Source organism: Coturnix japonica, chromosome Z, assembly GCF_054131305.1.
Source record: "Coturnix japonica strain WE chromosome Z, WE-NBRP24, whole genome shotgun sequence".
Taxonomy (NCBI): domain Eukaryota; kingdom Metazoa; phylum Chordata; class Aves; order Galliformes; family Phasianidae; genus Coturnix; species Coturnix japonica.
This window is the reverse complement of record NC_140702.1, coordinates 1,212,725-1,321,279: the sequence shown is the minus strand read 5'-3', so window position 1 is coordinate 1,321,279 and position 108,555 is coordinate 1,212,725. Positions and strand designations below refer to the sequence as shown.

Sequence of the window (108,555 nt, the reverse complement as noted above, 5' to 3'; positions counted from 1 at the left end):
TAAGTATAAGGGTAATCTCGGTACTGGGGTGAATGACTACCCTCAGATTCCCCAAGGGATTAGAATACCATGATTGCTTCGTGATACAAATAGAGAAATGAGACCTGCAGGGTTCTTTGCCATTTTGCCAGCAAATTTGATTCCAGATAGATCAAGAGGCTTATGATGTGTTTGCTGCATATGTGACCAGGATGAGAATAGAACCAGTATTTCCTGGGGCTAAGTCCTGTGTTAATCCACAAGAACACTCTTTTTTCATCTCCATGATTTAATGTGAAGTAAAATGTGACACGATGGCTCTGTGGAAGAAGAAAACAAACAGTGTGCTGGTACAACATTCATGAGCACTAGAACTGATGGACTTTGAGGCTAACTGGAAATGGCTTTGGTTGCTTATGAGAAATCTGTTAGAAAACTGTGCTTAGAATTCCACAGGAAATACAGAGGATCCAAACTAGATGTGAATGTAACTCAAGAAGGGTCTGGATGGGGGCTCTGGCAGAGCCAGAGTTCTTTGTGAACCCCTATGAGGTTTTGGACACGGGTTTGGCATGGAGCAGAATAAAGATACATCACAGTTGAAAAGCATTTATTGGCTACCTATTCTACACTACAGGTGGTAGAACCAGTAACTCAGATTCTGATTCTGATCAGGTTCTGATGTGGAGTGATTTGTTGTCAGTTCTCTCATGGTTCTCCAGTCAGTTCTCCGGTGCCAGGATCTGCCACAGGGCATTCTGACCACGGGCATCATGTTTCTACGCTGCCGCCTGCATTGAACAGGCAACGGGACTGCCCAGCATGTGCAAGGCAGCACCTCTGTCACACCACCAGAATGTTTAAGGCTGTCGGGATTGTTGTTAGCGTCCCATTAACACTGAGGCTAGAGATACCCTTAGGACTGACATTACTATTAGCATTACTTTGATGGTGCCCTATCTGGGTCATTTCCAGGGGATGTCAGGAGTAAGGCACAGTGTCAGGAGAAAAAGAACAGACTCTGTTACTTTATAAACGTGATAATAGAGAGAGTTCATTGGAAAAAATACAACTCTTAAATAATGCAAAGCATGCTTCTGATTGGATGCAGGCATCATCTGGGCTCCGATTAATATTACTTTTAAGGTAAAGATTATTGTTACCTTAATGATTGTTTTTTTGGATTATGATCAGGGTTAAGGTTCCTTTTGCTACAAACTTGTAGCATCATTTTTGTTGTTACATTTGGAGTTAGAGACGATTTTAGAATCAGGGTAAGGGTTAGGATTAGAGTTACATTGCGGGTTAATGCTGTTGTCTTTACAGCTCCTGTGAGGGTTGGGGTCTGGGTCAGGTGTTTAAAAAATGAAATGAAAAAAGAATAAAAAAATATATTGAAAGCTTCAGATTTCCTTAATCTTTGTGGGAATCATATAATGTGCAACTCAAATCTACCTCTTCATGCAGTGACTGCCTGTAAATTTGCTAGAGCCTAATATAACATGTCCTTGTGCTTTCCGCTAACTCACCTTCATTTCATTTTCATTACATTTGCTTGGTAGTCAGATTTTGGTGTGTGGATATTTTAAAACAATCTAACTGACATTGGCAAAAGATTAGAAATAAAAAAAAAATATATGCACTGTCAGAAGGATGGTGCTGTGTTGTGCTTCTACCTTTGGCAGCCCCTGGAGAAATGCTGTGGCACACAGAACACCTTTGTATTGCACTGACTGCTGCCATGCAGCATGGATTTAACACACCAAATCCAGAGGAGCATGACTGCATCTAACTGCCCTGAGAAAAACTCCTGTAGCTGAAGAGATGAGGAGGCAGCTGCTCATCTGCAGAACAAGCAGCACTGCCAGACACTGGGCCAGGTGAGCACCTCCTGCTGCAGCGTGATGATGACAGGGCTGGAGATGATCTGCAAAGCCAGCTTCAAAGTGGGAGACATGAGTCAACATGGCAGGAGGACAGAGGTGTTAGGGAGCAGCCAAGGCATCAAAGAGTATCAAAAGGCTTTGAAAGGTATCACAAAGCGACAGCCAGGAAGACTGGGATTATCATGAGCAGCAACCTGGATGCTAGAGATTATTTGCTCCCATACAAAATGGTAGAGATCTTGCTGCTGACATCCCAAAGCCAGGCAAAATGGGAACCCAGAGCTCTGCCTGCACGAACCCCACAGCCATAGCATTGCAAGCTGAGCTGCCTTGCTGTTTGTTGCATTCATCCCAATCCCTGTGAATGAAGACTCGGAATGCAGCCAAGGCGATGACTGAGCATGAGAGTGACTTTATTCAATAAAAGACAGGAGGGCTTGAGAGGTCAAGGGTGAAGATAGGACTCCTCTTGTCAAGATGAGAGTGGCTCAGAGCTGGTGCTGCTGCCTGGTGCCTGGGACTGGCAGCCTGACTCTAAGTCCCCATCTAAGATGCTCAGCTTCACCTCACTGATGCTGCCCTGCTCCTGCATGGTGGTGCTGCTGTTGGGGCACTCGGGCTGTGCTTGGGATGGGCAGCACTGCAAAGGCGCTGGGTCACAATCCAGGCAAGTGACTGTGGTGTCTGGCAGGCTCAGGTCAGGAGCTTCAGCAGAGCCAGGAGATATGAGAGCATGAACGTGGATGAGCCCCTTGTGTCCATCACTGTTACCATGTGGAAGGCTGTCATCCGAATTGCAGCGATTTGTGCTTAATAAGAACTCTCCATTGATGGAAACACACTGCACATAACTACTTGGTTTGGATCTTTGGGGTTGACAAGGGCTCGAATCACCTAGGAAGGCACAGAAACACAAGGGTTAGTGTCAAACGTTTGCAAGTTCAATCATGAAAGAGGTTGTTGATATTTGGTTATAGAGTGGCGGCAGGAAGAAGCAAATAGGCTTCAAGCAACAGAGCCACTGTCTTGAAAGTGATCCTCATACAGGTCCAGCTCTTGTGTTGACAAGAGACTCATTTGGGAAAGACAGGGGTCAACTGAAGATGTCAGGCACGGCTTGAACACCAGAACGAGGTACAAGCCCACTGAAAGCATGAATTCTACCTGTGTTGCTGACAAGCAGTGTTTTGAAAGCTGGATTTGCACCCTTACCTGCCAGGACCAAGACTTCAGCTGAGAGCCCAAAGAAGTGAGAAGGAACAGAACTAGGACAGCTGACTTAAACTGGCCAAAGGATATTCCATACTATATGACATATTGTGGAAAGAGTTTTGAAGGGGGTAAATAGTTCATGTAAATCTCTTCCACTACTAGGAGGCTAACTGGGCACTGATTGGTAGGTGGTGAGCAATTGCTTTTGCATTCAACATAACTATTATCCTTTTCTCTATCTCAGAACATAATTCTATCTCAACCCATGAGTTCTACTTTGTGTTGTTTTTTCCCCCTTCAGTTCTCTCCTGCAATCCACTGGAATGGAGTGGAGTACTGTAACTTTCTCTCCCAACAGAAAAATAAAAACACATTCATTATTATTTATGGAAGACTGACTGCAGTTCATGCTCACTGGTTTGAGGTCTCTGGGCATAACCCTGACTGTGAACAGAAGCAATTGCTGAAACAGTCTGTCAAAAAAAGACTGGAGCTTCCTCTTCCAAAAGGCGGTCCTTAGAAACAATGTCATCAAACAGCTTCCCTGTAAGATAAGGTTATCTGAAAATGCATTTAGAGAGTATCAGAGAAAGATAAGTAACAATGACAGCACAGAGAGCAGAAACTATTTCTTACCTCTAAGACTATAAATATTTCTTTGATGTCTCTCTTACATGATACAATGGGCAAACATGTTGATGACTTCAGTTCTTCATGGCATCAATTTCTGTTTTAGCATGAGGCAAGTCATCCTTAAGAGACCATAAAAGCAAGCGATGAAATCGCTAACTACTGTGACATACCAGGTACCACATCTGACTGCTGTGGAACAGAACAAGCACATATGGGACAGTACACAATTCAACATCAACTCAGCAATGGCTGACATCACTCCCATAGAAATTGTGAAACAGAGCTGTGAAAACTGAAAAACAAAACATTCAGCATTTTCATTGGCATTTTGGTAAAGTTGCTGTAATAATGTAACAATAATGTAATGTAATGTAATAACGTAATAACTTCCTCCATTTTAAAGCCAGAGAATACTGCCCTCTGAACAATGAGGAACAAGATTTGTGGTGCTCTGTTAAACTTTTTCCAGCTCTACAGCATCTTTCAAAAGGCAATGGGACCAGTAGGCTGCATTCCTATGTACCATCCCACCTGCCCCCATGTTCCTGAGAACTCCACAACTCCAACAGAAGATATTATCATATTTAAATGCCTTTTGGCTTACCCCTACAGTAACTTTCTCCATGATTTTTAGTGCAACTTTTTCACCAGTAAGAAGATGCCGCCCGAGTTTTACCTTTGCAAAACCACCTACAAATCAAAACACAGATGCTTAAAGTTGAGCATGAATTCTTCTCTAATATAATATTACAGGTAAAGCAGAGTACCTAGCATACACTGTGTGTAATGCTTTAATTAGAGGAAGAGGTAATCAGCACCATCAATTTCCAACAGGTCTCAAAAATCCAATTCCAAGTTTATACTAATGAAACCTGACTTAGAGAACTGACAAGAGCTGTCAATCTATTCTCAGATTAATTCTAGAGTGGTGAGACAGACTGTTAGGCGTGCTGTTTCTGTACAAAGATGACACTTACCCGTTCCAACTGTTTCATGGAATTCCTAGTACTTGAGAATTTCCTCGTAGTCACTGACAGACATCCTGAATGTGCAAGAACTGAAGATCCTCCAAGCACGTGCAATGAGGAAGTGCCAGCAGTGTTCACATCCTACTTAGGACATATTCTTAGAGGCAGAAGGGACACTCGTGGCAGATCCAGCAATGCTCATCTTCTCACCAACGTGCATCCCCCTCTCACCCAGCAACAACAAAACACAGTGCATGAAGCTGGCTTCACTTAGGTTAACAATATGGAACATCCCTCAGGGCTTTGTGCCACAGAGCAGTAGCAGGGCTGGACTACAGCTTTAGGAAGCAGTGGAAGCCTTTCCCTGTATGGTTACAGTGTCCCTGCACGCACCCCACAGCCAGAGCGTTGCAAGCTGAGCTGCCTTGATGTTTCTTACACTCATCCCAATCTCTGTGAATGAAGACTCAGAATGCAGTCAAGGCGTTGATTGAGCACGAGCGTGCCTTTATTCAATAGGAGAATGGAGGGAATGAAAGGTCCGGGGTAAAGATGGAACTCATCCTCTGATGTTAAGGAGAAAGTGTCTCAGAGCTCGTGGTGCTTCCTGGTGCCTGGGACTGGAGGCCTGACTCCAAGTCCCCCTCCAAGAGTCTCGGCTGCTCCTCATTAACGCTGTCCTGGTCCTGCTTGGAGGTGTTGTTATCGGGGCACTCGGGCTGGGCTTGCTCTGGGCTGTCCTGGAAAGGCACCGGGCCACAGTCCCGGCTGGTGACTGTGGCATCTGGCAGGCTCAGGTCAGCAGCTTCCGGAGGGATGGGATGAATGAGGGCTTCCACAATTATGACACTCTTCTGTCCTTCGCTGCTGTCACATAGAAGGCTTTCCTTTGAACTGCCGCATCCTGTGCTTCCTAACAGTTCAATACTGATGGAAGCACAGGATGCACCATCATCACTTGCCCTGGGTCTTCGAGGCGCACAAGGGCTGGAGTCACCTAGGAAGGAGTAGATGCACAGCGGTTAGTGTTGAATGTTCACAAGATAAATCATGAAAGAGGTTCTTGACATTTGGCATTTTGTAGTGGTGGTGGGCAGAAGCAAATAGGCTTCTAGCAACAGTGTCACTGCCTTGAAAGTGATCCTTGTGCAGGTCCAGCTCTTGTGTTGACAAGAGACTCATTTGGGAAAGACAGGGGTCAACTGAAGATGACAGGCACAGGCTTGAATGCTAGGAGGAGGTACAAGCCCACTGAAAGCATGAATTCTACCTGTGTTGCTGACAAGCAGTGTTTTTGCTGGATTTTTGCTGGATTTGCTCGCTTACCTGCCAGGAGCACGACTTCTGTTTCTGATGGCTCCCTGGCACTGCTCTGCAGTTGGTGTTCATCCACCGGTGATGTTCTGTGCAGGCAAAAGCAAGAACACCAACTGCCAGCAGGTGATTCCATCCTTCTGGGACGCCTTGGACTGGAGAGAGAAAACAGAGCATGCTGTCAGTCGTGGTGCAGGGTGAGGGAAGAGCTGCACTGAGCCCTTGCCAACAGTTCCCTGTTCCTGGCACTGCCTGCTTTCTGCTGAAACACAGCTTAGAAACGCGCTCTGTTTCAAACAGCAGAGGATGCTTCCATTCCTACAGCTCAGCCCTCAAGTCCTGCTGGCTACATTCCTCTCAACCATGTCAAGCAAGATGCAGAGCATGTGAGCAAAGGCTCCACAGCCAGACAGGACAGAAGCTGGCAGGCCTAACTGCTTTCTGAGGAACTGTGCAGACATAAGGGAAGTTCAAAAGCATCTCTGACTCTTATGCTAACACCACCCCGGCCTCAGCTCACTGCCATCTTTAATTTCTAGTGCCAGCAAGTCTGACCAACAGCTCTCCTTAGAGGAGAACAGGAACTGGTTTCAGGCACGTGGCCCTGAAATCAGGAAAACCCCAACGTTTCGTGATACAGCCAGCACAGACCAGGATAGACGCCAGCGTGGCTTTCTGCATCTCGTGACTGCCTGCCCAACCAGGAAGGAAAGGCACCTTGTGTGGCTCCACTGAGCCCATTCGGCAACTGTGTGTTAGTTGAATCCTCAAAGATATAATGGACAAAAAGTAAACCAATAAAACCCATCTGACCAGTTATGATAGGGGCTGGAAAGGGAAGTCCTCTTTACCTTTCAGATGGAAAATCAATGATTGTGTGGAATCTCCCTGGTGCAGCTGTGGGGCCTTCCTCCACTTCGATTTCACTGCTCCTTATCACTGCAGGAGAGCTGCTCTGGCCTCTCAGGGCCTGTGCCTCCTGCACGGTGAGCAGCTTTGCAGCATGAGGAGACTCCAACACAGACTTGGGCTCAGGTTCAGAACTGTGCCCTGCAAGGGAAAACCACAGGTAAGACGGAGGATCAGAAAGCAGCAGCACAACCATCCCAGTTCTGCATTTTTCTCAGACTTGCTTATCTGAGCCACTGGAAGAAGAGGAGCTCAAAGTAACTGGGTGCTCAGAGGTATGCTCATGGCAAAGGACACAGCCACAATTAAGAGCTGCTCACTGTATGAAAAGAGGCATAAAAAAAAAAAAACCAACCCTAGAAGACAGGTCCGGGAACTCAGAAAGCTTTGCTGCCACACTTCAATTATGCTTCACCCCCATTCAGAACATCATAAAGGCAGGGACAGTGTTCTCATTCTCAGGACCCAGCAACAGGGTGCCATGTTCTCATCTAAGCCCAGAAGCCTCCTGTCCCGTTGAGAGTCAAAGTGTATTTGAAAGATCGTGGCCTCAATTAGATCAAGATCAAGATAATGGAGGAAGATACTCACCTGCTCCGTCTCCCATGGCTGACGTGGATTTGGAGCCAAAGAGGCCGTCTGTGTGGCTAATGATGAACTCCACCACTGCTGTCTGCGTCTGGACTTCTATGGAGGCAGCTCCTCCACTGGCGCAGGCTGACTGGCTGTGCTGGGATCTGAAGAAAAGGCAGATTTTACAAGTCATTCCTCCAAGACTGTTTCCCCAGGTCTGAATTTTTGCAGCCCAAAGCAGTCCAACTGGGCTCTGGAGACTTTTGCAGTGGGCAATCAGCATCAGCACCTACGAAATTCTCCTTGATCAACGACACAGCAGTCCCAGCTAAACAAGAGAGCAGAAACTGTCACCTAGGAATTGTGCCCCTAGGGTTGGGGGAGAGCAGTTCAGGCTCTACCTCTGCTGCCAGCCACTTCTGACAGCTTTTACAGGAGAAGAGCACATTAGATGAAGAAGAAGGGAGGATTGCTTTCTTTCTGGAGAGCAGAACTAAGCATTGTGCTCAAACAGAAAAAGAAGATTACCTTAAGAGGTTTGGAGCCCACACTATGGCTAAATTGTGAGCATCCATGTTGGTGACCAAACAGTTCCCAGCAAGAGACGCCAAATGACGCATCAGATGCTCCAGCGTCCTGGAAAACAAGAGGGGCAGATGTTCAGCACCAAAAAGCAAGCTGTGCTGCAGTGCACAAAACAAACCTCACTTCATGGTGGTTGATGTCATTTCTACAGTCCCTGAATATGAAGTAGATAAAATGTTCCCAGTGCCACCACGCCGCAGCACCAAGCCCTGCAAAGCACAGCCGCAGCCATCGGCTGCACCAACCATGATCCCATGCCAAGAAAATGACCCAATCAATTGACCCAGTGCAGCCTTCAGCCACTGCAGCGTGCACAGGCATGATGTTGCAGGTGTGAGACAACACCTGGAATCGCATCATCACCCTCTGAAAGGCAGCAGGGCTGAGCTCAGCAGACCGAGGGCAGCACTGACCTGTAGTGAGGAGCGGGCAGCTGCTGGATGGCATCCTTCATTCTCACAAACCTCTCCTCCTCGGTAGCTGCACAAGCAGCGTCCTGGAATAAGGAACGAAGGGATTACTGTGTCCAGTTCTGGGCTCCCCAGTACAAAAAAGACAGGGATCTCTTGGAAAGAGTCCTGCAGAGGGCCACTAAGATGGTGAAGGGCCTGGAGCATCTCCCCTGTGAGGAGAGACTTAGGGAACTGGGTCTGTTTAGCCTTGAGAAATGAAGGCTGAGAGGGGACTTGATCCAGGTTTATAAATACCTGAGGTGTGGGAGCCATAGTGGTGAGTCTGGTCTCTTTTCAGTAGTGTGTGGGGATAGGACTAGGGGTAATGGGATGAAAGTACAGCATAGGAAGTTCCGCACATTTGTAAAGATCTTCTTTACAGTGAGGGTGACGGAGCACTGGAACAGGCTGCCCAGGGAGGTGGTGGAGTCTCCTTCTCTGGAGATATTCAAGACCTGCCTGGACGCCTGCCTGTGTGATATGGTGTAGGGAGCCTGCTTTGGCAGGGGGGTTGGACTTGATGATCTCTAGAGGTCCCTTCCAACCCTTACAATGCTGTGATTCTGTGATTCTGTGATTCAGACACGAGTCAGCCTAAATAGCTGCCAAAGGATTGGGAACCGTGGGGCCAGCGTGCTGGTGGTCAGCACCGAGGCAGACTCGATGCCTTCCAAGAGGCATCAGGGGAACACAGCAGCACTCAGCCTGCGCCATCAAGGCCAAGCTCTGGGGGGCTTTACAGCCTGATTGCGTATTGCAGCTCCTTGCAGCAGGCATTCCTCTCCAAGTCCACTTTGCTATTAACCCCATTCTACCAATAGTTGGGGAACAGCAAAGGAAAGGGAATTCTCGCAAGTATGGTGAATAACTTAAATCAGCACCTCCTGGCACCACCAAAAGCGGTATCAGTGAGAGGTAGGATGTGCCAAAGACATGCCTCATGGGGCAAACAGAAAGAAGACCTCAGAGCTGGGGCACTGCTGCAACCACTAGCCAGGACGCCCAGGGAACAGGTACGTATCTTTTCCAAGACATTGCCCTGTGCTTACCGAGAACTGGTCATACAGCTGGTTGGTGAGGAGAGGGTTTGGGAGCTCCCTGAAGTACATCTTGCATACAGAGCTCACACTGTGAATATCACGGACGCTGAGCTCTGGCACCTGCTCTGAATCAAATTCATGGCTGCAGAGAAGGACACAGAATTGGGCAGAGGGCTTTGAGAAAGACGAAAACAAGTCCAAAGCCACACAACATACAGTCAAGAAAAGGAAGGGGTTCCTCTGAACGCCCGCAGCATGGCACGGGGCCCTACTGACAGCTGTGTCAGTCACAGCACTCTTACCGTAGTCGCTGGATCTTGGACATGACGCCAGACAGGCGGTATATCCCGCGCACTACGCCATTCTCCTCAATGAACTGAGCACAGCTCTCGAGGACCTGGGGGACTACAGAACAAGAGCCAGTGGTTAGCTCAGCTTCTTACTCAAGTCCTGGTTCAGGCCATGCCCTTCTCACATCCCATCCACTAAGCCCAGCCAGGCTACTGCTTGCTTCCTCCTTAGAGGAGAAAGCTGGCAGAGACAGCTGAGAGGAAACTGTACAGAGATGTGTTCTTGGCTTTCCAGAAATGCCACAACCTATCAACAGCCTGGAGAAAGTAATTCTGGCAAAGCCACAGACACTGCAAGTTCCATCACAGCTCCCTGGGGAATAGAGGAGTCCAATCCCATGTCCAGAAAAGTTAGGGAAAGGATGCTGGCTGCTCTCTGTGTCCAGAAGGCTTCCTACGTTATCTGGCTGAAACAATTGGAGGATATGACCTCCCTTTCACCTTTACACGCCCAACGGAGATAGATCCAGGAATGGGCTGTTCCTTACCATCACGGCCAGAGCGAAGAAGGTGCTCCCCCAGGTCACACCCAAACAACCCTTCCTTCTCCGGCTCAGGCTCCGTCGCTCTCCTGGGACGGGCCTTCACCAGGGAACGAAGGAAGGGGATGAGCTTGCCCCGTCTCCTTGGCACTGCACAACAAAACAAAGAAACCACTTCATTTCAGGCTTGGCTCCGTTGGACGAGGCCAAACATAATGCATTCAACAGAGCATGTAACAACTGGAAGAACAGTATCAACAATGACAAGCAATAACAGATTTTCCCCATCCCTGGAGGTGCCCATGGAGCTTAATGCACTCCTCTTGCAAAGCTTGCTGAACTTGGGCATTAACGAATCCCTTGATAGTTACATTCTGACCCCGTTTTACTAACCCGCATTATCAGATGTAACATATGTACCTGGCTTTGGCAGTGAATTGACCAGGGACTCAGGAACTTTTCCACTGATGAGTTCCACGCACTCACCAGGGAAAAGTCCAACCTGTAACAAGAACAAAAAGACAGGTGGGCATTAGCGCGAGCCCAGAGCCAAAGGGAAGGTCCTCTGACACCGACACAGGGCAACCGTTTGCATCCAGAAGCCATCCTGTGCAGGCCAATGCTCTGGAAGATAAGAGATAGGTTAGTATGAGGTTTATATGGAGAAAAGGCATTTGTAACCGATGTGAGTAGCAGTCCTGGTGTTTTAACTCAGGATTTGCAGAACATGGCTGCGTTCCTTACTGATGTATTCTCTAAGACATTCTACACTCAGAATTACCAGAAAGCTATAAAAAAAAAGAGACGTGAATCTCTTGGCTTTGCTCTGGAAGAACTACAAGGAGAGCAGCTCAGTCCATGGAGCACAATGAAGATTCAATGAGCTACAGAGGGAAAAACCTAACAGAGAGGACAAATCTAGGATGCTGCGTGAGAAAAAGGGTTTTGCCTATGACAAGAAATGTTTCTATTAGCTAATTTGTTTCCATCCTACCCCTACTGGTGTTCGAACCATTTCTCCATTTTAGGGATGTTTAGAAAGGAAACATTTCCAGGACATTCTTGACGTGTTTGGTGATTTTCATGGCAAAATGAGATACATTTACATCAGAAGCAATGGGAATTTTCCAGACTTCATGAAGACAGCAGTCTTCTCTGCAATTAAACAGGCAAAACAGAACAACGTGATACAGAAGTTGAGACATTTCCAGTTGCTTTCAGATTTTTAAAGAGGGATCAATAAATCTTTACCAGTACTGACAACACCAATATAGAAACTAAAGCGGTTTCATGTCTGTTGAATGAATACGCTTTATGGAATTCTGAACTAATCAGTAGGAGAATACAGGGAACAGGAGGGACAGCCTGCATTGCCATGGGTGGGACTGATATCATATGAAGTAATTGGGATGCAGCTCTTCTAAAGCTGGAAAACTGGCATTACCCTCACATGGAGCAGAGCTCATACAGCAGGCCACAGTATTAAAAGGATAAGCTGCTGAACACTTTTGATTTTCCTGTTTTATTGACTCCTTTTATCTATCTTCTATTTCACACATCAGATGTTTATACTGGGGAAAAAACATCCACCAAATGCAAAAGAAAGGAGAAAGAGGAAATCCTTCAAACGCTGAGCGAATTGAGTAAAAGAGCTTAATTGCTGGGGAGAGCAGATTAGAATCACAGTATCCTTAGAATTGGAAGAGACCCTTCAAGGCCATCTAGCCCAGCTCCCCTGCAATAAACAGGGACATTCACAGCTAGATGAGGTTGCTCACAGCCTGGTCATTAATCATTCCAGAGTCAAAACACTCATTGAATGATATGCGTTCGAATCCCCCCCTGTGGTGCAAGTGGTAGAAGTGCCGCTCTGCTACAGAAGAGGCTCGAACCCCTGTGTTGGACTTGATGATCTCTAAGGTCCCTTCCAACCCGCACGAAACTATGCTACTATGATAAAACAGCCAGTACTGAAACAGCAACCCAACCTGGTTGCAGACTGAGAGAGAAAATAAGAGTTCACCAAAGTCATGGGACAGGACACATGTTCATGTTCATGCAAACACTGAACCCAAGTGGCCACATGAGGACAGCATCTAGTAGGAAATCAGAAATAAACACCCTTTCAGACGTCCCTTTGGAAGGTGGCATCTACCAGGGCACAGCAGACCCGTGTGTTCAGTAACCAGTCTGATGCTTCAGAGCCCGCTGATGAGCTACAGACTGGGGTTTAACCAGTGCAACACATGGAGGGAAAATCTGTCTTGTGCATAAAGAAGAAAGAGAAATATATCCAAAATGACTAACCAAGAAATGCCCAAACTGCCCATGAAGCATTTCTTCCTGTGGTGCAAAACACCACAAGAGGATTTATTTGCTCTTTCAGTTAAACTTACCATGAACATTTAGGGTAGCTGGTGTCTTGTCTTCAGCTGCTTGGCACGTGGATGTTTCCTGATCTTCATATTCACACTTGTGAATCATGAGACTTCTCTTATTTCCCTGGGAAGTAATGCACACATTTTTACTTTGACGCAGCTCCTTCCCATCCTAGAAGGGAAAATATCAAGTCAGATCTCCATTAGTCCTTCCATCTCTGCACTGAGCAAATGCAGCCTTCAGATCTATGCTTAATTCACCCACTCCCCTAGAATTAATGGAACTGTGCTTACTGGAACATATGCTGAAGCTTAAGCACAGTGCAGTGTTTTCAACATGTAGGAATGGCTATAGAACTTGCATAAATTCTGGCTGACCTATGACAGCTTAAAGCACTGCGGAGGACTGTTAACAAGCTCGTTTGGACATCACCTTGAATAAATGACGTTATCCCCAAGTAAGGGAAGGAACAGCTGAGCACCGGGGAGGTACACAAAGTGCCAGAGCAAATTCTCACACTGTCAGGTGCAAAGAAAACTGAGATTTCACCCTAAAACCCAGTTCACAACAAGGCTACAAAATCCTGGCTGAGAATTTCTGTGTTAGAGTTGAAGCTCAAGACTGTACTCCAACCGACAATATTTTGTGCAGCAAGACCTCAGGAGTTGGGGACTTCAACCATCCTGACATCTGTTGGGAAAACCACACGGCGAGCTGCAAGAGCTCCAGAAGGCTCTTGGAATCCATTGATGATAGCTTTCTGGTTCAGGTATTGGACAGACCGACCAGAGGTCAAGCGTTGCTGGACCTGCTGCTCACCAACGCTGAGGAGATCATCAAAGGCGTCAAGGTTGGAGGATGCCTGGGCTCCAGCGATCATGCCCTGGTTGAGTTTGTGATCTCAAGCGATGTGGGCCTGGCAAAGAGCAGGACCAGGATGCTCAACTTTAGAAGAGCAGACTTCAAGCTTCTCAATGGAATGCTGGCCAAGATCCCCTGGCGCGCTGCCCTCAAAGATAAGGACGTTGAGGAGAGCTGGCTACTGTTCAAGGATGCCCTCCTGGCAGCACAAGAGGTCTCCATTCCCCTGATTAAGAAAGTGGGCAGGAGAGGTAGAAAACCGGCATGGCTCAGCAAGGACCTGCTAAGAGAACTGAGGGTGAAGAAAGGGGTGTACAAGCTCTGGAAACAAGGCTGTGTCACCCGGGAAGAATACAGGGATGCCGTCCGAACTTGCAGATGTGGGATCAGAAAAGCCAAAGTGCAGGCAGAACTGAACTTGGCGAGGGATGTGAAAAACAACAAGAAAACCTTCTACAGGTACATTGGCCAGAAGAGACAGGCCAAAATGGGCGTACCTACTCTGGTAAATTTAAAAGGAGAAATGGCTTCAACAGATGAAGAGAAAGCTGAGGTGCTGAATGAGTTCTTCACCTCGGTCTTCACTGGTGGCCAGGATTCTAGTCTTTTTCACGTCCCTAAGTCTTGCACCCCCATACCTCCATGTGGGGACCAAGGAGGTAAATCCCTCCCCACTGTAAGGGTAGAGCAAGTCCGAGAGTGCCTCCTTAGACTGAATGAGTATAAGTCTATGGGGCCAGATGGCGTGCATCCCAGGGTCCTGAAGGAGCTGGCTGAGGTGGTTGCTGAGCTGCTCTCCATCATATTTGAGAAGTCGTGGCTGTCAGGTGAGGTCCCGGATGATTGGAGGAAGGGTCACGTCACTCCCATTTACAAGAAGGGGAGCAGGGACGACCCGGGTAACTACAGGCCGGTGAGTTTCACCTCTGTGCCTGGGAAGATTATGGAACAGATCCTCCTGGACAACATGCTTGATCACATAAAGAACAAGCATGTGATCCGAGACAGCCAGCACGGCTTCACCAGGGGAAGGTCATGCTTAACTAATCTTGTGGCCTTCTATGATGGAGTGACGGCGTTGGTGGATGAAGGGAAGGCGACCGATGTCATTTACCTGGACCTGAGCAAGGCCTTTGACATGGTCCCCCATCACATCCTCATCTCCAAATTGGAGGGAGGTGGATTTGATGGGTGGAAAACTAGATGGATAAGCAATTGGTTGAAAGGCCGCAGACAGAGGGTGGTGGTCAATGGCTCTATGTCCAGGTGGAGGCCGGTAACGAGCGGCGTCCCTCAAGGGTCTGTCTTGGGACCGGTGCTCTTTAACATCTTTATTAATGACATCGATGAGGGAATGGAGTGCACCCTCAGCAAGTTTGCTGATGACACCAAGCTGAGTGGTGCAGTCGATACGGTGGAGGGAACGGATGCCATTCAGAGGGACCTTGACAGGCTGGAAAGCTGGGCTCGGGTGAACCTAATGAGGTTCAACACGGCAAAGTGCAAGGTTTTGCACTTGGGCTGGAAGAACCCCAGGCACCTGTACAGGCTGGGAGGAGTTGTCCTTGAGAGCAGCTCGGCTGAAAAAGACCTAGGGGTCCTGATAGATGAGAAACTTAACATGAGCCAGCAGTGTGCTATGGCAGCCCGGAAAGCAAATGGGATCCTGGGCTCCATCAGGAGAGGGGTGGTCAGCAGGGATATGGAGGTGATCGTCCCTCTCTACTCTGCTCTTGTGAGGCCCCATCTGGAGTACTGTGTCCAGGTGTGGAGCCCTCAGTACAAAAAAGATATGGAGATTTTGGAAAGGGTCCAGAGGAGGGCCACGAAGATGATCAGGGGGCTGGAGCACCTCCCCTATGAGGACAGGCTGAGGGAGTTGGGTTTGTTCAGCCTGGAGAAGAGAAGGTTGCGGGGTGACCTCATTGCAGCCTTTCAATACCTGAAGGGAACTTACTCCCAGGAGGGGAGTAAACTCTTCGAAAGGGCTGATAATAGCAGGACTAGGGGAAATGGTTTTAAGTTGAAGGAGGGAAGATTTAGGTTGGATGTTAGGGGAAAGTTCTTTACTAGAAGAGTGGTTAGGTCCTGGAACAGGCTGCCCAGTGAGGTTGTGGATGCCCTGTCCTTGGAGGTGTTCAAGACCAGGCTGGACGGGGCTCCGGGCAACCTGATCTAGTAAATGTGTATGTTTGGTGGCCCTGCTAGGCAGGGGGGTTGGAACTACATGATCCTTGAGGTCCCTTCCAACCTGGGTAATTCTGTGATTCTGTGATTCTATGGTTACAGTGTCCCTGCACGCACCCCACAGCCAGAGCGTTCCAAGGTGAGCTGCCTTGATGTTTCTTGCACTCATCCCAATCTCTGCGAATGAAGACTCAGAATTCAGTCAAGGCGTTGATTGAGCACACACGTGCCTTTATTCAATAGTAGAAAAAAGGGGATGTGAGGTGTGGCGGAATGATGGGACTCATCCTCTGTTGTCTCACGAGAGTGGCTCAGAAGTCGTGCTGTTGCCCTCTGTAGCCTGGGACTCATGGTTTGATTCTACATCCCCCTCCAAAATGTTTGGCTTCTCCTCGGTGACGCTGACCTGAGCCTGCATGATGGTGTTGCTGTTGGGGCACTCGGGTTGTGCTTGGGCTGCGCCGTCCTCGAAAGGCACTGGGTCACCATCAAAGCTGGTGCTTGTGGTGTCTGGCAGGCTCAGGTCAGCAGATTCAGCAGGTATGGGATGAATTACGGCTTCAACAAGGATGACATTATTCTCTTCGTCGTTGCTTTCGTATGAAAGTCTGTCACTTGAACTGCAGCATCCTGTGCTTCCTAACACCTCTATACTGATTGAAGCACAGGATGCTGCATCATAATAAGTGCTGCGTCCTGGCGTTACACAAGGACTCGATTCACCTACAAAGGAACAGATGCACAGTGGTTAGTGTCGAACATTCACAAGATGAATCATGAAAGAGGTTCTTGCCATTTGGCTATGTAGTGGTGGTGGGCAGAAGCAAATAGGCTTCTAGCAACAGTGTCACTGCCTTGAAAGTGATCCTCATGCAGGCCCAGCTCTTGTGTTGACAAGAGACTCATTTGGGAAAGACAGGGGTCAACCGAAGATGTCAGGCACGGGCTTGAACACCAGAAAAAGGTACAAGCCCACTCAAAGCATCATTTCTACCTGTGTTGCTGACAAGCAGTGTGTTGAAAGCTGGATTTGCACCCTTACCTGCCAGTACCACGACTTCAGCTTCAGAGGGCTCCCTGGCGCTGCTCTGCAGTTGGTGTTCGGCCACACTGGATGGTCTGTGCAGGCAGAAGCACGAACACCAACTGCCAGCTGCTGACTCTGCCCTCCTACTGGGAGAACTTGTTCTGGAGAGAGAAAACAGAGCATGCTGTCAGTCATGGTGCAGGGTGAGGGAAGAGCTGCACCAAGCCCTTGCCAATAGTTGCCCATTCCCGGAACTGTCTGCTTTCTGCTGAAACACAGCTTAGAAACACGCTGTTTCAAACAGCAGAGGATGCTTCCATTCCTACAGCTCAGCCCTCAAGTCCTGCTGGCTACATTCCTCTCAACCATGTCAATCGAGATGCAGAGCATGTGAGTAAAGGCTCCACAGCTGGACAGGACAGGAGCTGGCAGGCTCATATATATATAATGGACAAATATTTAACCAATAAAACCCACCCAACCAATGAAGATAGGGGCTGGAATGGGAAGTCCTCTTTACCTTTTAGATGGAAAATCAATGACAGTGTGGAAGGCCCCCGGTACAGCTGCGGGGCCTTCCTCCACTTCGATCTCACTGCTCCGAGTCGCAGTGGGAGAGCTTCTCTGGCCGCTTATCTGAGCCTGTGCCTCCTGCAGCGTGAGAAGCTTTGTAGCAGGAGACACAGACTTGGGCCCAGCCAGAGAACTGTGCCCTGCAAGGGAAAAACACAGGTAAGACGGAGGATCAGAAAGCAGCAGCACAGCCATCCCAGTTCTGCATTTCTGTCAGACTTGCATATCAGAGCCACTCACCGAAGAGGAGCTCAAAATAACAGTGTGCTCAGAAGTATGCTTGTGGCAAAGGACACAGTCATAATTAAGAGCAGCTCTCTGTATCGAAACAGGCAAACAAAAAGCCTAGAAAAACTAGGGGGCAGGGATCTCAGAAAGCTTTGCTGCCACATTACAATCAAACTTCACCTGCATGAAGAACACCTAAACGGCAGGGACAGTTTTCTCCATGTAAGGTTTGGGTTTGGACACACTAAGGATCCAGCAACAGGGTGCCATATTCTAATCTAACCCCGGAAGCCTGCTGTCTCCTCGACAGCAAAATAATTTTCAAAGGTCTTGGAGAAGACCAGAATTGGATCAAGGTTTCAGATCAACATCGAGCTAATGGAGGAAGATGCTCACCCTCTCCCACGGCTGGTGTAGATTCGGAGCAGAAGATAACATCTGCGTGGCTGATGATAAACTCCACAACATCTGTCTGTGTCTGCAGCTCCATGCAGGCAGCTTCACTATTGGAGCAGGCTGACTGGCTCTGCTGGGATCTGAAGAAAAGGCAGATCTTACAAGTCATTTCCCCAAGATCATTTCCCCAAGTCTGAATTTCTGTAGCCAAAAACTGTCAAGATGGGCTCTGGAGACTTCCGCAGTGGGCAAACAGCGATGCCACTGATGAAATTCTCCTGGATGATCAGGGACACAGCAGTCCCAGCAAAACAAGTGAGTAGAAACTGTCATCTAGAAATTGTGCCCCTGGGGTTGGGGGAGAGCAGAACTAAGCATCGTGTTGAAACAGAAAAAAGAAGTTTACCTTAAGAGGTTTGGAGCCCACACTATCGCTAAATTCTTAGCGTCCATGTTTGTCACGGAGCAGTTCCCTGCCAGATTTGCCAGATGTTTCATTAGGTACTGCAGAGTCCTGGAAAACAAGAGAGGCAGATGTTCAGCAACAAAAAGCAAGCCGTGCTGCAGTGCACAAAACAAACATAACTTCATCCAGCTCAGCAGACCGAGTGCAGCACTGACCTGTAGTGAGGAGCGGGCAGCTGCTGGATGGCATCCTTCATTCTGAGCACCCGCTCCTCCTCTGCAGCACCAACAGCGTCCTGGAAAAAGGCAGGAAGGGATTCAGACACCAGTCAGGCTGGAGAGCTGCCACAGGTTTGGGAACAATGGAAACAGCGCGCTGGTGGTCAGCACCGAGGCAGACTCGATGCCTTCCAAGAGGCATCAGGGGAACACAGCAGCACGCAGCCTGTGCCATCAAGGCCAAGCAGTGCAAACTCTGAGGTCTTTACAGCCTCATTGTGGAGCACAGCTCCTCACAGCACGCATTCATCTACAATTTACTATTAACCCCATTCTACCAATAGCTGGGGAACAACAAAGGAAAGGGATTTCTCACTAGCATTGTGAATAGCTTAAATAAGCACCTCCTGGCACTACAAGTACCATCAGTGAGAGGCAGGATGTGGCAAAGACATGCCTCATGGGGCTAACAGAAAGAAGACCTCAGAGCTGGGGCACTGCTGCAACCACTAGCCAGGACGCCCCGGGAAGAGGTACATATCTTTACCAAGACACTGCCCTGAGCTTACCGAGAACTTGTCATACAGCTGGTCGGTTAACAGAGGGTTTGGGAGCTCCCTGAAATACATTTTACACAGGGAGCTCACGCTGTGAATTTCTCGGACGCTGAGCTCGGGAACTTGCACCGAATCAAATTCATGGCTGCAGAGAAGGAAACAGAATTGGGCAGAGGGCTTTGAGAAAGACGAAAACAAGTCCAAAGCCACACAGAATACAGTCAAGGAAAGGAAGGGGTTCCTCTGAACGCCTGCAGCATGGCACGGGCCCCTACTGACAGCTGTGTCAGTCGCAGCACTCTTACCGTAGTCGCTGGATCCTGGACGCCACGCCGGACAGGCGGTATATCCCCTGCACTACGCCATGCTGCTCTATGAATTCAGTGCAGCTCTGCAGGACCTGGGGGACTACAGAACAAGAGCCAGCAGTTAGCTCAGCTTCTTAAGTCCTGTTTCAGGCCGCGCCCTTCTCACATCCCATCCTCTAAGCCCAGCCGGGCTACCGCTTGCTTCCTCCAGAGAGGAGAAAGCTGGCAGAGACAGCTGTAAGGAAACTGCACAGAGATGTGTTCTTGGCTTTCCAGAAATGCCACGACATATCAACAGCCTGGAGAAAGTAAGTCTGGCAAAGCCACAGACACTGCAAGTCCCATCACAGCTCCCTCAGGAATCGAAAGACCAGAAGAGCTACAAAAAGGATGCAGGATGCACTTTGTGGCCAGAAGGCTTCCTGCATTTTCAGACTGAAACAATTGCTGGCTATGATCCCCCTTTCACCTTTACATGCCCAACGGAGGAAGATGTCAGGAATGGGCTGTTCCTTACCATCACGGCCAGAGCGCAGAAGGTGCTCCCCCAGGTCACACCCAAACACCCCTTCCTTCTTCGGCTCCGGCTCCGTTGCTCTCCTGGAGCGGGCCGTCACCAAGGAGCGAAGGAAGGGGATGAGCTTGCCCCGTCTCCTTGGCACTGCACAACAAAACAAAGAAACCAGTTCATTTCAGGCCTGGCTCGGTTGGATGAGGCTGAACATAATGCATTTGACAGGCCATGTAACAACGGGAAGAGCATTCCCAACAAGGACACGCAAGAACAGATTTTCCCTATTCCTGGAGGTGCCCAAGGAGCTTAATGCAGTACTCTTGCTAAGCTTGCTGAACTTGGGCATTAACGAACCCCCTTAAAGCCACATTCTGACCCCATTTTACTAACCCGCATAATCAAACGTAACATATGTACCTGGCTTTGGCAAGGAATTGACCAGGGACTCGGGAACTTTTCCACTGATGAGTTCCACGCACTCACCAGGGAAAGATCCAACCTGTAATAAGAACAAAAAGACAGGTGGGCATTAGACCGAACCCAGAGTGAAAGGGAAGGTCCTCTGACACCGACACAGGGCAACCGTTTGCATCCAGAAGCCATCCTGTGCAGGCAGAGCAGCTCCAACCTGAGACTCCTGACTCTACTAAAGTTGTGCTCTCTAGTCACAAACGTGTGCCTACCTCAAAGCCACGCTTGCCTTTCCAAAAGGGGCTCAGCTCCTTTGGTGGCGTAGAAACAATGCTCACCAGGTCTCCGACCTGCAAGAGATTGAAACGTCAATCCCACATTCAGCAAATCTGGTAGGAAAACACATCTCAAACGACTGCCTTCTTCTATGCATGACAACAAGGAACGCCTCTAACTGCTTACCTCAAGGGAGAGCTCACCCGGCCCCTGGGCGACGTAGGACTTAATAACATGGGCTGCCGCAATAGCTGGAACATTAATAGATGACACAGCACGCTCCAGCTGCGGCTTCCGCATGTTATCAGCCTGCAAAACAGAGAACAGACCGTGGTCAGGAGCTGCGGACAAACCAGGAGGATTTCAAGGTGAGAAGCACATCTGCAGAGAAAGCTGCAGTAAATGCACTCCGTCCTTATCAGGAGCACTTCAGAAGGAGCTGCATGTCTCATCACAGTTATTTCTCTTCCTGGTGTGCATTGCCAGGCCATGCAAAGATGCATCTCTCTCTACCCAGACTAATCAGCAATGGCACTGGCGCAGACAGCTGGCCAGGCCCTTTTTGGCCCATTCTTTCCTGCAGGAGAATACATCTGCAGCTCCTTCTAATGGCTCAACACAGGGAACAAAGACCAGCCACAACTTCATACTGTACCTCTGTCGCCGCCACCTCTGGCTCACGGCTGATCCCACTGCACGCAGCACCCATCACAGCAAGAGTGAAGAGCTGGAACAGAGCAGAAACACACTTCTGTTTTCTCTATTCACACAGCACAGTATGGACACATTTCCTCAGAACTACCCTTGCATACCCTGTGGCAAAACCATGCGGGGGGAAAAAATATGGCACGTACCTGGCAGTGAGATGACCTCAAGCTATCTTCACACACGACGGTGTGAAGAAAAAGGCACTAAAGTCACTAACTAAAGGCACTAACTAACTAATGGCACTAACTAACTAACGAACAGCACTAACTAACTAACGAACCGCACTAACTAACTACGAATGGCACTAACTAACTAAAGGCACTAACTAACTAAAGGCACTAACTATCTAACGGCACTAACTAACTAACAGCACTAACTAACGGCACTAAAGGCACAAGAATCACAACGCAACCAACCACTCCGACCACTAGCTCACCCACAAAGGAACACAGAACGCACCGCTCCTCCCCTCATTCCAGCCGCTTATGACATCACCAACGGCCAACAGCCTGGTCCACCATGACCCCCCACAAGGCGGGGAGCCAAGACCACGTGGTCACATCTGATTCCAACACGGCACCACAACATTCCAGGACTCAGTGTGGGCTTGGAATTCTATCCTGGTGTGGCAGCGCAATGGGAGGTGTTAGGGCACAGCTGAAGAGCTGACAGACAACGGACGTTTCCAAAGGAGGGTGCCAGATTAACTCTCAGCATTCTCTTGCGGGGCTCTTAGGAATGCTTCAAACCCATTTTCACTGCCTAGCTCATTTCTAGAAAGTCCAGTTGAGAAATGCTCACTTTGTCTGGGGAACGCCTCTATGCATCATGAATGAAAAATAAAATAAAATGGGCACGCGACCCTATGAAACTTACCTCTCTGCTCTTGTTGTCAGCCAGACACCTCAGATGAGCATGACGTGTCCCTGCTCCTGAATGAAGATCCACCCAAGTCTGTGTTCCTCTCTGCTCCATCTCTGGGTCTAAAAGAAACACAGACAGAGATGATTGCAAGATCATTTGTGCAGACGAAAGACACGGGTGCACACGAATTCTGTTTAGCAAGAAATACTACAGTCCCAATGGACTGCGGTGGTAGTACTTGAATCCTCATTTGGGGCTGGAGCTCAACAGGTCACACATCAGAAATAACACAAAGTGCATCTGGAAGACGTGTCTCAAAGCCCAGAAAATCCAACACGGGAGGGGGCTGGACAGTGGACCACAAGTGTCCATTTCCATTGCAGCTCCCTGTAGAGAACAGCACCAATCAGCAGGCGTGAATCAATTCATTCACAAGCTGCACAATGACTCTGTTCTTTACATGATAAAGTAACACACAGAGATTCCTGACCAAAAAGTTGGGAGTTAATAACGACCAAAGAGGTTCCTGTTCCTATGCCTCATCCTCTCACCCCAACTCCTGGGTGATGCCCACAGGCTTCAAGTCAGCTCTCAAATCCATTGAACTCCAGTCACAGAACTCCATCAAAAAGGATGTCACACATGTGACACTTACATACATTTTGCATCAGAAACAGTGACGCCAGCAGGAGCAGAGAGGTGACTGTCCCCCTGTACTCAGCACTGGTGAGGCCACAACTCGAATTCTGTGTCCAGTTTGTGGCCCCTCACTGCAAAAAAGACACTGAGGCATTGGAACGTGTTCAAAGAAGGGCAACAAAGCTGGTGAGGGGTCTGGAGCACAATGGGGCCATATGAGGAGAGACTGCAGGAGATGGGAATGTCCAGCCTGGAGAAGAGATGGCTCAGGGGAGACCTCATTGCTCTCTATAACTTCCTGAAGGGAGGTTGCAGTGAGCTGGGGGTCGACCTCTTCTCTCATGTCATTACTGATAGAACTAGAGGGAATGGTTTCAAGCTGCGGCAGGGGAGGTTGTGGCTGGACATTAGGAAATATTACTTCTCAGAAAGGGTGGCCAGGCACTGGAATGGACTGCCCAGGGAGGTGGTGGAGTCACCCACCCTGGGGGTGTTCAAGGAACGTCTGCAGAAATCCCTGCTGAAATCCTGACCTCTGCCACAGGTGGCTGAGTGACACAAAAGCTGTGTCCTTGGTTCCCGGCCTTACCTTCTCATGCCGTTCATCTTGCTCTGCAGCTCCTGTTCTGAATAGTCTTCTTATATTCCCATGTGATGTACCCTGAAATACATCATTTAGTGAGTCTGAACAAAACAGAAGACATTAATTGGAACTGTGAAGAAATGTTTTTTGCACTTTACTTGGAGAATGTTCCATGCTATACCTTCTTTTCTCAATTGTAACACATGATTTTTTATAAAAAGAAACACAGCAAGTCAGCTTTTCAGTGTGCACATTGATGAAACTTGGTGAAATACAACTTTAGAAAAAGGTAATTTGAAAATTTAAATATTCTTATCAGAATCTCTGCTATTAGTTACCGTTCCCATGTTCTGATTTGATGATGATTCTCTCAGAGCTGTTTTGTCACTCGCCACCTCAAATGCACTTCAAGTGCTTTAGGAGCATCACTGGAATTTTGAATAAACTCGATATATTTTAGCAAATCTGCTACAGATGCATGACTGAAGTACTTTGGAAAAATTTAATCTTGATTGAACGCTGAACAGTGTTATTTAATTATAATCCAGGTAATTAAATTAATTAAACCAAGGGAATCACCTCCCAGTCAGTCAGCTCCCATCAGGGAAATCGCTTCCCTGCCAAGCAGATGCAACCAACACAAGCTGCTACATCACTCTAGGGCCCCACTGAATCTTCCCAAGGGGTCTCTAAAGGCTTCCCTGTTGACTTCTGGGAACCTGGGAACACTCACATGGAAGCCAGTGCCACCTAATGTGCCCCAGAGGTCTCTCAGGGCCCCGCAATTAGCTCTACAGACATCCAGACATGCCCCAGAGCAAGTATGTGTGCTGTAGGGAGCCCAAGAGACATTCCAGAGCACCCTAGTACTCCTCAGTGAGCTCAAGGGTTCTTCACCTGTCTCTAAATATGCCCTATTGGACTTCGTTTTCTCTTCTGGAGCCCTCCTTGGTTATCAGCTTTGCTTTCTCATGCCATTTATCTCACTCCACAGCTTTTGCTCAGAATATTCTTTCTTGCATTCCCACATTCCAACAGAATCACAGAATTGTAGGGGTTGGAAGGGACCTCTAGAGATCATTGAGTCCAACCCCCCTGCCAATGCAGGCTCCCTACACCACGTTGCACAGGTAGGTGTTCAGGCGGGTCTTGAATATCTCCAGAGAAGGAGACTCCACCACCTCCCTGGGAAGCCTGTTCCAGTGCTCCGTCACCCTCACCATAAAGAAGTTATAGTGCACATTCATGTGGAACTTCCTATGCACAAGTTTCACCCCATTACCCCTAGTCCTGTCCCCACGCACTACTGAAAAGAGACCAGCCGTGCCACTATGGCCCCCACACCTCAGGTATTTATAAACCTGGATCCAATCCCCTCTCAGCACCGCCAACGACAACCCTCTGCACTCTGCCAGTCAGACAGTTCACGACCCACTTCACTGTCCACTCATCTATCCCATACTTCCTCAGCTTTGTTATAAGGATGTCACTAGGGACAGTATCAAAAACCTTGCTGAAATCAAGGTAGACTACATCTACCACTCTCCCCCCATCCACCCAGCCAGTGACATCTTCATCATGGAGGCCCTGACAACAAGAGCTGTGTCTGTCCATAACAAGGACTCACCTCTGCAGGTGCAGGGTCAGCTCTCAGAGAAGCCTTCTTCATTTCTGCTTTCTTCTCTTTTTGTCTTTTGTCTGGGAGCTGGTGTCAATCTGCCTGAGGGAAGGGAGGCCCCTTCAGAGGGATCTAGATAAGCTGGATCAACCTCACTGGGCTGAGGTGAATGGGATGAGGTTCAGTGAGGCCAAATGCCAGGTCCTGCACTTTGGCCACAATAACCCCATGCAGCGCTATAGGCTTGGGGCTGAGTGGCTGCAGGACTGTGCAGAGGAAATGGACCTGGGGCTGTTGGTCGATGCTCAGCTGAACATGAGCCAACAGTGTGCCCAGGTGGCCAAGAAGGCCAACGGCATCCTGGCCTGTCTAAGAAATAGTGTGGCCAGCAGGAGCAGAGAGGTAATCATCTCCTTGGACTCAACACTGGGGAGGCTGCGCCTCAAGTCTTATGTTCAGTTTTGGGCTCCTCGCTACAAGAAAGTCATTGAGGCACTGGAACTTGTATGTGGAAGTCTGTCCCTCGAGCAGCTCCCATTCATCATCAGCTCCCATTCTGAACCCCACTGTGCAAAACTTCTACTGCAAATGGCTGCAGTCACCAAAGCTCAGCCCACGATCCAGGTATCAGCCTTCTCCCTTCTGTTTTCCATCTTAGCCCATAGTTTTGCTCCCAAAAATGGAACTGCACTCCAACAGCCAAAACACAAACTAATACATCACTTTCACTGCTCCTTCCTGCACCCCCAAATTAATGGTTACCTGACATCCCCTACAGCACAGCACCTGCTCACAAGTATCATTCAAACTCTATTCTTTCATACTTCTTGATAGAGGACAGTAAAAACTCCCTTCTGCATGGCGGTAAGGACAGTCTGTCCCCATCACATCCCTCTGTGTGCTGAAAGCTGCCATTGGATCTCTGCTGCTCACAAACACAGGGAACTGCACCACACTGATTCTAAAGAGAGAAAGGAAGAAATGCTGGTGGGAATGGGCACCCAAGGATTGCAGAGATGCTCCAGATTGTGCCAGAGATGGAATCTCAGAGTGCTGGGACATGATTGATCACTAAGGAAAACACTTGGAAGCACATTCAATCTGCAGAAGCTGTAATTACTGGGCACAGTCAGCTTTCCAATGGCTCAGCTGGAGGAGGCGGGTGCTCTCACACATCTGCTCAGGGGCTTCAGCTGAGACACTTGCACAATGCTGGGACCATTCTGATGGAAACTGTGTCTTCAGATATCATGGTTAAATCCATCCAAAATGATCAAGCAGAGCCTTAGCTCTTGAGCAGCACTTCTTCCCCACCCTTCACTACTCCAAGCAGCTCCAACAAACTTCTCAGAAGAAATCCAGGCCAGCACAGACCTGGCAGACCAGAACCAAGTGCAGCCTGTGGGACGGCAGTGCCCACTCCTTGCTTCCACCCTGCTCCAGCAGGTTAAGGAGTCTGAGCCTAACTGGCTGTTAGGGAAAATGTTTCACCTGAGCACTGAGCTTGTTAATAAAATCAACCCTGGAGTACCCACGAGTTCGAGTCTCGACCTGGTTCCTTTCTGCAACACTGGCCTTTGACAGCTCAAGACTTTCAGCACCTCATGCCAATATTTCTCACTAATATACACCTCAGGCATTGAATTCTCTTCTCATTACCTCCTCCCAGTCCTCCCCTAGGAACAGAAACCATTCAGATTCTACAGCAAACTACAGCATCTGCACTGCAAGAGCACACTGAACCACCTGCAACAATGAAACATGGTTTTGGAGAGTGGGTTTGAAAACACACCTTTAGACAGCTGTCTCCCTGTAGCCAAAAGGAAACCAAGCAGCAAAAGAAGAGTCCAGCCTGAAACATGCCCATGCTACTAGCCCAGGTTTTTCACAGTCAATGCAGAATCCATCCTGCTCTTGAGGTAACAAATGACCAGTGGGTCTCCCCTTGCTCCACCCCTTCTCCTTCAAAGCCAGAAAAAGAAAGAAAAAACAAGCAGAAGAAACCCAGACGTACCTTTCCACACACAGAGCAGAAAGTGGAACAGCAGTTGTCTCCTTCCTGAGACATGGTGGGGAGCATCCCAGAGGAAGCCCAAGTTCTTTGCTTCTCTCCACAGGGACTTCAAGCACTCTTGGCAAGAGCTGCTTTGGTTCTTTCTTCAACTGCTTCCATCACCAGAATCTCCTTTGGAAAAGGATCCCTAAAGAAAGAATCAGCAAATGAAAAAGAATGAGCAATAACCACTTTCCCAGCTTTCTTCTGACATGCAATTTAGACTCTCAACTCTGGCAAGGTCTTAAAATCAGCTGGTTACAAGAACTGTCCCCAAATATATCCAGCTTCTGTACAGCTGCCGTTATTTCTGACAGCGAGTGTAATCACAGAATCATAGAATGGCCCGGGTTGGAAGGGACCTCAAGGATCATGAAGATCAATCACCTCCCAGTCCCTGCTGGCCATCCCCTCTTCTGATGGAGCCCAGGGGACCATTTGCTCTCTGAGCTGCAAGAGCACGCTGATGGCTCACGTTCTGTTTTTCATCCACCAGGACCCCCAGGTCCTTCTCTGCGGGGCTTCTCTTAAGGACTGCTCCTCCCAGGCTGTAGAAATGCCTGGGATTCCTCCAGCCCAAGTGCAAAACCTTGCACTTTGCTGTCTTGAACCTCATTAGATTCACCTAGGCCAACCTCTCGGTTGAGCTCCCTCTGAATGGCATCCCTTCCTTCCACTGCATCAGCCGCACCACTCAGCAAACAGCAGAGGGTGCACTCCATTGCATCATTGGTGTCACTGATAACCATGTAAAAAAGCACTGGTCCCAAGACAGACTCCTGCATGACACCACTTGTTATCAGCCTTCACCTGGACACAGAACCATGAATCACCACCCTCTGTCTGTGGCCTTTCAACCAATCCCTTATCCACCAGGTGGTCCACCTGTCAAATCCACATCCCTCCAGTTTAGAGATAAGGATGTGGTGGAGGGCCATGTCAAAGATCTTGCTCAAGTCCAGGTCAATGACATCAGTTTCCTTCCTTTTGTCCACAAATGCCATCACTCCATCATAGAAGGCCACCAGATTGGTTAGGCATGGCCTTCCCCTGCTAAAGCCATGCTGTCTGTCTTTGATCACATGCTCATTCCTTATGAGATCAAGCATATCATTGAGGCGGATCTGTTCTTCACCATCTTCATCACAGTTCTACATTTGAATCAAATAATTGGTGTTCCTGTCACGAAGAAAACCTCTTTGTCTTCTACTCCTGCTGCACTTCTGTGCTTTCGTCAGAAGTAAAGGAAGAGGCCACCTCCTAGATCCAAATTTTAAGAAACCAACACCCAATAGGTGTCATCTGAAGTAAAATAGCAGAGAAATTAAGATGACTCTTCTGAATCCAGCTTGGATCACTCCCTCACTCAGGCACACCACCATCAGATCAAGGAGATGCTGCCTTCAGCTTAGAGACTGTATGGGAAATCACAGCTTGAACCTCTGATTAATCAGCTGAGGCAAGTGTTGGGTCAGCTGCGGGAGCACAGGTGAGAGTAATCTAGCTGTGCTCCCAGAAGGGGTGGATCTCGACTCCACCTCCTCTGAGACCTCATTTAAAGGCTGACCACCACTGAGGCAGCATCTCTTGGAGACTGCTCCCCAGTTGAGACTGCCTCAGCTTTCTGGTCAAGGCATCGACATTGGTGAGTTTTCCTTTGCTAACAACCTTTGACTATTTACCACCATCTTGGTTAACATCTTTATATTAGCCACCCTTACAGAGACCATAAGGGTTTGGGCTTCCAAACTCTCAGCAAGCATTTGGATCAGCCTGCTTCCTGCTGGGGAGCCCCCTGCATCACTGCTGCCTCCTTTCGTACTGGACCTGCAGATGCTTCAGAGCTCATTAGCATGGACTTCCTTCTTCCCCTCAGCAGCTGCTCCTGCACTCACCTTCATTCCTACTCAGATACCGGCCGCTTCCAGCACCAGCTGACCTGCAAGACACAGAAAGGAAAGGTGGGAGTCATGCAAACGCACAAGCCCAAGGCTGCGTCACCACCACGTATGGCAGCCTCGGGAAGTCAGCTGCAACTACAGCCTTTGTCAGAATGGAAACAGGCACCATCAATTAAGTGTGACCTCTGAACTCATTGCCACCATCAGAAACAGGCACTGAAATTGCTCACTTCACTGTAGCTGGTTACCTCCTGATTTTGGGCAAATGCGGACACGTAATTGAAGGACACCAGAAAATTGACATCAACTTCATTGTAGGTGGTTAAGCTTGGAAGCAGGACTTGAGCAAGAAAAGCTTCTCAGCTCAGAATCACAGAATTATCAAGGTTGGAAAAGACCTAGAAGATCATCTGGTCCAGCCATTACCAATAATTCCTGGATAAATCATATTCCAAACGTTTCTTGAACACTCCCATGGTTGGTGACTCCACCACCTCCCTGGGCAGTGCATTCCAATGCCTGAATACCCTTTAGGGGAAGTAATATTTCCTAATGTCCAGCCTGAATCTTCCCTTGCGCAGCTTAAAACCATTCCCTCTAGTTCTATCACTGATTACTCGAGAGAAGAGGCCAAACCCCAGCTCACTACAACCTAACTTCAGGAAGTTACAGAGAGTTATAAGGTCTCTTCTGAGCCTCCTCTTCTACAGGCTGAACAATTCCAACACCTTCAGCTGCTCCTTGTAAGCTTTGTGCTCCAGACCCCTTACTACCTTCGTAGCTGAAGATGTTCCAGAACCGGAACGTTTTCTCTCATGGAGGGGCCAAAAACTGAGTAGGTCAGACCTCCTTCTCTCCATCATTGCTGTCATGTGGAAGGGTGTCCTTGGAACTGCAGTGACTCATGCATCCTAAGTGCACTCCATTGATGGAAGTACAACGTGCATCATTGCAACTTGCCGGTGGGTTCCTGAGTTGGCAAGGGCTCGATTCGCCTGGAAGAAGTAGACACACAGCAGTTAGTGTAAACTTTCACTATCCAAGAGGGCAAAGGCTTGGTGCTGCCGGTCAAGCAGGTTTTAAGCAGCTTGCGAGACTCATTTGAGAAAGACAGGAGTCAACCAAAGATGTCAGGCACGGGCTTGAACGCAGGAATACAGAAGGAGGCACAAGCCCACTGAAAGCATGAATTCTACCTGTGTAGCTGACAAGCAGTGTTTTGAAAGCTGGGTTTGCACCCTTACCTGCAGGACCATGACTTCTGCTTCGGAGGGCTCCCTGGCACTGCTCTGCAGTTGGCGTTTGGCCACAGCGGATGGTCTGTGCAGGCAGAAGCAGGAACACCAACTGCCAGCTGCTGACTCTGCCCTCTTACTGGGAGAACTTGGTCTGGAGAGAGAAAACAGAGCATGCTGTCAGTCGTGGTGCAGGGTGAGTGATGAGCTGCACCGAGCCCTTGCCTATATTTGCCTGTTCCCGGCACTGCCTGCTTTCTGCTGAAACACAGCTTAGAAACACGCTCTGTTTCAAATAGCAGAGGATGCATCCATTCCTACAGCTCAGCCCTCATGTCCTGCTGGCTACATTCCTCTCAACCATGTCAAGCAAGATGCGGAGCATGTATGTGAGCAAAGTCTCAGCAGCAGGAAAGGACAGGAGCCGGCAGGTGTAACTGCTTTCTGAGGAAACGGTGCTCACAAGTCATCACTGAATGCTCTCTTGTGGGTCAGCTTCGGAGAAGGTAAAAAGTCCTTCACAGAGCGCTCCATGGACAGACTGCTGTGTCTGCTGGGGGACCTGGTTAGGTCTCTGATTCTTACGTTAAAACCTCCTCGGCCTCAGCTCACTGCCACCTTTAATTTCTAGTGCCAGCAAGTCCAACCAACAGCTCTGCTTACAGGAGAAGCACAATTGGTTTCATGTGCGTGGCCCTGAAATCTGGAAAACCCCAATGTTTCCAGGTACAGCCAGCACAGACCAGGATAGACACCAGCGTGGCTCTCTGCATCTCATGAGTGCCTGCCAATCAGGAAGGAAATGCACCTTGTGTGGCTCCACTGAGCCCGTAGGACAACTGTTTTTTAGTTGAGTGCTCGGAGATATAATGGACAAAAAATAAACCAATAGAAATCACCTGAACAATGATGATAGCGGCTGGAAAGGGAATTCCTCTTTCTTTATCTTTCAGATGGAAAATCAATGATTGCGTTGAAGTTCCTCAGTACAGCTGCAGGCCCTTCCTCCACTTGTATCTTGCTGCTCCGTGTTGCAACAGGAGAGCTGCTCTGGCCTCTCCTCTCAGCCTGTGCCTCCTGCAGTGTGAGCAGCTTTGTGGATGGAGGAGACACCAACACAGACTTGGGCCCTGCCAGAGAACTGTGCCCTGCAAGGGAAAACCACAGGTAAGACGGAGGATCAGAAAGCAGCAGCACAGCCATCCCAGTTCTGCATTTCTCTCAGACTTGCTTATCTGAGACACTGGAAGAAGAGGAGCTCAAAATAACCATGTGCTCAGAGGTATGCTAGTGGCAAAGGACACAGCCACAATTAATAGCAACTCACTATACTGAAACAGGCAAACAAAAACCCTAGAAAAACTAGGGGGCAGGGATCTCAGAAAGCTTTGCTGTAACACTTCAATCAAGCTTCACCTGCTTGCAAAAAATCTTAACAGCAGTGACCGTTTTCTCCATGTAAGGTTTGTGTTTGGACACACTAAGGATCCAGGAATGGGGCACCATATTCTAATCTAAGCCCAGAAGCCTGCTGTCTCCTCGAGAGTAATAGAATTTTCAAAGGTCTTGGCGAAGCCCTGGATTGGATGAAGCTGTCAGATCAAGATCAAGCTAATGGAGGAAGACACTCACCTGCTCACTCTCCCACGGCTGGTGTGGATTTGGAGCAGAAGATGACATCTGTGTGGCTGATGAGGTATTCCACAACATATGACTGTGTCTGCAGCTCCATGCAGGCAGCTTCACCACTGGCGCAGGAAGATTGGCTCTGCTGGGATCTGAAGAAAAGGCAGATCTTACAAGGCATTTCCCCAAGGTCATTTCCCCAAGTCTGAATTTCTGTAGCCAAAAACTGGGCTCTGGAGACTTCCACAGTGGGCAAACAGTGATGCCACTGACGAAATTCTCCTGGATGATCAGGGACACAGCAGTCCCAGCTAAACAAGTGAGTAGAAACTGCCATCTAGAAATTGTGCACCTGGGTTTGGGGGAGAGCAGAACTAAGCATCGTGTTGAAACGGAAAAAGAAGTTTACCTTAAGAGGTTTGGAGCCCACACTATCACTAAGTTCTTCGCATGCATGTTTATCACCGAGCAGATCCCAGCCAGAGACACCAAGTGTCTTATTAAGTCCCATGGGGACAGTGCACTGGGCTTTGAGAAAGACGAAAACAAGTCCAAAGCCACACAAAATACAGAAAAGGAAGGACTTCTGCAGAGCCTTCCATACGGTCTCACATCACAGCTAGAAGCAGGAGAGCTCTTGTGGCACAAAGCTTGGGGCTGGAGAAATCAAGGCTGCCTCTAAGATAGTGCTTGCAAAGAGACTTGTGCTCTAGACACCTCACAGCTTCAATGTTTTTCTTTGGACATATCCCAGGATTTCAGTGTCCTTCTTGCAGTGAGGGGCCAAGAACTGAACACAGAACTCAAGGTGAGGACTCACCAGTGCCGAGTACAGGGGGATGATCGATTCCCTGCTCCTGCTGACTCCAACCTTCTGCATTCCAACTCCAATCTAAACCATTCCTGCAGTGGTAGTACTTGAATCCTCATTTGGGGCTGGACCTCAACAGGTCAACACATCAGAAATAACACAACGTGCATCTGGAAGACGTGTCTCAAAGCCCAGAAAATCCAACTCTCTGACCTTGGCACAACTCACCAACCAAGAGCCAGGCCTTGACAACTTGGCTGATCTGAGCTCACGGGAGCGGGCCAGACACTGGACCACAAGTGCCCATTTCCACTGCAGCTCCCTGTAGAGAACAGCACCAATCAGCAGGCGTGAATCAATTCATTCATAGGCTTCGCAATGTGTCTATTTCTTTATTAAAAAAAACCCACATCGATTCCTAATCAAAAAAGGGAGGAGTTAATATGGACCAAAGAAGTTTCTGTTCCTACACCTCATCCTCTCACCCCAACTTTCCTTCCTTCATCCCCAACTCCTGGATGATGCCCACAAGCTTAATGGCAGGTCTCAAACCCATAGGACTCCGTTCACAATTCTCCATCAGAATGGATGTTACACTTGTTCTATACACTCAAGCAGACTGAGCAGTGGTATCTCAGTCACTTAAAACACACAGAAGCATCCAAACCCAGAGCACACACATCCCTTCCTGTGGTACTGCAGCCCACAGCTCACCTTCACACCTCTGTTGATTCCTGGTGTTTTACACCCATGCAGCCTCGCTACGGTTCCATGGGTGTCACACAAGACCTGCAGGACCTCTTTCTCCGCAAACCCCACCTGCAGGCACTGGCTCATGAGGTTCACCACCTGCCCTCCTGCGCAAGAACAAGCACTAAGAACGAGAGCAAAGTGCACCGGATTCAACCTGGCCTGCTCCCACCCTCAGTCCCGCCAGGGATGCAGACTCATCCTCAAAGCCAGGCTGGACATCAACACATGTATCATTCTTCAAGCACCCCATCCCAGCAGCAAGGGATCAAAGTGCTGGGACAGCAGAAACAAAAATGCTGTGAGAGTTTCCTGTTGGCACTGAACATGAACAAATCTACCGCTGAGCAACAGGATGTGAGACAAACAGCAGAAAACAACCAACCTGCAGAACTAACTCGTTTGGGGTTGGCCCAGATGTTTGCATGCTCCCTTTCCATGGCCCAGGCCAAGCTTGATGCTTGAAGCTCCTCATTTGCACAGGGGGAGAACGCTGCAGATGGGATGTGGTGGCTATGCACACCATGCCTTTCTCTTGCTTTTCCTCTCTCCATCTTCCATTAGCAAACAGCATCTCAAAGTTTTCCTTCCTGAAAAAATCACTGGTTAAATAAGAACTGGCAAGCTTGCTTTTAAAACTGCCTTGTTTATACAGCTTGATGCTTTAAAGCAGAAGCTCACCTAGCACTGTTGGTCAAGTACAATTTGCTCTTGGTCAATCCATGCTGACTATTCCTGAAGATTCTTCCTCTTCTCCAGTTGCCTTGAGATGCCATCTAGAACAAGCTGTTCCAGCACCTTTCTGCGCTTCTTTATACCACAAAAGCTAGGAAAGAAGAAAATATTTCCACAGTAGGCATATACTTCAACGAGGCTCCAGACAAATGGAGACAGAGGAAAGCACTGGCAAGCCAAAGCAGGTCAAAATGTCCCACACAGCGTTAGCTACGGAGACGATAAATCATGCCCCCCAGATTGCTTGCACTACAACACCCATTCTGAAATAATAGAAGCTACCGAGATACCAGTTTATTACAACCCAGAAGTCCTTTAGATCGTGCACTCCCTGGTGTAGTGACACTGGGGGATCAGAATCCATTGAGAAAAGAACCAGGCCTGCTAAGCTCCTTCCCACACTCCCAAGGAAAACAAACCAACTGCACCGCTGCCAGCACAACCCCACAGCACACAGCAGGGAACACAAACAGCTACCCAGTGCTCCCCTTCACTCCCAGCCTAACTACAAGTCCACAGGAGGATTCAGTGGGAAATCAATACAAAACACATGTGAGTGCACACAGGACTGCATAAAGCGAGGATGGAACTGCACACGCATGTGTGTGTGCACAGGGCTGCACGAGTGTCTGCGAGCACATCCCCCTATTGTCCACCCTATAGACTCATATCCCCCCGTATCAGAGAATCGTAGAATGGCCCGGGTTGCAAAGAACCGCAGCCATCACCTAGTTTCAACACCCCTGCTATGTGCAGGGATGCCAACCACCAGCCCAGGTTGCCCAGAGCCACATCCAGCCTGGCCTTGAATGCCTGCAGGGATGGGGCATCCACAGCCTCCTTGGGCAACCTGTTCCAGTGCAACACCACCCTCTGAGCGAAAAACATCTTCCTAAGATCCAACCTAAACGTCCCCTGTCTCAGTTTAAAACCATTCCCCTTGTCCTATCACTATCCACACTCATAAACAGCTATCCCTGTGGGTGTGCACCCACCTGTCAGCTTGCTCTCTTCCCTTCTAAGTCATTCATTCGACTCCTGTCCTCCTTAGAATATTTTACAGGTTTTGACTTGGGGTCAGAGATTTTAAGTGGACCGTCTGGAATTGAAGACTTCTTCACCTGCCTGTTCTGCCAACTGATCTATCTATTTTTCTTCAGTCAGGACTTCTCATGATTAGCAATTAACTTTTTAAAGCCAGCCTCCTACCTATCTCTAGTCTGCATCTTCAGAGTGATAAAATAGGTTTCAACTACAATGAGAAGACTGAAAAAGAAACTTAAGACTGATTTCCCCAGAGCTCTGTAAGTCAAGTCTTTGAGGGAGCGGTGCAGTTCAGTATTACAGGTTTGGAAGGGATGAGAATTAGACAGAACTGCTTCCTTGCTCTGGCACTGGTCTCAAAATAAACACTGAGGAATTTACTGTCTCATAAAGTTCCATTCCACATCAAGTACTTTCCTTCATATGAAAGGTGTGAATTACATACCCACAGTTAATACTGTGTGTTAAGTAGCAGCCTAAGAAGTTCTGTGGATACATGTTGGAAAAGAGTTACGTGGAACAGTTTTGAGTTTGTGGAGACAACTCAGTCTAAAAGCTCAAAGATTCAGCTTTGCATAGCTGCAGTTGTCCCCAGACAATGATGTTCTCAACATTTCCAAGCGATACTTCCACCATTCATTATCTCTAAGGAATGCTTCAGCCTGCCCTGAATGTCAGAATTTCCAACTGGACAACAAAAATATTTTAATTATTTAACTCTCGGGAATATCTAACAAAAAGGAGCAGAAATCACACTACTGCACTTCTCCTTTAAGAAATACCTACTTTTACTTATTAAACTTACCATAAGACAAACATCACACGTTACCACATGCAGTCTTAAGACAAAAATGAAACCTATATGAACAACTAGCCCTCGTACTACACTTTGTTGAACACTTAACAAAGGTGAAGTGATATGATCAGTAACCCCTAATAACACATTAGCCTGCAAAGATACAGCCTTTCTGAAGAAAATTCCTGAGCAATTGGAATAGAAGAATCTCAAATTGTAAGAAATGCTTAGTATCTTAAAGGGCAGACTTAATATGCACAGTATCAACACTAAAAGAGGCTGAGGACAAACTTCTTTTTTATTTTTTAACTTGGAAGTGCTGATACTACAGACACATTTCCGTGGTACATCACATAAATGTAGGTGTCTGTATTGCTAGTCAAACTATTTCCATTGGCATGCTGAACAGATACACGCAAGTACTAGAATGCTATCATGAGGAAGTCAGTAGGTTACATTTAATTTAGAAGCAAGATGCAATCAAAAGCACGCTTAAATAAAAGCATACCCTTTTCTTTCACTCAAAATAACAGCCCAGAAAAAAATAAAAACAAAACAAAACCCTCATCAAGAATGTTAAAGAAATTATCTACTAGATCTCGATGGGAAGTAGAAGCACATGCTAGTTTTAGGAACACAGCACTTGTCTCATTATCTGAATGCATCTAAAGGCATGCTGCTTGTGAAACTGGGGAACTTCTATCATTAATAGACAAGTACCGTGCCCTGATAGATGGTTAAACCGCTTGCAGTGCACTGTCAGATCTACAGGCTGGTGGCTGTATGTGCTGTGACCAAATAAACCCCACACTGAAACCTTTCAGAATTTTAGGACCTACAAGGCTTGCATTCATATTTAAATTAAAAAACTCCTAAGCTACACATGTTCTAGGTTTCCATTTGTTAGACACAACATACCTTTGGAAGTAGGTGCCTGAAAGGGTATGCCTTCTACTTGCTTCTCTGACTCTTTGAAAAGAGCAGGAGCAGGAAGTGCAAAGGGCAGCTCATTTCTTAACGCTGACTCTGCATCAACATTCTCTGTGTTTGCACGCTTCTTAGATGCCACTTTTCTTGTCACTGGAGTTGACAGTGTGAATTCCATATCACCCAGTTGAGTATCATGCCTCGAATGCTGCCAGAGATGTAACAAAAGGTTTTCTGATCACAGCCGGAGAAGTTACTGTCAAGGAAATTCTAACAGCTGAGAAGGTCAGACACAATGCTTATAAAAACATCATACACTACTTGTCTATTGAACAAAAGAGTTGAAACCTCTGATTCTCTCCTAGAATAAGTTCGTTTCTTATACACTGTCAAACGCCATTTTTTGATTTGTTCATCTCAGTTCTCCATTTAGGATTAACCCTCACCAGCTTATCTAAACATAACTATGAATTATCACATAGTTTTGCTGCAAAATTTCAATCACATCACTGTGCATGTTCTTGTCTTGAATTTCTTTCGGTACCTTTCAAGCTCTGTCTACCTCTGGCCTAACTCCAGAATCTTATGAACTGTGCCTTATCGCTTCCCGATGTGTTTTAAAATCCTCCCTGACTCCTTTACTTGTTCCTTTGCTTGCTGTTTCTGTGCAAACCAAACACTGGAGTTAGGTTTCTCATCAAACCAACCATGTCCTACAGGCAGAAGGCACCAAAATTTATGCTTAACATGCTTCTTTGCTGAATCTGTATCTCCCTTTGGTCAAGGTCCACTAGATACTTAAATACAGACTAAGCTCTATATACAATGAGAAGCAGATTTCTGGATTAAGTGCTGTATTTTTTCTGTAAGAAACTAGCACTACATCTTCACAGACCTGCTTTGTTCTCTGAGTATTTAGATCGAGCGGAGATTCTTCAAACACTGAAGCTACATCAGAAAATTCCATGGATCCAAACGCATCTGGCACATGGCTGCAGTCTGGCACATCTTCATACGTCAGAGCCTTTTCAGACAGAAATGTTCCATTGAGATTCTTTTGCAGAATTAAAAGGAAGATTTCATCAGAAGATTTCATCACTAAAATCTAAATAAGATTGCTTTGCAAGTTCCAAACTATGGCTAACAGCTAATGCAGGTCCACAAGCCAGCAGCACCAACTTTTATATTATGTTCTTAATACTGTAATTTTGGATTTGACGTTCATATCAAGAGCAGAAGGGAAATTACTCTTAGAGCTCAAGTCATCTTTCACAGCCTGCGTCAACAAGAGCAGCACCTCATAGCCTTTGGTTTGAAGACCCGGACCACAAGCTAGCTAATGATTTTACACAGAATTACAGAGTTCAAGTCATTGTTTGTATTAGGGCTGCAATTCTAATGAAAGCCTTCAAGTTCATCACACTGAATTATCACTGGCACCACAGATATCTCCACAGTACATATGTGATCACAAGCAACCTGGCAACTTCAGACAATTCCAAAGCACTCCACTTGCACTTGGCTACTAAAGTACAGAACAAGGAATTAACATCAGAAATAGCTGCAGCCAAAACCATCTAAGAATCCAAGTCTCTAGGAAACAAGGAAAGCAAATCCTCTCCAGGACCGTGTCTTCTAAAAGGAAACTGATCAGAAAGGTGAGATCTTCCCTCCTTTGACCACCCTCTCATGTAATGTCCATGTCATTTCTAAGTATGCTGCCCAGACCAAGACTGAGGATGCTTCAGAAGAAGACCTTCCTTGCTAAGACAAACAGAACAAGTAAGGTACCAAAATATGTAGAGCCAAACGAGGAAAGGTGCTCTAAGAAGGTAAGCATCACAAGAGACCAACAGGAATGCTTACACAATCCAAACAATGCACAATTTCTGTTCCACAAGCTGCCAAGAGGAATGTGTGCAGTACTCACAGCACACCATGTACACTGCTTACTGCAGTCATACTACTTCGTAGGACCAGTCCAACTTACTAAAACATTTGATCATGAAACACTAAAACGCAGACCTTTCCAATCCAAACAATTCTATGGTTCTGTTTTCATGAGGCTATTTTTGTTCTCTCATTTGTTGTGCTTCCTGAGTAGAATAATCTTGCCCAGAACTTGCCTAGAAGATGTAGTTAAACTTGCTGAAGCCAAAGGCCACAGACTGCTGGACTTTAGCCCAGCTGAGAGTAAGGAAGGCCACAGAGCTTACTCTAACTGCAAGAGAAGGAAGTCAGAAAGAGGAAATGGACAGACTCTGCAAGCATTGACAGATCTTACAGCCCTGATGACTGGAGAAAAGAGATAACACCACCAAGAGATAACAAAAGGAACCCATCCACAGCAGAAAGATCTCAAACCTCAATAGTACTATTGGTCTACGTGGCTGAGCGAGAGGTTGGGAACATGCAGCCAAAGGGACAGGATCAAAGGCCTCCCTGAAATCTAGAAAGATTACATCCTTTGCCTTCATACACTGAGTGGGTGGCCTTATCATAGAACAAAATTTGATGACCAAGACTGGTTGCACACATGCTCCCTCACCGATGTTTAGGCCACCAGACTGTTTACCCGGGCAGAGCTTCAGCACACAGAGGCATTTAGACCAGAACCTTGTGCTGAACTCTAAAACTTACCCCCAGGCTTCCTGACTCTGTGGTACTGGCACGTCATGTTTGGGATGGAAATCTCAAGGGAATGTGCTTGCCACGAGCCTTCTTAGACTGAAGCAAGAGATAGGTTGACACAACTGGTCGTAATTCCGCTAGAAAACAAGAGGATATAGATCTCTTCAGAAAAACAGTCAGTACAAAGAAAATTTCTGCATGTCTGCCATATTTTCCCCTTGATGTGCAACCTTCACGTCTGATCACATTAGGGTAGTTTCAGGCCTCAGCTGATTCACACAATATGTCTGAGATGAAGAAGCAGACCACGCTCGTTTTTGCTTTAAAGTTAGTGTATTGTACAATTGCTGGAAGTGAAAACTAAAGCTGGTGCCAGAATCTCTCTACTGAAGTGAATGGCAAAGCTCCTACTAATTCAGTTTGTACAGCATTTCAGCTGGACTCCCATTTCTGGGGGCAAGTTTCAGCCCAGCTCCAAGGAGCATCGACATTCAGCTGGATTTTCAGCAGCTTTTTGACTACTATGAGAACCGTGGGTACAATGCTTGACAGACTCAGTGTAGTATAATAAGCTTGAATTACTTATCAGGCATTAGAAGTCTTTTGAATTAAGACTGTGAAAATATCACAGACTTAAACTGAAGAAGTCTTTCCCCATGTAGGTCGATTGTTCTCTTTATTCCCTGTACATAAAGAAAAGAAACAGTGACTCCACAAACGATCTAGCCTAGATAAAACTTACATTTTACATCTAGTCTTACTAAAGTTATATGGAAATCTTAACAATCCTTCAAATGCTACCACTTTCTATTTAATAGAAAGACAACTCAATTGCAAGAGACAACTTTCAGATTCAGGTTAAAGCCAGAGTACCCATCATGTTTTAAATCTCTTCTACAGCTTGGAATGTTATTATTGACATTTATACAGCATCTCTAGCAGCACTCAGTTCAGCTTTTCTCATTTGTTTTCGAAAGTTAGTGGAATTAATTTATTTCCTGAAGTATTTGTGAACTGTAATTCTCCAAATTTATTTGGTTGCCTTACCTGATGTGTTGTTATTTTCCACCTATTAGTGAAACATTTCAAAGCAGGGAGTTAAGCCAGCATGTGACATCTGCTGTTCATCCATCAGTTTCTGTTTTGAGTCTGCCTGGACTTCCAGAGATTCATAAGGATTTCAGCATGGTAAAATATAACAGAAAGGTTGAAAAAACACAATTAAAGGAGAAAAAAGGAATAAATGTGAACTTCAGAAATGTAGTTATTAGGTAGACTATGAAGTTCTGCAGTGGTACCTTGCCTCTGAAAGGTGTGAAATATTTCATGTTTGAGAATAAGTGAGTGTTAGAGTCTGTTCATACAGTAAGGTTATTTACTGTAGGAGTGGGCTTAAATACAGAGAATTACTGACATACGTTTATTCCCTCTGATGTTAATGCTGATCTACTCTCTCTTCTCTTGTTGTGAAACACAGAAAGCTGTTACACAGTCTTCATCAAGGTGTCCCAGCTGCAAGAATAAGACCTATACTGAGGAAACAGCTTTCAAGTCATCTCACAGCCCAATCTCAGCATGGTAGTGTTCTGCTGTGCAGCAGTCAATAATTAGCCATGATTTCAGATTCTTTTTTAAATAGTTAGTGTTATGGCTACATATTACAAGGAGTAATCAGAAAGAGTCGTCCAACTTCAGCAACTAGTCCCTCTGTGGCAACAGGTCCTGAGTTCTGAATTCAAGTACAAAAGCCTGTCAGCAGATGAGAACTTTTACTAGAGCAGAAGTGACGCTTCTCTCTCTTCTTGATTCCTAGTTCCATGGCGTGCACAGCATGCTGTGCTGCATGCACAGCACAGCTGTTCTGCAGAGCAACAGTGGCACCCAGTGACCAACAGCAGCCATTGTCTGCAAATACACAGCAACTTCCCAGGATCTGCAGCAACAATCTCCCCACACACTCCACTGCACAAAGACACTATGAACCTGATTAGACTCAAGCAGCAGACTGAAAACAAGTCAGAGTTTTAGATTCCAGGATATTTGAGGTTCAATAATGTGTGAAATTCAGTTACACAACAGTGCCGAGGTGCCTGCGTTTCAAGCAACTTTCAGATCACAACCATTTAAAATAAAAACAAATTCAGTGCAGAAATAGCAAGCCTGTAACTTAATACCCATGAGATTATCCATTTTTTACTGCGTTCTGACTAAGTTCTAAAATTTGCTCATCCCAGTTCACTTCAACAAGTTCCACCAGTTCAAGCAATGCAGTTCTGAGATCCGGTGTATGTTAGGCAGATAGAACTGAACAGTGCAGAAATAATCTCTGACAGCTTTAAGAACTCCGTTCTGCTTACAAACTCGCAGTCCAAAACTATTCTCAGTTTTAAGGCAATGAATACCTGAAGCAGTTGGATCATCTGCCATTTGCCGCATTCTGCTTCTTGGCATCATGATTAGCACAAAGGGTTTTCTGCTGTCCTACAAAACGGACAAAGTCCTGCTTACAAATGGACCAAGTTTCAGTGTACAGCAGAGTTTGTACCAGACTAAAAAGCCCCATCATTCAGTTCATGTGCTCAGGTTGTTATGCACTCAGAAAGGAAACAGAACTAACTGTTGAATTCTGAAGGCAATCTGTGGGGTCCTACATTACCTCCTGATTCTGGAAGAGGAAATTCTAATGGCAAATGCAGAACTTTGCTCTTTGTAGACATGAGAAGAGCTGGCAATTAGGAACATTCATTTCTGGGAAATCAAATAAGCAGGAAAATACTTCTCCTTAAATTCTGTATGCTATCATGGTATAGAATCAGGCTACAGTGCCACATAGGCCAACCAAGCGTAGAACCAAATCCACAAAATACTGGTAGACAAAGCAGCAAAAACAGGGACAATATTCAGCAGACAGGCCTTTCTACCCACAGCTCAGCATGTTCTGCCATCCAAAAAGCAAGGCCTCTTGTCAAGCTCAGCTATTTCCCTTCTCAGTGTATTCTAGCACCACTGATACCCACTGGTATCCTCCTGTAGAGTGCCATCATATTGTCATCATCCAAAGGGAAAACCCACACAGCAGAGCATACAGCACTACACCCATGCTCCAAATATCCGCCTGAAAAACAAAAAGACAAGCTTACAAACCTGAAGCACCTCAAATGGCTTCCTGACAGACTGGATTGTCTGCCCTTGCCAAAGCCCACATATAGCCCATGAAAAGCTGGCTCTTTCCCTCAGGAAAAAAAACCTTATCGTCCCAGAGAAAGCATATAACCCTCATTCAATTGCCCTTCCGCTCAGCTTAGAGCACTACTGAAACCAGCATCTTCACCTTAGCTCATCACACTGCTGCAGTTCCTTTTACAAAGATTTCACTGGCAAAAATGGAATCAAAGCCGTCACAAGGGATTTAGCACAGTTACGTGTTACTGGCTACGAGAGCTGTCAGCACAGTCACCTGTCAGGCTTTGCTGCTGTTCTCTTTATGTAGAGGCACAACAAGGTTCAGACACCTCACAGTGCAATTCTCACTTGGACTGTAAAGAAAAAGGAGGCTTGAAAAGCAGTGTGTGGAAAACAAAGAAACAAGAATTAGAACAACAGTGGGGCCATGGCACTTGTAGGAATTGCTCCGCCTTTAACAGCAGAGCGATTCAAGAAGGATGAGGGCATTGCAAACCAGACCAGTTTGGACAGATTAACAACTGCAAGTAGTGGGTTCCAAAATTCCAGACATCTCTCAATTTTTAGTACATTATAAATCACAATGCAAATTAATCTTCACATACAACATGGAATCTAAGGAGAAGTCTGACAAAAAAGACTGCACAAAAATGATGGATAATTAGAACACAGCAAATTGCTCTTTCAAAAACTTAGTAATAGAAAGAGATCTCTGAAGCTGCTGTTCTGTAGAGCCCCAAAGCAGTCGCTTGAGGCAGTTCAGGATTAGCCAGAGACAAACCAGCCAGCTGTGTGAACTGAGACCAATTGCACTTTTCTAGTCTGTGGCCACTGACAGCTTCTGAGAGCTACCAAGCAATGCAACCTAGCAGAATTCAGAAGGGAAACCAAGAGAGCCTACCTGAGCTCCACTGCCTTGAAATGCTCTGTGGAGAGGGAAGGGAAAGAGGGGGAAACAAACACCGCTCTACATCCCTCTGAGCCAATAGACGCTTTGCCCTGGATTAGCTCTGGTGCTGCATAAGCTGGGCTTCCACAGCATGTGTTCAGGTGGTAATCAAGGCCTCCCTGGAAGAACACAAAAAATAGAGAGAAATGTTTGCTTTAACAGAGTTTATGTCTTCTGGTCATAACACTTCAGAAGCCTCAGAGGCTTCTTCTCCTGTGTATTTTTTCATTCATCTTTGATTTTGCTTTCATTCAATGTGACCTCACGAAGCAAATATTGTCTAAAACCATGAGCATCACATGAATGTGGAGATCTCAAGCTGCTCACTTATCTAGTACCCTTGGCATGATGCTTTATTTTCCTCAGCTGATCAAACAGCCTGTTGGTCTAAATTACCTGTGAAAGGCTCTAAGTCTGGCCAGGAACACTCATTTGATGACAAGTAATTCTTTTGGAACCAGTAAGTCAGACTTCCCATTCTTTCGTACCTATCTTACATGTTAATAAAGGCTTCTGGAAATCAGTTTGAAGATCAAGGAACAATTCAGTTCAAGCATATGCAATCACAGGATCCGTACGTCACCTGCAAAAGTCATTTTATTCTATCCAACCCCATGCTCCTATTACAGAACCTTGCATAAGACAGGTGATATACCTACAAAATTATCTACAGCTTAGACTATGAAAACAGGGAGTCTAGCTAGAGAAAATAATCTACCTGTGCTTCTGAGCAATCTGTTAACCACTCTCACACAGTTCAGGCCATTCCAAACAAGATGCAATGACATGTCAGCCACAGAAACAGCTTGATTTTAGGGTGTTTGTTTGGACAAGCCCCTGTTGCATACGGTGGTCAAACATGCATTACTTGGGGGCACATTGTATTTGATTTAACAGATCCTCTTACCTTTGGCTTTGCACAGAGTCCAAAGTCCATCAGCTTCTAATTGTCAATCAGCAGATTTTCCCGGTGGATGAGAAAGCAGTCAGGAATGATTTCCACCCAAGTGCCCAAGGAAACATATTTTCTCTTCTCTTCTTTCCTGCTGTGGACAGTGGTTCCCAGTCTACTCAAAGCTCGCTCGCTCTCGCTGTCTCAGAGATCTTCACTGACTGCTGGCAAGTTCCCATCTTCCAATATCCCAGGTGGGAAATACTAGCTTGTATCTGTTGGAAAGGACCTGGGGACTAGGAGGACAAGTGGTGAGAGACCACAGGCTGAATGCAAGCCAGCAGTGTGCTCTGACAGAAAAGAAGTACAACAAGATCATCAGCTGCATTAAAAAGCAGCACAACCAGACCAGGACAAGTCATTCCTGCTTCAACACTCATTGCACCACATCTACAATACTGTATCTGGTTTTTGGCCAGGAAGGATAACAACCTGAAACAAGTTCTGTGAATGAACTCCAGCCTGTGCAGGGGGCTGAAGCTCCCACTCAGAGAAGAGAAGCTGGGGAGAAAGATGTTTGTTCAGAGTGCAGAGGAACCTCATGGCAGCTTCTCAATGCCTGCGGGGTGGGGAGAGGGGGTGCGTATGAAGGTTGACTGAGGCTCTGGCCAGCAGGTCACGATGGGATAGTGACAGGAAGCAGTCATACACCAAAACAGCAGACTAGATAGAAGGAAATAGCTCTCAAAGCACTGAACATATTACCCAGAGAGAACATGCAGCCTCATCCCTCGCAGAAGGTGATGATGAGAGTGGGAAAAGCTCTTGAGAAACTTGGTCTCACGATTCCCAGAGCAGCAGGTTCAGGCACAAATCTCTACAAGTCACCTCCACACCCAGTTCCTGTCCAAGCCTATAAATCCATCAGCTTCTCAGATGGAAGCCAGTTACTTCTAAAAGGTATAGACAATGCTTTATTTTTCAGTGAGGAAAGGCTCCTTAGATAGAGGGATTTCATAAGATGCCTAGGAAAATGCTCGTGCTGTAATTATTTGCTTTACTGAGAGATACCAGCAGCTTACAGAATGCCAAGCTCTAACCTACTGGTGAGGAAATATTCAAGCCTTCCAGTACCTAACCTGTGCTTCAAGACTTCAGTGACAGAAAATCCATTGGATGGGGCCAGAGGAATGCATCTCACCCCATACCCTCTGTATAGCCACCATTTGTTTAAAGGATCACTCTTCCTTGAGGCACAAAACTAGAGCAGGTTACACAACAGACTGACACCACAAGGGCTTCTCTCTAGATACAAACTGCAGCAAAGAGCATCACAAAAATGTGAAACCAACACTCAGATCAGATCTGTGTCTCTGCTCCGCTCATTCGGAGCATCATGTTTTACTCCCCTTTCAGAGGAAGATACTTCTTCGAGGATAACAAATTCCAGCTCAGCTACAGAACACAGTACCACATAGCAATAATTATCTAACATTTCCTGTAGGGAAAGAATCCTAAGCACACGTTACTGTCTGAGTTTCAGCTGGGACTGAATTATTTTCTTCAGTGTCTGATGTAATACTACGTTTTCATTCTAGAGGCTGAAAATGCATTTAGAGAGTATCAGAGAGAGATAAGTAACAATGACAGCACAGAAAGCATGGAACAGCACCGACAGGACTCTCCAGTTCCCCGTTCTCAATCAGAGAATATATATCAGAATATATAAAATTTTCTACTTAATTTTCAAACCAATGAATCTTGAACCCAGTCTCCACTGAGATATATAAGAATCCTTTCATTTCAGCTTTATTTTTATATTATTGTCTACTGCTAAAGATAAAAACAATCAACTGAAGTGTGGCAGAAATTATTTCTTACCTCTAAGACTATAAATATTTCTTTGATGTCTCTCTTACATGATCCAATGGGCAAACATGTTGATGACTTCAGTTCTTCACGGCATGAATTTCTGTTTTAGCATGAGACAAGTCATCCTTAAGAGACCATAAAAGCATCACTACTGTGACATACCAGGTACCACATCTGACTGCTGTGGAACATAACAAGCACATATGGGACTGTACACAATTCAACATCAACTCAGCAATGACTGACATCACTCCCATAGAAATTCTGAAACAGAGCTGTGAAAACTGAGAAGTAAAACATTCAGCATTTTCATTGGCATTTTGGTAAAGTTGCTGTAATAATGTAATAATGTTGTAATGACATAATGTAATGATGTAATAACTTCCTCCACTTTACAGCCAGAGAATACTGCCCTCTGAACAATGAGGAACAAGATTTGTGGTGCTCTGTTAAACTTTTTCCAGCTCTACAGCATCTTTCAAAAGGCAATGGGACCAGTAGGCTGCATTCCTATGTACCATCCCACCTGCCCCTGTGTTCTAGAGAACTCCACAACTCCAACAGAAGATATTATCATATTTAAATGCCTTTTGGCTTACCCATAAAGTAACTTTCTCCATGATTTTTACTGCAACTTTTTCACCACTAAGAAGATGCCGCCCGAGTTTTACCTTTGCAAAACCACCTACAAATCAAAACACAGATGCTTAAAGTTGAGTGTGAATTCTTCTCTAATATAATATTACAGGTAAAGCAGAGTACCTAGCATACATTGTGTGTAATGCTTTAATTAGAGGAAGAGGTAATCAGCACCATCAATTTCCAACTGGATTCAAAAATCCAATTTCAAGTTTATTTAAATGAAACCTGACTTAGAGAACTGACAAGAGCTGTCAATCTATTCTCAGATTAATTCTAGAGTGGTGAGACAGACTGTTAGGCGTGCTGTTTCTGTACAAAGATGACACTTACCCGTTCCAACTGTTTCATGGAATTCCTAGTACTGGAGAATTTCCTTGTAGTCACTGACAGACATCCTGAATGTGCAAGAACTGAAGATCCTCCAAGCACGTGCAATGAGGAAGTGCCAGCAGTGTTCACATCCTACTTAGGACATATTCTTAGAGGCAGAAGGGACACTCGTGGCAGATCCAGCAATGCTCATCTTCTCACCAACGTGCATCCCCCTCTCACCCAGCAACAACAAAACACAGTGTGTGAAGCTGGCTTCACTTAGGTTAACAATATGGAACATCCCTCAGGGCTTTGTGCCACAGAGCAGTAGCAGGGCTGGACTACAGCTTGAGGAAGCAGTGGAAGCCTTTCCCTGTATGGTTACAGTGTCCCTGCATGCACCCCACAGCCAGAGCGTTGCAAGCTGAGCTGCCTTGATGTTTCTTACACTCATCCCAAACTCTGCAAATGAAAACTCAGAATGCAGTCATGGCACGATTGAGCACGAGCGTGCCTTTATTCAGTAGGAGAAAGGAGGGGGTGTGAAGCTTGGCGGAACGACGGGACTCATCCACTGTTGTCTCACGAGAGTGGCTCAGAAGTCGTGCTGTTGCCCGGAGCCTGGGCCTCTTGGCCTGATTCTACCTGCCCCTCCAAGATGTTTGGCTTCTCCTCTGTAAAGCTGACCTGAGCCTGCATGGTTGTGCTGCTGTCGGGCCACTCGGGCTGTGCTTTCGCTGGGCTTTCCTGGAAAGGCTCTGGGTCACAGTCCAGGCTGGTGCCTGAGGTGTCTGGCAGGCTCAGGTCAGCAGGTTCATCAGGGATGGGGTGAATGAGAGCTTCAACGATGATGACATTTCTTTCTTCGTCACTGCTGTCATATGATAGGCTGTCACTTGAAGTGCCGCATCCTGTGCTTCCCATGAGCTCTATATTGATGGAAGCACAGGATGCGGCATCATCATATGAGCTGCGTCCTTCAGTTCCACAAGGGCTATAGTCTCCTAGGAACGAGTAGATGCACAGTGGTTAGTGTTGAATGTTCAGAAGATGAATCATGAAACAGGTTCTTGACATTTGGCATTTTTTAGTGGTGGTGGGCAGAAGCAAATATGCTTCTAGCAACAGTGTCACTGTCTTGAAAGTGATCCTCGTGCAGGTCCAGCTCTTGTGTTGACAAGAGACTCATTTGGGAAAGACAGGGGTCAACTGAAGATGTCAGGCACGGGCCTGAACTCCACAAGGAGGTACAAGCCCACTGAAAGCAAGAATTCTACCAGTGTTGCTGACAAGCAGTGTTTTGAAAGCTGGATTTGCACCCTTACCTGCCAAGACCACGACTTCTGCTTCAGAGGGCGCACTGGCACTGCTCTGCAGTTGGTGTTCGGCCATATGGAATGGTCTGTGCAGGCAGAAGCACGAACACCAACTGCAAGCTGGTGACTCTGCCCTCTTACTGGGAGAACTTGGTCTGGAGAGAGAAAACAGAGCATGCTGTCAGTCGCGGTGCAGGGTGAGGGAAGAGCTGCACTGAGCCCTTGCCAATAGTTGCCCATTGCCAGCACTGCCTGCTTTCTGCTGAAACACAGCTTAGAAACACACTCTGTTTCAAACAGCAGAGGATGCTTCCATTCCTACAGCTCAGCCCTCAAGTCCTGCTGGCTACATTCTTCTCAACCATGTCAATCAAGATACAGAGCATGTGAGTAAAGGCTACACAGCTGGACAGGACAGGAGCTGGCAGGCTCATATATATATAATGGACAAATATTAAACCAATAAAACCCACCCAACCAATGAAGATACGGTCTGGAAAGGGAAGTCCTCTTTACCTCTTAGATGGAAAATCAATGACAGTGTGGAAGGCCCCAGGTACAGCTGCGGGGCCTTCCTCCACTTCGATCTCGCTGCTCCACGTAGCAGTGGGAGAGCTGCTCTGGCCGCTTCTCTGAGCCTGTGCCTCCTGCAGCGTGAGCAGCTTTGTAGCAGGAGACACAGACTTGGGCCCGGCCAGAGAACTGTGCCCTGCAAGGGAAAAACACAGGTAAGACGGAGGATCAGAAAGCAGCAGCACAGCCATCCCAGTTCTGCATTTCTCTAAGACTTCCATATCCGAACCACTCAAAGAAGAGGAGCTCAAACTAACAGTGTGCTCAGAGGTATGCTCGTGGCAAAGGACACAGTCATAATTAAGAGCAGCTCACTATACTGAAACAGGCAAACAAAAAGCCTAGAAAAACTAGGGGGCAGGGATCTCAGAAAGCTTTGCTGCCACAATTCAATCAAGCTTCAGCTGCTTGCAAAATATCTTAACAGCAGTGACAGTTTTCTCCATGTAAGGTTTGGGTTTGGACACACTAAGGACCCAGCAACAGGGCACCATATGCTAATCTAAGCCCAGAAGCCTGCTGTCTCCTCGACAGCAAAACCATTTTCAAAGGTTTTGGAGAAGCCCTGGATTGGATCAAAGTGTCAGATCAAGCTAATGGAGGAAGACGCTCACCCTCTCCCACGGCTGATGTGGTTTCGGAGCAGAAGATGACATCTGTGTGACTGATTATGAATTCCACAACATCTGTCTGTGTCTGCAGCTCCATGCAGGCAGCTTCACTATTGGAGCAGGCAGATGGGCTCTGCTGGGATCTGAAGAAAAGGCAGATCTTACAAGTTATTTCCCCAAGATCATTTCTCCAAGTCTGAATTTCTGTAGCCAAAAACTGTCAAACTGGGCTCTGGAGACTTCCGCAGTGGGCAAACAGCGATGCCACTGACGAAATTCTCCTGGATGATCAGGGACACAGCAGTCCCAGCTAAACAAGTGAGTAGAAACTGTCATCTAGAAATTGTGTCCCTGGGGTTGGAGGAGAGCAGAACTAAGCATCGTGTTGAAACAGAAAAAGAAGTTTACCTTAAGAGGTTTGGAGCCCACACAATAGCTAAGTTGTTAGCGTCCATGCTGGTGTCGGAGCACTTCCCTGCAAGAGACGCCAGGTGTCTCATTAGGTACGCCAGGGTCCTGGAAAACAAGAGAGGCAGATGTTCACCACCAAAAAGCAAGCTGTGCTGCAGTGCACAAAACAAACATAACTTCATCCAGCTCAGCAGACCTAGTGCAGCACTGACCTGTAGTGAGGAGCGGGCAGCTGCTGGATGGCGTCCTTCATTCTCTGCACCCGCTCCTCCTCTTCTGCAGCACCGGCAGCGTCCTGGAAAAAGGCAGGAAGGGATTCAGACACCAATCAGCATAGATAGCTGCCACAGGTTTGTGAACCATGGGACAGTGCGCTAGTGGTCAGCACTGAGGCAGACTCGATGCCTTCCAAGAGGTATCAGGGGAACACAGCAGCACGCAGCCTGTGCCACCAAGGCCAAGCATTGCAAGATCTGGGGGGCTTTACTGCCTGATTACATAGTGCAGCTACTCTCAGCAGGGATTTTTTCTCCAAAATGCTAATAACCCCATTCTAGCAATAGCTGGGGAACAGCATAGGAAAGGGAATTCTCACAAGCATTGTGAATAGCTTAAATAAGCACCTCCTGGCACCACCACAAGTGCCATCAGTGAGAGGCAGGATATGACAAAGACATGCCTCATGGGGCTAACAGGAAGAAGACCTCAGAGCTGGGGCACTGCTGCAACCACTAGCCAGGACACCCAGGGAACAGGTATGTGTCATTTCCAAGACATTCCCCAGTGCTTACCAGGAACTTGTCATACAGCTCCTCGGTCAGCAGCGGGTTTGGGAGCTCCCTGAAATACATCTTGCACAGGGAGCTCACGCTGTGAATGTCCTGGACGCTGAGCTCGGGAACCTGCTCCGTATCGAATTCATGGCTGCAGAGAAGGACACAGAATTGGGCAGAGGGCTTTGAGAAAGACGAAAACAAGTCCACAGCCACACAAAATAGAGTCAAGAAAAGGAAGGGGATCCTCTGAACACCCGCAGCATGGCACGTGCCCCTACTGACAGCTGTGTCAGTCGCAGCACTCTTACCGTAGTCGCTGGATCTTGGACTTGACTCCAGACAGGCGGTATATCCCCCGCACCACGCCATGATGCTCAATGAATTGAGCACAGCTCTGCAGGACCTGGGGGACTACAGAACAAGAGCCAGCGGTTAGCTCAACTTGCCCAACGAAGGAAGATCTCAGGAATGGGCTGTTCCTTACCATCACGGCCAGTGCGGAGAAGGTGCTCCCCCAGGTCACAACCAAACACCCCTTCCTTCTCTGGCTCCGGCTCCGTCGCTCTCCTGGGGCGGGCCTTCACCAGGGAACGAAGGAAGGGGATGAGCTTGCCCCGTCTCCTTGGCACTGCACAACAAAACAAAGAAACCAGTTCATTTCAGGCTTGGCTCGGTTGGACAAGGCCAAACATAATGCATTTGACAAAGCATGTAACAATGGGAAGAGAATTCCCAACAAGGACACGCAAGAACAGATTTTCCCTATCCCTGGAGTTGCCCAAGGAGCTTAATGCAGTCCTCTTGCTAAGCTTGCTGAACTTGGGTATTAACAAATCCCCTGAAACTCACATTTTGATCCCATTTTACTAACCCGAATTATCAAATGTAACATACGTACCTGGCTCTGGCAATGAGTTGAGGAGGGAATCGGGAACTTTTCCACTGATGAGTTCAATGCACTCACCAGGGAAAAGCCCAACCTGTAATAAGAACAAAAAGACAGGTGGGCATTAGACCAAACACAGAGCCAAAGGGAAGGTCCTCTGACACCAACACAGGGCAACCGTTTTCATCCAGAAGCCATCCTGTGCAGGCAGAGCAGCTCCAACCTGAGATTCCTGACTCTACTCAAGTTGTGCTCTCTGCTCAAAAACGTGTGCCTACCTCAAAGCCACGCTTGCCTCTCCAAAAGGGGCTCAGCTCCTTTGGTGGCATGTCAATAATGCACACCAGATCTCCAACCTGCAAGAGATTGAAACGTCAATCCCACATTCAGCAAATCTGGTAGGAAAACAGATCTCAAACGACTGCCTTCTTCTATGCATGACAACAAGGAACGCCTGTAACTGCTTACCTCAAGGGAGAGCTCACCCGGCCCCTGGGCGACGTAGGTCTTAATAACATGGGCCGCCGCAATCGCTGGAACGTTCAAAGATGACACCACACGCTCCAGCTGCGGCTTCCGCATGTTATCAGCCTGCAAAACAGAGAACAGGCCATGGTCAGGGGCTGAGGACAAACCAGGAGAATTTCAAGGTGAGGAGCACATCTGCAGAGAAAGCTGCAGCAAATGTGCTCCGTCCTTATCAGGTGCACTTCAGAAGGAGCTGCACGTCTCATCACAGTTATTTTTCTTCCTGGCGTGCATTGCCAGGCCATGCAAAGATGCATCTCTCTCTACCCAGACTAATCAGCAATGGCACTGGCGCAGACAGTTGGCCAGGCCTTTTTTGGCCCAATCTTTCCTGCAGGAGAGTACATCTGCAGCTCCTTCTAATGGCTCAACACAGGGAACAAAGACCAGCCAGAGCTTCATACTGTACCTCCGTCGCCACCAACTGAGGCTCACGGCTGATCCCACTGCACGCAGCACCCATCACAGCAAGTGTGAACAGCTGGAACAGAGCAGAAACACACTTCTGTTTTCTCTATTCACACAGCACAGTATGGACAGAATTCTTCAGAACTACATTCACATACCATGCGGCAAAACCATGCAGGGGAAAAAACATGGCACGTACCTGGCAGTGAGATCACCTCAAGCTCTCTGCAGCAGTTCCTTGTCGCTTTGCTCAGATGATATGAGAGCAAAAGCTGCACCGAGGCAGTGGGCGGAGGGCGAGGAGAGGAGAGAGAAAGAGCAGGTCAGTGAGCAGGGCTAAGACAGTCATGGAATAACACACACAGCACAACTGTCCCATCCACTTGCTGCAAGACATGCTGAGTCTCAGGCTACGTGATGCCTGTCCACCCAGCAACTTTACAATGCTTCCACTACTGAGCAAAGACAATGGAAGAAGCACGGGACAGGTGCCAACTTTACTGATACCCCCTTTGGAACGTGTGTACCGGGGAAAATTACGTCTGATGGTCCAGAGTAAGCAATATGGTGCTGTGAGCTCCGACAGCCAGCAGTTCTCAACACCTCACTGCCCACCCATCCATCCCACGCCAGCTCAACTTACCTACAAGCTGCTGCACACGATGGTGTGAAGAAAAAAACACTAAAGGAACTAACTAACTAACTAACTAACAACACTAACTAACTAACAACACTAACTAACTAATGGCACTAACTAACTAAAGTCACTAACTAACAAACAGAACTAACTAACAAACAGAACTAACTAACTAACGGCACTAAAGGCACAAGACCAAGAAGACAACCAACCACTCCAACCACTAGCTCACCCACAAAGGAACACAGAACGCACCGCTCCTCCCCTCATTCCAGCCGCTTATGACATCACCAACGGCCAACAGCCTGGTCCACCATGACCCCCCACAAGGCGGGGAGCCAAGACCACGTGGTCACATCTGATTCCAACACGGCACCACAACATTCCAGGACTCAGTGTGGGCTTGGAATTCTATCCTGGTGTGGCAGCGCAATGGGAGGTGTTAGGGCACAGCTGAAGAGCTGACAGACAACGGACGTTTCCAAAGGAGGGTGCCAGATTAACTCTCAGCATTCTCTTGCGGGGCTCTTAGGGATGCTTCAAACCCATTTTCACTGCCTAGCTCATTTCTAGAAAGTCCAGTTGAGAAATGCTCACTTTGTCTGGGGAATGCTTCTATGCATCATGAATTAAAAATAAAATAAAATGGGCACGCGACCCTATGAAACTTACCTCTCTGCTCTTGCTGTCAGCCAGACACCTCAGATGAGCATGACGTGTCCCTGCTCCTGAATGAAGATCCACCCAAGTCTGTGTTCCTCTCTGCTCCATCACAGGGTCTAAAAGAAACACAGACAGAGATGATTGCAAGATAATTTGAGCAGACGAATAGGAAGGATGCACATGAATTCTCTTTAGCAAGAAATACTACTTGAGAATCCACAGACAGTTTTTTGAGAGGTAGTATGAATGATGAAGAGAAAGAAAATAGATTCATTAAAATAACCTAGTTAATTATCTCCCCATCAAAAAAGCAAGCTTTCTGGGCACTGTTACCAGCAGCTCCTAGAACACCTTGCACCACAAACTGCGGCACATACATTTTCTTCCCACAGGTCCCTCCCCTTTCTCATTACTGTCAGATTCACTCAGGTTAAAATACATGGATCAGAACAGCCATTCAGTTCTGATGAGGCAGGATCCCACCACCGGGATGTCCCCCAGTCCCATTCCCTGCTTTTCCCAGCATGGGTTGGGAAATCAACAGCAACTGACATCACCTACCCAGACTTCTGCAGGGCCTTCCATTTGGTCTCACATCACAGCGAGAAGCAGGAGAGCTCTCGTGGCACAAACCTCGGGGCTGCAGAAATCAAGGCTGCCTCTAAGATGGTGCTTCAAACAAAATGTGGAACTGGACATGAGACATGAAAGACAGGGCTGCATGTGCAACATCAGCGCTTCCTGCAGAGCACATCGCACAGCTGTAGGCACACTGCAGAAGACTCACACAGCACCTGAGAGGTAACAGCTCAGGAAGGAAAACCTTACCCCGGGAACACAGCCACAAGCTACTCTCTTCTTCGTGGCCTTCCTTCACACTCAGCATTTCCCTCAAGAGTGCTGCTCAAGGTGATGCTGTCTCCAGCTGTTGGCCACTTGCACTGCTGGATGCTGCACCCACAGCTCATTCTGCTTGGGGCAAAGCCTGCTGGCTTCACTGCAAACCACAGGCACAGGCCACAGCCTGATCCACCTGCTTTGTCTGAAAGGCTTCTAAGGCTGCTCTCATGGGATCCCTTCTGCTGCTCCTTCTCTCTGGGCAGGAAGCTCTACTCTCTCAGCAACAGCCAAGAGCTGGAAGGCTGGAAACGCCTCCAATCCCCACGGATGATTCTGTCTACAAACACAACAGCTGCCTGCTCTTCAGCAGGGGGATGCTCACCCAGCAAAGCGCTCACCCACCAGATACCTTTTCCATAATCTCAGAGCTGTGACAGCAGTGTGCAGCTCTTGGCACTGCATTTCCAGTCAAGGTAAACATAGATCTAAACTACTCCTTCTGTGTTCATACATAGATCCAGTTTGGGCTGGAGATCGAGAGCTCAATACAACAGATATAATGTGAGGTGCAACTGGAAGACGTTTCTCCAAGCCAACAAAAGCCAACTCACCAACCGTCAGCCAGGTCTTGCTAATTCGGATGATCGGAGCATGAGGGAGGGGATCGGACATCGGACCACAAGTGTCCATTTCCACTGCAGCTCCATCTAGAGAAGAGCATCAATCAGCAGGTGAGGATGAATTCATTCCCAGGCTGCAAAATGTATCTGTTCTTTACACAGACAAACCAACATTGATCCCTAACCAAAAAAAAAGGAACGGCAGGAGCTAATACGGACCAAAGAGGTTCTTGTTCCTACGCCTCATCCTCTCATCTCAAGTCCTGGGTGATGCCCACAGGCTTCAAGTCAGGTCTCAAATCCATTGGACTCCTGTCACTGGATTCACCCTGGCCTGGTCCAAGCCCCGGTCCTACCATAGAATCATAGAATTGCCCAGGTTGGAAAATACCTTGAAGATCATCAAGTCCAACCGCAGCCTAACCAGTGACCTAACTGTAAATACCCTACACTAAATCATATCCCTGAGTACCACATCCAAACGGCTCTTAAACACAACCAGGGATGGCGATTCAACCACCTCCCTGGGGAGCCTATTCCAGTACCTAACTACCCTTTTTGTAAAGAAGTGCTTCCTAATATCCAACCTAAACTTGCCCTGCTGCAACTTGAGGCCATTTCCCCTTGTCCTCTCACTTGTCACTAGTGAGAAGAGACCTGCCCCACTCTCACTGTAAGAACCTTTCACGTACTGGAAGAGGGCGATAAGGTCTCCCCTCAGCCTCTTCCCCAGACTAAACAGCCCCAGCTTCCTCAGCCTCTCCTCATAGGGCTGATTCTCCAAGTTTTTCATGAGCCTTGTTGTCCTTCTCTGGACCTGCTCCAGTAACTCCATGTCTTTCCTTTCCTCAGGTCCCCAAAACTGAACACAGTACTCGAGGTGAGGCCTCATCAATGCCGAGTACAGGGGCAGGATGACTTCCCTAGTCCTGCTCACCACACCATTCCTGATACAAGACAAGATGCCATTGGCCCTCTTGGCCACCTGGGCACACTGCTGGCTCATATTCAGCCGACTGTCCATCAGCACACCAAGGTCCCTTTCCATCTGGGAGCTTTCCAGCCACACCTCACCAAGCCTGCAGGGTTGCCTGGGGTTGTTGTGACCAAAATGCAGGACCCGACTCTTGGCCCTATTGAAACTCATGCCGTTAGCATGAGTTAACCAGACAGACCCTGGAATGAAGACTGCTCTCCAAAGCCCAGCAGGACACCAGCACACAAGAAGTTGATCAGATCCATCCCCAAGCAAGCACCGAGCCTCCCCAGGAAACTCCTTGCCATCAGCTCCTTCATCGCCTTTCCTTTCCTCCACACCTCAATCCCAAAGTAGTTTCCACATCTGCCAGCACGTGTTACCTCCCACCTGCTCATCGCACACTGCTTCAATAGCACCAAACTTGCTTCCAGGGCCCTCCTTCACCTCACTGTGCTAACATTCATGATTCAAAATACACAGAAATCCTAGCAGAAGTTCTTGGTGAAAACTGCACCTAACATTCCTCCTTCTACAAGCAAACAGGCCCAACACGTGGTCATGAAAATGCTTTCATCACAGAGAAGCAGAGATGGCACGGCAGGACAGACGTAATCAGAGTGCAAGTTTGAAGCAATTCGAGAACCTAGTCGTTCTTGCTGCAGGACCCCTGACTTCTGTTAAAAGCTGAACGGTCCCCAGAGCACCTGTTTCCATCAGCTGCCACCATCCAAAGCAGCCAGCCTTCTTACAGTCACCTGGCCCAAACATCCCTTTTGCTCTACACTTGATTCCTGCAAGAGATGGGAGCTCAGCATGCACACCATCCGTCCAAAACCCTATCCTTGTAGCAAGGGATCACAGCACTGGCACAGCTGAAACAAAAAGGGTGTGCGAGTTTCCTGTTAGCACTCACTGTGAACAAATCTACCACTGAGCAACACTGTGAGCCCCCACTTACCTCAGCACAGGTCAACCTGTAACCCCAGCCTTCCCCTATCCATGTGCACACGCACACCCACGCCACCCTCCCTGCATTGCACACCCACGTCCACGCACTGCATTGTATGCCCTCCTTTGCATTCATAGACGTGTGCAAACCATCCCTGGAAACACGTATGTGCCTACACCTTCCACAAATATTCGTTTGTCTGCACCTGTGTGCAACCCAACTCCTCAGCAAACGCACGCGTTTGTGCCACCCTGTCCACGCACTCACCACGTGCCCTTCTCATCACTGCTGCCTCCTCTGGTACCGGACCCACAGATGCTTCAGAGCTCATTAGCATGGACTTCCTTCCTCCCCTCAGCAGCTGCTCCTGCACTCACCTTCATTCCTACTCAGATACCGGCCGCTTCCAGCACCAGCTGACCTGCAAGACACAGAAAGGAAAGGTGGGAGTCATGCAAACGCACAAGCCCAAGGCTGCGTCACCACCACGTATGGCAGCCTCGGGAAGTCAGCTGCAACTACAGCCTTTGTCAGAATGGAAACAGGCACCGTCAGTTAAGTGTGACCTCTGAACTCATTGCCACCATCAGAAATAGGCACTGAAATCGCTCACTTCACTGCAGCTGGTTACCTCCAAATTCTTTTGCTTTTGGGAAAATGCGGACACGGAATTGAAGGACACCAGAAAACTGACAACTACTTCATTGTAGGTGGTTAAGCTTGGAAGCAGGACTTGAGCAAGAAAAGCTTCTCAGCTCCTTGTAAGGCACTAAGTGATGGGATGATTTCCCATACCTACAGATATCCTGTCCTCTGCCACAGGTGGCTGAGTGACACAAAAGCTGTGTCCTTGGTTCCCGGCGTTACCTTCTCATGCCGTTCATCTTGCTCTGCAGCTCCTGCTCTGAATAGTCTTCTTATATTCCCATGTGATGTACCCTGAAATGCATCATTTAGTGAGTCTGAACAAAACATAAGACATTAATTGGAACTATGAAGAAATGTCTTTTTTGCAGCCTGGTCACTCTTCGTCATCGGTATCCAGCAGGAGATCACGAAGCCCTGGAGGCACGGTGGTATCCACGCCATCATCCGAAACTTCGCATATATATATATCATTTATATTATTTTATATAGTACATAATATATAGTATTATGTATATAGTATACTTATACATATAGTATATGTATATATATATGCAGACTGCCACTGTCCAAACGTTCGGCTCCCCCAGCTTTTCCTGGGGGTTGGAGCATTCCCGTTTGGGATTTCGGTGTGGCCTCAGCTTTGTCCCCATCTCCTGGAGCTGTGTGAAGTTTCTACCCAGACGCTTGCCGAGTGCTCCAAGTTGCTCTGAAGCTTCTGGCACGCTTCATCACCATCACTTTCTGCCCCTCTCCTGCTGCCTGGTCTCTCTTCGTCATCGGTATCCAGCAGGAGATCACAAAGCCCTGGAGGCACGGTGGTATCCAGCTCATCATCTGAAACTTCTTCCACCAGATTGGAAGGAACCAGTCCTCTTGTGCCGTCTGTCAGCTCTCCCAGAAACCAGCCATCCTCATCCATGTCTCCACAGATGTAAACGTATTGTCCAGCTGTCAGTGGAAGCTCGTTTTCTGGGTCCTCATTCGGGCCCTCAAAAGGATTGTAGCTGTGACGAGCTATGAATCTTCGTATTGGTGGTGATGGTCTGCGACAATGCATGATGCAGACTGCCACTGTCCAAACGTTCGGCTCCCCCAGCTTTTCCTGGGGGTTGGAGCATTCCCGTTTGGGATTTCCGTGCGGCCTCAGCTTTGTCCCCATCTCCTGGAGCTATGTGCAGTTTTCCTCCAGACGCTTGCCGAGTGCTCCAAGTTTGACGTCAGCCTGCTGGACACTCTGCAAGAGAAGGGCTTCATAGAGCAGCAGCTGTGGAGGGAGCAGGAGAAACAGCATGAGAACCAAGGACACCTCTAGGAAAAGAATGAGTAGCTCCAGGCTTTCAAAGTAGGTCTTTGACCAGGAACTGTTATTGCAGTAGCTTTCCTCCAATTGGTGTGTATGGTTTATAAACGCCCTCGTCTGTCTGCTATAAAAGCATGGCTTTTCGGGCAGTCGATGGATGCCGCCGTATTTAACCATATTGCTGTCTGGCTGTTTGTCCTAGCGCGCTGACCTTTTGCCTTCAGGTTTGCAAACTACTGTCTCAGGAACCAGAGTTATTAGGCATTATCCAGGTTATCGTGTGCTTCTTACTGTTAATAGATTGGATGTGAATCCAATAGGTTCTAATGGTACCAATGGTGCTGGAATCTGCGGGATTAATCATTGAATGTATTAGTAATGCTCGGTTATGATGCTATTAGCCTATCTTAATTTAAAGCCTTTTCTTAATTTGCAAAGGCAAAACCTGGAAAGGAATCTCAGGCAAAGGGATGACCCCGTATCACAGAATGGTGATTACATCTTACTCTTCCACCCAGCTAACAGGGATTTTTCCAATAGGACCACTCATCTCTTGAGAGGAAGGCGCACGCTCATAGAACTGAATGGGAGAGTTGATTTCATTTTCCAAGCAGGTGTTCCACTTGGGCTCTGTATCACGCACTGGCCATGCGGATATGGAGTCCAATGGGAAGAAATCGTTCAGAGCCTGAATGCAGGAGAGAATGTGTGGTGGGTGAGAGAGGAAAGGTGCACTTTGAAGCAGGGGACGCCCTGCTGGCACTGCCTGTCGCATCCACCACCAACACGGTTTGCTCTTTCTCCTGCTCCACAGCTGCTGCTCTGTCAAGTCCTTCTCTTGATCCATGGCTGCTGCCATTCTTCTGGGATTACAACAGGGGGCTGGGAGGGAGGTTTTGGGCAGAGGGAGGGAGGGAGGGAAGTTGATTGGGGGTGGGAGTTGGAGGGGGTGGGATCAGAAAGGATTGTTAGGGTGGGAAATGGTTGGGTGGGAATACTGTCATTTCTTGACTGTTTGCTACGTTCCATGATTAAATGTCTTTGCCATATTTCTGCCTGCCTGCCTGCGGCCGTTCCTTCAGTTCCAAAGCCCACCTCCCCAGGCCCCCAGGCCCACCTTCAGGGCAATGTGGCTTCAGGGCAGCAGAAAGGGCAGTGTCCCAGATCTGCCACCACCATTGGACCCATCCCTCCCCTCCTCAGTCAGTTCTGCGTGGGAATGGAGGGATGAGAAAGGGGGATGGATGGCAATTCTAATTAAGGGAGAGCTGAGTGGCTCAGCCTGGAGTGGAGGAGGCTCACTGCCATCCCAGACACAGCCATCAGTCCCCAGGTGCAGAGAGGACTGAGCCAGGCTGCACCCTGCAGCACCCAGCAGCAGGATCCCAGTCTGAGGCCTGCCTAGGTCGTGTGGCTGCGCTGCAGGCTGAGCTATGGAGAAAGCCCCACTTGGAGATTTCTTCGCTCCCTGAATGTTCCCCCCTTTCTCCATCTTGCTCTGCTCCATCCCCAGCCGCAGCCCGGCGTCCCCGACATGTTGCTGTGCTTGCAGAGCTGGACTTGGCCCTTGACCTGTACAGGCCCCTGTCCCCACCTGTCGGATATCCACCTTGCCTTCTCACCCCTCTCTCTAGATCCAGTTCATGCCCCATCTATCTCACCTCCATGTCCCACCTACGTCCTCTCTACGTCTTTTGCTCTCCCCCAAACCACCCTCACGGTGCCTTACCTCCTGGCAGCCTCAGGGAAGGAGCACCCGGTGCCCTGAGCCCACAGGCCCAGCCCTGCACAGCACTGCACACACCACTGTCATGGCGGCGCCCGGGGCTGCCGCACAGCATCCTGGGAGTGGTAGTTCCTGCAGCTCCCAGCAGGCCCAGGCGAGGGCAGAGGGGAGCAGTGCTGTCAGCCGGGAGCTCGCCCAGAGAGCCCGATGTTCGGAGCACTTCACACCAGGAACTTTGGACTCGGCTGCTTCTGGCCACAACGTCCCTGAGCTGCTCAGGAAGCACAACTGTCTCACCCTCTGACAGCTGGGCTGTGCAAAGGAGGCTGCAGTTGCAGGCTCAGCTCTGCCCTGTTCCAGCAATGCACTTCCTTACAACTGGAGCACTGGCACGCTTGCTTCTTGCTTCAACGGAGCAATCGCCCACCGCTTTGCACACCTCTGTGCTCGTGACAATGGACACCACCCCATCCCTGCACACACACACACACACACACACACACACGGAATCACAGAATCACAGAATGACCCGGGTTGGAAGGGACCTCAAGGATCATGTAGTTCCAACCCCCCTGCCTAGCAGGGCCACCAAACATACACCTTTACTAGATCAGGTTGCCCAGGGCCCCGTCCAACCTGGTCTTTAACACCTCCAAGGACGGGGCATCCACAACCTCACTGGGCAGCCTGTTCCAGGGCCTAACCACTCTCCTAGTGAAGAACTTCCTCCTAACATCCAACCTAAATCTTCCCTCTTTTAACTTAAAACCATTTCCCCTAGTCCTGCTATTATCAGCCCTTTCAAAGAGTTTACTCCCCTCCTAGGAGTAAGTTCCCTTCAGGTATTGAAAGGCTGCAATGAGGTCACCCCGCAACCTTCTCTTCTCCAGGCTGAACAAACCCAACTCCCTCAGCCTGTCCTCATAGGGGAGGTGCTCCAGCCCCCTGATCATCTTCGTGGCCCTCCTCTGGACCCATTCCAAAATCTCCATGTCATTCTTGTACTGAGGGCTCCACACCTGGACACAGTACTCCAGATGGGGCCTCACAAGAGCAGAGTAGAGAGGGACAATCAACTCCCTTTACCTGCCGACCACCCCTCTCCTGGATGGGTGGAGATCCCATTTGCTTTCTGGGCTGCCAGAGCACACTGCTGGCTCATGTTAAGTTTCTCATCTATCAGGACCCCTAGGTCTTTTTCAGCCGAGCTGCTCTCAAGGACAACTCCTCCCAGCCTGTACAGGTGCCTGGGGTTCTTCCGGCCCAAGTGCAAAACCTTGCACTTTTCCGTGTTGAACCTCATTAGGTTCACCCGAGCCCAGCTTTCCAGCCTGTCAAGGTTCCTCTGAATGGCATCCGTTCCCTCCACCGAATCGACTGCACCACTCAGCTTGGTGTCATCAGCAAACTTGCTGAGGGTGCACTCCATTCCCTCATCGATGTCATAAATGAAGATGTTAAAGAGCACCGGTCCCAAGACAGACCCTTGAGGGACACCGCTCGTTACCAGCCTCCACCTGGACATAGAGCCATTGACCACCACCCTCTGTCTGCGCCCTTTCAACCAATTGCTTATCCATCTAGTTGTCCACCCATCAATTCCACTTCCCTCCAATTTGGAGATGAGGATGAGATGGGGGACCATGTCAAAGGCCTTGCTCAGGTCCAGGTAAATGACATCGGTCGCCTTCCCTTCGTCCACCAACGCCATCACTCCATCATAGAAGGCCACAAGATTAGTTAAGCATGACCTTCCCCTGGTGAAGCCGTGCTGGCTGTCTAGGATTACGTGCTCGTTCTTTATGTGATCGAGCCTGTTGTCCAGGAGGATCTGTTCCATAATCTTCCCAGGCACGGAGGTGAGACTCACCGGCCTGTAGTTACCTGGGTCCTCCCTGCTCCCCTTCCTGTAAATGGAAGTGACGTGACCCTTCCTCCAATCGTCCGGGAACTCACCTGACAGCCACACACACTTACCACCGCGTCCTTGCACACCCTCTTCCCACAGAGTCCAGAGCACATTAATGTCTTCTGACACTCACACTCAGAGAGAAAATGTCAAGGGGGAGCATGAGCATGTACATAAAGGATGTACGGACCTACAGTTAAGGATGTGGTTGTGCATCTGAGTCTGTGCCTGCAGACAATGCAAGCGCTATGCATTGTCAACCAATGGAAATGATCAAACAGCTGCTTTGGGACAGACTGTCTGTAGGGCTCAGGCAGTGTGGCCTTCCAAGGTACTTCAGGTGTCTCAAAGAACAGAGGCAAGCAGTGATGATTCCTTTCTCTCTCGATTTTAATACTTGAAGGTAGAGCGCTTGAGAAAGACTTTGGAGGCTTTCCTCAGCCTCCTCCTTTCCTTGTACCTTTACAAAAGCGGACTGCCAAAAACCAAGAAGACTGGACACACTTTTTGGGTTTGGTTGTTTTTATTTTTTTTAGAATATTATAATATATATAATATATATTATATATTACACATAATATATAGTATATAGTACATAATTATATACTATATATATATTATATAATATATAATATTTGTTGTTGTTGTTTTGGTGTATTTTGTGAATTTTTTTGGTTTTTTTTTTTTTTAATCCAGTCCAATGAAATAAATCCTCAGTCATACAAGGGATGAATTTTTAAGGTCTTGCTGCTGATGGACCACACTCCACTTGAACATCAAGTGGAGCAGGAGGTAGCCTTCATCCAGAAAGGTGGAATCTTGATAAGATGTTGATGTCTTATGGAGAGGAATTTCGGTGTCCCCCAGGCTAAGCCAACACACAGGCACAGATTTCTGGATGGTGACCATCACTTTCTGCCCCTCTCCTGCTGCCTGGTCACTCTTCATCATCGGTATCCAGCAGGAGATCACGAAGCCCTGGAGGCACGGTGGTATCCAGCTCATCATCTGAAACTTCTTCCACCAGATTGGAAGGAACCAGTCCTCTTGTGCCGTCTGTCAGCTCTCCCAGAAACCAGCCATCCTCATCCATGTCTCCACAGATGTAAATGTATTGTCCAGCTGTCAGTGGAAGCTCGTTTTCTGGGTCCTCATTCGGGCCCTCAAAAGGATTGTAGCTGTGACGAGCTATGAATCTTCGTATTGGTGGTGATGGTCTGCGACAATGCATGATGCAGACTGCCGCTGTCCAAACGTTCGGCTCCCCCAGCTTTTCCTGGGGTTTGGAGCATTCCCGTTTGGGATTTCCGTGCGGCCTCAGCTTTGTCCCCATCTCCTGGAGCTGTGTGCAGTTTTCCTCCAGACGCTTGCCGAGTGCTCCAAGTTTGACGTCAGCCTGCTGGACACTCTGCAGCTTCTGGCACGCTTCTGGGCCTTCAGGGTGGTTGTGGGCCTTCAGGGCCTGGCACTGCCTCTCCAGGTTGCTCAGGGCCTCTTGTTGCTCTGCAGCCTGAACACCCACCTCTGCTACAGCCCGACGGCAGGCCCTGGCCCCGCTGCAGGAGGCGGGTGGCTGCCCCTCCACGTGCTCCAGGATGTAGTGCAGGAAGCGCCTTCTCTGCTCCTGCAGCTCACACTGGAGGCGCTTGCTCTCCACGGCCTGCTCTCCACGGGACTTCCAGCAGAGCTGCCGCTGGACTTGCTGCTGCATTCTGCGGTCCGCTCTGCTGCTGCCGCTCCTCAGCAGCGCCTCCGCCAGCTGCCGCTGCAGATGCCATGCGTGGCGGATGGTGTCGTTGCGCCGCTTCTGCAGCAGCTCCGTCATCTGGCGCAGCTGGGCCTCCTTCTCCCGCAGCAGTTGGCGAATCTCTGCTTCCCACTGCCTCAGGCTCTGCTCCCGCAGGCGCTGCAGCTTTGACACCCGCACCCGCTCCCACTTGGAGCGCAGTTTGTCGGCCAGCAGCTGCCGCTCCCGCTCTGCCGCCTCCTGCCGCTCACGTCTCTCAGCAGCGCAGCGGCGCTGCAGCTCCTGGGAGCGGAGCCGCTCACCCTCCAGCTGGGCCTGCAGTGCCTTCAGCTCCTGCCTCTTCTCCTCCCACTGCGCAGGGCAGGCAGGGGGCTGTGCCGGGCCCCGGCGGGGTGAGGGCCGGCTTCCAGGGAGCCCCAGGTCTTCCTTGGCTGTCTCTGGCACCTAGAACCAGAAAATCATACCATAACAGAATGGTCTGTGTAGGAAGGGGCCTTCAAGACTCTCCCGTTCCAAGCCCATGCCAAGGGCAGGGACAGCTTCCATTAGCTCACGTTGCCCAGAGGTGCCTCCAGTGGTGTCTGCGGAGCCTCCCCTCCCTCCCCAGGCTGAACAATCCCCACTCTCTCAGTGTGTCATCTCACCTGGACGTGAGCGTCCTTCATGGCCGGTCGACTGGAGCCCTGCTCTGCACAGTGGCGGCGCAGAGCTCCTTCTCCGTCCTGGGAGCAGGACATTCCGTTGCGGAGCTCGTCTTCCAAGCTGCCCACGACGTACTGGTTGAAGAGCCTCCTCTCCAGCTCCAGCTGCTGCTGGAGGTGGCGGATGCAGGCGGGCTGCTCCCCATCCGTCTCCCAGCGCAGCTTGCTGAGGACGTCCTGCAGCTGGGCATGGGCCGCCTCGCTGCAGCTGGGGGGGTTCCTCAGCACCTTGGCCAGCTGCTGCTGCAGCTCCCGAGCCTGGCGCAGGGCTGCATCGCACTCCCGCTGCAGCAGCTCCTTTGTGGCGCGCAGCTCGGCCTCCTTCCAGCGCAGCAGCTGCCGGGTCACCGTCGCCCGCTGCCGCTGCTCCCACTCCTTCAGCTGCTGCTCTTCCTGGGCCTGCTGCTTCTCCCAGGCACAATGCAGTTGGTCGGCCAGCAGCTGCCGCTCCCGCTCTGCCGCCTCCTGCAGCTCACATCTCTCGGCAGCCCAGCGGCGCTGCAGCTCCTGGCAGTGGAGCCGCTCGCCCTCCAGCTGGGCCTGCAGCACCTCCAGCTCCCAGCTCTTCTCCTCCTGCTGCGCAGCGCAGGCTGCGGGCTGTGCCGGGCCCCGGCGGGGAGAGGGCCGGCTGCACTTGCCTTGTCCCCGTCCCGCACTGCCTCGCAGCACGGCCATGGCAAGATCTGAAGCTGAAGAGACCTTCGGCCTCCAAAAGCTCTGGCCAAAGGCCACCAACAATCGCTCTGCTCTCACTCGTGGGGTCTGCAAGGACAGCTGCCCCTGACCCCGTAGCGCCCACTGCCTCTCGTCCCTGTCGCAAGGGTGTGCAGACAGTGAATGCCTTGGGTGTGCTGCGCCAGCACCTTCTGTGCTGTGTGCTGGCCCAGCTCATAGTGGAGGGCGGGGCAGTGGCCTTCAGCTATTGGACAGTGAGGCCTTCTGGCCCAGCTCATAGTGGAGGGCGGGGCAGTGGCCTTCTGTGCTAGATTCTGCTCATAGATTCCACGTGTGAGAGGTAGATGTGTTTTTGCGGCGGAATTTGTCAGTATTATCAAGCTCATCTGGAGTTATAAGTTCAATGGTGCCATGCTTATTTGGAATTGTTTTAATTATTTTTTAAAGAAACTAAGGAGTATTTAAAAACCAAACAGATGGAAACACACACAAAGATGAAAGGAAACAAACAACAACAACAACAAATCCTTCCCTCCCCAACCAATCCAGACTCCGATCTTTCACTGGAATCACTTGATAAGCATTAACCCTTGGCAGCTGGCTTTGCCGTAATTGCTTCCCAGAGCTTGGCCTGCGTGCTTCTTAACAATATTATCTCTGGGTGGCTGTGGGTGGTGATGTCAGTCCTGAGAACGGTTCAACTTCACACTGGGGTTAACACAGTTTGTACAGGTCGTCCTGGCTCACCAGCACTCCCTGCACTGTGGTACCATTCCTTTTGACACCTTCATTCCTTGCTTTTATCCACCTGATGATGACTGACGTGTAACTATCCATGGTATCTCCAACTTCCTAACAAACTGGGATTTGAATCAAGGGACCTATCTGCTATCAGTTAGATGTGGTCACAGAAGAAACCCATCATAAAGCCCTTTGCAACGTGATGTAGTGTCATGGAGTCATTGATTGTAACACCAGTCCAGGAGGCCCATTGGGAACACGGTTGTTGGAAAGTGTCTAAGTTTTGATAAGAGATGTGAATGTGCTGGGGTCACCCTCTTGTAATTTATATGGTGGGGTGCCCTACGCACTCTGTTCTCTGAAATTTCTATAGACTATATCAATACCTGAACTGGCCAAATCAGTCTTTATCCTGAACCATTTGGATTGCCTTGGAGATGCTCAAATGGAAAATTCTATTTGTATTTAGCCTTGGAGCAATGTTCAGAGTTGTAGCGTGGTATAGTGATAGTGCTGCCCAAATCGAGTGTTCAGCTCAGTTCAGAGCTGACTGCTGGACCGAGAATCTCTACGATATTAGAGAACATATTTGCTCTATAAATTGTCCTGGCAAAACATAAAGTCATCTTTGAAAACACCACCTGGCAAGTCCACATGTTGTCAAATTGGACTAGACATGCTTTTGAAGAATTAAACTCACAAGTGCAACAAGCATTGCAAATGGCACTGCAACAACACTTAGTGCTTGATATGTTAAAACTTAACAGAGTGCATGTGGCATGCAAAGTGTAATCAAAGGGTAATGTATTTCTGTTCGTAATGCTACAGCCTTCCTAGAAGAAGCTTGAAGACAAGAGATCATAGAGCAAACATCTGAACTGTTCCACTCGGACCATCCTCTGACATTCTGGATGCTTCTCCTAACCAGGATTTCCTGCATATTGCACTTTAAAAAGCACTATGTTCTGGGAATGAACACTGACGTCACTCGACACCATGTGCAGCGGATGGGTGATCACCGTGTGAGCTGTGGAGGCTGCTGTGCAGGGCTGGGGATGGCACCTCCCCCATCTTAACTTAGAGGCCAGATGGGGATTGATTGGGAAATAAATTCCAAACTCACATTAAAATAAGTTTTGTATTGGCTCTGGTGTTCCGAACAATGTATATCTGGCAGTAACCTCCACCTGTGGTGCAGCAGTTTGGGCAGTGATGTTGGCAGTGTTTGGCAGATGCTGCTAGTGAGCTGTGTCTGCAGGGGCAGCATGAGTGCCACTCTGCTCTGCTCCCAGATTTATAAACACGATGGAACTCAGGTTGGAACAGATGGAAGAATTCACTGGGTCTGACGTCTTCTGCAGATCTGCAGTCGGTTCATGGAGCTGAAACAATTCATCTCCTTATTGCTCCTGAAAAAGATTTTGCATAAAACAGTTGACATGTGATCACTGAAAATTGGAGAGTTACAGCAACACAGGAAAGAATTTACAGAAAATGGCTTATTTTATGAGGAAAAACTTGCATTACTTCAGGAGTTTGGTGTAATTCTGTCTCCCGGCAGAAAGTTCCCAAGGTACAGACAGAAAAATCTTGGCAAAAATCATCAGGTACTGCACTTTCACTTGACTAAGTGCTATTGAGACATTGTATAGTGGAATCTGCAGGAAAGGTTGTGAGGGGATTTCCCCAAGGAGAAGTGAGATTTCAGGAACGGGACACACTCAGAAAACCCAGAATGATATTGAGGCAAATGTAAAAACGGCTGCTACAAAGCCAGTGATAACAAGAAAGAATTCACTTCCAGGAGTTTTTCAGAGCCCAGTTAAAAAGATTCACGGCACTGGCTGTAGGATCCTCTTTATTTCAAACAATCTGGATTTCTGAGCTAACTTTAGTTTACTTCCAATGAGAGCTGTGATTCAGACCAAGGTATTTCACAAGAAAACACCACTTTCCCAGAGTTCAGATTTGTTCCTAAGAAATCCCAACAAATCCCAGAGCTCTGGAAATAAGGAACTATAAGGGAAACAATGGCTGAGCTCGTATGTCTGCTTTGGGAAACCAAACAATCCCATTAAGTAACGCCCCCATGAAAGCCAGCAGCACTCTTCCACTGACGCAGTAAAGATCCCTGTTGCATACTGGTGATGGATTGGCTGCAATGGAAACCTCTTTTCTAAAGGTTAACAATCCCCCCAAAGCCTGGACTGCCTCATGGCTGTAACTCGTTATCTATCTGGAAAATGTCAGGTTGGCCGGTGTCCATTGTCACATGCAGCATTAAGTGTCCCGAGGTCTTTACCAAGGAAAATGTTTGTCACAGACAGGTAACTGCCAGCAAAGAACGTCCAGCATTGTCTGCACTGGAGCAAGCAAACAGCAAAGCAGAGCTTTTGACAAAGGACAAAGAGAAAAGTTCCCATGTGTACTGATCTCTACAAGAACCAACAGAATAATGGCAAGAAGGGATTACCTTATATCAGAGAGGTGTTGCAGTACAACAGGAGCTTCTCTGTATTTTGAATGTCCAGCCTGCAGTAACAAAGCAAGGTGGCACAGCGATGGAAAAAGGACTCGTTACTGCAGGCTGCCAGGACGGGCTGCAAGGGACCTGCAAAAGAAAAGGATTTTTAAATGGCTGCACAGATGTTGGGGCAGAACAAATAAACTGGTGACTGATGGCTTTTCAGGGCTTTATATGCAACCGGAATAACTGGGTTGGTTCTGGGCACATGGTGCACAACTCAGGTAGAACTAGGAATGGCGTGGCATTGACTGCACCTACAAACCACCGAGTGCCATCCTCCTGAAGTGGAGTACATCTCATCAAGCATTATACGACACACTGAAGGCAACAGTATTTGTGGGCACCTGCTAGATGACACTGTCAGGTGAACAAACTGACCAACAGCAAATGCCTTCAGTGCAGAAGTGGCACCGTGTGAAGAGGCAGCAGCCCGTGCAGCCTCTGTCTGCAGCGTGTGCACCAAAAAGCCATCCTGAACACAGTCCTGCCTGTCAGTAAGACCCCAGAGATAGAGTCAGCAACTAAAGAGACCAAGTGACAGAAAGCATACTATGGATTTACAGTCCAGCTCGTGTCTAGCAGTTTGAGGCATGTTTTGTCAGAGCAGCCCAATGCTTTGGTCCATTAGTGCTTCAGAACAGAAGCAGACAGCAACTTGTCTATAGGCAACTGATTCTACCAAAGAGAAAAGCACTGCAGAAAGTCTTATCTCCAGCTGCTGAGAAATCAATTCCCAGTCCTACCTCCATTCAATTAAGCATGACTCCTCCTTCTCCAAGGAGGATCCTCTATGAGGAGCAACATGGCAAAACGTGACCCTCTCACGTTACTCCACTATCCTTCAAACCAAGGCATCTAGCATCTCAAGCTTGGATTCTGGCAGGCAACAGGTTAGGAGGCAGTGGGTTCTTTCCTCACCAATCAGATCTTACAGCCGCACTGACCTTCCTATTTAGCAAAGCCAGACCCAAATCTCTCTTGTGCAATATTATGGCTGGTTTTGAAACTTGCAGCACATCCCTGTAATGGGGGCCGTGTGTTTCCCACATAGCTGGATTTGGGCTTTGGCATGAAAATTTGCAGTTGCTTTCTTTGGAACAGCAACAACCTACCTGTTAAGGGAGCTTGATGAAGATTTTCCACTCTCTGAGTACGATCTGACACAGCATCTGTTCCACAGCTTTTAGCAGGCCACTGGTGAGATGATACACTCACATTGGAGTTATTACATTTCATTTCTCAAATTTCATTCTGTTAAAGACAGTGTTTCAATTAAGAGAATGTACAGGTATTCCATAGGTACTTGAAGGAAATCTAAGCAATGATCCCTACAGTCTCGCTGTATAAAACTCCGCTGAGAGTCTGAAAAAAAATTCAGGAGTTAACTGCTGGAATAATTCAAGATCTGCCCACGCTGTACAGAACACTGAGTCTGTTCTTTTGCACTTTACTTGGAGAATGTTCCATCCTATAACTTCTGCTCTCAATTGTAACACATGATTTTTTATAAAAAGAAAGATAACAAGTCAGCTCTTCAGTGTGCACATTGATGAAACTTGGTGAAATACAACTTTAAGAAAAGGTAATTTGAAAACTTCAATATTCTTATCAGAATCTCTGCTATTAGTTACCGTTCCAATGTTCTGATCTGATGATGTGTCTCTCAGAGCTGTTTTGTCACTCCCCCCCTCAAATGCACTTCAAGTGCTTTAGGAGCATCACTGGAATTTTGAATAAACTTGATATATTTTAGCAAAGCTGCTACAGATGCATGACTGAAGTACTTTGGAAAAATATAATCTTGATTGAACGCTGAACAGTGTTATTTAATTATAATCCAGGTAATTAAATTAATTAAACCAAGGAAATCACCTTCCAGTCACTCAGCTCTCACCAGGGAAATCGCTTCCCTGCCAAGCAGATGCAACCAACACAAGCTGCTACATCACTCTAGGGCCCCACTGAGTCTTCCCAAGGGGTCTCCAAAGGCTTCCCTGTTGACTTCTGGGAACCTGGGAACACTCACATGGAAGCCAGTGCCCCCTAATGTGCCCCAGACGTTTCTCAGGGCCCCACAATTAGCTCTACAGACATCCAGACATGCCCCAGAGCAAGTATGTGTGCTGTAGGGAGCCCAAGAGACATTCCAGAGCACCCTAGTACTCCTCAGTGCACTCATGGATGCTTCACCTGTGTCTAAATATGCCCTACTGGACTTTGTTTTCTCTTCTGGAGCTTTCCTTAGTTCTCAGCTTTGCTTTCTCATGCCATTTATCTCGCTCCACAGCTTTTGCTCGCAATATTCTCTCTTGCATTCCCACCTTCCAACAGAATCACAGAATTGTAGGGGTTGGAAGGGACCTCTAGTGATCGAGTCCAACCCCCCTGCCATGGCAGGTTCCCTACACCACGTTGCACAGGTAGGTGTTCAGGCGGGTCTTGAATATCTCCAGAGAAGGAGACTCCACCACCTCCCTGGGCAGCCTGTTCCAGTGCTCCGTCAGCCTCACCGTAAAGAGGTTCTTGCACACATTTGTGCGGAACTTCCTATGCAGAAGTTTCAGCCCATTACCCCTAGTCCTGTCCCCACGCACTACTGAAAAGAGACCAGCCGTGCCACTATGGCCCCCACACCTCAGGTATTTATAAACCTGGATCAAATCCCCTCTCAGCACCGCCAACGACAACCCTCTGCACTCTGCCAGTCAGACAGTTCACGACCCACTTCACTGTCCACTCATCTATCCCATACTTCCTCAGCTTTGTTATAAGGATGTCATGGGGGACAGTATCAAAAACCTTTCTGAAATCAAGGTAGACTACATCTACCACTCTAGCCCCGTCCACCCAGCTAGTGACATCTTCATAAAAGGCCACCAGGTTGGTCAAGCACGACCTCCCCTTGGTGAACCCATGCTGAGTACTCCTGATAACCTCCTTATCACCCAGTTCTCTGGAGATGGCATCCAGCACAAGCTGTTCCATCACCTTCCCTGGGACAGAGGTGAGGCTGACTGGCCTATAATTACCTGGCTCTTCCTTCTTGCCCTTTTTGAAGACTGCAGTGACATTGGTCATCCTCCAGTCTTCAGGCACCTCCCCAGTTCTCCAAGACCTCTGAAAGATTACAGAGAGCGGCTCAGCAATGACCTCCACCAGTTCTCTCAGCACCCGTGGATGCACCCCATGCACCCATCCCATGTATTTATGGACATTAATGTTTCCTAGGCAATCACAGACCACCTCTTCCCTGACTAAAGAGAAATCTCCTATTGTCCAGACTCTCTCATTAACCTCCAGGGTCTGGGATTTCTGAGGGAGAGCCTTTTCACTAAAGACAGAAGCAAAGAAGGCATTCAGTGTTTCTGCTTTCTCAGCATCCTCTGTTATCAGAACGCCTTCCTCCCCCCCTTGTTTTTTGTTTATTAGCAAACTATTAATATACTACAAAATAATAGCACTAATTACTAAGTAACATCACCATGCCAGCATCCCGACCACCTGCTTTAGAGATTTATCCTTCATTTTGTGTAACACTTCAAACACTGCAAAGAAACAAAGCAAGTGCAGAAACAGGACGCCACTTCCCTCAGGATTTTACAGACTCATTCATGTCTGACAGATGGAGGCCCTGACAACAAGAGCTGTGTCTGTCCATAACAAGGACTCACCTCTGCAGGTGCAGGGGCAGCTCTCAGAGAAGCCTTCTTCATTTCTGCTTTCTTCTCTTTTTGTCTTTTGACTGGGAGCTGGTGTTGATCTGCCTGAGGGAAGGGAGGCCCCTTCAGAGGGATCTAGATAAGCTGGATCAACCTCACTGGGCTGAGGTGAATGGGATGTGGTACACCCAGGCCAAGTGCCAGGTCCTGCACTTTGGCCACAATAACCCCATGCAGCGCTATAGGCTTGGGGCTGAGTGGCTGCAGGGCTGTGCAGAGGAAATGGACCTGGGGCTGTTGGTTGATGCTCAGCCGAACATGAGCCAACAGTGTGCCCAGGTGGCCAAGAAGGCCCACGGCATCCTGGCCTGTCTAAGAAATAGTGTGGCCAGCAGGAGCAGAGAGGTAATCATCCCCTTGGACTCAACACTGGGGAGGCTGCGCCTCAAGTCTTATGTTCAGTTTGGGGTTCCTCGCTACAAGAAAGTCATTGAGGCACTGGAACTTGTACATGGAAGTCTGTCCCTCGAGCAGCTCCCATTCATCATCAGCTCCCATTTTGCAAAACAGCAAAACTTCTACTGCAAATGGCTGCAGTCACCAAAGCTCAGCCCACTATCCAGGTATCAGCCTTCTCCCTTCTGTTTTCCATCTTAGCCCATAGTTTTGCTTCCAGAAATGGAACTCCTCTTTAACAGCCAAAACACAAACTAATACATCACTTTCACTGCTCCTTCCCGCACCCCCATAGGAATGGTTACCTGACATCCTCTACAGCACAGCACCTGCTCACAAGTATCATTCAAACTCTATTCTTTCATACTTCTTGAGAGAGGACGGTAAAAACTCCCTTCTGCATGGCACTAAGGACAGTCTGTCCCCATCACATCACTCTGTGTGCTGAAAGCTGCCATTGGATCTCTTGCAGCCTGCTGGCTGCTGCTCACAAACACAGGGAACTGCACCACACTGATTCTAAAGAGAGAAAGGAAGAAACGCTGGTGGGAATGGGCACCCAAGGATTGCAGAGATGCTCCAGATTGTGACAGAGATGGAATATCAGAGTGCTGGGACATGATTGATCACTAAGGAAAACACTTGGAAGCACATTCAATCTGCAGAAGCTGTAATTACTGGGCACAGTCAGCTTTCCTATGGCTCAGCTGGAGTAGGCGGGTGCTCTCAGACATCTGCTCAGGGGCTTCAGCTGAGACACTTGCACAATGCTGGGATCATTCTGATGGAAACTATGTCTTCAGATACCATGGTTAAATCCATCCAAAATGATCAAGCCGAGCTTTAGCTCTTGAGCAGCACTTCTTCCCCACCCTTCACTACTCCAAGCAGCTCCAACAAACTTCTCAGAAGAAATCCAGGCCAGCACAGACCTGGCAGACCAGAACCAAGTGCAGCTGGTGGGACGGCAGTGCCCACTCCTTGCTTCCACCCTGCTCCAGCAGGTTAAGGAGTCTGAGCATCACTGGCCTTTGACAGCTCAAGACTTTCAGCACCTCATGCCAACATTTCTCACTAAGATACACCTCAGGCATTGAATTCTCTTCTCACTACCACCTCCCAGTCCTCTCCTAGGAACAGAAACCATTCAGATTCTACAGCAAACTACAGCTTCTGCACTGCAAGAGCACACTGAACCACCTGCAACAATGAAACATGGTTTTGGAGAGTGGGTTTGAAAACACACCTTTAGACAGCTGTCTCCCTGTAGCCAAAAGGAAACCAAGCAGCAAAAGAAGAGTCCAGCCTGAAACATGCCCATGCTACTAGCCCAGGTTTTTCACAGTGAATGTAAAATCCATCCTGTTCTTGAGGTAACAAATGACCAGTGGGTCTCCCTTTGCTCCACCCCTTCTCCTTCAAAGCCAGAAAAAGAAAGAAAAAACAAGCAGAAGAAACCCAGACGTACCTTTCCACACACAGAGCAGAAAGTGGAACAGCAGTTGGTCTCCTTCCTGAGACATGGTGGGGAGCATCCCAGAGGAAGCCCAAGTTCTTTGCTTCTCTCCACAGGGACTTCAAGCACTCTTGGCAAGAGCTGCTTTGGTTCTTTCTTCAACTGCTTCCATCACCAGAATCTCCTTTGGAAAAGGAACACTAAAGAAAGAATCAGCAAATGAAAAAGAATGAGCAATAACCACTTTCCCAGCTTTCTTCTGACATGCAATTAAGACTCACGACTTGGGCAAGGTCTTAAAATCAGCTGGTTACAAGAACTGTCCCCAAATATATCCAGCTTCTGTACAGCTGCTGTTATTTCTGACAGCGAGTGTAATCACAGAATCATAGAATGGCCCGGGTTGGAAGGGACCTCAAGGATCATGAAGATCAATCACCTCCCTGTCCCTGCTGGCCATCCCCTCTTCTGATGGAGCCCAGGGGACCATTTGCTCTCTGAGCTGCAAGAGCACGCTGATGGCTCATGTTCTGTTTTTCATCCACCAGGACCCCCAGGTCCTTCTCTGCGGGGCTTCTCTTAAGGACTGCTCCTCCCAGGCTGTAGAAATGCCTGGGATTCCTCCAGCCCAAGTGCAAAACCTTGCACTTTGCTGTCTTGAACCTCATTAGATTCACCTAGGCCAACCTCTCGGTTGAGCTCCCTCTGAATGGCATCCCTTCCTTCCACTGCATCAGCCGCACCACTCAGCAAACAGCAGAGGGTGCACTCCATTGCATCATTGGTGTCACTGATAACCATGTAAAAAAGCACTGGTCCCAAGACAGACTCCTGGATGACACCACTTGTTATCAGCCTTCACCTGGACATCGAACCATGAATCACCACCCTCTGTCTGTGGCCTTTCAACCAATCCCTTATCCACCAGGTGGTCCACCTGTCAAATCCACATCCCTCCAGTTTAGAGATAAGGATGTGGTGGAGGGCCATGTCAAAGATCTCGCTCAAGTCCAGGTCAATGACATCAGTTTCCTTCCTTTTGTCCACAAATGCAGTCACTCCATCATAGAAGACCACCTGATTAGTTAGGCATGGCCTTCCCCTGCTAAAGCCACACTGACTGTCTTGGATCACATGCTCATTCCTTATGTGATCAAGCATGTCTTTGAGGTGTATCTGTTCTTCACCATCTTCATCACAGTTACACATTTGAATCAAATAATTGGTGTTGCTGTCACGAAGAAAACCTCTTTGTCTTCTACTCCTGCTGCACTACTGTGCTTTCACCAGAAGCAAAGGGAGAGGCCACCTCCTAGATCCAAATTTTAAGAAACCAACACCCAATAGGTGTCATCTGAAGTAAAATAGCAGAGAAATTAAGATGACTCTTCTGCATCCAGCTTGGATCACTCCCTCACTCAGGCACACCACCATCAGATCAAGGAGATGCTGCCCTCAGCTTAGAGACTGTATGGGAAATCACAGCTTGAACCTCTGATTAATCAGCTGAGGCAAGTGTTGGGTCAGCTGCGGGAGCACAGGTGAGAGTAATCTAGCTGTGCTCCTGGAAGGGGTGGATCTCGACTCCACCTCCTCTGAGACCTCATTTAAAGGCTGACCACCACTGAGGCAGCACCTCTTGGAGATTGCTCCCCAGTTGAGACTGCCTCAGCTTTCTGGTCAAAACATCGACATTGGTGAGTTTTCCTTTGCTAACAACCTTTGACTATTTACCACCATCTTGGTTAACATCTTTATATTAGCCACCCTTACAGAGACCATAAGGGTTTGGGCTTCCAAACTCTCAGCAAGCACTTGGATCAGACAGCTTCCTGCTGGGGAGCCCCCTGCATCACTTCTGCTTCTTCTGATTCCGAACCCGCAGATGCTTCAGAGCTCATTAGCATGGACTTCCTTCCTCCCCTCAGCAGCTGCTCCTGCACTCACCTTCATTCCTACTCAGATACCGGCCGCTTCCAGCACCAGCTGACCTGCAAGACACAGAAAGGAAAGGTGGGAGTCATGTAAACGCACAAGCCCAAAGCTGCATCACCACCACGTATGGCAGCCTCGGGAAGTCAGCTGCAACTACATCCTTTGTCAGAATGGAAACAGGCACTATCAGTTAAGTGTGACCTCTGAAGTCATTGCCACCATCAGAAATAGGCACTGAAATTGCTCACTTCACTGTAGCTGGTTACCTCCTTATTTTGGAAAATGCGGACATGGAATTGAAGGACACCAGAAAATTGACATCTACTTCATTGTAGGTGGTTAAGCTTGGAAGCAGGACTTGAGCAAGACATGCTTCTCAGCTCAGAATCACAGAATTATCAAGGTTGGAAAAGACCTACAAAATCATCTGGTCCAACCATTACCAATACTTCCCGGCTTAATCATATTCCTCAGCACCACATCCAAACGTTTCTTGAACACTGCCATGATCGGTGACTCCACCACCTCCCTGGGCAGTGCATTCCAATGCCTGAATACCCTTTCCGACAAGTAATGTTTCGCAATGTCCAGCCTGAATTTTCCCTGGCGCAGCATAAAACCTTTCCCTCTAGTTCTATCAGTGATTACACAAGAGAAGAGGCCAAACCCCAGCTCACTACAACCTCCCTTCAGGAAGTTATAGAGAGTTATAAGGTCTCCCCTGAGTCTCCTCTTCTCCAAGCTGAACAATCCTAGCTCCATCAGCCGCTCCTCATAAGGTCTTTGCTCCAAACCCCTCACTACCTTCGTAGATGAAGATGTTCCAGAACCGCAAGGTTTTCTCTCATGGAAGGGCCCAAAACTGAAGAGGTCAGACCTCCTTCTCTCCATCATTGCTGTCATGGGGAAGGCTGTCCTTGGAAGTGCAGTGACTCATACATCCTAACTGCACTCCATTGATGGAAGCACAACGTGCATCATTGCAAATTGCTGGTGGGTTCCTGTGTTTTCATCACATATTGTCATCATCCAAAGGGAAAACCCACACAGCAGAGCATACAGCACTACACCCATGCTCCAAATATCCGCCTGAAAAACAAAAAGACAAGCTTACAAACCTGAAGCACCTCAAATGGCTTCCTGACAGACTGGATTGTCTGCCCTTGCCAAAGCCCACATATAGCCCATGAAAAGCTGGCTCTTTCCCTCAGGAAAAAAAACCTTATCGTCCCAGAGAAAGCATATAACCCTCATTCAATTGCCCTTCCGCTCAGCTTAGAGCACTACTGAAACCAGCATCTTCACCTTAGCTCATCACACTGCTGCAGTTCCTTTTACAAGGATTTCACTGGCAAAAATGAAATCAAAGCCGTCACAAGGGATTTAGCACAGTTACGTGTTACTGGCTACGAGAGCTGTCAGCACAGTCACCTGTCAGGCTTTGCTGCTGTTCTCTTTATGTAGAGGCACAACAAGGTTCAGACACCTCACAGTGCAATTCTCACTTGGACTGTAAAGAAAAAGGAGGCTTGAAAAGCAGTGTGTGGAAAACAAAGAAACAAGAATTAGAACAACAGTGGGGCCATGGCACTTGTAGGAATTGCTCCGCCTTTAACAGCAGAGCGATTCAAGAAGGATGAGGGCATTGCAAACCAGACCAGTTTGGACAGATTAACAACTGCAAGTAGTGGGTTCCTAAATTCCAGACATCTCTCAGTTTTTAGTACATTATAAATCACAATGCAAATTAATCTTCACATACAACATGGAATCTAAGGAGAAGTCTGACAAAAAAGACTGCACAAAAATGATGGATAATTAGAACACAGCAAATTGCTCTTTCAAAAACTTAGTAATAGAAAGAGATCTCTGAAGCTGCTGTTCTGTAGAGCCCCAAAGCAGTCGCTTGAGGCAGTTCAGGATTAGCCAGAGACAAACCAGCCAGCTGTGTGAACTGAGACCAATTGCACTTTTCTAGTCTGTGGCCACTGACAGCTTCTGAGAGCTACCAAGCAATGCAACCTAGCAGAATTCAGAAGGGAAACCAAGAGAGCCTACCTGAGCTCCACTGCCTTTAAATGCTCTGTGGAGAGGGAAGGGAAAGAGGGGGAAACAAACACCGCTCTACATCCCTCTGAGCCAATAGACGCTTTGCCCTGGATTAGCTCTGGTGCTGCATAAGCTGGGCTTCCACAGCATGTGTTCAGGCGGTAATCAAGGCCTCCCTGGAAGAACACTAAAAAGAGAGAGAAACGTTTGCTTTAACAGAGTTTATGTCTTCTGGTCATAACACTTCAGAAGCCTCAGAGGCTTCTTCTCCTGTGTATATTTTCATTCATCTTAGATTTTGCTTTCATTCAATGTGACCTCACTAAGCAAATATTGTCTAAGACCATGAGCATCACATGAATGTGCAGATCTCAAGCTGCTCACTTATCTAGTTCCCTTGGCATGATGCTTTATTTTCCTCAGCTGATCATCTCGATTGTGCCTGTTGATTGTGCAACAACAGCCTGTTGGTCTCGATTACCTGTGAGAGGCTCTAAATTTGGCCAGGAAAAATCATTTGATGATAAATAATTCTCTTGGAATCAGTAAGGCAGTCTTCCCATTCTTTCTTACCAGCACCCATCTTACATGTTAATAAAGGCTTCTGGAAATCAGTTTGAAGATCAAGAAACAATTCAGTTCAAGCATATGCAATCACAGGATTTGTACGTCACCTGCAAAAGTCATTTTATTCTATCCACAATCTCATCCTACATACAGATCCTTAGAAGGTTCCTTAGGCACACCAACCCCATGCTCCTATTACAGACCCTTGCATAACACAGGTGATATACCTACAAGATTATCTACAGCTTAGACTATGAAAACAGGGAGTCTAGCTAGAGAAAATAATCTACCTGTGCTTCTGAGCAATCTGTTAACCACTCTCACACAGTTCAGGCCATTCCAAACAAGATGCAATGACATGTCAGCCACAAAAACAGCTTGATTTTAGGGTGTTTGTTTGGACAAGCCCCTGTTGCATACGGTGCTCAAACATGCATTACTTGGGGGCACATTGTATTTGATTTAACACATCCTCTTAACTCTGGCTTTGCACAGAGTCCAAAGTCCATCAGCTTCAAATTGTCAATCAGCAGATTTTCCTGGTGGATGAGAAAGCAGTCAGGAATGATTTCCACCCAAGTGCCCAAGGAAACATCTTTTCTCTTCTCTTATTTCCTGCTGTGGACAGTGGTTCCCAGTCTACTCAAAGCTCGCTCGCTCTCGCTGTCTCAGAGATCTTCACTGACTGCTGACAAGTTCCCATCTTCCAGTATCCCAGGTGGGAAATACTAGCTTGTATCTGTTGGAAAGGACCTGGGGACTAGGAGGACAAGTGGTGACAGACCACAGGCTGAATGCAAGCCAGCAGTGTGCTCTGACAGAAAAGAAGTACAACAAGATCATCAGCTGCATTAAAAAGCAGCACAACCAGACCAGGACAAGTCATTCCTGCTTCAACACTCATTGCACCACATCTACAATACTGTATCTGGTTTTTGGCCAGGAAGGATAACAACCTGAAACAAACTCTGTGGATGACCTCCAGCTTGTGCAGGGGGCTGAAGCTCCCACTCAGAGAAGAGAAGCTGGGGAGAATGATCTTTGTTCAGAGTGCCTTCCAGTAGCCTTAGATAGAGGGATTTCATAAGATGCCTAGGAAAATGCTCGTGCTGTAATTATTTGCTTTACTCCGAGATACCAGCAGCTTACAAAATGCCAAGCTCTAACCTATTGGTGAGGAAATATTCAAGCCTTCCAGTACCTAACCTGTGCTTCAAGTCTTCAGTGACAGAAAATCCATTGGATGGGGCCAGAGGAATGCATCTCACCCCATACCCTCTGTATAGCCACCATTTGTTTAAAGGATCACTCTTCCTTGAGGCACAAAACTAGAGCAGGTTACACAACAGACTGACACCACAAGGGCTTCTCTCTAGATACAAACTGCAGCAAAGAGCATCACAAAAATATGAAACCAACACTCAGATCAGATCTGTGTCTCTGCTCCGCTCATTAGGAGCATCATGTTTTACTCCCCTTTCAGAGGAAGATACTTCTTCAAGGATAACAAAATCCAGCTCAGCTACAGGACACAGTACCAAGTAGCAGTAATTATCTAACATTTCCTGTAGGGAAACAATCCTAAGCACAAGTTATTGTCTGAGTTTCAGCTGGGACTGAATTATTTTCTTCAGTGTCTGATTTAATACTACGTTTTCATTCTAGAGAAACAATGGAGATAGCGCAGTGATGCTTACAGCTGCTGCCAGGCAGCGTTGTACAGAGCCACAGTCAATCTCAGCTGAGAGCCCAAGGAAGTGAGAAGGAACAGAACTAGGACAGCTGACTTAAACTGGCCAAAGGATATTCCATACTATATGACATATTGTGGAAGGAGTTTTGAACGGGGTAGAACTTCATGAAAATCTCTTCCACTACTAGGAGGCTAACTGGACACTGATTGGTAGGTGGCGAGCAATTGCTTTTGCATTCATCATAACTATTATCCTTTTCTCTATCTCAGTAAATAATTCTATCTCAACCCATGAGTTCTACTTCGTGTTTTTTTTTCCCCCTTCAATTCTCTCCTGCAATCCACTGGATTGGAGTGGAGTACTGTAACTTTCTCTCCCAACAGAAAGTGCATAATGTTTTAATTAGATGAAGAGGTAATCAGCACCATCAATTTCCAACTGGTTTCAGAAATTCCATTTCAAGTTTATACAAATGAAACCTGACTTAGAGAACTGACAAGAGCTGTCAATCTATTCTCAGATTAATTCTAGAGTGGTGAGACAGACTGTTAGGCGTGCTGTTTCTGTACAATGATGACACTTACCCGTTCCAACTGTTTCATGGAATTCCTAGTACTTGAGAATTTCCTCGTAGTCACTGACAGACATCCTGAATGTGCAAGAACTGAAGATCCTCCAAGCACGTGCAATGAGGAAGTGCCAGCAGTGTTCACATCCTACTTAGGACATATTCTTAGAGGCAGAAGGGACACTCGTGGCAGATCCAGCAATGCTCATCTTCTCACCAACGTGCATCCCCCTCTCACCCAGCAACAACAAAACACAGTGCATGAAGCTGGCTTCACTTAGGTTAACAATATGGAACATCCCTCAGGGCTTTGTGCCACAGAGCAGTAGCAGGGCTGGACTACAGCTTGAGGAAGCAGTGGAAGCCTTTCCCTGTATGGTTACAGTGTCCCTGCACGCACCCCACAGCCAGAGCGTTGCAAGCCGAGCTGCCTTGCTGTTTCTTGCATTCATCCCAGTCTTTGTGAATGAAAACTCGGAATGCAGTCAAGGCGTTGATTGAGCACGAGCGTGCCTTTATTCAATAGGAGAAAGGACGGAATGAAAGGTCTGGGGTAAAGATGGGACACGTCCTCTGATGTTAAGGGGAAAGTGGCTCAGAGCTTGAGCTGCTGCCTGGTGCCTGGGACTGGAGGCCTGACTCCAAGTCCCCCTCCAAGAGGCTCGGCTGCTCTTCAGTAACGCTGTCCTGGTCCTGCTTGGAGGTGTTGCTGTCAAGGCAGTCGGGCTGCGCATGGGCTGGGCTGTCCTGGAAAGGCACCAGGCCACAGTCCAGGCTTGTAACTGTGGCATCTGGTAGGCTCAGGTCAGGAGCTTCTGGAGGGATAGGATGAATGAGGGCTTCAACAACGATGACATTCTTCTCTGCATAACTGATGTTATATGGAAGGCTTTCATCAGAACTGCAGCATCCTGTGCTTCTCAACAGCTCTTCATTGATGGAATCACTGGATGCATGATCGTAACATGCCCTGCGTCTTGGGGATATACAAGGGCTCGGGTCACCTAGGAAGGAGTAGATGCACAACGGTTAGTGTCGAACGTTCACAAGATGAACCATTAAGAGGTTCTTGACATTTGGCTATGTAGTGGTGGTGGGCAGAAGCCAATAAGCTTCTAGCAACACTGTCACTGTCTTGAAAGCTATCCTCGTGCAGGCCCAGCTCTTGTGTTGACAAGAGACTCATTTGGGAAAGACAGGGGTCAACCAAAGATGTCAGGCATGGGCTTGAACGCCAGAAGGAAGTACAAGCCCACTGAAAGCATGAATTCTACCTGTGTTTCTGACAAGCAGTGTTTTGAAAGCTGGATTTGCACCCTTACCTGCCAGAACCAAGACTTCTACTTCAGAGGGCTCCCTGGCACTGCTCTGCAGTTGGCGTTTGGCCACAGGGGATGGTTTGCCCAGGCAGAAGCAGGAACGCCAACTGCAAGCTGCTGACTCTGCCCTCTTACTGGGAGAACTCATTCTGCAGAGAAAACAGAGCATGCTGTCAGTCGTGGTGCAGGGTGAGGGAAGAGCTGCACTGAGCCCTTGCCAATTGCTGCCTGTTCCCGGCATTGCCTGCTTTCTGCTGAAACACAGCTTAGAAAAGCGCTCTGTTTCAAACAGCAGAGGATGCTTCCATTCCTACAGCTCAGCCCTCAAGTCCTGCTGGCTAAATACCTCTCAACGATGTCAAGCAAGGACATGGATCCAGAGAATGTCGTTGGTTCCGGCTGCTTTGCTCTCCTGGGGTGGGCCTTCACCAGGGAACGAAGGCGGGTGATGAGTTTGCCCCGTTTCCTTGCCACTGAGCAACAAAACAAAGAAACCAGTTCATTTCAGGCTTGGCTGAGTTGGATGTGGCTGAGTGCAATGCATTCGACAGAGCACGTAACAACAGGAATTACGTTCCCAACAAGGACACACAAGAACGGATTTTCCTCATCCCTGGAGGTGCCCAAGGAGCTTAATGAAGTTCTCTTGCTAAGCTTGCTGAACTTGGGCATTTACATACCCCCTGAAAGCCACATTCTGACCCTATTATACTAACCCGCTTTGTCAAATGTAAAATACGTACCTGGCATTGGCAAGGAATTGACCAGTGACTCAGGAAGTTTTCCCCTGATGAGTTCCACGCACTCACCAGGGAAAAAACCAACCTGTAATAAGAACAAAAAGACAGGTGGGCATTAGCGCAAGCCCAGAGCCAAAGGGATGGTCCTCTGACATCGGCACAGGGCAACTGTTCATGGCAAGAAGCCATCCTGTGCAGGCAGAGCAGCTCCAACTTGAGATTCCCGATTCTGCTGAAGTTGAAATTATAGTCGAAAGCGTGTGCCTACCTCAAAGCCACGCTTGCCTCTCCACCAGGGGCTCATCTCCTTTGGTGGCATATCAACAATGCACACGATGTCTCCAACCTGCAAAAGATGAAACATCAATCCCAGCTTCAGCACAGCTGGCAGGAAAGAACAGCTCAAATAACTGCCTTCTTGTGTGCTGCAGAATACCCTCAAGCTTGACAGCAAACTCCTCCCAACCCAGAAAAAGTCTAAGCTGCAACAGAACCTTCGAAGCTTCATCTCGCAAGATATACTAAAGGTGTCTGAGACTATTCCTGCTGCGTTCACAACTTCTACTACTTTCCCATGCATGACAACAAGGAACGCCTGGAACTGCTTACCTCCAGAGAGAGCTCACCCGGCCCCTGGGCGACGTGGCTCCTAATAACATGGGCCGCCGCAATCGCTGGTACGTTTAAAGATGACACAGCACGCACCAGCTGCGGCTCCCGCATGTTATCAGCCTGCAAAACAGAGAACAGGCCGTGGTCAGGAGCTGAGGACAAACCAGGAGGATTTCAAGGTGAGGAGCACATCTGCAGAGAAAGCTGCAGCAAATACACTCCGTCCTTATCAGGAGCACTTCAGAAGGAGCTGCACATCTCAACAATCGTTTCTCTTTTTGGCGTGCATTGCCAGGCCATGCAAAGATGCATCTCTCTCAACACAGACTAATCAGCAATGGCACTGGCGCAGAAAGTTGGCCAGGCCCTTTTGGGCCCATTCTTTACTGCAAGAGAGTACATCTGCAGCTCCTTCTAATGGCTCAACACAGGGAACAAAGACCAGCCAGAGCTTCATACTGTACCTCCGTCGCCGCCACCTCAGGCTCACGGCTGATCCCACTGCACGCGACACCCATCACAGCAAGTGTGAACAGCTGGAACAGAGCAGAAACACACTTCTGTTTTCTCTATTCACACAGCACAGTATGGACAGACTTCCTCAGATCTACCCGCGCATACCCTGTGGCAAAACCATGGGGGGGGACAAATCATGGCACGTACCTGGCAGTGAGATCACCTCAAGCAATCTGCAGCAGTTCCTTGTCGCTTTGCTCAGATGGAATGAGAGCTAAAGCTGCACCGAGGCAGTGGGCGGAGGGTGAGGAGAGGAGAGAGAAAGAGCAGGTCAGTGAGCAGGGCTAAGACATCCATGGAATAACACACACAGCACAACCGTCCCATCCACTTGCTGCAAGACAAGCTGAGTCTCAGGCTACGTGATGCCTGTCCACCCAGCAACTTTATAATGCTTCCAAAATTGAGCAAAGAAGACAATGGAAGAAGCACGGGACAGGTGCCAACTTTACAGATACCCCCTTTGGAACGTGTGTACTGAGGGAAAATTACGTCTCATGGTCAAGAGTAAGCAATACGGTGCTGTGAGCTCCGACAGCCAGCAGTTCTCAACACCTCACTGCCCACCCATCCATCCCATGCTGGTTCAGCTTACCTACAAGCTGCTGCGCACGACGGTGTGAAGAAAAAGGCAATAAAGTCACTAACTAACTAACTAACTAACTAACTAACTAACTAACTAACGGCACTAACTAACTAACGACACTAACTAACAACACTAACAAACAACACTAACTAACAAACAACACTAACTAACTAACAACACTAACAAACAACACTAACTAACTAACAACACTAACTAACTAACAACACTAACTAACAACACTAACTAACTAACGACACTAACTAACGACACTAAAGGCACAAGAACAACAAGTCAACAACCACTCCGACCACTAGCTCACCCACAAAGGAACACAGAACGCACCGCTCCTCCCCTCATTCCAGCCGCTTATGACATCACCAACGGCCAACAGCCTGGTCCACCATGACCCCCCACAAGGCGGGGAGCCAAGACCACGTGGTCACATCTGATTCCAACACGGCACCACAACATTCCAGGACTCAGTGTGGGCTTGGAATTCTATCCTGGTGTGGCAGCGCAATGGGAGGTGTTAGGGCACAGCTGAAGAGCTGACAGACAACGGACGTTTCCAAAGGAGGGTGCCAGATTAACTCTCAGCATTCTCTTGCGGGGCTCTTAGGAATGCTTCAAACCCATTTTCACTGCCTAGCTCATTTCTAGAAAGTCCAGTTGAGAAATGCTCACTTTGTCTGGGGAACGCCTCTATGCATCATGAATTAAAAATAAAATAAAATGTGCACGCGACCCTATGAAACTTACCTCTCTGCTCTTGCTGTCAGCCAGACACCTCAGATGAGCATGACGTGTCCCTGCTCCTGAATGAAGATCCACCCAAGTCTGTGTTCCTCTCTGCTCCATCTCTGGGTCTAAAAGAAACACAGACAGAGATGATTACAAGATCCTTTGTGCAGACGAAAGACACGGGTGCACACGAATTCTGTTTAGCAAGAAATACTACAGTCCCAATGGACTGCTGTGGTAGTACTTGAATCCTCATTTGGGGCTGGAGCTCAACAGGTCAACACATCAGAAATAAAACAAAGTGAATCTGGAAGACGTGTCTCAAAGCCCAGAAAATCCAGCACGGGAGGGGGCTGGACAGTGGACCACAAGTGTCCATTTCCATTGCAGCTCCCTGTAGAGAACAGCACCAATCAGCAGGCGTGAATCAATTCATTCACAGGCTGCACAATGACTCTGTTCTTTACATGATAAACACACAGAGATTCCTGACCTAAAAGTTGGGAGTTAAGAACGACCAAAGAGGTTCCTGTTCCTATGCCTCATCCTCTCACCCCAACTCCTGGGTGATGCCCACAGGCTTCAAGTCAGCTCTCAAATCCATTGAACTCCAGTCACAGAACTCCATCAAAAAGGATGTCACACATGTGACACTTACATACATTTTGCATCAGAAACAGTGATGCCAGCAGGAGCAGAGAGGTGACTGTCCCCCTGTACTCAGCACTGGTGAGGCCACAACTCGAATTCTGTGTCCAGTTTGTGGCCCCTCACTGCAAAAAAGACACTGAGGCATTGGAACGTGTTCAAAGAAGGGCAACAAAGCTGGTGAGGGGTCTGGAGCACAATGGGGCCATATGAGGAGAGGCTGCAGGAGATGGGAATGTCCAGCCTGGAGAAGAGATGGCTCAGGGGAGACCTCATTGCTCTCTATAACTTCCTGAAGGGAGGTTGCAGTGAGCTGGGGGTCGGCCTCTTCTCTCATGTCATTATTGATAGAACTAGAGGGAATGGTTTTAAGCTGCAGCAGGAGAGGTTCAGGCTGGACATTAGGAAATATTACTTCTCAGAAAGGGTGGCCAGGCACTGGAATGGACTGCCCAGGGAGGTGGTGGAGTCACCCACCCTGGGGGTGTTCAAGGAATGACTGGATGTTGTGTTGAGGGACGTGATTTATTGGGAGCTAGTGGTAATAGGAGAACGGTTGGACTGGATGATCTTTTAGGTCTTTCCCAACCCTCGCGATTCTATGATTCTGTGATTCATACGCTAAGAAGCAAGGAGAGGCTCTTTTGTTAAATCTTTCAGTAGAGAGAAGACTTGATATTTGCTTCTCCCGACAACAGAAACACGGTACCAGCTTTCTAAGCCAACCCACCTACAGCAGGCAGACAACGCATATGTAAAGGAGCACGCACATCCCCTCCGGCATCACTTGAGACGACAACCCACCTTCAGATCTCTGTGCATTTCCCTTGTTTTACAAAGATGCAGCCTCGCTGCAGCTCCATGGGTGTCACACAAGGCCTGCAGGACCTTCCTCCACAAACCCCATTTGCAGGCCTTGCTCCGTGAGGATTGCCACCGGCCCTCCTGAGCAAAAACAAGCACTAAGAACGAGAGTAAAGCACACTGGATTCGCCCTGGCCTGGCTCAAGCCCCAGTCCTACCAGACAGACCCTGGGATGAAAACTACTCCACAAACACCAGATGGACACCAGCACACAAGAAGTTGATCAGATCCAACGCCAAGCAAGCACCAAGCCTCCTCAGGAAACTCTTTGCCATCAGCTCCTTCATCACCTTACCTTTCCTCCACACCTCAATCCCAAAGTTGTTTCCACACCTGCCAGCACGTGTTACCTCCCACCTGCTCATCGCACAGAGCTTCAACAGCACCAAATTTGCTTCCGGGGCCCTCCTTCAACTCACTGTGCTAACACTCATGATTCAAATTACACAGAAATCCTATCACAAGTTCTCAGTGAGAACTGCACCTAACATTCCTCCTTCTACAAGCAAACAGGCCCAACACGTGGTCATAACAATGCCAGCATAAAAAGAAGCAGAGATGGCACGGCAGGACAGATGTACTCGGTGTGCACGTCTGAAGCCATTTGAGAACCTAGTCGCTCTTGCTGCATGACCCCTGACTTCTGTTAAAAGCTGAATGGTCACAACAACACCTGTTTCCATCAGCTGCCACCATCCAAAGCAGCCAGCCTTCTTGCGGTCACCTGGCCCAAACATCCCTTTTGCTCTACACTTGATTCCTGCAAGAGATGGGAGCTCAGCATGCAGACCATCCTTCCAACACCCCATCCCTGCAGCAAGGGATCACAGCGCTGGCACAGCTGAAACAAAAAGGGTGTGTGAGTTTCCTGTTAGCACTCAGTGTGAACAAATCTACCACTGAGCAACACCGTGAGCCCCCACTCACCTCAGCACAGGTCAACCTGTATCCCCCGCATTCCCCTATCCACGTGCACATGCACACCCGTGTGCCACCCTGCCTGCTTTGCACACCCCCATGCACACTCTGCATTGTGTGCCCTCCTTTGCATTCACAGACATGTGCAAACCATCCCTGGGAACACCTACGTGCCTACACCTTCCACAAATATCCCTTTGTGTGCACCTGTGTGCAACCCAACTCCTCAGCACACCCATGTGCAAGCATACATTTGTGCCACCGCATCCATGCACTATCCATGTGCTCACACACACTCACACAACCACATCCCTTAGTGCAGCCCTGTGCACACACATACAGACACATGTGTAACCCCTTCCTTTCACTCCCAAAGTGCACGCACACACCGGTACCACAATGTCCTTGTGCAGCTCCAACACTCTGCACACCCCTGTGCACACACATATATGTGCATGCTCGTCCTTGCACACATACCCACAGACCTACACACACCTGAGCAACCCCACTGGTTTATACACTCATGGACACAAATGTGTGTGCATCACCATCCATGCACAAATACACACACAAACACATACACACACACACACACACGGATCCCCACTGCTTTGCACAACCCTGTGCACACTCACGTGTGTCATGCACTGATTTCCCAGCCAGTCCCCGTATGGTCACTTACTTAGGACAGGAGTGCAGGGGAGCAGCCAGAAGCTGTTTGCATTCCCTGCTGTCTGCTGGGCAGCTTTGCTGGAGATGCTTGGGCTGCTTTGCTTTTCCTTGGGAGGTGGGAAGGAGCTTTGAGTTTGAGGCACATACCGCGCCAGAGCATCCTGATGGCACAAGGGGGATCAGGGCCCCTCTATTGGTTACCTCGGTGGCTTGCAGCAAATGGAACTTTCCCCCTTTTGGAAGGGTTCACCTTGGTGGTTGTTTTGTGTTTTAATTCTTTCAGTCGTGCCTGATGTAGATGAATCCACGGTGGTACCAGATGATGGAGACCAGGATTCCCACGATCGCCTATTGAGAAAGCTAAACAATGTGAGTTTTTACTGACCCATATCAACAAAAATCTCAACCATAAAAAAGAGAGGTCTTCGTATTCAAGCACATGACAACAATAAGACCATGCATGTTGTTTTGCTGTATTTCCTCTGTAATCATGGGGAGGATATGAAGAAGTGGTATAATTCATCCACTTCTGCACTTCAGGCACGAGTTCCTTAGAATTGGAAGAGACCCTTAAAGGCCATCTAGCCCAGCTCCCCTGCAATAAACAGGGACATTCACAGCTAGATCAGGTTGTTCACAGCCTGGTCATTAGTCATTCCAGAGGCAAACCACATACTGAATGATCTCTCCTTCAGTCATAAATCCTTGGAGACAACAGCATTGACACTGCATGTTACTGAAGCAGTAAAAGAAACTGCTCCTGTAACTCTCCTTGTGTTAAGTAAAATGATGATAAAAAGCAATGGAATGCTTTGGCAGGACACCAAAACCATCCTCCTTCCTTGGTATCTGCTGCAATGGAACCTTCCACTGGAAGAAAGCCCCTGATGACTTGTCACCCCAGAGAGGTGAGCTTTAGAAGCAGGATTGCTGCACAACAGAATGAACTGTAGCTCCTTAGCATCTCTTACATCAAGGAGGTGTGTGATCAGACCCACCTATCACCTTCAGGTGCGCGCTTTCTGACACCTTGTCTGACTTCACTGTCACTGTGCCAGCATCCTCAGGCTTAACCTGCTTCATCGTCAGTGTGCAGCAATTGCCAACGTTCTTGATGTCATTGTAATTGTTGGTGTAAAGGAGGTTGCCATTCAGGAACCATTCCACGTCCTCGTCATCATGGGACAGCTCGCAGGAGAAGACAGCAGAGCTCTCTTCTTCAATTTCCACATCCTGCAGCTGCTTCGTTACTTCTACATTGCGGGCTGTGGGGAAACAAGGTGAACTGTTACCACTGTTACTATAAATCATACTGGGATGTGGTAGAATGGTTGGACTAGATGATCTTTGTGTAATCTTCTCAATGAAGATTATACATTTATAAAGTTAGCAGGAGAGAACGGCAGAAATCAACCTCAAGAAGAGAAATCTGAGGTGAAATAGGACATGGAAGAGGCCACCCGCCTTGCTCATACCTTCAGCTGTCAGCGTGGCCTCAGTCTCTGCACACCAGCATCATCGGGCTTCAGCTTCAGAATCTTGAGCTCTGCTGAATGCTTATCCCTCTTGATCTTGTACTTCTCAGAGGGCTCGATGGGTGGGTGGCACTTGAACCATTTCACAACCTTTGGAGAAGGCCTGAAGTCACAGGACAGGATGACAGAATGACGTTCCAAAACTGTCTTGTCCTCCAACTTCCTGGTGATTTGTATATGGTAATCTGCAAAGCAGGGGTGGAAGAGAAGAAAGGATGAGGACAAGTGGAAGAAGAGGAAAGTATCTTGCGTCTATTCCATTCCAATTAATTTCATGTTCACAATGGTTCTTTGAACCACTCCAAAGATAAAACAAACGATTCCCTATAGGGAATGCCATTGACTACATTTCTATAAAGTAATACTGTATATTATCTACCAAATGCATGGTCCAGCTCTTGTCCTGTGCCTATTAAATTGCTCCCAGTTGAGGCTTTTATTCAAATAAGAGTGAGCTGAACATTTAACAAGTACTTTAGGATGTGAATGAAGACTCTTACACTGGGGACAACAGCAGATAAAAAGCCTGGAATTTTCTTTCAGATGAAATCAATGACACACTGCATCAAATTTAGGTGCTACCAAACTTAAACTTGTCTAGTTCAGAAATACAATTAATTTCACCTGATTTGACTTCTTTGCTATAGCCAGGGACAAAACGTCAGCTCTGTAGATCTGAACAGTAAGCACATCACAACTATACAAACAGATCTTTTACTGAGATGCAGCTGTCTCATTTAGTGTCCAACGACTTTGAACTGGAAATGGAGCAGACCCTCCAGACACACACACAATATTTCAAAGACCCCAGTGAAGGAAGACTGTACGTTAATTAATTCTTCATCTTCATGATGTAAACCAAGCCAGGATACGCTACCTCTGACGAGCAGATTGGCTGTGGATTTGGATTTGCCAATTGAGAACTGAATGGTGACTGTCATATCAGTGGTGGTTTTCGGTATGGTCAGCCGGTGGATGGTGCCTTCTTGCTGCATAATCAAGTTTCTTCCAGCCTGTAAGACTTCCCAAGTAGATACCACTTGGGAGGTTTCACAGAAGGAATGGATATCTCGCATTCAAATTTGGTTTCTTCAGGCTCAGTCACATCCTTGTCACACAGCTCCTTTACTAGATGAATGGATTGCTCTTAAAGAAGGAAGGAACAAAAGAAATCAGAGATTTAGAAGGAATGTAAAAAACCCTTACATTATCACCTACTTACTCACATCAGCATTACTGCACGTGAACACTACACCTATCAGCTCAAAATGCCTTAAAACATCATTGGAAAAATAACTGAAAGAAAGGAATGTTGAAAAGAAGTCCGACAATAAGACTGACAACCTGAAGAGAGCCCAGATCTTCTGATTCCCAGTCCAACATCCATATCAAACCATGACCTTCCCATCCCAATATCAAAGTCCTCACATTACGAACTGGAAAAGAGGTTCAATGAAACACGGACATTGATAATTACTTTGGTAAAATATAGTAACTTAGCTCTGAGCAAACCCACACCTACACTTGGCTTCCTCGAGCAAAGAGCTCTGAGGCACATGGCCAGGCTGAGCATCATCCATCTGGTTTCACAGCATCACTGCCTGTTCTCTCATGTCAATGAAACCATCCATTCCCCCACATCCACATCCCCACCAAAGCAGAATCTAAACATGGCTTCTACAAGGACTGACCGAATGCGGCCGCCGTCACCTTCAAAGTACCTGATACAGAAGGATCACACTCACTGTCAGACAAAACCTCTTTGGAGAGGTGAAGTGACTGACCTGTTCACCCTCACTTTGGAAAGAACTGCACTCATTTCCTACCTGCTCCTGGCAGTGTGGGATGGTGGGATAGCATCACACTTCCCACACTAAGCTTCCCACCTGTCACTTGTTCCACCCTAACCTCAGTCCCAAAACGAAAGGGGAACTCCCTTCTGAACCTTCTTCACTTCATTTCAGATGTCCTTTCTGCTTCATCTCCAACCCACACCCCCTCAGGAGAAAGATCCCCCTCTTACACCCTACCATCTTGCCGCATTCTGATGTTGTCATCAGCCTTCAGCTTGTTGTCCTCTTTGTACCACTGGCTCTGAACCTCATCGTGTGAAATCTCACAGACAAAAGATGCACTCCCATATTCATTCACTTCCACATCTTCCAGTTATTCTAAACCATCATCAATTCCTGAGTCATTTCTCTCTTAAACACAGTCAATGCATTACTGCCCTTGAACATAAAGACAGACTAGCTAAAACTGAACTCCCTGCAAACAGTTTTCATGGAAACCAGAATGTCATTTATTCTAAAACCTTTCAAGCAAAATTAAGGGTAGAAGAACAATAGAACTGAATGAATCTTTAAGGTCATTTAGTTCCAATCCCCCTGCTATCGGCAGGGACACCTCCCTCCAGACCAACTCTTCTCCTCAGGGTCAAGGCTACTCTCAAATCATTCTCCTCTAAGCCTGTGCCTGTGCTTGGCATTGCCCTGACCCAGGTGCAGAGCCTTGTACTTGGCCACACTCAAGTTCATGAGGCTGCCAAGGGCCCACCTCTCCAGCCTGTCCAGGTCCCTCTGAGTAGCATCCCTTCCCTCTAGCACATCAACAGCACTGCTCAGCTTGGTGTCATCTGCAGACTTGCTGAGGGTGCATTTGATTCCACTGTCCATGTTGCCTACAAAAATGTTAAATAACACTGGTCCCAACACCACCCTCCACCTGGACACTGAGCTATTGACTGCAACTCTCTGAGTGTGACCATCCAGACAGTTCCCTATCCTGCAACTGGTCCATCCATCAAAACCATTTTTCTCCACTTTGGTGACCAGGATGTCATGCAGGACGGGATCAAATGCTCTGCACAAGTCCAAGTAGATGATGTCAGTTGCTCTCCCATTATCCACTGATGCTGTTACTCCATCATGAAAGGCCACCAAGTTTGTCAGGCCTGGCTTGACCTTGATGAAGCCATATTGGTTACCACCAATCACCTCATCTTTATTTTCCAAACTATGCCAAGGAGAACTAGACGGAACTCTACAATGTCGTGTCACTACAAACCTGTCTGAACCATTGGCTTCTCTGCATGCTCATCACTAGTCTCTCCTTAGCTTGTGTGCCCACAATGTATGGGGAATGTCAGCCACAAATCTTACCTAGGGGACATCTTTGCTTCAAAATCCCTTGAACATCACACAATCCCTTTTAACTCTCCAGGTCTGCACTTACTTATGTCAGAATCAGACCATATTTCTGTGCTACTGTTTCCCTTTCCTTCTGAAGGGCTTGGATACAACTTGGATTAACCTCAGGAGCAGAGTTCCTGCATAAAACAGCCAGTACTGAAACAGCAACCCAACCTGGCTGCAGACTGAGAGAGAAAATGAGAGTTCACCAAAGTCATGGGACAGGACAGATGTTCATGTTCATGCTAACACTGAACCCAAGTGGCCACATGAGGACAGCATCTAGTAGGAAATCAGATAAAAGCATCCTTTCAGACGTCCCTTTGGAAGGTGGCATCTACCAGGGCACAGCAGACCCGTGTGTTCAGTAACCAGTCTGATGCTTCAGAGCCAGCTGATGAGCTACAGACTGGGGTTTAACCAGTGCAACACACGGAGGGAAAATCTGTCATAAGCATAAAGAAAAAAGAGAAAGGTATCCAAAATGACTAACCAAGAAATGCCCAAACTGCCCATGAAGCATTTCTTCCTGTGGTACAAAACACCACAAGAGGATTTATTTGCTCTTTCAGTTAAATATACCATGAACCTTTAGGGTAACTGACGTCTTGTCTTCGGCTGCTTTGCACGAGTATGTTCCCTGATCTTCATATTCACACTTGTGAAAAATGAGGCTTCTCTTATTTCCCTGGGAAGAAATGCCCACTTTTTTACTTTGACGCAGCTCCTTCCATTCCTAGAAGGGAAAATACCAAGTCAGATCTACACGAGTCCTTCCATCTCTGCACTGAGCATAGGCAGCCTTCAGATCTATGCTTAATTCACCCACTCCCCTAGAATTAATGGAATTGTGCTTACTGGAACATATGCTGAAGCTTAAGCACAGTGCAGTGTTTTCAACATGTAGGAATGGCTATAGAACATGCATAAATTCTGGCTGACCTATGACAGCTTAAAGCACTGTGGAAAACTGTTAACAAGCCCGTTTGGACATCACCTTGAATAAATGATGTTATCCCCAAGTAAGGGAAGGAACAGCTGAGCACTGCGGAGGTACACAAAGTGCCAGAGCAAATTCTCACACTGTCAGGTGCAAAGAAAACTCAGATTTCACCCTAAAAGCCAGATCACAACAAGGCTACAAAATCCTGGCTGAGAATTTCTGTGTTAGAGTTGAAGCTCAAGACTCTACACCAACCAACAATATTTTGTGCAGCAAGACCTCAGGAGTTCACAAGAAACACAAAACAAACTTTCATTTCAACTTGATAAATGAACTCAGGACATAATAACAAAGAGTGCTGATCTGGGCAAGTAAAAGAGCATAAAGAAAAGAGAGCAGTGCAAAAGCTATCAGGCAAAAGCTTAAACTCTCATCCCTTGGAAGTGAAATTAAAGGCTCTCATTCATTTCCAGACAAGTCAGAAAGGAAAACACCATTACATGCCATACCTTGAACCACTTGATGTCCACGTTGGGCCTGGACAGCTCACACTCAAATGTGACCTTGTCCTTTTGTATGATGCTAATGTCTGCCAATGGTTTTCTGATTTACAAATGCAGTTCTGAGAAGGAGAAAGAAGGATGTGGATTTAGTTGGGAATGAGGTCTCTAGGAGCATCTGGCATAAGGAATAATGAAAGGCAGTGCCTACTCTCTATGCTTACTAGAACTTGTCATTAACAACAAAAAAACCTATTGTTTTGAGCACATTATCATTACTTGTGCTAGGGACAATAATGTTACAACAATCCTCTTGATATATCAGGGATACTCTGGTGGCAATGGCCCAGTGCAAAACATTCTTATATGCATTATTGACATAATTGCCAATAGAATATTGGCATAACTGCCAATAGAAGTGATAAGTGCACATTTTGGGACACAGAGCAGAATTTTGTGACAACTCTCAGTCCGGAATATGTTGATGAAGAAGATGTCCTAACAGTGCATGCCAGTGATTTGACAAACCCTGCTCTATATGACACAGTTCGTCTTCAATTTTTGGGAACTTTGATTCCCAGTTGGCTCTTAGGAAAAAAAAAAAAAAAAAAAAAAGCCACCCAAACAACCTAGTCCTCCCTCATCTCACCCTTCTCATCCTGCTGCTGCCTCACAGAAGGGGTAAAATAAAAACTCTCCTGTACTAGCAGAGAGATTTGCAACGGAGTAACTCAAATAAGGATGGGAGACTGAAGGTGCTGGGGAAGACATCCAGGCTTTAGCTACAGGGCATGCATGCAGAATCACAATACAAAGGCCAGTCAGAGAAATCTGAACTTCATGAGAATTAATGGGGTTGTTTCTACATGCCCACCATATCTGCCAGTGTAAAACCTTCCAGTGAAAAAAAGGAAAGCTACATATAGGTGGGGAGAATTGTTGGTGAAATTATTTGTGATATTTCTGCTAAGAATATGCCCAAAATCCTGGAGCAAGACTTCAAGTTAAGCAACTCAGTCTGTGTAAGTAGACTTACAGAAAGGAACCATAAAGCATGTGGAAGGAACTGTAAAGTTAATCCACAGCTAAAACAGAGTAGAGACGAATTGCAGGAGCTTGTTTACTTTGCACAAGTGTGAGCTTTAACCACTGCTGAGCTCCTAGTACAAAAGTCTGAACCAATGCAACAAACCAACCCGTCCATGCTGTACGAAAGAATGTACTGACACCACCAGAACACAAAATTCTATGGCTGAAAATACGCGCAAAAATCATCCAGCCCTTCTCCATTGCTCCAGGACATGCTCAGCTCTTTGTGCCCCAGATATTTCACTAACCTTTTCTGAAACCCACAGTGAAGGCTTCAAAGCCCCTCCAAATAACTAATCCAGTCATCCAACCATTAAAGGCTTTTTTGTTGTATAACTCAAAACCAGCTATCATGTTATGTATGAGCACCTTCAAAGAGCCAACAGAGTCAATGATTTTATTGGAAGCTTCAGATTTTATGACTTGCAGTAAGTGATCACCATAACTCACACTCACATCCCCTGCCTGTAGAGGAGATCCTCCTTGCATCTACAAAGATGCAAGAAGAAAAGAGGCAAAGAAGGGGTAAAAAAAAATCCCATCTCACATTTGGGATTTTTAATTCCAGCCTTGAAGGCTGATTTGCCCACTTAACAGCTGTGCTCTTCAGAAGCAGTTGTTCCACAGTTATTTAGAGAGAAAGACAAGTTTTGTACTTGGTTGTTAACACAGAGAACAGCATAAACACACAAATGAACTCAACTTTGCAGTGTTGTAATGGCTGATGAGGGAAGCCAAGGATCCTTCCACACTGTCAGCCTTCATTTCCAGAGACATACCTTTGGGGGTGATGCAATGCTGCTCTTGTCATCTCTGGACTCACAGAAGTACTCTCCCTCATCCTCAGCCCGGATCCCTGTTATTGTCAGGGTTCTTCTGACCCCTTCCTCATCAATCTGGAAACGTTTGCTGGGTTTGATCTCAACTGCATTCCTGCACTACACCACCTTCCCTTTGACATGGCTCACTTCCTCTTCCTCTAAGCCACATAAACAGCTGCTTAGTGCTCCCAAAGCGAATGCTCACCAGTTGTTTCCAACTTGAAGGTCATCTTCTGGCCAGCAGCCTCGCAGATGTATTCTCCAGCACCTTTCTTCTCCAGCTGCTCCACAACCAGACGCCGTGTTTTGCCCACAGATTCCATTCTGAACTTTCTGGAGGAGGCAAGCAGTCTTCCATCCTTGTACCATTTTACTCCAGTTGGATCCTGTGCTACTTCACAGCTGAGGGAGGCACTTGCTGCCAGGGCAGCACTCACCTCTTTCTGCACCTTCTCCTGGTTTATAAACACAGGTTTTGGCTCTGAGGGAAGAAAAGAGAAAGTATTGACTGAGGGACTGAAATGAGACCATCTTGCAGGTCTGTATGTACAGCTTGGAACAGGTTTAGGTTACCACTTGTGCCCAAACTAATAGCCTTCACTAGAGAATATCAGCTCTTCTGTTGAAACTAAGTGTCAAATCTAGGCAAGAAAGAACCTAGGAACTGAAGGAACCAAGAGGGTCCTTGAACACCAGTCCCATGGTTGCAAGTCACTATGCAAACATATTGAACCCAAAAGAACATCTGTCCTGCAGGCAGCCAAAACCTGAGTTCCTTTAACTTAAGACCCACTGTGAAACATCAAAACACATAAACATGTGATAGTCAAACCACTGGCTGCCTTTTCATGACCCAGAACAGTACTCCTGGCTTCCTGAACAGACTCCTCATGGCCTCTACCATTGCCACAACTGTGACTGTCAAAGGCACAAAGGAAATATGCTCACCAACGCAGTCCTTAGTTCTTTGTGTGTGATTTGCAGATATCTATTTTACTTTGAGCTCTGGGAATAGTCAGCTCTACCAGGTCTCTTACTGGGAGTAGCAGACTCACCTATCCAGATGCAGCCTCCAACATAAAGGCATAGTAAAAAGGCAGTGTACTACTAGGAGAAGTTCCTGCTTCTCCTGCCATGAAAGGCTGCACGTACAACATGCACTCCAGCCTCACTGCACATACTTATCTTAGTCAAATGTTTCCGTGAACAAGAATTACAGTTTGGGATCTCAGGCACAGGAGAGATTTGAATAATATCTTGAATATTGCTTCCATTGTACATATATCAGTAATTATTATTCTACAGACAGACTGAAACAGGTCTTTGTGCCATACTAAAACCAAATACTTTCTACAAACCCAGGCAATCAAGTCTAGGGAAAAAACCTCAGAACAGACTACTGCAACTGGATCACTGTATAATAGAAACTAGATTTTACTTTACTGTTCTCTGCTGTATTTCAGACAACACCTGTCTCACCTGTGACATGAATCTTGAAGGTGAGTTTCTGGCCAGCAGCCTCGCAGCTGTACTCCCCTGCATCTTTCTTCTCCACCTGGCTCACCACCAGCCGATGCTGTTTGCCCTCTGACTCCACCCTGAACTTCTTGTTCCAGGTGATCAGTTTCCCCTCCTTGTACCAGTTCACCTCCGTCTTCTCCTGGGCCACCTCACAGCTCAGCGTGGCATTTCCTGTTGGTGCAGCCTTCACCTCGTTTTGTACCTTCTGCTTGTTGATAAAGGCATCCTCTGCTTCTGGAACTGGAAAAACATTGGGTAAAACAGACATTAGATATGAACAGCTTGTGACTGGAAGACATTAAAATTTGCTTCTATGTTGTACTGTGCAATTTCCTGCAGCAACACTGCTTCACAGTGTTTATCACACATTATAATGCATCCTCAGCACAGTCCTTATGGTCATCCCATCCCTCTCGGTAGTCTTTACTATCAGCTGGGACTCCTAATTTTCAGATTTCTTCTAATGAAGACAATGACAGATCTTCATCTGTGTGTCTTTTTGATATTGCTCCACTCTATGCTGGAGATCAGCCAAATACAGCTCAATTAGGAAGACCTCAAAATCAGGAAACCATAGAAAATTAAGAGCAGAAAACCATCTTTTGACTCTACCCTATGGCAATGATATAGCCCTTAATATGGTGAATACTTGGCCTACATTAGATTTTGTAGCTCCGTTTTATGCATAAAGCATGGTTTTCCACTCTCAGCAACCTCTGATTCTTCAGAGAACTGGCTGAGGTCATCTCCTCTTAATACCTAACACATATAGAAGAAAGTGTTTAAAGCCCACCTTACCCTTTGTGACAACAAATGGAGTTAGCATCAGAAAGACATCAAGTGTAATTGGTTAGGCATACACACTTCAGTTAAGGTGGTTCAGTTAATCACCTTGCTAAGTGGTGTCGATTGATACATCGAATCTTTAATTGATTACTTTAATGACTGTTTTATCTGATTCTTTTTTTACCAACAACTGGTTGCTGAGAGCTTTCATGCTAGTTCCTATTTGAGGCGTGGGAGAACAGATAAACCCTAAATAAATGGGCTTCCACTTCTATTAAATGGTTTGCCCTACAAAAGGCTGTAGAAGTGCAGAATATTTCTGACGCACTTACATCATGGATTTCTCTAGTGCTAGCCAGCTTCTAACAGCAGCCCAATTTTGAAGAAGCTTCCTATGCTTGTTTGGGTCCCAGGAAAGATCCCAGGGTCCTGATGTTGATACCAAGACAGAGGCTCCAAGGATGAATGCAGGACTAGCAGGTGTGAGGGGGACTGACATTGTCTTTTATTTGCAGTGGAGACATGGAAGACCACTCATTCAGATCATTCGTGCAAGCATATTCAGGCATACCCAGCTCAGGTGACCGGGAAGGCTCCTGCTCCCCAGCAGTCATGGCAAACCCTTCCAGGACCTGTCCCCTATCTCCTTCCTCCCCGCTGTCACTCTGTGAAGCCTTCTGCTGCCATCCCTTTCCCTTCCTTCATGACTTTCTCCTCTGCATGCTGTCTGAATTCTGAGTGGCAGCAGCTGCCCAGGAGGGTAAGTTCAGCTCAAGTTGCTGTGCTGCTGACCGTTGCAGTACGTGCAATCCCAGGATTCACACCACAGCTCTACCACCAGCACTGCAGTCCACTGAAGGCCAGGGAGCAGGGCAGCAAGCCAATGCAAGAATGCAGTTGATACACTCTACATTTGATCTCCCTGCTTGTATTGACTGTAGAAGCATCATTCTCTCCGCCCATCTCCAACAGCCCCTGTTTTGACTGATGGTTTTCAGGGGAGCTTCAAGTTGGATGTTAAGAAAAACTTCTTCTGAAGAGGAATGGTGATGTGGTGGCACAGCTTTGCAGGGAGCTGGTGGGGTCACCATCCCTGGAAGTGTTCAATAACCATGGAGATGTGGCACTGAGGGACGTGGGCAGTGTGCATGGTGGGATGGGTTGAGGCTGGATGTGGGGATCTTTGTGGTCTTTTCCAACTACAATGATTTGATGAAGATCAGAAGGCTTGCTTATTAGCAAGACAACAAACATGGCCTAGACCAACCAGGTGATGCAAAACTTCTCACAAATGCAATGGAGCTTTGGCCCACTTCAAGTAAGGATTTCAGCGTGCACCACAAATACTGAGAGAATGAGATGGCAGAATCAGCCCTTTTTACTCTAGTTTTCTATAGGTTTCCAAGGTGTGCAGCACTTGTTTCTTTTAAGCAAGAAGGTCTAATCTGCATCCCATAATGCTCAACACTGAGCACCTAACATTCACGATGTCCTTAAAATGGGATTGTTCTGTGCTACCAGTGGAACCCTGGGGTAGAGGAACCCTGAAAATCTTTCTGAGTGCAATGGGAAGAGGATTAATTAAGACTCAGAAAGCCATTGCACTTTGGGAGAAGCTAGTAAGATGAGGATTTCTGTAGTGAAAGAGCCAGCCACTCCAAGAGTACTCATAATCCCTCCTGACTTTCACACCACATCATTTTGCAGTGAGGGCTGGACTGGCACGTCATGTTACAGTGGTACACATGAGAAATACAGCAACGGTAGCTAGGCAAGCACTCTCCACGTATGGCAGAGGAGGAGGTATTACATTACCCTGTGCAGCCATGAGGTCATCCGGTCTGAAAGAGAACAGAAAACCTTTGGTTTCTGAGGCAAACAGCTAATAATAGCCCTCAGCTAGTAAAATTCAAGTGTAAAAGCACTACATTTCTGGGTTTTCCCCCTACACCTCTGCAATAAGACGTGGGCTGGCTTTGGCTGCTGAGGATTAACTTGGTTGATTCCAGTTGTTGCCATAATCTTTCTGTCATCATTTATATTTCATTTTCTCTGACAGATACCTCCCAAATCTATCCTTTCTGTAATCCACTCTTTGCTGAAACTGCCAATTTCCTGAGCCAAAAGCATGAGCTACACAACTCACGGAACAGATCCAAAGGCCACAGAATCACATCCACGTGGTGTGGGAACAGTGAGAGCTGATAGTTTAGAGTCTACACCACAGGCAGCAGCAAAACTGTCTACTACAGGAGCAGAGATATATTGCACACCAGGGACTGAAGGAGCAGAATGCCCCAAGACGGAGAGAGCAAAGACTGCAACCTTTACAAGGGAACAGAACGCAAGCTATGCCCTGCAAGGACACCAGGTCTGTGTGAGCAGAAAGGCAGTAGACTCCCAGTACAGTTGCTCCTCCACAGAGCTGATCAAATGCCAAACCTTGACCAGGATTAAGCTCCAATGTGTTCACTGCCATAAGAAAGAAGAGGAGAAAACAGATTCCCTGTCCTGATCAGCTCAGAATACAAGACGAGAACTGTAAAGTTAACAGAGAACAAGTTGACTTATGAGCAAAAACCAGTAGAGTGCAGCTACAAATAAAACAGAAGACAAACCCTCGTCATCAGCCAGCTCACTAATGGTCACTCAGAATGCAGCTGATGTGCCCATGGCTATCTGGAGTCTAAGTTAAAATTTACCGGATCTTGTGCAAAATATACTGACACCAGAGCAATCTCTACTGCAGCTGGAGTGAAAGATCTACCTCCGTGCTAAACTCTCAGACTAATGAGAAACGTACAATTAGAAAGGTATCAATGGATTCACGACTGATCATTACATTTACAGAACATGAAACGAATGGTCGTCAACGTGGGATTCAACAAGCCAAAGGCAAGTGCAATGCCTCTGACTAAAGGTTCTTAGGACACTGACAACCAAACCTTCTCAGTGCAGCCACAGTAGAGATCTGTAAATAGTACTGTTGAAATATCAAGTGCCAGAGCAGTGTTGCACATTGTACAAATCACAGTTGGACATCCATGGACAGCTGATGATAAAAGTAGTCCTAGGGGAAGAGATAGATAAAACATTGTTAAAAACAAATAATCATTTTAGCTGCACGTTTGTAAGCATTTCTTGTCTTCCTCGCCAAAACAATTTCATGGCAGAATCAAGAGGACACGTTCACACAGACATTTCCACAGCCAGACTATGGAAATATGGAATAATCAAAGAATATCAACCAAAATGTGTTTCCTACCAGTTACATCAATATTGAAGGTGAGTCTTCTCCTGGGCCACCTCGCAGCTCAGCATGGCATTTTGAGTCAGTACAGCCTTCACCTCCTTTTGTACCTTGTCCTTGTTTGTAAACACGTCTTCTTTCTCTGCAGGGACATCACAACAGTCACACCGTTTTGCTGTAGTCTGTGGCAGAGCTTACTCCAGTTCCCTGTTTTCACTATACTTGCCCTTGACAGGGAGCATCATGATGCCTCATTAAGACAGGTAAATGCTTTCCCCTCTATTTTGCCTTGGGAAATGATAGGCATATCATATCATATCATATCATATCATATCATATCATATCATATCATATCATATCATATCATATCATATCATACCATATCATACCATATCATATCATACCATATCATATCATATCATATTACATCATATCGCAAAGCTAAACATTTTGCAGTCTGATAGCAGATTTGGACATGAGATTTAGAACACCTGCATGCACTGCTGAACCTCCTCCCTTCTCTTTTTTCCTTCTGATGTCTTTCTACATTTCCAGTAAATCAGAAGGGAACAGCCCTCTAGAACAGGTTGCCCAAGGAGACTGTGGATGCTCCATCCCTGCAGGCATTCAAGGCCAGGCTGGATGTGGTTCTGGGCAGCCTGGGCTGCTGCTTGGCAACCCTGCACATAGGAAGGAGAGGGTTGGAACTGGATGAGCACTGTGGGCCTTTGCAACCCAGGCCATTTATCAGTCTGATTATTGGCATTTTCCACCTCATTGTGTCATTCAAATTTTGTAACCAGATCTCTTCAAACACCTCCCCTTTTCTCACTCCTTGCATGCCCGGTGTGCTCTTGCACTGTAACCCTGCAGACACCAGCTGACTACAAGAGCTGCACAAGTTACCCTCCTTGCCTATGGTTTGTTGCAGTAGTTCATTCCTGGATGGAAAAGCACATGTAGAAAAGTGTTGCTATGACACTAGATGACAAAGAAAGTCCTATAGCCAAAATGTTTTGTACCAGAGAGGCTGTCAGTTGATCCTCCAAACGCAAGACACACCAAATGAAGCGTTCCTTTATCTCTGGGATTCCAAGCATTTTCTCACCTCTGACTTTCACTTGGAATGTTGCTTTGTCATCTTTTGTTTCACAGCTGTAGCTCCCATGGTCTTTCAGGGTCACATTTTTGACCATGAGCTTGCGGTGCGTCCCCTGGGAGATGATGGTTGTCCTCTGGTCCTGCTTCACCTCTGTTTGATCTTTCTTCCATACAACAGCTCCGCTTGCAGCTGACACCTCACACACCAGCTCCAGGTCTTCAGAAGGACTGACTGATATTTCTGGAGTCGTTTTGGGCTTGTTGACAACATTAATGGCTTCATCTGAAGAAAAAAAGAGAAAGTGGTTTACATCCTGACTCAGGCTTATTCAGCACAGCATGAAGATACAGTTAGAACTGATTGTAATGTCTCTGCTCATTACATTTGGGTGATTGAGTTTCACCTCTGGAGGTACTCACATACAAACGTGTGCTTGATTCTCCTGTGTAAGGAAAGAGTAAGTTCTATGCAGACAGTTCTTATTTCTTCTAATCAATTCTGTATTCTGCACATGTTCTTCTGAAGCTAAAATGAAGGCAGCTAAGTAATGTGTTTTCAATACATGAACAAACCTATTCAACACCTTGTGTCTAAGCTAACAAGCAGCGTTTGAGGAGCACATCAGTATTTCATGCCCTTCATTCCATCCAGACACAACCTGCCTGAGGAGCAAGCTGATGGCTGTCAGCTACAGGCAGACCTAGCTTAGTATTGCATTTCTTAGAGCAACAACTGTTGCTTTCAGTCACTGAATATACCAAGGCCAATTGCTATGCCAGGCACATTTATGGCATCAGTGAACAAATAATGAGTTAAAAATTGTAATAGACAGGAGTCATCTATTCTTTTAAAACTAGGTGACCTAAGAAGAACAGTCCCACTAGAGTCAAGCTGTTAAGAACTAATAGCATCAATCAATATCACATAGAAAGATTACAGCGAAAGGTTTTCAGTAGAGCTTCAGTTCATAAATGAAAACTGGGTTATGGAAAAGAGGCTCAAGATAGAAAACAGAAAACAGATCTTAACGCCAGGTTCTGTGAATGCAGCCAGCTGAATTTCACAGATATTGAATTTCAATGACAATTTCTTGTGTTATTTAACCCACCAGCTCCACCCTGAACAGGAACATGTCAGTGACAAGCATTACTCCTCCAGGCTTGACCTGACAGTGCTTTACTTGCACTATGAGCTAATGGCTGTGCTTACAGCACCTCAGGGAGACACCTCAGAGATCACAACGTCCTTCGGGTACAGCAGGAGACACTCAACTCTCCAAATGTGGAGTTTAATTTGTCAAAAGAGGAGACTGGATTCCCATGCTAAGAACCTAGGACCATTTCAGTCATAGGTTTAAAGATGATGTAAGTGCTGAGGCAATTCATGAACTAGAAGAATGAAGCCCAGATGTCAGGGCTCAAGTCGTGACTCCAGCCCCAGCTGCAGCTAAGGCTGTCTTGAATTCATCACAACACAGTTACATTATTTGCTCATACTGTGGATTTGCATAGGGACAACAGGAAGGTCAGAACTGCTTCAACAGAGCTATGCAATCTTTGTGCTAAATACTGTAAACCCACAGGGTTGGACAAATTAAATGAATTAAGTCTGAAGTGCTTTACATGGATTGTGATCCCATGTTTGCCTCACAAACTTACCTGAGACTTTCCAATCAAAAATCAGAGTGTCATCTCCAATTCTGCAGATGTATGTTCCCTCGTCTTCTTTCGTTACACCTGAAGCCACAAGCTTATGCAGTTTCCCTTTATCTTCCGTTGTGAATTTCTTACTGGTCGTGATTTCTTTGCCATTTTTGTACAACTTCACCATGACACTGGCTTCAGAGGTCTCAGAAACAAATTCAGCTTGTTTTCCAGCAACGGCCCTGATAACTCCTCCAGTTGTCTCTTTGTTTATGAAGTCTGCCAGTGCTGAAACAAAATATGGACACACAAAATATGTATGATGGTAAAGAACTGCAGGGACATTGCTGACCATGAGGCATTCATTTATCATAAAACCAAACGTACACGTTTAATCCCAGTTCTAATTGCTGGATTCTAATTCAGAAGCTGGCAAATTGGCAGCTTTTATAAACCACGTACCAGATTACCTTATATCCACAAGTTTAAGGACATACACTGTACAGGGGACGGAGGCAAAAGAAGAAGCCGAAGGCTTCAAGAAAATGTTTAAAATAGGAAAACTGAGGAAAGAATTGGAACAAGCAAACTAGAAGGAAATCAATGGAGGGGGTATCTATTACTGCATTGTAACCCCCTGGCAAACAAAATGAGCCTAAAAGATGGAGATATCACTTAGGACTGAAAAGAAAATCACAATTCCTTTATGGAAATTAATTGGAGCGCAAAAGTTAGATGAGGAAACTGGCCCCTATTAACACACAGTGGAATAATTGACTTCAAAGATTCAAAATCTCACCACTTTCTTAGCCAAAAGTTTAAGCCTATGGGCACGGTCCTATTTTACTCTGGGCAATGGAGTTTGTTTTCCAACTTCTTGTTAACATATCATTTCAAAACAGCGCACACAACTGAGTTGGGTCTGTTGAGACAGCGCAGTCAGAGCTGCTAAAATCAAAGTCTGGATTATGCATGCATTTGTTCTGCAGTTCCAAGAACACGCATGTATAATACAAATTCAACAACATTCTACAGCACGCCTGTCTTTTAGGAGCTCGAGAGCCAGCTGATGGACACTGGGATGCCTGAGATCCTGTCAATACATTTAACTCCATCCTATCATACAGTCAAATTTCATTCATTTTTTCAGCAACTGTCTCTTATCATTGTAGTTCCCTCACCACTGCTGGATGTGAGCCCAGCCACACAAAAGCAGCTGCTGGTTTTCATTGCAGATACTGCAGGAAGGAGGAACAGCCTCCGGACTGGACCAGCTGAGCGTGGCCCTATCAGGATTTGCTCCAAAGGTCTTATTACCAGTAGTGCTTCCTGCTGAAATACATGGGGGTCCTCCTTTGATTCCAACCCCAACCCACCTCACCATGCCCCCTGATAACATCCATCAGGGCCACATCTCCACAGTTCCTGAACACCTCCAGGGATCCCACCACCTCCCTGGGTAGCCTGTGCCAGTTAATTCTGAGGGCAGACCTGCCAGTATGAAATATTATGCTAACGTGACAAAGAGGGAGAAGAAAAGCAAAATTAAGACTAGCTGACAAGCCTTGGCAGGAAGTTCTGCTCTCCATCAATTTAGTCCTGTTATTCAATTCTGTTTGGAGCTGTCTCCATGCCTCTCTGGAGTTTGTTCATTGAGAAGAAGCAATTAAGTAAGCTCTCCAATGCCAAAGTGCATACACTACTCTAGGGCTTTGTTGTTTCTCCATGGATCAACAAGGGTGACAAGCCAGCAGAATATGATGAAGAGCCTCATTCATATTCAGTGTAAAAAAAAAAAAAAAAAAGGCAATTGTTGCTGGGAAGAAGGTGCATTTGCATTTGTGTCATCTGCAGAGGGTACTGCAGAAATGGAAAGTCTTCCACTGGAGCAAACAAAGGGCTCTCATTTATTGCAATCAAGGCCCAGCGTGTGGATCTCAGAGATCAGACCTACACCCTGCAGCAAAACAGAGACCTGCGTGGGAAAGTTCAGTTTCTCTCTACATCTGTGTCAGAAAAAGCCCACCATGGAATGACAGCTAAGGAAACATCCCTGTGACTCTTCACAGGTCTCTTCTACATTTGGGATCACTGCTACAAAAGAGCTGTTGACATCATCTCTCGTGGCCACCCAGAGAGAAGAGCAGGAAGGCTGGGATGCTCTTTTTCCTATCTTTCCCTTCATTTCCTCTATATCTTAGGGACGAATCACAGGACAGAACACAGAAATCAAATGGCTCTACAAAGCAGATTGGCCAGTTCAAGTCAAAACAGCCACTGAAAACACCCCAGATGCTGTCTGACAACAGCTGGACTGTCCGGGAGTCAGGTGAATGCAGTCTGCTGGCCCTGGGCAGGAAGAGGACAGCCCAGACTGTCACATACCTTTCACTGAAAGCTGATAGAGCATTTTATCCCCCTCACAGATGCACTGACAACTTCCAGCATCATCCATTGAGACGCTGTGAATTTTCAGGGTGTGCTTCTTCCCCACAATGTGCAGTTCA

The 108,555-nt window shown here is 47.3% G+C and overlaps 6 protein-coding genes and 3 long non-coding RNA genes across 15 annotated transcripts; all 9 read right to left on the bottom strand.

The window, feature by feature from the left end:
• Window positions 1-5,164: 5,164 nt before the first annotated feature.
• LOC146753341 (rho GTPase-activating protein 32-like) lies at window positions 5,165-10,890 on the bottom strand. The gene is made up of 10 exons (XM_085530439.1): window positions 10,804-10,890; window positions 10,390-10,533; window positions 9,854-9,956; window positions 9,561-9,693; window positions 8,473-8,555; window positions 8,003-8,110; window positions 7,493-7,638; window positions 6,844-7,042; window positions 6,005-6,147; window positions 5,165-5,675 (listed from the first exon to the last, which is right to left on the bottom strand). Exons 3-10 carry the CDS (start codon window positions 9,874-9,876, stop codon window positions 5,251-5,253), a joined length of 1,260 nt encoding a protein of 419 aa, XP_085386565.1. The 5' UTR covers window positions 9,877-9,956; window positions 10,390-10,533; window positions 10,804-10,890; the 3' UTR covers window positions 5,165-5,250.
• Window positions 10,891-16,020: 5,130 nt separating this feature from the next.
• Window positions 16,021-22,440, bottom strand: LOC146753340 (rho GTPase-activating protein 32-like). Of its 2 annotated transcripts, none has more exons than XM_085530435.1 (14): window positions 22,309-22,440; window positions 21,380-21,451; window positions 20,911-21,033; window positions 20,721-20,798; window positions 20,455-20,536; window positions 20,041-20,184; window positions 19,521-19,623; window positions 19,228-19,360; window positions 18,656-18,735; window positions 18,441-18,548; window positions 18,035-18,174; window positions 17,358-17,550; window positions 16,853-16,998; window positions 16,021-16,533 (listed from the first exon to the last, which is right to left on the bottom strand). In XM_085530435.1, exons 1-14 carry the CDS (start codon window positions 22,405-22,407, stop codon window positions 16,109-16,111), a joined length of 1,926 nt encoding a protein of 641 aa, XP_085386561.1. In that variant the 5' UTR covers window positions 22,408-22,440; the 3' UTR covers window positions 16,021-16,108. The 2 variants fall into 2 exon arrangements, with proteins under 2 accessions (XP_085386561.1, XP_085386562.1); XM_085530436.1 differs by lacking the exon at window positions 22,309-22,440 and adding an exon at window positions 21,579-21,880.
• Window positions 22,441-23,436: 996 nt separating this feature from the next.
• LOC146753339 (uncharacterized) lies at window positions 23,437-47,861 on the bottom strand. Of its 2 annotated transcripts, XM_085530441.1 has the most exons (19): window positions 44,685-47,861; window positions 43,730-43,896; window positions 40,693-42,760; window positions 40,228-40,328; window positions 39,655-39,782; window positions 37,910-38,038; window positions 37,006-37,222; window positions 34,194-34,338; window positions 33,898-34,102; window positions 33,477-33,619; window positions 32,991-33,084; window positions 32,772-32,893; window positions 31,958-32,103; window positions 31,225-31,473; window positions 30,335-30,479; window positions 29,864-30,085; window positions 29,085-29,128; window positions 25,146-27,337; window positions 23,437-23,596 (listed from the first exon to the last, which is right to left on the bottom strand). In XM_085530441.1, the coding sequence occupies exons 9-11, from the start codon at window positions 34,064-34,066 to the stop codon at window positions 33,031-33,033; spliced, it is 366 nt and encodes a 121-aa protein (XP_085386567.1). In that variant the 5' UTR covers window positions 34,067-34,102; window positions 34,194-34,338; window positions 37,006-37,222; window positions 37,910-38,038; window positions 39,655-39,782; window positions 40,228-40,328; window positions 40,693-42,760; window positions 43,730-43,896; window positions 44,685-47,861; the 3' UTR covers window positions 23,437-23,596; window positions 25,146-27,337; window positions 29,085-29,128; window positions 29,864-30,085; window positions 30,335-30,479; window positions 31,225-31,473; window positions 31,958-32,103; window positions 32,772-32,893; window positions 32,991-33,030. The 2 variants fall into 2 exon arrangements, with proteins under 2 accessions (XP_085386567.1, XP_085386566.1); XM_085530440.1 differs by having other exon boundaries at window positions 32,772-33,084.
• A 128-nt stretch (window positions 47,862-47,989) lies between these two features.
• LOC146753338 (rho GTPase-activating protein 32-like) lies at window positions 47,990-58,125 on the bottom strand. 2 transcript variants are annotated; one of them, XM_085530437.1, is made up of 18 exons: window positions 57,960-58,125; window positions 55,756-55,851; window positions 54,866-54,976; window positions 54,314-54,420; window positions 53,204-53,276; window positions 53,006-53,077; window positions 52,537-52,659; window positions 52,347-52,424; window positions 52,081-52,162; window positions 51,667-51,810; window positions 51,491-51,593; window positions 51,198-51,330; window positions 50,619-50,701; window positions 50,404-50,511; window positions 49,999-50,138; window positions 49,328-49,520; window positions 48,821-48,966; window positions 47,990-48,499 (listed from the first exon to the last, which is right to left on the bottom strand). In XM_085530437.1, exons 6-18 carry the CDS (start codon window positions 53,057-53,059, stop codon window positions 48,078-48,080), a joined length of 1,809 nt encoding a protein of 602 aa, XP_085386563.1. In that variant the 5' UTR covers window positions 53,060-53,077; window positions 53,204-53,276; window positions 54,314-54,420; window positions 54,866-54,976; window positions 55,756-55,851; window positions 57,960-58,125; the 3' UTR covers window positions 47,990-48,077. The 2 variants fall into 2 exon arrangements, with proteins under 2 accessions (XP_085386563.1, XP_085386564.1); XM_085530438.1 differs by lacking the exons at window positions 54,314-54,420; window positions 54,866-54,976; window positions 55,756-55,851; window positions 57,960-58,125 and adding an exon at window positions 53,648-53,855.
• Window positions 55,414-72,881, bottom strand: LOC107318443 (uncharacterized). Its single transcript, XM_085529341.1, has 7 exons — window positions 72,696-72,881; window positions 70,779-70,917; window positions 69,613-69,750; window positions 65,667-68,548; window positions 64,647-65,466; window positions 55,756-55,851; window positions 55,414-55,553 (listed from the first exon to the last, which is right to left on the bottom strand). The coding sequence occupies exons 4-7, from the start codon at window positions 66,396-66,398 to the stop codon at window positions 55,414-55,416; spliced, it is 1,788 nt and encodes a 595-aa protein (XP_085385467.1). The 5' UTR covers window positions 66,399-68,548; window positions 69,613-69,750; window positions 70,779-70,917; window positions 72,696-72,881.
• A 9,662-nt stretch (window positions 72,882-82,543) lies between these two features.
• LOC146753337 (uncharacterized) lies at window positions 82,544-88,874 on the bottom strand. 2 transcript variants are annotated; one of them, XM_085530432.1, is made up of 10 exons: window positions 88,017-88,874; window positions 86,583-86,689; window positions 85,385-85,457; window positions 85,186-85,257; window positions 84,719-84,841; window positions 84,378-84,455; window positions 84,113-84,194; window positions 83,716-83,842; window positions 83,373-83,518; window positions 82,544-83,054 (listed from the first exon to the last, which is right to left on the bottom strand). In XM_085530432.1, exons 4-10 carry the CDS (start codon window positions 85,237-85,239, stop codon window positions 82,630-82,632), a joined length of 1,035 nt encoding a protein of 344 aa, XP_085386558.1. In that variant the 5' UTR covers window positions 85,240-85,257; window positions 85,385-85,457; window positions 86,583-86,689; window positions 88,017-88,874; the 3' UTR covers window positions 82,544-82,629. The 2 variants fall into 2 exon arrangements, with proteins under 2 accessions (XP_085386558.1, XP_085386559.1); XM_085530433.1 differs by lacking the exons at window positions 86,583-86,689; window positions 88,017-88,874 and adding an exon at window positions 85,833-86,566.
• A 709-nt stretch (window positions 88,875-89,583) lies between these two features.
• On the bottom strand, window positions 89,584-91,383 carry LOC146753336 (uncharacterized). Its single transcript, XR_014939921.1, has 3 exons — window positions 91,143-91,383; window positions 90,666-90,932; window positions 89,584-90,015 (listed from the first exon to the last, which is right to left on the bottom strand). It is a non-coding gene; the product is annotated as an uncharacterized LOC146753336 (long non-coding RNA).
• A 388-nt stretch (window positions 91,384-91,771) lies between these two features.
• Window positions 91,772-95,930, bottom strand: LOC146753335 (uncharacterized). Of its 2 annotated transcripts, none has more exons than XR_014939919.1 (3): window positions 95,846-95,930; window positions 94,976-95,129; window positions 91,772-92,348 (listed from the first exon to the last, which is right to left on the bottom strand). It is a non-coding gene; the product is annotated as an uncharacterized LOC146753335 (long non-coding RNA). The 2 variants fall into 2 exon arrangements; XR_014939920.1 differs by having other exon boundaries at window positions 94,983-95,129.
• Window positions 95,931-99,231: 3,301 nt separating this feature from the next.
• Window positions 99,232-104,681, bottom strand: LOC146753334 (uncharacterized). Of its 2 annotated transcripts, XR_014939918.1 has the most exons (4): window positions 104,412-104,681; window positions 103,319-103,445; window positions 102,999-103,123; window positions 99,232-99,507 (listed from the first exon to the last, which is right to left on the bottom strand). It is a non-coding gene; the product is annotated as an uncharacterized LOC146753334 (long non-coding RNA). The 2 variants fall into 2 exon arrangements; XR_014939917.1 differs by having other exon boundaries at window positions 99,232-103,123.
• Window positions 104,682-108,555: the final 3,874 nt, after the last annotated feature.

Bases quoted from the DNA above. Each gene is read 5' to 3' on its own strand.
- LOC146753341 (XM_085530439.1), bottom strand. From the start codon at position 9,876: ATGTCCAAGATCCAGCGACTACG. The intron at 9,694-9,853 runs GTAAGAGTGCTG...CCTTCTCTGCAG, and splicing joins TCCAAGATCCAGCGACTACG to CCATGAATTTGATTCAGAGC. The intron at 8,111-8,472 runs GTCAGTGCTGCC...CTTGTTTTCCAG, and splicing joins CTGCCCGCTCCTCACTACAG to GACGCTGGAGCATCTGATGC.
- LOC146753340 (XM_085530435.1), bottom strand. From the start codon at position 22,407: ATGGAGCAGAGAGGAACACAGACTTGGGTGGATCTTCATTCAGGAGCA. The intron at 19,361-19,520 runs GTAAGAGTGCTG...CCTTCTCTGCAG, and splicing joins TCCAGGATCCAGCGACTACG to CCATGAATTTGATTCGGTGC. The intron at 18,736-19,227 runs GTAAGCTCAGGG...GCCTTTTTCCAG, and splicing joins AGCTGTATGACAAGTTCTCG to GACGCTGTTGGTGCTGCAGA.
- LOC146753339 (XM_085530440.1), bottom strand. From the start codon at position 34,066: ATGGAGAGAGGAAAAGCAAGAGAAAGGCATGGTGTGCATAGCCACCAC. The intron at 33,620-33,897 runs GTTGGTTGTTTT...GTTCTTGCGCAG, and splicing joins CAAACGAGTTAGTTCTGCAG to GAGGGCAGGTGGTGAACCTC. The intron at 33,085-33,476 runs GTGAGCTGTGGG...TGTTCTCTACAG, and splicing joins GAATCAACAGAGGTGTGAAG to GGAGCTGCAGTGGAAATGGG.
- LOC146753338 (XM_085530437.1), bottom strand. From the start codon at position 53,059: ATGGGTGCTGCGTGCAGTGGGATCAGCCGTGAGCCTCAGTTGGTGGCG. The intron at 51,811-52,080 runs GTACGTATGTTA...TTTGTTGTGCAG, and splicing joins CAACTCATTGCCAGAGCCAG to TGCCAAGGAGACGGGGCAAG. The intron at 51,594-51,666 runs GTAAGGAACAGC...CTTGTTCTGTAG, and splicing joins TCTCCGCACTGGCCGTGATG to TCCCCCAGGTCCTGCAGAGC.
- LOC107318443 (XM_085529341.1), bottom strand. From the start codon at position 66,398: ATGGCCGTGCTGCGAGGCAGTGCGGGACGGGGACAAGGCAAGTGCAGC. The intron at 65,467-65,666 runs GTGAGATGACAC...TTCTGGTTCTAG, and splicing joins TGAAGGACGCTCACGTCCAG to GTGCCAGAGACAGCCAAGGA. The intron at 55,852-64,646 runs GCAAGCGTCTGG...GCTCTTCTCTAG, and splicing joins CGTCAAACTTGGAGCACTCG to ATGGAGCTGCAGTGGAAATG.
- LOC146753337 (XM_085530432.1), bottom strand. From the start codon at position 85,239: ATGGGTGTCGCGTGCAGTGGGATCAGCCGTGAGCCTGAGGTGGCGGCG. The intron at 83,843-84,112 runs GTACGTATTTTA...TTTGTTGCTCAG, and splicing joins CAATTCCTTGCCAATGCCAG to TGGCAAGGAAACGGGGCAAA. The intron at 83,055-83,372 runs GTAAGGGTGCAA...ACTCCTTCCTAG, and splicing joins AGAAGTCTTGGTTCTGGCAG to GTGACCCGAGCCCTTGTATA.